Source organism: Tenrec ecaudatus, chromosome 5, assembly GCF_050624435.1.
Source record: "Tenrec ecaudatus isolate mTenEca1 chromosome 5, mTenEca1.hap1, whole genome shotgun sequence".
Classification (NCBI taxonomy): domain Eukaryota; kingdom Metazoa; phylum Chordata; class Mammalia; order Afrosoricida; family Tenrecidae; genus Tenrec; species Tenrec ecaudatus.
The window spans coordinates 105994063-106126110 of NC_134534.1; the positions used below are offsets into that span (position 1 = coordinate 105994063).

The 132048-nt window shown below is 40.6% G+C and overlaps 1 protein-coding gene and 1 pseudogene across 8 annotated transcripts; both read right to left on the reverse strand.

Moving 5' to 3' along the window:
* Positions 1–12871: 12871 nt before the first annotated feature.
* On the reverse strand, positions 12872–116275 carry CDC14B (cell division cycle 14B). 8 transcript variants are annotated; one of them, XM_075549810.1, is made up of 14 exons: positions 115732–116275; positions 90943–91033; positions 90024–90099; positions 86016–86108; positions 60093–60169; positions 46321–46387; positions 44124–44186; positions 38493–38580; positions 37987–38217; positions 35881–36019; positions 35578–35737; positions 34284–34381; positions 27736–27880; positions 12872–14332 (listed from the first exon to the last, which is right to left on the reverse strand). In XM_075549810.1, exons 1-13 carry the CDS (start codon positions 115892–115894, stop codon positions 27766–27768), a joined length of 1461 nt encoding a protein of 486 aa, XP_075405925.1. In that variant the 5' UTR covers positions 115895–116275; the 3' UTR covers positions 12872–14332; positions 27736–27765. The 8 variants fall into 8 exon arrangements, with proteins under 8 accessions (XP_075405925.1, XP_075405923.1, XP_075405929.1 ...); XM_075549808.1 differs by lacking the exon at positions 27736–27880 and adding an exon at positions 21896–22012 and having other exon boundaries at positions 115732–116273; XM_075549814.1 differs by lacking the exons at positions 27736–27880; positions 115732–116275 and adding exons at positions 21896–22012; positions 115017–115458.
* On the reverse strand, positions 17317–18486 carry LOC142448887 (COP9 signalosome complex subunit 8 pseudogene; annotated as a pseudogene).
* Positions 116276–132048: the final 15773 nt, after the last annotated feature.

Here is a 132048-nt window from a genome sequence, read left to right on the forward strand (position 1 = left end):
GAGTGAGATAAGGGTCTTGCTTCATTTTTCTGCATGTTGATATCCATTTTTTCCAGCACCACATGTTAAAGAGGGCATCTGCTTCCCATTTGATCTTTTTGGGGCCCTTGTCAAAGATCAGCTGTGTGTATGCTGATGCTTTTATTTCTGGGTTTTCAGTTCTTTTCCATTGGTCTGAGTATCTGTCATTGTACCAATACCATGCAGTTTTGAGAACTGTGGCTGCATAGTATGTGCCAAAGTCAGGTAAAGCAAGCCCTCCCACGGTGTCCTTCTTCTTGAGGAGTTCTCTGCTAATTCTGGGCTTCTTCCCTCTCCATATGAAGTTGGTAATCAGTTTTTCCATTTCTTTGAAGAAAGATGATGGTAATTGTATCGGGATAGCATTAAACTTATATAGTGCCTTTGGCAGAACTGACATCTTAACTATATTAAGTCTCCCAATCCAAGAGCATGGAATATTCTTCCATTTGTTGAGGTCGCTCTTGGTTTCTTGTAATAGTGTTCTATAGTTTTCCCTATATAGATCTTTTGTTTTTTCAGTCAAGTGTATCCCTAGATATTTCAGTTTGTGTTTGGCTATTTTGAAGGGTACCACCTTTTTGATCTCTTCTTCTGTGGTCTTATCTGATGTGTATAACAGTCCGATGGACTTCTGTTTGTTGATCTTGTATCCTGCCACTGTGCCAAACTCTTCTATTGCTTCCAGTACTCCCCTTGTGGAACTTTTGGGATTTTCCATATATAAAATCATATCATCTGCAAATAACGATAGTTTCACCTCTTCCTTCCCCAGACGAATACCTTTGATGTCACTTCTTTGCCTTATGCTGTTAGCTAAAACCTCCAGCACGATATTAAATAGGAGTGGAGACAAGGGGCATCCTTGTCCCCTTTTTCAGTGGGATTGTGTTAGTCTTTTCTCCATTGACTACCATGTTGGCTGTTTGTTTTTCATATATAGCTTGTATTGTCTTGAGGAACTTTCCTTCCATTCCTATTTTCGCTAGTGTCTTAAACAGGAATTGGTGTTGGATGTTGTCGAATGCTTTTTCTGCGTCTATTGATATTATCATGTGGTTCTTATACTTTTTCATGTCAATGTGACGAATAATACTAATGGTCTTTCGTCTGTTGAACCATCCCTGCATCCCTGGTATGAATCCCACTTGGTCATGGTGAATTATTTGTTTTATATACTTTTATATTCTGTTGGCTAGTATTTTGTTAAGGATTTTTGCATCAATGTTCATTAGGGATATCGGTCTGTAGTTCTCGATTCTTGTGGGATCCTTGCCCAGTTTGGGTATCAGAGTTATACTAGCTTCATAGAAGGAGTTTGGGAGTTTGCCATCTTTTTCTATGTTCTGGAAAAGTTTGTGTAGGATTGGTATTAGTTCTTCCCTGAATGCTTGGTAGAATTCTCCAGTGTATCCATCTGGTCCAGGGGATTTTTTTGTTGGTAATCCCTTGATAACCTTTTCTATTTCTTCTATTGCGATGGGTCTGTTGAGATTCTTGATGTCTGCCGAGGATAATCTAGGGAGGGATTGTTTTTCCAGGAATTTGTCCATGTCTTCCAAATTGTTGAATTCATTGGAGTACAATCCTTCATAGTATTGTGTAACTATCCTTTTGATTTCATTAGGGTCTGTTGTAATGACCCCTCTTTCATCCCTTATTCTTGCTATTGAGATTTGTTCCCTCCTTTCTTTGGTTAGGTTTGCCAATGGTCTATCGATCCTGTTTATCTTTTCAAAGAACCAACTTTTAGCGATACTAGTTTTTTCCATAGTTTTTTTATTTTCCCTCTCCTGAATCTCAGCCCTGATTTTTATAATTTCTTTTCTTTTGCTATTAGTAGGGTTGTCCTGCTGACTCAGCTCTAGTTTTTGTAAATTTTGTGTCAGCGTATCCGTCATGAGTCTCTCTTCCTTTCTCAGGTGTGCTTGTATTGCTATGAACCTTCCTCTGATGACTGCCTTTGCTGTGTCCCATAAGTTTTGGTACGTCGTGTGCTCATTTTCGTTGGTTTCAAGAAATTTCCTGATTTCGTCTCGGATCTGCACCAGTATGCACTCCTTTTGCAGTAGAGAGTTATTCATCCTCCAATTATTTGCTCTTATTTTCTTTGTCTTCCTTTTGTTGATTTCCAGTCTTATGGCACAGTGGTCAGAGAGAGAGGTCTGTATTATTTCAATGTGCTTAAATTTATGTAGATTTGCCTTATGCCCCAGCATGTGGTCTATCTTCGAATATGTGCCATGAGGACTTGAAAAGAATGTGAAATTTTTTGTATTTGGATGAAAAGCTCTGTAAATATCTATTAGGTCAAATTGTCTAATTGTGGAGTTTAGCTCTCTAGTCTCCTTGTTGAGTTTCTTTCCCTGTGATCTATCTTTCTCAGTGAGTGGTGTGTTGAAGTCACCCACTATAATTGTCGAGTCTGTGATTTCTTTCTTAATCTTTTGGAGTGTTTGGTTCACGTATTGAGCTGGTCTCTCATTCGGGGAATATATGTTTACAATGCTTAGTGGTTCATTGTCTATCATTCCCTTGAGCATTATATAGTGTCCCTCCTTATCTCTTTTTATGGTTTGCACTTTGAGGTCAATTTTATCCGAGATAAGGATTGCAACCCCTGCTTTTTTTGTATTGCTGTTTGCTTGGTAGGTCCTTCTCCAGCCTTTGATTCTCAGCCTATTTTTGTCTGTAGCCTTGAGGTGTGTCTCCTGTAGGCAGCAAATTGATGGGTTGTGTTTTCTAAGCCATTCTGCTAGTCTCAGTCTTTTAATGCCTGAGTTCAGGCCATTGATATTCAGGGTTATTATCTCCATGTGCGGACTCTGTGATGCCATTTTATACTTTTTGTGTTGGGAGTTTTCCTACTTTCCTTTCTCATTAGTGTGTGTTTTGTGTGTGTATCATTCTTGACTTCTTTCCATCCTTAAGCCATTGCTATCTTGGGGTCTGTTTTCTCTTTGTTGTGCTCTGGGTGAGGTTGTTCTATGTGCTGGTGTCTTATTTGTGCTTGGTGAGTGTTGTTCTTCTGCCCATACTGAGTCAGCGAGGATCTTTTGTAAGGCTGGGTTTGTTGTAACGTATTTTTTGAGTTTTTCCTTGTCTGGGAAGACTTACTTCTCCATCGATCTTGATCGATAATTTGGCTGGGTAGAGTATTCTTGGATTTGTGTTGTTTTCTTTCAATTTTTGGAATATGTTACTCCACTCTCTCCTTTTTTTCATAGTTTCTGCTGATAGGTCTGAGCATATCCTTATGTGGGAACCTTTATATGTGATTGCTTGCTTTTCCCTAGCTGCTCTCATGATTTTCTCCTTTTCCTCAAAGTTTGAAAGTTTAACTATTATGTGCCTTGGTGATTTCTTCTTGGGGTCCCGTCGTGCTGGTGTTCTTTCAGCCTCCTGGATGGTTGCTTGGTTTTCATTCATTAGGCTGGGGAAGTTTTACTCCAAGAATTCTCTCGCTGTTGTTGCAGATGACTTCTTTGTTGTGTCTTCCTCCGGTAGGCCAATAATTCTAATGTTGTTCCGCTTCATAGCATCAGACATAGCTCTTAGGTTTTCTTCGGCTTCTCTGATGCTCTTATCAGATTTTTGTTCACGTTTATTAAAATCTGCTTGACTGTCCTCCACGCCACTGATGCGGTTCTCTGATTCCTCCAATCGATTCTCAAGGAACATGATTCTGCTATTGTTTTTCGTTACCTGCTCCTCAAGTTCCTGTATTTTCCTTTGGTATATGTCTTTTATCTCCTCTATCATTTCATCCTTTTTCTGTAGTGTTTCCCTCATATTCTGCATCGCTCCAAGCACCATTCTGAGAGCTTCTTTGTATGGCATCTCAATGTCTGCTTCTTCTATGTATGTTGTTATGTTCAGGACATCTTCTTCCTTTGCCTTTTGTTTCTCCTGTTTTTTCGTTGAGGTCGTTGGGGGTGATGGCTGTTTGCGTTGAGTTGTTTTTGAGGGACCAGGTGCCATTTTCTATTCTCTCTCTGGAAGACTTATAGGAATTCTTCTTTGATCTGCCTACCGCTGATTTTGCTATGGGATTAGCCTACCACTTTATCTTCCTGTGGCTTCCCTATTAGGGGATTGCCCCAGATGGCAGATCGACTGCCTGCACCAGTGTTGCAGAGGCTGGGCTGAAGTTCCCGCTATTGGTTTGAATATTGATAAGTGTTGGCTGAGCTGCCTTATGTCCCCAGGTACACAGGCAGGAACTCCCTGGTGAGAAGTCTGAGGAGTATCCCCTGGAGAGCAAGCAGGCCTTACCCTAGCCTTGGGCTATCTATGCAGGGTGGAGCTCACCTAGCTGGGTGTGACCCAGGCGCAAATGCCCTAGGGCAATGGGAGTGTCCCGTAAGTCCGCAATGGAGTGTGAGAGAGCAGGGCAGGAACAAGGGGGGGTGAGAAAAATCAAAAAGTGAGACTAGACTGTGCAGGGGTACAGGGAAGCGAGGGAAGCAAAAGAAACTATGTAGCTGAGTCCCACTCCCTGCCTGTGGATCTACAAGGGCTTACTCCCTGCCCCAAGCCCCAGCGGTAGTTCGCAGCTGAGCCCCAAGAAGGGTCGCAAGAAAACTGCTGAGCCGCCCCCAGAGAAATGGGAGGACAGAGAGCAGAGATGTTAACAGATACCGCCGTGTAGATGAAGCTTGATCCCTGCCTATGGAGCTGTGGGGGTTTGGGTTTATTCCCTGCTCAGACCACGCGGCGCGGCTGCGGCTGTGCCTTGAAAAAGCCCCTGCGCAACCCTCCAAGGCTGTGTGGGAATATAAAGCAGAGACGCAAACAGAAGCAACAATGTAGATGAACCCCGATCCCTGCCGGTGGAGCCGCAAGAGTCCAGCTCCTGCCCTGAGGCAGATAGGGAAAAACTGTGGCTGTGCTGAGACCAAGCCCTGCTACAGGCTCCAAATGGTCCCGGCTTGGGCAGATCCGGCAACTGGACTAGGGTTGAGCCCCAGCCGGCTTCCACTGAGGTAAGCCAAAAGCCCCCAGCCCCTCAAAACCCCGTGGATCTGTGCCTACTTATCTTTATGATGCACCTCCTGCGATCCAGTGGCGTTGAATTTCACTCTGAGCAACTCTCCTGGGCTGGATTCTGCGGAGTCCCTCTGGTGTGTGTCACTCCGTCGCCATCTTCCCGGAAGTCTCCCAGGCTCTAAATCTTTACAGAAACGTTCATGTGTTTAAACCACTGATCTTATAGCAGCCCAACTTGCAGCCTACTACATCACCAGAGCGCCTTTTCCGTTACCCACAACGGAAAACCACAAAGGCCTCATACCCATCCCATCTTCACCATGGGCACACTAGGCCTTGTACCAAGAAGCGCTAAATGGCCTTTTCAAGTATTTTCTCACAAGTGTGGCCCACTTTCAGAGGGCTTATTTAGATAACTTTTGGAGCATAGTAATTTTTTAAAGTGAGAATGCTGTCACGTGAGTATGGTGTGGCACAGTTTGCCTGTAAGCCCCAGAGTTCTCAAATCTTCTCCAGAGCAGCCCCCACTGGGCTCCGTGTTATGTAGTCACTGCCCGCCCACAGCCCACGACTTGACTACGGGAGCCCTGGAGCAGTGAACAATCACACAGTTTGGGTGGCCCTGGACTCCACGTGACCTGCATTAGAAAAGCAAGCGAATGTTTAAAGTACCTGAGCTGAGCCCTGAGTTATTGAGGTGATAGGACTAGTGAGGGTGAGCAAATTCAAGAAGGTGAAGAGAAAGGAAGCAGGAGAGAGAGGAGGCCAGACTGTGCTAAGGGGAATGGTCACTTCTTCCCGGCCTCGGTCCTAAAGGGCATGTCCATGACAGAAAGCACAATTCTGGTGGCTCTTGGAATGATGTGGTGAACAGGCCTGCTTATGTCATCCCAGGGGCCTCTCCAGACCTCCAGAAGGCCTACATGCGCTTTCATAGGGAGAAAAGGGGTCTCCAGCTTCCATCAGGTACTTAAGGGAAAGCTAAAAGAGAACCCATGAAAGCTAAAAAACCATCCCATTGCACTGAGGGTTTCTAGCCTAGGCCTTCCCCGCCACCCCCAGGTCATCTGCAGGAAGACGCCAGCCCTAGGGTGAGATGTCAAGCCCCCAGAAGGATGAAGCGAAAACACACTCTCCCGAGAGGCAGGGTTAAGGAAACAGGCTTCAGCGGCATCATGAGAAGCTGCAAGGCGAGCACAGCACTGTCGGGGTTTCCTCTGGAGGCCTTAGTCCCCATGTATCCCAAGCCAGGATAAAAGCTCACCTAGAAAGGTTACAGGTTTCTGATCTGGAAAGGGAGGAACCAAGAGTTGGATTTACCAGGCCCGCTCTTTGGGAGTTGCTTTGTACGTAGAGTTCAACACATTGATGGTACAGCAAATTTAGGGTTGGCCCGAGAACTGTCTTGAACAAGAGCAGCCCACATAAGGTGCCAGCCATCCTGTCTTGCCAAGTTTGAACAGGTTCCTGAAATTCTTAAGGAAATGTCAGTCATACAGCCATCCATGCTCAGTAAAACCCCAGAGATGCAGACGATAATCTCAGCCAGCCTCCTGATGGCCACTACACTCAGGTAAAGTCTAGGTTCCCGCAGCCAGGCTATCTGACTAAACACTCAAGGGCTGCCCCCAGGAGCCCCGTTCCTAGGGTGGACCCAAATTCTGTCTGGTCTATGAGGCCTTTCCCCCAGCCCCTCCTCCTTTCCCCCAGCTCCTCTTCCGCCTTTCCCCCAGCCCCTCCTCCTTTCCCCCAGCCCCTCCTCCTTTCCCCCAGCCCCTCCTCCTTTCCCCCAGCCCCTCCTCCTCCTTTCCCCCAGCCCCTCCTCCTGCCAACGGGGCTCAGGCCCGGGCAGAACAAGTTCACTTCAGCAGAGTAGACTTATTGCCGTTTTCATGGTGTGCCCAGTAAAAGCTGTATTTGAAGTAGCAGTACCACCCCATGAGCTTTTTGAAAATGTGTGAACATGACTGACATTTAGTATGTGTGCGGGGGGGGGGGGGGCCAGAAATGCCAGGCACACTGTGCTCCTCTCCTCTCAGAATCCGACACAGTGAAATTCTGTCCCAGCTGAAAAGTCATCTTGTTTTACATGGAGAAATACACTTATGTAGAGAATTATCTAGTCTCTCCAAGTACAACCAAACACAAACCCTATCACTGCCTCCACTCTTGCTTTGCCAACGCAAGTGCTCTCCCCGTTGATGACTATGGCATTTGGCAATTGTAAAACCCAAGGGACCAAGGCCAGTGGCCTGGTGGATCCAACAATGCTGGCTCTGACCCTACCAGGCAAGGAACTCCTGACCTGGGGACTTCGGAGAGGACAACACCCGCCATTCAGAAGCATGTCAGTCTTGCAGACATGCTGGCAAAGAGAAGGTACCACGAGAGAGCAAGCAGCGTGGCAGTAACTTCCTTACCCCAGAGCTATAGTGCCCACCTAGAATTAGGCATGGTCCACGGGAGGAACCTGCAGGATTTCCCCTATTAAAGTGAGAGAAACGGGAGCTCTTAATATAGGGGTATACTTCGTCAATTATGTAAAACAACAAAAATGTCAAAAATCTGAATAGGCAGCTGAAAAAGATGACCGTATCCAGCTGGGGCATGATTATGCTGTGGCTGTGACCACTGTCTTGCTCTTAATTAACCAATTAGCCAGTATCAGGACAGCTGATCTTGGGGGTCAGGGAGCGAGGGCTTGTGTGTGGTCAGTCTTTTTGGAGAGCATTAAGGCAATATATTTTTTTCAAAAAACTTAAATACAACTTTGAGTTCTTCACACCAGCCATTATTCTAAGCACGTAACTAATATGAACCCATTTGACACCGTTATCCCATTGTGAAGAAGAAACATGCAGGGAGGCGCAGTAACCTGATCAAAATAACACGGGCAGAAAGAGTGTGTGTGCCCGGGCTCTCTGGTTCCAGAGATCAAGCTTAGAACAATTGTACCACGCGGCTGCTTCATAAAATACACTTAATTTTATGAAAATTTACATGTTTTGACCTCAAAATTACTTTTCCAATAATTTTCCCTAAGGCTATAACCACAACATCCTAGACAAATGGACATATGAGAATAGCTACATCGTGTAATCTTGGTGACAACCTACCTACATGGTCAGCAACGGGGATAGAATGATTCATCAAAAGGTACTTTGAAGAAGTTCCATGTTTGAAACATTGCTTCCCCAATGCTCCCTTCTATACACTCAGCTGCACTTGGATTCGCGGAGGGAGGGAAAGCAGCACTGTCAATGTTACATCCACATTGGAACTGGCCCGTGCTAACATACTTTGAGCATTTGATCCTAAGAATGCCACACCATATTTTACAGACAAAGTGAGGCTTATGAAGGGCCTGAGGTCACAAACTAAGGGGAAGAGCTAGGGTAAAAATTCACATGACTACATTTTGTTCTTTTCATGTTCTTCAGTCAATTCTTGAGGACTGATAAAAACAAAGTCCCTTTGGGTTTTCATCTTTAATGAATTGACTTTGGAAAGAACATACGTTTTCACGACACCAAAATGACAGTTTCGGAGTCACAGAATCATATTCCTTCTGTAATTAACACTAACGCTAACATCTCTAGCTGTTCATCTTTGTCACCTGGCAAACAAAATCAAGAAAGCAACCATCAAACCAGAGACCCACAGCTCCAGCCAAGGCTAACCCCCGTCTGGTGTACGACAACAGCCGCTGCCTAAGCAAAGGGTTTCCAGCGTCATCTATGAAGGGCTGCCTCTCTCCCTGCTGCAGCACCCACACCAATAACGAAGACTGAGAAGACAGGTCCAATAAGACAGCTGGACAATGAATAAGCTCCAAGAATGAGATGCCTTTGAATTTTGTCGAAGAATATGGATTCTACAGTGGATCGCCAGAAGAGTGAACAAATCTGTCTTGCTCCCTTAGAAGCCTGAACGGCGAGACTTCATCCCGTTTCTTTGGGACACGGGTAACCAAAGTATCCAAGTGTTAGGTTGGAACTGATGGTACAAATTCAGTCAACAGAACCGAGTGCAAGTATCTCTAGCGGGGTGGGGTTCTAGGGGCACCCGCCTTACACAAACCTCACACTTTTGAGATAGGCCTTGGGTTACATCTCCCAAAGCCTTTCACACCACGATGCTAACTAAGCCTACACCCCCCCAAACCACCACGTACTTCATCAGGTTGCATGGGTCCCAGGCACCCAAATGAGCTCCTGTCGATTTGGGAGGACAGGGCACTCAGCACCAGCCCCAGAGCCAAACAGGGTCAGGTGGGCAATGTGCTTCTTGACAGATGGCAAAGCCTGGAAATCCTGCTCTGTAGGCGTTAAGTTTGGATAGGGTTGAGAAGACCAGTCACTCGGGGGTATTATTCCACAGAAGAGTGATTTTCATTCTGAAAGCTCTAAATGGAAGCCAGACTTCTCAGGAAACAAACAGAACGCCCCTTAATAGAACAAGGTACTATGTCCTAGATACCACCTCTCTGAGACAGCGTGGTTATTAGGTATTTCAGTCTGTCCAATAACAGATCCCCAACAGCGAAGGGCAGTGCTAAGGGCGGTGTCCAGATTCGAAAGCAGGAACAGAGCGCACCAGGACCGTTCCTGACTCCTTCAACACAATCACCTCCATCCTTTCGTCATAAAGCAAAAGGTCCAGAGTCTATGACCTACAAGACTCCAAGGGACTGCTCTAGTGTTTTGGTCTTTGTGGTGCTATTGTTCGGTTCCTGCAGTAATTCCAACACATGGTGACCCAAGTGAGCAACATAAACCACTGCCTGGTCCTGTGCCATCCTCATCACAATTGAGCCCACTGTTGTAACCACTTTACCAATTCCTCCCACTGAGGAGTTTCCTTTTTCACTGACCCTTTACCGAGCACGGTGTCTTTTTCTAGTAACTAGCCTTTCCTGATAACATGTCCACAGTCTGAGATGAAGTCTCACCATCCATGCTTCAAGAAGCATCTTGGTTATCCTGCTTCTAAGACAAATTTGTTCCCAACAAATGTTGCCAAAACCATCATCCAAAGGCCTCAATAACTCTTCAGTTTTCACATGCAAATGAGGCTGTTGCAAATACCATGGCTTGGGTCAGGCTCACCTTCATCTTCAACATTACACCTCTGCTGTTTGATACTTTAATAAGGTCTTATGCAGATTTGTCCGAATGCAATACATCTTTTGATTTCCTGACTGCCGTTTGCATGGGTATAGTGAATACAAGTAAAATGAAATCTGACTGCTTCAATCTTTTCTCCATTTATGATACTGCTATTGGTTCAGTTAAGAGGTTTTTTTTTTAAGTTGAAGGGTAATCCACATTAAAAGCTGAAGCCTTTGACCAATACATGGTTCAAATCCTCTGCTTTCAGGAGTAACACAGATGATCTGTGTCTTTCTCCAATCTTGCTACCAAATTCTTCTTCATCTACTCTAGCATCTCAATTATTTACTGAGCATACAGATAATAAATATGGGGGGGGAATAAAACTCTGATGCACTCCTTTTCTGATTGTAAGCCTTGCGGTGTCCTTTGAGGCCGGCAGAAAGGCAACCCTCTCTTTGCATCGTTTAAGTTGGCAGGGATGTGTACGTGGGTGGCAAGACTTCACAGGAGGAACCTCCTCACCATCCTGCCATTTACCATGGAGAAAGGCTCCCCTGAGTATGTATTCACATTAACCGCAGGCTGCTAAGTAAATACAATAAACCACAAAGTTGTTTGGCTAATACTTTTAATTGCATGATTATACTTATACAATTTCTACTATTCAATAATTTGTTCTAAAACAAATTAGAATACATAATATTTTCAAATGCAACAATACATTTCAAACTACACAGATATGCAAAGTACAGGCCATTATGAAGTTTTATCTTAAAAAATATCTTCAGGAAAATAAACATTCATTTGACCAGTTCTCTGTTTAAAAAAAATATGATTAGAAATATACATTTTAATAAAAAAATCAAAACAATGATTGATCAAGTACTGATTAATCAGCTACATTTTAAAACTTTTAATCTGTACATGAGTACAGGTTAGATAAAAGTCTGTAAATTATTCATATAAAATTGCAGTACAATAAGCAGGTAGACATGACTGCTGACAGTTGATTCTATCGGGCAACTGAATTAAAGAGGTAATGTCCTATACAGTATAGGTGAGTTGTCTAGTCTTTTCAACATATCCCGAGAATACTCAGATTTAGGAGATGTGGACAATGACTGCCCTAGTGCTATCACAGGGCAGTTTCCATCAGAACTAACGACTAAGGAAATGAAATAGGCTTTTCAAGTTGTTTTTGATGAGCTACTCTTAGAACAAATCTCAAATGGGTGCACTGCTCTTTTGCTACCGCCAGTGGATGAAGTAAGGAAAGGCTCCAGGAGTTCTTGGGACCCACGACCCCAAAGCATCTGAGGCCTGATCTTGCTCCAAGTGCATAAACTTCCCACGTGTCTGGGAAGTCTGCCCAGGAATGGGGTAGAAATCACTCCTGTGAAGGGAGAAGGGCAGACAAAAGGAAGCGGGCCCAGGGCCACTTGAATGTTTTGACATCGCTTCGGGGCCATTCTGGTCACACATTTCACTTGTGGCTAATGTGACAGCTGGGATGGCTTCTCTGGCGAGGGCTGTGATGCTAGCTGGTATTGGTGATTTCATAGCCCTGTACACCCTGCAGGCCGGAGTCCCCACTCCTGGGGCTCAAGGGACCAAGTTTAAGAATGGAAAGTTTCTGACTAGAAAAGCAGCAGTATTTGACAAGTACAGCTACTTGTTTTCAGAACAAGCCTTCCTCACCAAAGGATCCGAGGGTCCTCATTTTCCCTCCATTACAAACCGCGGCAGTCTGCACTCCCCAGGGCGTGCAGGCATGCGGATACCTCTCCTGTGTACTGTTCCTGACTCCGGATATTTGAGGCCCCAGAACATTTCCAAGAGCACCTAAATCTACGAAATGTCTACCTTTAATTCCACCGGAAGCAGTATTTCAGGCTCTTCAAGGAAGCCCCGTTTCTATACACTCAGCTTACATTGTACTCTCGACAAGGACTCAAGTTCGACTCTTAAAAGAATGTGGATTGTGATGAGAGTTGTATGAGCCCCTAATAAAATGTTAAAAATAAAAAAAGAATGTGGGTTTACTGGGGCTCCCATTGAAAAGAGAAGGGAAGAGTCCAACTGGATGCAGGGCAGGAAGAACTTTCCATCCGTCAGGCCCAAAGACTTTCGGATGCTAGATATGTTCCCAATGGTCACCCCAAATCATTGGTGCAAAGAAATAGTTCGCAACGAACTTACTTATTTCCTATGACTAATTTTAGTGAGTTTTTTTTAAAGATAAAGGTTTTTCAAAAGAGCACAAGGATAGCAATTATAGCTGGAAATTTCAACAGCCAACTTGATAAAGGGAAGCTCCTGAATAAAAAATACTGTGGTGAACACTAAAGCCCCAAATTTGCACTCCTGACGAAGACACCACATGGTTTTACTCATTCTGAGGAAGGTAGTCATTCATCATGAGCCAAGGCCGGCAGCACATTTCATTGTTCTAAATTAATACCCAACCAAACCAAGAAAAACTCAAATGGAACTTTGATTTTCACAACCTAGGATTATTTACGGAGGAGATGGCCTTTTAAAGTATGGGGGTGAGGGGGGGCGTTGCCCTGAGAATGTAATGCTTTGTGCATGGGGGCACTGTCTGAAGAGGAAGGCAATCTTCCAACACAAGGCAGCAAAGGAATGTTCCTCCTCCCACTCGGATGTGATTAAGGAGCAATAGTCCTATAACCAAGTGGGTCTTTGTGCCTTTTTATTTCCAGGGAGAGAAAACCACTCCTCTGTGATCCAGTCCCCAGTGTGTGAAACCGGTCAGATCCCACACGCATCGCGCCTGATGAAGAAAGAGCTCTGCTTTGGTCTCCCTCACTGCCAGTCCGTGTCACCACTTAGTCTAGTCTGCGAGTACACGCCAAAGGAAGCGACTGCCTGGCCTGCTTATTTCAACGACTCGCAGCAGTTCTGTTTAGAGGCTTACACCAGAAAGGAGTTTGTCAGCCTCTTCCTTTACAAACTTCCTTTCTAAACTTGCATAGACCAAAACTGGCTAATGTGGACCAAGTCATTCACTTTTTTAATGGAAATAACTAAGGTGGCTGAAAGAATTTTTTCTTTTGGGCCCCAATTTTTGATGGTTACAAATTAATCTTTTTGTGGCTGCTTTGAATCAGAGACTCAGCTGTGTTTTCGTTAGGGTTGAGGGGCGAAGGCACTCTGCTGAGTCATTAGCTGTATTCCCAAACCTAAGGCAAGTGGAATGCAGATGTGGAGGACTGGCAGAGAAGTCACAGGGTATGGGAGGGCCAAGCACATGAAGACCATCTACAGTGCTAGAGAGGAAGGCCTACTAACACAACGAAGCATGAGAAACGTCGCCATCATTTAGGGTCTTAACTTCCTAGTAGAAAGAGCACAAGGACGTGCGTGTGGTCCTGCCTGGACGAAAACGCGGCTTCATTTTGTATGGCCTTCTGCCGTCGCCGCCTGAGACAGAAAGGAATAAGCTGATGCAGCAGCCGGGCAATTCTGAAGCCAATTCCTCCTCCTGAGTCTTCTACAGCTACCACTAACATTCTCCGTCACCAAACGACTGCTTTGTTTCTCAACCTAAACCAGTATTAAAAAGTGGTTTCCACAAATTCTTAATAAAGCACTCTTTGGTGGAAGACAAGCAGCTTGGGTACTTAACAGAATTAACATCACAATAGTATCACAAATTTAAACATCAAATGACAGAGGTACCATTTGAATAACTGTCTAAACCTTGATATTGAGTCACAGGATGAACAGAAAATAAATATATAAAAAACCTCCATCAGAGATTCAATTCTTCTGAAGGGCAGCAGCTAAAATGACTGCCATCGCAAGAGACACACGTGCGCCACAAAGACTAGGCAGCTCTCTTCATAGCAGAGGGCTTTGACAATTACACCTGAGACTAAATGCACAACAGCTTTTTTGTTGTTAAACTTGAGACATGTCTACAAAAGGAGAATTGGGTCCTTCTTCAAATGATTGTCTTGTACCCAATCTCCTTTAGCTATTTAAACTCAGGGAACATTTTTCTTCACTGAATAAACTTCTTCGGTGGAAAGCAGCGAAGGCTTTTTACAATTCTGTTGTGTCTTGTTTTCAAATAGATTGTGCTAAATCCAGCTGTAGTTCTTCTGTTCCTGCAGTCTTCCTTCAGTTCTGGGCACAGGTGTTTTAGTTAACGCAAGCCTGTTCTAGTCCTTGAAATGGAGGGACTGTAAGGGGGAGAAAAACAAGGATGTTTTAGCATGAAGGTTTATGTAGTTATCAAAGACAAGGAAGGCAACCTGACAGTAATATTACATGCTAAACAGCAATCATAGCACTTTGTGTAACTTCTCAAATGCAAACGACAGCACAATTGTTAACCATAAAAGTAATACAAAAAAAGAGGGGACGGTAGAGTTAAAAAGGGTTCAGTTCTGTAAAATAAATTTTAAATAAATAACACTTCAAGGAGAAAAAAGTGGGGCGGGAGGACAAACGCAGCAGCAGAGCAGGGAAAGCGCCACAGCACCAGTGAAGGCGTGTGCTTCCTTCTTCCTCACTGAGGAGCCAGGCCGTGGGAAGATGGGGAAGAATGAGAAGATGAAGAAGTGTTACTTGATTATTCTGCAAGACAGAACCTGGTCACGGGAAAAGTTCTCATCCTTCGAAGCACTTTCCACACCAACTACTGGGGAGCCCCCTGCCAACTCCTAAGCCAAGGATGCAGGCAAGGCACATCAAGCAAAGATACCCAAAGGTCCCTTTTCTGTTCAGAAATAGGTAATCTGGATTTTCACTCTTTTTTCCTGTCCCCAAATTCCTACCCTATCTTTAAACTCAGAGAAAAATGAAAGCCTGTGAGCAGCCACAAAAGCAGTTTCTACCCGCAGGTGCCCGTCACGTAGACGATAATGGCGCTCTTCGAGCCGGTTCATTGAGCGTCAGAGGCACCAACACTGGGTACTGGGGGAGCAAAAGAAGGGACTACCTGGGATCCCCAAGATGAACGCTTCGAAGGATTACAGATAACCAATATTTAAAATAGGACATTCAACCAAAGAACACTCTGGGCTCCTACTGGGACACCCATGTGGAGACAACAGTAACAAACTACCAAAGTCCAGAGGCAAGGAAGCAGACAACCAAACTGAGGAGACCAGAAGCAGTGGCCGGCACGATGGCAGTGTAAATCACAAATGAGAAGCCAGAGAAGCCCTCGACACATGAGCCAGATAGGGGCTCATGAGGAGACTCAGGGATGAGTGACAATAGGGAAAGAGCGGAGCATTTATCTCCCCTCCCACAGAAACACCAGGCATAAAACACCCCAAAGCAATGCAGCGAGTGATGCTTCTACTGTAACTTGAAATTGAAAGTTATTTGTATATACTCGTTTACTCAGAAAACTACTAGTTATAATTTTTTTAAAAAAGAATACCCCTGTCGGCCAATGGAGATCCCCTCATAGAGGCGTTTAGGAGAGGAGATGGGTTAATTAGGGTGCGAGGTAGTACCGATGAAGAACACAGCTTTCCCCCAGATCCTGGATGATTCCTCCCCCCAACTACCATGATCCGAATTCTACCTTGCAGGGCTGGATAGGGCAGAGGTTGTACACTGGTACATATGAGGGCTGGAGGCACAGGGAATCCAGGGTGGATGATACCTTCAGGACCAAGGGTGTGAGGGACGATGCTGGGAGAGTGGAGGGTGAGTGGGTTGGAAAGGGGGAACTGATTACAGGGATCCACATGTGACCTCTTCCCTGGGAGAGGGACAGCAGAGAAGGGGGGAAGGGAGACTCTGGATAGGGCAAGATATGACAAAATAACGATGTATAAATTACCAAGGGCACATGAGGGAGGGGGGAGAAGGGAGGGAGGGGGAAAAAAGAGGACCTGATGCAAGGGGCTTAAGTGGAGAGCAAATGCCTTGAGAATGATTGGGGCAGGGAATGTATGGATGTGCTTTATACAATTGATGTATGTATATGTATGGATGGTGATAAGAGTTGTATGAGTCCCTAATAAAATGTAAAAAAAGAAAAGAGGAGAAAAAAATGATTAGGGCAAAGACTGTACAGATGTGCTTTATACAATTGATGTATGTATATGTATGAACTGTGATAAGAATTGTATGAGCCCCTAATAAATTGTTAAAATTATTTTAAAAAAATACCCCAAAGGAAATGCCTGACTATAAGCAGGTATACTAAGTAAAATTTTAAAAACCACTCCTGAAAAAAACACCAATCCTGTTAAGTCAATAGCGCACCTAGCAATCCCACTGCAACCTAAGACCTGCTGCGCCCACAAGGCTCCGAAGGGAGTGGTCTTGATGAGGCAGACTGTCCTGTATTTCTGTGTGGAACAGCTGCTGGGTTCACCTGCCAACTACTCAGGAAGCACCCCCGTACTTAACCCCGGTGCCACCAGGGCTCCTGGAGGACCGACAGAAGAGCTACCTGTGTTAAGACGGTAAAGACATGAAATAAACTAAGCACTATTGAATGAGATGACGGCAGATTACCAATTACCTCGATGAAATGTTAAAGACTGTTCTGAGAGACCCCTTCTGAAAGTTAATGTGAATACACTAACCACAACAATTCTGTTTAGTCAATTATTCACTGGATTTATTGGTCCCTAAGAAAGAAGCATTCAGATGTATTTATAGCTCCAACAGAAAATGGGAAGATGTAAAACAACACATTAATTCGCCTCGCCTGATGTGAGAAACAGAATGTGCAGGGCGCCTCGGAGATGGCAATTCAAGGCTTTCACCACTTTAACACTTAGAATATTTTGCCCTGAATGAAGTTGTCCACCGTGAGTTAATTCCCTCATCATCCTGCAACCAAAAGGTCCGATCCTAAGTAGGATAGAAGTATCAGGTTCCCATGTGACTATCTCTTTTTCTCCTTAAGAAGCAGGTAGCAGACGAAGACGACTGTGCTCACTTGCCCTTATTTTGTAAACTGTAAGGTGATTGCTTGCGAGGGTGTAGACACAAGCCTGAGCCCAGAAAGGGGCAAAGGAACTCCCACATGGAGGGAATCAGTCTTTTTCTTTTTTTTTTTTTGGTGCCCACACGTTTATTGAATGATGCACGGGGTGGGCGTGAACCTACAGGTACAAAGGACACGTCCCCACAGAAGGGCCAGACTCGTAGTGAGACTCTGCGAGGTGGGGGGTGGGCGGCAATTGCAGGCAGCTTGTCCTTGCGAGGTCTTCCTGGCACTGTGCCCCCTCGCTGCTCTCTGCCTGCAGGGAGGTGTCACCAGGGAGCGCTGCTCAGGGCCCATCTGCATCTGTTCCGCAGCCGTCTCACAAGGGGTCCAGGGTGCAGCCTCTTCCTCAGTGGCCCGTGTCCCACGCGGGGATCTCAGGTGGAAGGGAAAGCACGTTCTCCAAAGGTGGTGAGTCTCCCCGGTCCTGGGCGTGTCACCCCCCCGAAGGTGCCCGTGCTGCCCAGTGAGCACTGAGGCCCTCACACGAGGGGAAGGGTCCCAAGGAGGACTGGCTGGTTGGGTCAGGTCAGGCGGAGGGCACAGGGGAACGTCCTTCTTTCTAAGCTGGAGGTGTCAACTGCCTGCTCAGTGAGGGGCTGGGCCCTGCCCCCAGGGCACCTGCTGAGCGAGCACACAGATGGACAGACAGACACCCTGGCAGCTCTCAGCCTGTCAGCAGACAGGGCCAGGCTCAGTTTTCCAGGAAGGCCACGTAGTCCGTCAGCTGGGCTAACTGCTGCTCGTTGGGGACCGGTGGGACAGGGGTTGGCGCTGTCGGGGGGGCTAAACCTGCTGGAGGGGGCGTCCAGGACTCCTGCAACAGGCTTCTTGGGCATGACCATCCTGGTGGTGGAGTCGGCCTGCCAGCCCTGCTCCAGCACACCTTTCACGGCCTCTTCCACTGGGAGCCCAACGCAGGCAGCAAAATCATCGGCGACGATGGAGGTGTAGGCCTGGGAGACCAGGGCAAAGGCGCGTCTCTGGGTAGCGTCTCTCAGTGCATCCATGATGGGCTGCACAGCCTCTGACCACTGGTAGGCGCTGATGGTGGTGTAGATCCCCGGGAAGTCATGCTGCCAGATTCTCTGGTCGACCAACCAGATGCCCCCCAGCTCCGCGTTGGCAGATTTGATAGCAGGCGGAATTCTTTTCCAAAGATATCTTGCATTATTCATGTCGTTGTGCAGCAGGTAGAGGGCCAGGAGCTGCCCGTACACCGGGGCGGTGGCGATACCTCCAGGAGCCTTGAGCTCCTGGTTCTCGCACTGGTCCAGCAACGTTTTGAAACTGAAGGCGCTTTCAGCCATCACCGCCACTGGCATCTTCCCCGCCCGTCTTGCCGCCGCACCTTCCTCTTTTTCATTTTTAATTAAGTCATTTTATCGGGGGCTCCTACAATAATCTATGCATCTGCCCATTGTGTCAGGCACATTTGTATATATGTTGCCATCATCATTTTCATAACATTTTCTACTTCAGCCCTTGGTATCAGATCCCGTTTTATCCCCTCCCTCCCTCCCTCATGAACCTTTGATAATTCATAAATTACTATTATTTTCATACCTTACGCCTACCGTTATATCACTTCACCCACTTTCCTGTTGTTCATGCCCCTGGGGGGGGGGGCAGGGCTGTTACGCTGATCATTGTGATCAGCTCCCCCTTTCTCCCCCACCTTTCCCCTACCCTCATGGTATGGCTACACTTATTACTGGTCCTGAGGGGTTTATCTGTCCTGAATTCTCTGTGTTGTGAGTTCTTATCTGTACCAATGCACATGCTCTGGTCTAGCCAATTTGTAAGGTAGAATTGGGGTCATGAGTATAGAGTGGGGGGAACATTAAAGAACTAAAGGAAAGTTATATATGTCATCAGAGTTATACTGCACCCTGGCTGGTACATCATTCCTTGTGACCCTTTTGTGAGGGGATGTCCAATTGTCTACAGATGGGTTTGGGGTCTCCACTCCGTCCTCCCCCTCATTCGTATCTATATGATTGTTCTGGATCTTTTGATGCCTGATACTTGATCCTATCAATACCCCATGATCATGCGGGCTGGTTTGCTTCTTCCATGTGGGTTTTGTTGCTTCTCAGCTAGATGGCTGCTTGCTTATATTCAAGTCTTTAAGACCCCAGACACTATATCTTTTGATAGCTGGGCACCATCAGCTTTCTTCACCACATTTGCTTATTCACCCATTTTGTCTTCAGTGATCATGTCAGGAAGGTGAGCATCACAGAATGCCAGGTTGTTAGAACAAAGTGTTCTTGCATTGAGGGAGTACTTAAGTAGAGGCCCAATGTCCATCTGCGACCTTAATACTTAACATATAAGTATTATGTAAATAGAGCTATTTCCGTCATTATATATAAATGTATTTACTTATGTATGTGCGTGTATTTATACCTCTATAAATGTCTTTGCCTCCTAGTTCTTTCCTCTACTTCCCTTTACATTCCTCTTGTCCCACTATCATGTTCAACCTTCATTTGGCTTTCATTAATTCCTCTTGGCTACAATGCACTTGACTAAGGGCGTATGGGGTCAGTTCTATAGATCATAACACTGAATTCTTGCCTCTCGGTATCCCTAGAAGCTCACTTTGGAATTTAAAAGAAATCTTTTCGATTTCCAGCACTAACTACCCCAAGTTCCTGGAAACCGTTTTGGGTCACTTCAATATTCCTGTCCAAGAACCTCTGGTAGCTGCTTCCTGCAAACAGGGACCGCTTCCAAGAAGCTCAAGCTTAGGTCACTACAGTGACAAGAAAAGGCACCAGGATCTAGATAGAAAAATTGATGCTTGTCCAACCCTCAAATGAATGTGATAGGGGTTGGTCATCTTAATCCGGTTCCTGGATTTTAGTCCTGTGCAACGTAAGCAGCACAATTCAAAAAGCAGAAAGCAAAAGTACGTGACGAGGACACATTAGATGGTAGTGGAAGCCTGGCCAATCACACCTGGACAGAATAGGTCCATTCTGCGCATATTTAAGTTAGCTATCATCAACAGTCATTCTGTGTTCATTTTAATAGCTTAATTCACATAAAAGAATAGACATTGAATCATACCCACTCTTTGGAAAAACCCTTTCTGCCCTATGGCCTGGGGATATGTATTATAAATGTTATGGCTTATTTTTCTTTTTCATATTTCTATGTATAGACTGTGTACATTTTATGTGGATCTCTTCTCTTACTACTTCATGAGTATTTATCCAGGTCATGAAGTTTTCTTTTAAAAACACGATTCCTAATTCATTTGGTAAATGTAATCATTTTCACCGAGTGTCTGTTCCTTACCAGTATAAATGACACTCTGACGCTGTGTCTAAATCTTTGACCTCTTGTCAGTATCTCTCTAGTATTTTTTCAAGTGGAGTCACAGTAAAAAGAATATGACTATTTGTCACATCCCTAATGAAAAATTTTAAATCGTAAAATGATGAGTTAGTGTCCAATTCTTAAATACTTGTGGTATTGAGGCACAGTCACATTCTCCAGTGAACATAAATACATAGTAAGATTCTGCGGAAGAAACAAAGGGAAAGAAGGAAAGCAAGAGAACGCAAACAACTAAGTCCTCAAGACGACAGATGACTCAGCACCCCAGTTTGATGCTGATGACGCTCTCAGAGTTCAGATCGGGCGGTCTGATCACAGGACCGCACCTGAAATGAACCCAGCATACGACAATGGACGGATTGTGGGGCCAAAGCCTCCAAGAAATGCGGGTAAAAGAAGGGAATTTTTATAAAGAACAACATTTAGGAGTTCTGCTTCTAGTTACCTCCAGACCTCTTCTAGTCACTATTATAAGAGATATCTGTCATGACACAGGACTCTGCATGCTGCCAGAAGCAGGCACAAATTATAAAACATAGAAAGGCTACTCACCTTTCACTCTGAATATAAAATATTGTGCATTATCTACTTTTACCTCAAAAGCGATTTGTATTTGGAATATTTTAGAAATGCAATTTTTGCCTTCGGTTCATGATAAAAGTCTAAAGGCAACAGTGACAGTAACTGACAGTGTCATCATATACACCCTGTCCGTTTCTTGTCCAAACTACTGGAAGTAAAGAAAGCACACTAGGCTGAACGAGCTGACTGTGTGTGTGGACTGCGGTCAACAGGATCAACAGATAATAGGGAAATAAAACCAAAACTAAACACACTGCCACCAAATCATTTCCGACTCATAGCAACCTTACATAGGACAGAGTAGAATTGCCCTGGTGGGTTTCCAAAAGTTTTTTCTGAGAGTACAAAGCTTTGGCTTCCTCCTGTGGAACAGCTGGTGGTTTTGAACCGCTTATCTTGCGGTTAGTGGCCCAATGAGTAACCACCATGCCACAGGGCTCCTCTTTGGTAAGGAACAATCCCCCAATTCACTGGGGTGATCATATTTCCTTTGCCATACTTCTTTCCAACAAATTCCCCCAACAACTTTGCTGCATCTGAGACAAAGATAGCAAGATTCCCTCCAAATTCTGAATGGAGACCTTTGCAAAACCTAATTTAAGAATGTAAGTATCTTCTCAACTTTTCCATGTTTCCACAGTTTTGAGAATTATCTCTGAAAAAAAATTACACACCACATTCCAATGTCTTTTCAGATGATAGGCAAGCAAGTAAAACACACGAGTAAATTTTCTATCAGAGGAATGCCACTTCCTCCCATCTTCGTTTCTATCTCCAGATGGAGGTGTGAGAGATTACATGGGAAAGCCAATGCTCGGAACTTTTCAGAAGAGTAGAATTCTTTTCTCACCTTTTAAAACTGCTTTTTCTTGAAGCAGATCTGGTGGTTCTGTTAGAAATGCCTGAACTGCCAGAAATGTTAGGTTCAGATGTTTTACAGCTCTGAACACTGGACTGAAGAATTACTCTGGAAATAGTTGGAAAAACATAAGATTATTTCACTGAAACAACTGAAAATACTTGATAGAGGAAGGCATTTTTGCACTTTTAGTGCAAAATTCTTTTAATTGAGAATGTACATAATTTTCCTTAAATACATTCTGTTCCTCCTGCCCACAAAAATTTGAAAACATTTTTACATCTAGGACTTTTAAAAGGAAGCAAGCATCTCATTTCCTTATAAAGGTTACCCAAAGGCAACCACAGTATACTATACTTTGCTTTTGGAAAGCATATGACCTGACATTTTAAGGTATTTTCATACTAAATCAATCAGTATAACAAATTATTGTGCTCAAAGTAAAAGCTTATTCTAGAATTAATTAAAAAATCCAAAATTATAAAAAATAGAATATACAGTTAGTACTATTGATACAAGATAATGTTCACTCTTCAGAGTTGAAGGTATGGATAACAAACACTAAATCAATAACTAACAAAAACATTTCAAAATACGGTCAAATAAAATGTGATCCTTTCTTGAATATTACATCAATTACTCACTAAATCTCCAAGGTACATTAAAATTAAACTATTTAAATTCTTTAAAAGTTGCCCTAATTATGCTAAAAACATCGTAAGAAACTGCTGTCTCCAGGAACCCAGAAAGCAAACTCATGGCTCAAGGCGCCCTCTGACAAAGTGCTCATAGGATCGGTAATGAGCTGGGCTGCTTCTCCCTCATTAACCACCCCCCCACCCCGCCCTCCTCCCCACCGAGGAGATACAAGAGAAAACACCAAGTGACTGTAAATGCAATTCTTCTCTGCTGGAGATCATCACTGAAGGGCTGAAATGAACACATTATGCTACATTTTTATTTATCTGGAGAAAAACATTGACTTAAAAAATGTCTTCTCAGATCTAATCACAATGCTGGGATAGTCAATAATAACTTACAAGAAGAGTAAAAAGACGCCATTACAATTAACTAGCAGGCCTATGTCCCATGTACAGTACATATAACCTAAGCCATGTTCTTTTTTTTTTTTTTTTAATTTTAACAATTTATTGGGGCTCATACAATTCTTTTCACAGTTCATATATATACATACATCAATTGTATAAAGCACATCTGTACAGTCTTTGCCCTAATCATTTTTTTCTCTTTTCTTCTTTTACATTTTATTAGGGAAGGCCATGTTCTTAAAATGCAATACAGGTGAGTGAATTCCTATAATCTTAGTATTACCAATCCTTAGCATTTTCAGTTTTTGGTAAAATGTTAACATCTCATCATGAAAAAAAGAGCGAGAGCGAGATGGGTTTTACAGCACTAGCAGCTGAAGTCTGAAGCAAGTCTGTCTACACATTTTTTAGGAGAGGAGGTTTCCCTCTATCTGCCCCAAAACCCCAGGGGAATCCATTCCGATCCTGGTGACCCCATGTTGGTCACAGTTCTTAACAGCCCACTTAAAAATCTTGACAGCCTTCCTCCCCTGGCAACTGAGTCAACTCAAATGGTCAACTTTTTAGTTAGCAGAAGAGTGTTACCCAGTGGGCTACCCAAGAGCTCTGTATCTATGTAGGGCTTTGTTTTATAAGTGGGGGTGGGGGAGAGCTTTTCCTGATATAAACTCTTGTTTAAAAATAATCATCAGGAGGGGGAAAAACATCCCCAATCCCAGCCGAGTCTAACAGAGCTCAGCAGAAAAATTACGTAATTTTAAATCAATCAACTCTTTCTGAAGCCCCAGCCAGGCTGCTGCTACAGCTGGCAAAAACCTGCTCACTTGCCCCACAAGGCTTATAGTTTTACTCTCCATTGTTGTAAGTCAGAGAAGTTGAAGCTACAGTTGGCTCTTTCTGAAATATTACACTAGTTTTAAACAAATCTGCGATCATATGGGATAAAGACAGACAATATCGTTATCACTAGGTGCCACTGAACTGACTGACTGACTGACTAGGATTATCCTCTAGGGCTTCCTAGACTGTGAACTTGACAGAGCCTACCATCAGTTCTTTATCCAGGGGAGGAAGGGAGTGGATCTAAATGGTCACCCTTTCAGTCAGTCCTTAACCTCTAGCCACTATGTCACTGCAATGTAAAATCATTAGTGTGTGAGTGTGTGTGTGTGTGTGTGTGTGCGTGTGCGTTGGAGAACGGGGGAGGCTAAAACATTACCTATTTAGAAAATTTGAGTCCTCATTTCTCAAGGTGGCCATTATGAAAATGTTTAAATACTATTCCAAGTAACACAAAATTACTGCTAACTGGTGTTTAGCCCATAGGACACTTAAAAAAAAAGTTTGGGGGGGGGGGAGGTCAGATGCTCACAGGCATCTTCCCTGAAGGTAGTCCCTGCCAGACTGCTGTCTCCTAGCACCACAGGTTCCTGTAGGTGGAGTTCACACCCCACTGATAATGGTCTCTATCAGTTGAGTCAGGGAACAGGCCAAACCGGTTCTGTGACATCTAAGAGTAGGCTGCCATCTGTATCTAGGATCTGCCCATCTTGTCACATGTATACCCCCAATCCCTCCTCTTCCGAATCATGTCCCTAGACCACCTCCTCTCATTACTGTATTACCTATAGCACAGCCCCTTCCTGTGACGTATGTCCTCACCTGTAATTAGGGGGCTTGCATGGCCTCAAAGAAGATAAAAAGCCTGGGCTAGCATTAAACTCTCTCACCCTCATGTGGACCATCAAGTGGGGCTGAGGTGAGCATGCTACCATGAATCGTGTCTGACTCCATTTATTTCAATACTTCTTCTCTATCTCTCATGCTCTCTGTAACTTTACTATGATCTTTACTTATTATCACTGTACAATTGTGCCTACCGGACCCGTAATGATGTGTTAGGGGCTGGCTTCCCCTGACAAAGTCAAGGTGAAATATTATTGTAATAATATTGAGAACAATTAACACAACTTTGAAATAAAAAACAATAGAAATTTACAGTGATTATTCATACCTGTTATGATTCATGTATTCATTTATTTATATTTAAAAGGGCTATTAAGTCTCCTGCTGCTACATTAAAAAGGGGGGACGACTACACTTAAGCTATCCTGTGATCTCCTTCAAACAGCACATGGTAAGCTGTTATTAACGTAATACATGGTCCATATCTCATGAAGTATTCACTGCACCACAAGGGGATCTTGGATATCAATCCAAGTTCCAGTTCTAAAGCAACCCAATCACAAGGGTTCTTCTTAATATTCGGCCTGTGTCATTATATAGTTTCTCCTTTCTAACCTTCCCTGACAAATTCCACAGTCCTACTTACTTTTGCTTCTAATGAAGTCCACTTCTTCTCTACAGTATCTTCCAGGCCCTACATCTTATGCAGTGAGATCTGAAACCTGAAGCAAACAGCAAAGCAAAAAACTAAACAGCCAAGTCGCTTGCCTATAGAGACACAAAATGCTTTGAGCACTCATGTCCAATTTCTAGGAAGAAATTACAGTGCAATACTGCACTACTTATACTAGATGCCCACCCATTAATACAGAAAAAGACTTTCAACATGATGGGTCCAGAGCCCTACAACTTCCATTGGCCACTTTCTCACGACCTCCGTGGCTCTAAGAGAACAATCTGAGGTACATAAAATCCAGCTGTCCAGGCACATCACGGAATGTGTGCTTGCCAAAGCCTCCTGGGTAGACAGCACCATGTTATCTGCCAATTGATATGAGTAGCAATGGTGAATGAGAGCAGTCATCTTGCAAAAGAGAATAATGAAGGATAGGGTGGAAAAAACAAGGAACTAAACTTGCTGACCCCAATGATACTGTAGAAAGTCCTCCCCCTTCCCAAATTACTTAGGCAAGTTATGCTCCATATTCTGCTTTGTGTTTGAAATGCAACACCAAAAAAGTTACATCTTATATAAAAACAAAAGCAAAAAACAATTGTAGCAGCCCTATATATGGTTTCTGAAATAGTGAGTCATTATGGGCACAGAAATCTCCATCACTCTCCTGTGAAGAGGCTGATGGGTCTGGATGGATGGCCTTGGGGTTAGTGCAAACCCACAGTGCCAACAGGGTTCCTACATCTTACATAGTACAGTAAAAGAAAAAGAATCTGATAGAGACAAGTTTTAAACTTATCCCAGGAGTTGTGGTAAAATAATGTATCCACAAAATACCTCAGTATCATTAGAATCAGTACCACTCAGATATAAACTTTGCCTCTTGGGAAAAAAACCAATAGTGCTCTTGAGTACATGTGACTCCCAGGCTCCAGAGTGGAACTGCTCCAAGGGCTTCTACGGAAACAGACTTTACTCTTCCCCATGGGGCAATGTGGACTTGAACTGCAGGCCTTTTGGTTAGCAGCAAAGTCATTAATCCTTGTACCACCAGCGCTCCTTCTCACCTCTTGGAAGAGTTGGAAGAAAATTAAGTCCATAAAATGCATGACCCTCTTAAGTTAAAATAAGTAAAAATATGAGCTTACTTAAGAAAAGCAAAAGAAAAACCAACTAAAATAGATCATCTATATCAGAAATATAGCATATCTACATATGTATTAGTAATCTTATATAATTAAAAAGGTATTCAAGAAAATGGTGTAAATTAGACCATGGTATATGTTTTTCTTGAATTGCAAGAAGAAAGCCTGCTTCATTTAAAAAATAGCTTTCAGTCATTTAAAAACATTCAATAAAAGGACAACGCTTGATACAAGGGGATTTGATTTGGAGGAGACTGCTGAAGAAAGTATTGTGTTCTTTGATAACTTCCAAGACCACATTGGGCAAATGAAGAAGTTCTTGAAATATGAGCTAGAGAGTAAGGTTCAGAGAATTTAAAAAAACAATTCAGACTGGAGTAAGAAGGGAGTCCCGAAAACCCAGTCTGCTCAGGACACACCTTTCCTGGGCTCGTCGTATTTAGTAGGATGTTCTGTAGTTGTTCAGTTATGCACATTCTTGTGCAGAAAAGAAGTCTCTTTATGGCTACCATACTAATTTCAAGAATGAAGCTCTCTAGAGAAATTATGCTTATATTCACATAGTAAAAACATTGATCAGTTATCTTGGGGAAAGGAGAAGAGAGAGAGGAAGTAAGGAATATAGTGACTGTCCTAGGGAAATAAGCAAGGGAGGGCAAGTCTTCTCTATTTCATTTACGACCAGTGTTTGAAATTATGCTAATTTACCTCCTAGAAGGGAAGAAATGGAATGAGGTCGAGGAGAAAACCTTAGTCACTGAAGAACAGATTTATTAGGAAACTAATTGCCTGCTGAGAGCGAGCTGTGCATGATGGCCAATCCAGAGGTGAAACAGGAATGAAAGGCCTATGAGTCCTCTGGAAACAAAAATCAAAGCATTGCAAAAAAGCAGAAAGCCAATGGGAAATCGTTTTGGCTGGACTGCGGAGGCACACTTGACATGTAGAAACTAAAGGGAAGTTGTACAGCCAATTGAGTGAGAGAAAACTACCCACACAAACCCAAATTAACTAAATATTCTAAATGGTAGGATCTAGTGTCTTCATTTACAAACTACTATTTGAAGGTATTTGAGAGAGTAAATGCAACTTAAAAACCATAGTGTTCTATGGAAAATCCTTCCCTCCCCACCATCATTCTATTCACGGAAAAGAATCATTGAAAAAGACACACCAACAAAGCTAGGTGAGCTACTAAGAAGGAAAACATGCATTATGAGAAACATGCTGGACACAAGAAGTGAGCAGTAGTACTACATGGAATGGGACACTTACACAGCAGCTATTTGTCAAAGGTCCTGAGGGCTACTGTGCTCTGAAACCATCGAGACAGAATAGCAGGATGGGAAGAATGTAGTCACAAGCAATCCACCAGATGACAACACTACACAGTGCAGAGGTCAGCACAGCTAGGGGACATCTGGAAAAGGGATGAGGGGAAAGAACAGATGTTCATATTGGGAGGCCAAAATAACAACAAAGTAATAACTAAATTTTAAAAAATCAAGCCACATGTGAATTTTAGACACCTGAAAGACTCAGACCAGCAATTAAGATTAAGGAGGGTGTTCAGGGGGTCCATGGGGATGAAGATGTAGTTTTATCATTTTGTGTTGAGGAAAGAAACAACCAAACAAAACCGTGGTCTTCAATTTGAATTTGTCTAAATTTTAGAAACTACGAGTCTGACTCAAATTCTAGCTGAATGCCCCATGTTAATTTAAATTTATGATATTGAAATAAAAATTGTTATATAATCCAAATTCTTCAAAAAGTACATGATACAACACACACAGAGAACTATTAACCGAACCAGAGAAAGACACACAAAGCAAAACAAATAGAAAAAAACAAGCAACCTACCCCTCCTGGATTGACAGTTTAACGCCATCATAGGAGACACAATTATAAATGAACCTACTGGTTGACATTTAGCTTATTTCTTAATCAACTCCTCTTTTATTTCCAGTTTAAGGAAGGAAGCATCTTCATATTTGGAAGGCTAGTAACTCCTCGGTACTACACTTCCACACGGTCACTGTACATCCAGATCCACGACAAAAACGCAGAAGGCTCTGCTGAAGACTTATGTTGTGGAGAGTGTTGGCATGATCACATGGGAAAGAACTAATCTGTCCTTGTCACCATTGTGAGGTATGAGACAAGTAGAAAGGGATTGCACTAAAAGGTGTACTTGAAATCCAAATCTACCCCACACCACCCTCCAAATTACACCTGTGCCACCTACCTTATTTCATTCTCCTACCCCAACCCAATCTAATCTGCAGTAACATTATAATATAATATAAATGGAATGAATGATGGAGGGAACTAGGAACACTGTAGAACTTTTTATCCCTCCTGATCTTCATTTGTGGTAACTCATTGAACAGTTATGTTGAAGGCAGAATGGTCTGAATGCCCAGATGTCTCCATTATAGGTCTTTATTTATTCTTCTAGTTCAAGCTCATGCACAAGAATGACTTTCCAATGTTGAAAGACACACTATTAAAGGGTATTTAATAGACTTTCAGAGCTGATAGATATTTTCACTTCAGTCCCAATTAAGATGTAGCTCCACTCTATGTGTACCATTTAAAATTTAACTCTAACAAACATAACAGAAATGACTATTATGCAGAAAGGCAAGCAGTAGTGCTGAATTAATAAATTACCACATCAATTCTGGCACTGACAAGACCTTTGCCATTCATCCCAAAGATCAGATCACTCTGCCAGTGCTGTCTTCACGACAGTCAGGACCACACCAACTTTCTGAGCCAACTCTCATATAATCTCTCTACTACTGAGCAACCAGCTACTGCAATGATAGTTCTATACAATTATTTTCTCTATTACTAAGTAATTTTTCTTCTTTCAAGTATTTTCATATGATTAACTACCATCAGAGAAATAAAAATAACTTGTCACCTCCTCTCTGGGAGATGGACGGCAGAGAAGGCGGGGAAGGGAGACTCCGGATAGGGCAAGATATGACAAAATAACAATGTATGAATTACCAAGGGCACATGAGGAGGGGGGAGCGGGGAGGGAGGGGGAAAAAAAAGAGGACCTGATACAAAGGGCTTAAGTGGAGAGCAAGTGCTTTGAGAATGATTGGGGCAGGGAATGTCCAGATGTGCTTTATACGATTGATGTATGTATATGTATGGATTGTGATAAGAGTTGTATGAGCCCCTAATAAAATGTAAAAAAAAAAAAAAGAAAAGAGGAGAAAAAAAAGAAAATGATCAGGGCAAAGAATGTAAAGATGTGCTTTATACAATTGATGTATGTATATGTATGGATTGTGATAAGAGTTGTATGAGCTCCTAATAAAATGTTTTTAAAAACAACAAAAAAAAAACACTTGAGTAAGTAGACCTTCTGAACCATAAGTCCTAGGTCATATGAGAAACATAATATACATTTATAGGGTCATATTTTATGGTAATTGATAAACATTCACTCACTACATGTACGCACACATATATGCTGTGATAAGTTATTGGAACCAGGACAGTTTTCTAAGCTCTACATTGAGGTCTTAAATTTGAATTCTTCAGGGTCTAAGAAGTGAAACATTTCCTCTATGCAGAATTACCAAGTCTATTAAACAGACACATCTGATAAACTCCTGTGTATCTTAGAATGTTTCACTCTTGACCAAGTGGCAATACAGTACATCAGCCAAACATAAAGGCAAACCAAACTTTCAAAATATTTTACTGCTTATGAAGAGACTTACTATAAGACATTAAGGTATCACAAGAAGCGAATTTGTCCCAGTTCTGTTGAAAATATTTAGTCTTCGAGAAAAGTTGGTGAAGGGAGATGTCAGATAGTGTAAGGTATGACAAAATAATAATAATTTATAAATTATAAAGGGTACGTGAGGGTGGGAGGTGTGGCGGGGGATGAGGAGCTGATACCAGGGGCTCAAGTGGGAAGCAAGTGTTTTCGGAATGATGATGGCAGTGGCATACAAATGTACATGACACAATGGATGGATGTGTGGATTGTGATAAGATTTGTGAAAGCCCACCAATAAAATGATTTTAAAAAGCGAGAGAAAATAAATAAATAAATAAATAGATGGCTTGTCTACAGCGATAGATGAATCCAAGCTGGAAAGCAGGAATTGAATTTAGATTTCTCAACCCAGGCAGCTACTGAACACTCAGCTCTCTCAAAGGGCTCTTGCCCGAAAATAACAACAAAAATTTGGTAAGGAAAGTAAAGCTCCAACTGACCTCACTTCTAAGGCCAAAAAAATTTCAAATAAATCAGAGCAAATAAAAAATGATTACAGTAGCAAAGAAGAGAATGAGCAAAATGCTATAAAGGGGGAGTAATTATTTTTCTTTAATTAATCTAAACCCCCCAGAGCCTTTGCATGTAATGTGAAGAGCTTAGAAACTTGGGTATTTTCCTTTCCCTTTAAAGTTTGGACTGTGTTATCTGGAGCCTGACCAATGTGCACAGATATGTGCAGCCCTGGGGTGAGGGGGGGGGGACAGGAAGGGAGAGTTTTAGGGCTATTATATTTAGGATTCCAATGATAATTTACAACAAAAATTAAATTGTTCCTTACAGTAAAATAAAAATAATTTATACTAAAATTCTTTTTAAAATTTTTACATCTTCTTTGACCTTAATTTATATCAAGAAAGCAGCGCAGAGCTAAGTGCTCTTTGTTCCTTTTCTAAAGGGGATGTAACTAGAAATTTGAACAAATCATAGCAGAGACCAAGGTAGACCTGAGAAGCAACAGGACCCAAGCTAAGAGCAGTAATTAAAGAGATTTGGCTTTCAATCCACCGTTACTAATCCCACTCAATTTTCAGCTCCTCATGTGGCTACATAGGTAACATCCAAGTATCAACTTCTACTTCCAACAATTAAATTCTTAATTTCATTGTTGTTTCTTTCTTAGATTAACATAAACCTATTAGCCATCTATGAGCAACTTCTTAACTTCTCTGGAAAAGAGCACCAAATTATTTGGCCTCCTTAGAAAAGCATATTCTCAAGGGAAGGAGGCACAGAGAGTGACTAGGGGAAACTTCCCATAGCCGATTTAGCAGTAAGTTACTTCTAACTAAGCAGAATTCCTACCTCCACTCAAAATTTGACTTTGGAAGGGAGAACTAACTATTTTGTAAGACACTGGTGATGCCGACTCTTAAAACTGAAACAAAAAACATACATACAACTGAAAACAACCCACAAAAGCAAACATCAGTTTTTCAGGGTTTTACAATTCAAAGTCCAGCAACATTAGCAGCACTGGTAGCTTACTGAAAACACACATTGTAAAGATGCATCCCAGGGCCGATGAATCATAATCTGCACTTTTACTTTCTTTTTTTTTTTGGCTTTGAGGTTTTTTAAATTTTTTTTTTGTGAATTCATTTTTCTATTTTCAGTATCTAATAATATGCCAATTTTAACATGATGCCTGTGTCAGAGTAGGAATATTTGATTAAATGAATGAACTCTAGTTTAATATGGTAATTACCAAAAAAAATCTAGATTCACTTTCCACATAGAAGTTATGTATCTATTACTTAAAATTAGTGCATGTGAACAATTTAACTCCGCACTTGCTTAGATGTCTCAGAAAAAAAAAACCTTTCCTCCCTGAGGCCATTTCTGTAAAGACCTTTTGGTGGTTTTCAAAGCTTAAATAACATTTCTATATTTTACCAGACTTTAGACAAATAACTATGCGCGCAACAGGTGCAGACGTTAAGTTGCAACATTGTTGATAGGTGCCATTGAGCTGGTTCCAACTCATAGGAAATGCCCTGTCCTAGGTCATCCTATTGTTCTATTTGAGTCCATTGGTGCAGCTAACATGCCATCAATCTCCAGTCTCCTTGCAAGACTGCCTTTTCTTTCTTTCTTTGGTTCTTTACCGGGGTGTCTCCTGATAACATGTCCAAAGTACATTTGAGTCTTGCTATCTTTGCTTCTAAGGAGCATTCTGGTTGTACTTTGAAGATTATTTGCTTGTTTTTCTGGCAGACCATGGTATTTCAATATTCATAAGCACTCCTTTAAATGTATCAGTTCTTTTGTGGTTTTATTTATTCATTGTCCAACTGCCATATTTCTTGTCAAGGTGAAGTCCTTGTGAATCTTAGCCTCAACCACTTCCTCTCTTCGGTTGCCTAAGTGCAAACCAAGTCAGTCTCCCGCATTTTTTGTTGTTTTTCACCGCGCTGGTTTTCGCCAATTCGTGCAACAGCGCCTTCTCCCCACCTCTTCCGGTGGGAGGTCGGCTTGCCGAGTCAGTGCGACATACCTAGTCTCAGAGGCCCTGCCAAGGGCTGGGACTCTCCATCTGGAGCGGTGACTTGACACGTCAGGACATCTCTTCCACCAGGTGAGCAGGGTACAAGGTTGGCGTCGGGAGCCGAAGGTCCGGCAGCGAAAACTGAGGGCCTCGGATCAAGTTCAGCAGTGGATGGGGGGGGGGGGGGGGGCGAGGACGGCCCCGAAGGGCGGAGCGGGACAGGTTCTGCACTTCTACTTTCAAGGTAAGTCAAATGCATGCTGAAGTTCAAGATCCACTGCTCTGAAAGGCTACTTATTCTCTCTATTGATTTCTAAAATTGTTTCAGAATGGTTATTTGATGTACTATCATGTTTCTGATCAGAAAGAACTATAATAATTAAGATCTTTTATAAAGACTCTAAAACAAAGTGAAATCTAGTGTTAAAAAATATTACACAAAATATTCTCCAAGCATTCTCATTAACTGAAACACCAGCAAGCTACACATCTCATACACACAGAGTATAGGTATCGAGGCCTTCCATTTGCTTGGTACTTTCTATTGGAAAATGTACATTCTCTTCTTTGGGTCACAGGGCCCTTGAATGAGTCTCAGGGAAACCAGCTTGCATATTATGCCTTCTGTGTAATTCTACTTTATAACTTTAGGCCATCAACACATTCTGGGAAAAACATCCTTAATGAAAAAGGTTGATCTTCTCCGCCACAAGCATTTAGTATATCACTAGTTCCTCACTATATTAAAATATGCTTACTAAATAAAACTATTTTACATCTTCATTAACCAACTACCCCCCCCCACACACACACACAAAAAAGACTTGAAAATGGGAGGCTGATGCCATAGTAAGACCTCTCCGTCTCGGAGGGAGCACAGAGCCCACCTTTGCTCCTCCTGTCTGTGAACACTCTAACAATTCATGAGACTGACCCCAAGCAAATGCACACGTACACACAATGAAGAGCAAGTGCATGTACATACACTCAATGAATAAAACCTCCTATTCGCATGGCTAGTCTTCCCCTGTAATTTAGAAATATTCCCCTACTAAAAATAGACAGTACAAATATAGAGTACTTAGTCTAGTTCATTGTGCTACCAAAATAATAACAACCCAGGAAGCCATTAAGTCACAACTAACTAAATTCTATCATATCAAAACAAATTATCTGAATTATGTTGTGGTTTTAATTAATTTAAATTTTGATAACTGTGGACACACCTGTTATTCTGGAGTTCCCAACTGCTGTAATTCTCTTCAATGTGAGATAGATTACTCATGGAGAAAGAGTATCCCTGATGCGGTGCTCCTACCTCTAAGGGCTTATGAGGTTGCATTAGAGGATACAGATAAACAAAGAATGGCCAAAAACTTCTTAGGCAAGCACCACTGGATTTTAAATAACACTGATAATTGTTTTCAAATGACATAAGGGGTACATTATTATGGAGAAAAACGAACAGAGAAAGATGCCCATAATGAACAACGTCAACCAAACACAGGAAACTAGACTCACGTGAGGGGAACGGAATTTGCTTTTAAGTGTCTTCTGCTTTTCAAGGCTCGAAGTCTATCACCTTGTGTCACTCCATTGATGTCGTCGTCATCACTATACTGGATAAGTAAAAAAAATACTGAGCTAATGATTAAGTACACCTATTGATGCAGTAAAGCATCACAACCACTTTATCCAAGTGCAGATGAACATGGAAGGGGGCTTCAACAAATATGAGGGAAAATGGAATGAAAAGATAATAACACTTTCCCATGAATTTTATGAAGGCTACATATACACTTCACGTTTCTGTTGAACCAATTTATTTTTTCTTTTACATTATCCCAAGGATCTAAAAGTTACCTTTCATAGCCACAGAACCTCCTGGTACTCTCTCATTATTAAACATACTGACATTAAGGAGGCATAAGGGCGTTTCAATATGGAAAACATTTTAAATTTTCCCAATCTATTTGACCCACACTTAACAGAAGCCTGATAGTCCCCAAGCCCTGGTTCTCTACTTGAGAGCTACGGTCCCCTATGTGAGCTGTCATAAAGCGGAGCAGGGTTTGGGACTGGGTCTAACTAGGTCCACCTAAAAGAGCTTATGTCACCTGTCCCTTCTAAAGATAGCTTTGTTTTATAGATATACAGCCCTGTTTAAATGATTTGGGGGTCAAATATTTCTAGAGGGCTCAAACTAAAAAATATATATATAAACCAACTCACTACCAATGAGTTAATTCTGAGTCCCAGCAACCCTAAAGGACAGCGTAGAATTGCCCCTGTGAGCTTTCATCAAGACAGTAATTCTTTTTTATCATTTTATTGGGGGTTTATATAACTCATCACAATGCATACATACATCAATTGTATAAAGCACACCTGTACATTCACTACCCTCAATCATTCTCAAAACATTTGCTCTCCACCTAAGCCCCTGGCATCAGCTCATTTTACCCCCTCCCTCCCACGATCCTCGCTTCCCTCGTGAACCCTTGATAATGTATAAATTATTATTTTGTCATATCTTATGCCAAGACAGTAATGCTTTACTGGAGTAAAAAGCCTCTTCTTTCTCTTAAGGAGTGGCTGGTGAATTCGAACTGCTGATCTTCAGGCTAGCAGCCCAATGCATAACTCAGTAAACTACAAAGCCTCCTGACAGAGTACTATAAATATCTTTTTTAAATTGACAATAATCCCTCAAAATGTGGTTTATTGATTTTACCCATAGTTTTTTCCATGACCTAAAGGGTTCTCAATAGCATTGAAAGAAAGTACCAGAGAAAGATGTGAATAGTTTGATTACCGGTTCTGGCTCTTTCTTATCTTGATTCTTGACCCCAGTTATTGAAATATCATCGACACCCAAGAGGAGTTTTGTGACAGCTGCCCTGTGTTTTCCATTCTCTCGACTTCTTAACTTCTTATGAAAATAGTCGCCTTCCAGCCAAAGGCTCGCTTCTTTCCTAGAACATTTAAGTAATATCAAAATACGCTCTTCAGGAACAAATGCACAACTTGCAATTAGAGATAAATTCAACTTTCCCTACTATTCAGTGGCCAGACCTGTTTGTTCCCTGAGCAATTCCAAAAACTGTTTTCTACTTACATCACCAAAAACTGTTGCTGTGGTCCAATTACTGAGCCAGGTCGGCAGATTCTAATCCAAGCAATCGCCTCGGCTGCTGACATCCTGTAATGCTTCATGATGTAGCAGGCAATCAAAGTGCCGGTTCGTCCAAGACCCGCTAAGACAAGCAACAAACCAATGAAACCTTACTTCATATGCTCATACTGTAGAATTTTGTTAGACAGGGAGGATTTTTTAAAGGTTCCACATGACTTTGCTTCCCTCAACACTGGTCCCCAAGCTTGTTTCAACAAAAGTTACTGCCACTGAGCCCTTGGTATCAGAGCTCCTCTTTTCCCCTCCCATCCTCATGAACCCTTGATAAGTTATTATTTTCATATTTTACACCGTCCGCTGTCTCCCTTCACCCACGTTTCTGCTGTCTGTCCCCCTCGGGGATTGGGGTGGGGGCTTATACAGTGATCCGAACCACTTACTTCTAAGACTCTAATCCTTCATTGCCTCATCCTAGGAGGCTCTCCTCTGTGCTCTGCTGTCTGAAATTACACTCCTGCAACGCTTATCTAAAAAGCCACAGACCTAGACAAACCTATTCTGATTGTTCAAGTACAAATTATCACTCTCGAATTTCAGATTCCAGGGTACTTCTGTCACATCTTTATTGCAAGCTTTATCATCCAAATATAAGTTCCTTGAGGAAAGAGACCAGAGATTATTATCATCACAAGCCACAAACCACTAGCTACAGTACAAAGCTCAGAGCTCAAAACAGGAACTCGGTCTCTGAACAAACAGGATGATAACACTTTTCTAAAAAATTATGTAATTCTGAAACCACAGAAAGTGCACAATGATAGAAGCCAAGTGGACATTTTAGAATCCAGTTTTAATTCAGGAGATTTGGGAATGAGACTGTGACATGAAAAACAGCATATTGATCAAGGGTCCGCTGTAAATGAAGAAGTTCATTGCTTAGTCTAATAGGCAATCTGTGATGAATTTGTCTTTGAGAAGCTCTGTGGCTCTGTGGATTAGACAATGGGATGATAACTACAAGGTTAGCCGTTTGAAACCACCAGACTAATAGGGAGAAAGATTAAACTTTCAATACCCTTGAAGATTTTAGTCTCAGAAACCTGAAGGGAACGTTCCACTACTCTGTCCTATGTCGCAATGAGTTACTTCAATAGCAGTGAGGTTTGTTTGTTTGTTTGTGTCTGCTCCTCTAAAGATTCAGTCTCAGAAAGCCTAAATAGAATTACTCTGGGTCAGAACCGACTGTCATAATCATGGCAGTGAATTTGGTTTTGGTATTTGGACTTTTCTTAACAAGACGAGGACAGCATAAATTCTAGTACTTCATACTTGTACTCATTTACATTCATTCGCTCATCAAGTTTTTAACCATGAGGCACAGGAACCTGAGATACTGCAAACTCCACAAACTCCTAGACGCTATTCAGCTTACTGATGCACCCTCCCTCCCTCCACTGTCAGCAAGTCAACTCCCACAGGATGCAGGGCAGTGTAAAACTACCCAACAGGTTTTCCAAGACCACAATCTTTGCTACGTCTTTCTCATGTAGAGGGGCCAGTGGGTTCAAACCACTAACCTTTGCATTTCCTCAGGAGCTTTTAACCACGGCATCAGTACAGTTCCTCTGATACACCCTCAAAAAAGTCACTGCCATCTCAAGTTGATTCGGATGCACAGTGACCCGACAGGGCAGGGTAGACCTGTCCATGTGTGTTCCCAAGACTGTACCTCTTTATGAGTACAGAATGCCTATCTTTCTCTCACAAAGCAGCTGGTGATTTCCAATTGCTGATGTGGTTAACAACCCAATGTATAACCCACTACTCTACAGGGCTCCTCTCTGATGCACCCTAGAACCTACTGTACCACAAGGACCGAAAATATCCTTGATGAATAAATTATGCATTTCCATGTAATAAGGCTTTGTAGGGTTATCTACATTGAATATTATTCAAATTGTTTCTTTTTCTAAGAAATTATGGTTTCAAAAGCTTTATGAGTTCTGAGATATCATTTTAATGAATATAATCTTTCGACCCATATACGCAGGCATGTATGCCATTCTTGAACCAGTTCCAAACACATACCTTTACAATGCACAGCGATGGCCCCCTCAGCACTTTCACAGATATCCATAAACTTCTTCACAATAGCATCAGTAGGAGTGCTGCCATCGGCAAAGAAAAGATCATGGTGATCGAAGCCAGCATCCTTAAAGCGCTTGGCATCATACATCCTTTTATTCAGGCGCACAATGGTAGTGACATTGTGATTCTTAAAATATGTGATATAAGCTTCAGGAGAATGTTGGTGGTAACCTACATAAAGAAATGCACCAAATCTTTTAAAATGAAGAAAGAAAACAACAGACACAAGTTTCAGCTGTCACTGGGGTAGAAATGGCATCTGAACTAGAGGTTGAATGATCAATTTGATTTTCTACAAAAAAGCATGATTTAAAAAGTTGCAAGCAAAAGGATATGTTCAAAAGGAGGGGTTAAAGCTTGGTTTCTTTGTTTTCTTCCAAATGTAAGCAGGGGACGGATGGACATATCTAACAGCAGAAACATACTGGTACCAGCATCATACATACCACTTTCCAGTCTGTTTCTTGTATGAGGTCCACAGAAGGCAACAAATCGGTCTGGTATTATCCAATTTAAATCTCCATTTTCTGCTTTCTGCACAGGGAAGGCCAGCACAGTTCACATTTAGACCTCATCCCTCTCCCTAGCTTCACACCTGGCTCCCCAACCGGAAGTTCCAGAAGGACTTCAATCCATTTGTTTCAGGATAAATGGTCATGAGCCCTCAGAGTAAAAATTAGTCTATGTATATTACTAGGAAAGAGTTAACTTCTCTTGGTCCTACTCACTTCCTTATAATAATGTTACTTTGCTAAGGTAGTCAGTCTTTGGAAAATAAAGCTTTGAAAAACTAAGTACTTTGGTTAGTTCATCTGAATAAATTAGCATGACAGTTGCTGCCAATTAATAAGAAAGCAAAATGTTCTATTATGAGAGATCTGTAAACTTATCTTCGTGTAGGATTAACTTGTTTCCAATATGACTAATCTTGATTCTTTGAACAAAGTTCAAAACACTCCTCTTTAGATTCCAGCCTTCTCAATATTTACTTTGCTTCTTATTTTTAGCGAGAGACATCTTTCCAGTACTTTACTACCTATTTACTAAGTAACTGATCAAAAAATTCCTCCACTAAAACGTTCAACATTGCAGGTACACAAAGAACACAGTAGGTCTCTATTAAAAAGCATGAATCTACACTGAAACTTAAAGCATGTTACTTCCTGCCATTAAGCCTTTGGATTGAAAAACCATTTAAATTTCAAATTTAACAACTTAAATGCATCCCATAATGCAGTGGATCCACAAAGACTCTTCAGCGAAAGTAGGAGAAGCTTGACAGTGGAAAAGGAGAGAACTGTTAGTATAAACAATGTAACGTTGCAATTAGGGGGATGGAAGGGAGGTTATGTGAAAATGATTACGAAATTAACCACTACAGCAAAGGGTGGTGAGGAAAGCAGATCGCAGTCAGATACTAATCAGAACAGTGCCAAGGTTCTTAAAGGCTTGTATTCAAACAAGCAGCCCTCTAAACAAGGAGTCAACTAAGTTCACATGGAAGACGCACACCAGCTTGCATGACCCAATGATGACAATAACAAAATTCAAATATGATGAAGGGAAAAGTATCAGAGCTAAAATTATGGACACCCAATTAATAGAAGGCTGTGGCAGACAGTGGGAGCCCAACATCCATCCATCTGCAGAGTCACTAGTTAGGCCAGTGGTCCTCAACCTGTGGGCTGCCACCCCTTTGGGGATTGAATGACCTTTTCACAGGAGTCAACCAATTCATAACAGTAGCAAAATGAAAACAATGAAGTAGCAACGAAAATAATTTTATGATTGGGTGGTCACCACAACATGAGGAACTGTATTAAAGGGTCGTGGCATTAGGAAGGTTGAGAACCACTGAGTTAGACTAAGTCACAGGCATATCCCCACACGCCACAGGCAAGGGTCTCTAACAGCTTTACTCTCAGACAGGGATCATTGTAATATTGATTATGTTGGATTGAACTTGATACATGGTCAGCTGACCTCCCTATTGACCCAGCCTGAATTTGTTTTAGGTGAAAGTATCCTTTGTGTGTTCCATGACAAAAATTTCTCCCCTGGCTTTTTAAATATTGAAGGCAGTCTTTTCTTTCTTACTCAGTATTTGTAGTTGTATATGTATATTTATATTATTATTCTTTTATCCTTATCACTTTATTTCGATTTTTTAATTGTTTCTCTTGGGGTTCCCATTTTGTGAAGCATGGAGGAGTGGATGCAAAGAGATAATAACTAATGCAAAGATTTACAGGGGTGGGTGGTGGGAGATTGGGAGGGTGAGGGATGTGGGGAGTAAACAATGAAGGGGAAGGGGAGGGGGCACTAGAACTGACTGTAATTGCACAACTCACTTTAAAGGTGAGAAAATGTTCTAAAATTGCTTGTGGTGGTGATCATACAATTCTTGATACAAATGAACTATTGAATTGTATGATATGGGGATCAGGCATCAATAAAATGTTAAAAAGAAAGATTTAAATCTAAGGATTAGGGGGAGACTGACTATGGAATGAATAATATTCAAAGTAAAGAGGATAAGAAAAAGAAAAACATTAACCAAGAATTGCTCAAACAGGGGCCAGGAAGGGATCCAAAATCTATTCTCTTGATGTAAATATCACCAAAGAGAAATTTGTGACACAGTGTTAAATGCAAATAAGGTTCAAGAAGGAATGAGGACAGTGTTGCCAAATGTTCTGATTTTAAAATGAAACCAGAAATGTGGTGGGTTTTGTTTTGTTTTTTAATGAAAGCCTGTGATTAGGATATTGGCAACCACTAGATTTCATGAAAATATACACATAACATTGTAAAATGCGTCTTGAATTCAGAGAAGTAAAACATGAAAAAAGGGGTGGGGTAGTAAACATAAAATCAATAAAATTCGAGCGTAAATTTTAAAAATTGCTAAAAACGTTGATTAAACAAAATCTAAAAATGTAAACTTATTGTTTCTGGATATATTCTCCAGCTAGGTTTAAAGACTTGTGAAGGTGCTCTTTCCATTTCTTTAACCCGTCCCTGATAATTTTCTATATGTATTTATAAAGACAGATATATAACACAAGAAATGAACTGTTAAATTACAAACAGATAGATATATAATACAAGAAATGAACAGTTAAATTATATAGTAGTACAAATGACTCAGTGCAACTCACTCCCATGAGAGAGTTGTGAGACACTGGCAGTCCTTTAAGTCTTGAGGGCCACCAGGTAGTCCTCTATAGACAGATTTTGTCTATCCCAGCACAGGCAGCAAAACAGCAAGGCAGGTCACCAACCGTCAGGCCCCAACTCCACAGATGTACATTCCAATTCTCTGGGGAGGCAGGTCTTAAAGGGGCCTCAAATTACAGCGACACAGTCCATGGGTTAAGTGTTCCACAGGTAGTGTAGTTTGTAAATTGAGGCACAGAACAAGCATGGCAGCCACACCCTGGTCCATTGATCAAAGAGCAAGAGACAAGAAAGGCAAGGCTTGCCAAGCCATTTATTTTTCCACCCTTCAATTAATCCCACATGTGTTTATTGGCCAGATTGGCACAATAAACTATCTCATGTCCCAACACATTTTCCCTCTGACAGTCCTTTCTTACCTCTATGAATTATCAGGCCATTGTAATTAGGGGGAAAGTCCTTGGGGCAACTTTCCTGACCTTTCCTCATCAATGCAGTGTTCAATTTTCTGAAAACTTCACAATAAGTCCCCATGATTGTCCTGTATCTTTCAGGAAAACTGTTCACAGCCCTCAGAGGTGACTCCTCTACTTTGAATTTAACTGGCCCTGTAGATCCCCATGGAAGCCACTTGATTGTACTGAATCTCTCCCCCCCCCCCCACCCCACCACGGCTCCCTAAGGAGTCTAAGACATGTAGATTATGGAGAGAACTTGTTTGCATATTTTGTTTAAATAAAGGATGAACTGCCTTGATTTTAACTGGCCTACCAGACCCACCGGGTTGAATCCAAGGTTCAGTCCCAATTACCATTCATTCCATTAAATCCTCTTCAATAGCTTTCATCTTGTCTTAAAAACTGTTAAGATTAGCATTTCGGGCTAGAAGATCTTCGTGTAGCTCTTTTGTCACCCCTTGAGCCTAAAGCTTGATGAGGCCAAGATCTTCACTTACAACCGTAACTCCCAAACCACGTGAGAGCTGGACTTCAATACCTATCCCATCAATGGTCAGTCTAGGCTCTTCCTTCACCAGTCACAATTTCATTTGTCAAGGTTGATGGTCTTCTCTCTCTAGGCCCATCTTTGCCAGCTTCCTAGCCTTCCTTAAAATACATGATCCATCTGAAAACTTGTTTTATGGGGGTAGCATTCCCAAAATCTTGTGGAAAAGCTTCAGTAATTTGAGTTTTGTTAAATGTTAATATTAATTTTGACCTCAAAATAAGCTCTTCCCTACAAAAAAAATCCTTTAAAGACACTCTAAAGAGTACATTATCAAAAGAACTTGTCTGTGGCCATTCACTGATTAAAAGATGTGTTTAAACATACTTTGTTGGAATAAACCATGTATATGATCTGAAATCACAGCAGCAAGACTTTTTGACACATTCTCCCACACCACTTCAAAACTTCTAAATACATGGAACAGGTTTAAAAAAAACTAGTCTGTGGATTACTATTTTAAGATTTCTGGCATGACTCAGTGTGGTTCCACTGAAGATAAAGATTTGTGTGTGTTTGCATGTGCATGTACACAACCTGTGCCTATCATCCATCTTTACAGAGGAATTAAAATTATTTAGTAAGAGGAACTAAAGAATGTCTTATTACTCCTTAGTACACTAAAGACATCATTATGCTACACTGAAACACCAGCAGCTTACATTTTTAGTACATTTGTTTACCTAAAAAGTACAATTTAGTATTTAATGTTTAATTTAATGAAGATAAGCACACACTCACAAGTGTTAATAGTAGCTTAAGGTGTCAGCAAAATATATATTGTATGTTAGACTCACTGCGGGTTACAGACAAGTGAAGACAGGGCATATGTGGTTCTAATGACCCATGCAACAACTTCCCAGTATAATAGCAATTGCTTTAAACTATTAATCTGGTTCAAAAATAAAATAGTTCACTGAAAAAACAGTGAAGATATTTATTCAAAAATAAAATAGTTCACTGAAAAAACAGCAGTTAAAGATAGCAATCACTTTAGAACTTGACTTTAAAAGAGTAGTTATTTGAAGATTCAAGATTGTACTTTATGAAATACTATCCCTGGATCATTTCTCCACCATGAGAGAGAACATCTTGCTCAAGATGGATTGATTATTTCTTAAAGGTAACATAGTGAAAGTTAAGTACTCTTGGCTAAAAAAGACCTTTATCATAGTTTCTCACTCATTTTGGGGGGTGGCATTTGTGGGTACAGTAGAATTTTGGGAAAAAATAAAGTTTTAATTGTAGAATACACTTAACAGTTTTGTCTCCCTGAAATCTCATCGGCCTCCTTTAGTCAGCGTGGCTTGGGAGAGAGATCCCGAGCCCCAGTCCTGAGATGGCTAGAAAAGCAGGTCTAGCTGGAGCAGTCGACGAGTGAGTCTGGGACAGGCGTGTGACTTTAGCCAGGCCAGTGAGAAGCATTCTTAGGTCAACTGCTGGAGCTGCGCACTCGCTTTCAGAAAGTTTGTCATATTATTAGATAAAAGCTGCTGTTGGCCACTTTTGTCACTATTTCTGCTACGTAAATGAATATGGACATGCTTGAAGTCAAACTGGTTTCCTCAATTATAATTTATGAATACTATTTACTAAGCTTTTACTGGTGTTAAATTACAAACATTATTTCATCTAACCATTGTATGAAAGTCATCAACACTAAAAAATATTTCAAATAAATGTTACAAAAAATACACAGGAGCACATTCATTCATTCTGGCAAGATATAAAAAACTACAGAAATCACTAAGAAACGGGACTGGAAAATTGATTAAAAAATATAATTAGTTCTGCAATTAAAATAAAATCACCCACCTAATTTACAATACAAAATTAAAAAATAAATAAAACAAGTAATTAAGAGTTAAAAAACAGTATCCATGAAAACTTACTTCATAATATTCATATTCATCAAGGTTAAATGAGTTGAAATTAAGGAAGCCATACTGCATTGCCTAAAATCCAAAAGGAAGCTTTTAGCAAAGATGCAAATAAGGAAATAATTTAAGATCCATATTTCTAATACTAACATCAGGAGACAAGCCAGAAAAGTACTACTGCATTTAGATTACTTTTCATTGAAAAAAAGTGAGTGAGCTGGAAACTAAATTACTTTAATGAGATTAGATTTTCTATGTTTATTCCATCACTCACTCTATCCACACCTCACTAAATAATCATACCTTTAGTGCACTCCTACTAACTAATTAGATCAATACCATTCACGTGTTTGTTTCAGAAATTTAAGCTTAAAACACAAGATATAGCGTAACACTCTCTAAATAAAGAATAAAGAGGAAAGAAAGCATATGCAAGTTTATCCCCAACAGTCTCATGCTTTATAAATATCATTAAAATTATTTTGAAGCCATGCCTTGAGCCCTGGTGACACGGTCAGGTTAAAAATATTCGTGGCTGCTAACCGCAAGGTCAGTAGTTATAACCCACTTGGCAGCTTCATGAAAATTGAACGTTTGGTGCAATACCTGACTCAAGCCAGCCAAGAAACAACAATTAGCATTAAACACTGATAGCAACTGGTAGGAGTGGACCACTTCCAAGGCCCCTACTTTATTTATTTATTTGTTTGTTTATTTTTAAGGTGGTAGGATGGAGAGAAATCCTAAAGTGAGTGTACATGCTCTGGGATTAATTTGGCCAGAACTGCAATTGTAACTGGAAGTTGCCATTTAAACCAAATGTCCCTCCTGTCTCTACATTTTCACTTCTGTTCAGATCTGTCTAAGCTAAGACTTAATTGAGGCAAGTCAGAATTTGTGACAATAACCTTACATTACTGGACTCAAATAAAAAAGAAAAACTACATTCCCAGACAGGAAAATGGTATAGTAGTCTCTGAACTCATATACTAACTAGTCATCTCACTTTAAGACAACATTTCTCATATACTAACTAGTTCTTGCACTTTAAGACAAAATAATCAAGTTTCAATATTAAAACATGCGTCCTTTTTGCCTCTAAAAAGTAAAAAAGTCACAGAAAAATGTTGTCAAAAGTTTATTTGATCCATTGGCTACCATTTTAATTTCTTGTGTTACACAGTATTCAAGAACAATAGCTGAGAACGAGTGTTAGGGCCAAAGTCATGGGCATTATAAACTACAGGAGATTTGTTCATTTAGAAGATGATGTGAAAGAGGTACCCTGTAGTTAAGACAATAACCCTGGTTGTAACTAACACAAAACCACACCAAACGTGACCCTGCAGGACATTGTATAGACAGTGTAGAACTTCCCTACCTGGTTTAAAAGCTGTAGATTGTTACAGAAGCACATAACCCTATCATCCTCTTGTAAGTGACCGGTGGGTTCAAATGACCGACCTTTTAGTTAATACCTGGATGCTTTATCCACTGTGCTACTAGGGCTTCTTGCAAGGAATTATTTTTAAATAGCTTTGAAAAAGCATTAACCAACAGCATAGTTAAATATAAAACCTCTATCGACCTAACAGGCTTTTCAAATTCTTCCATCTAACTAGAAATTGTCTGACAGCTGGAAGGTACAAAACATGGGCTTGAAAGTTAGTTTTGTTATTAAAAATGTCTGTTGTCTTTGAGAATGATTGGGGCGGGGAATGTATGGATGTGCTTTATACAATTGATGTATGTATATGTATGGACTGTGATAAGAGTTGTATGAGCCCCTAATAAAACGTTTAAAACAAAACAAAAAAAAGTCTGTTGTAAATATTATCTGTGGAAATCAGACCCTTACGTACATAAATCAAAGAAAATAAAAGGCAGCAATCTTTCCTCTTTTTTCCCCTTTAAAGTCATGATTCACTTAAAACCAACATTGGATTCAGAGCCTAATTACATTTAATTGCCTCTTATTCCCATCTACTTTTTGGGCTCCTTCCCCCTGCTCCCCAACCCATGCTTAGAAGCACTCAGAAACTTGGACTAAATTGTTTTCTGATTTGGTACAGCTGGGAAACATATGGTAGCTCTGGCAATCACACACTTCTTGGAAGAGATCTTAATAAACATCGTAGAGGAAAGATCTAACCTTCTTTGGCTGCACTTTTGTTCTCCAACTCAGCAATGAGCGCACCAAGTCACCTACCTTCTTTACTGCACGGAAACAGTCGAGAAGCGTAATGTAGAGACTGCAACTTCCATAGGCAGCATCTCTGAAATTAAAAAGTATTGAAATTCATTGCTCAGTTAGCTTTTTAGGCAAATTGAATAGAATTTAAAATTAAGCACATAGCCAAAATCATTTCAACACAAACAATAAGAACTCTGCTTTTACGCAAAGTACATGTCACATAAATGTCACTGCACTTTCCCCCATACTGTAGCATGTAGCTTTATGGATCTGAATCAATGACTACTTTCTAAGTTTCAAATGATCTCTCAGGATAATTTTTGGCTTTGAAAGCTACTTCAAAAGTTACTTCGTAGATTCAATGAAATAATAGTATTTACCTCTCCCCACAAAAGTGTAAGGTACCATATTTGGATTTCTTTTTCTTGACGCTGGAAAATATCCTACCAAACTGTTATCAGGAGGCATTACTTTTTGATTCTGTTAGTGTGCATGTATTGTGCACATTCATTAATGAAGGAAAATAATTGGGGAACAAAGTTACATTAGAAATATTACCTGCAAGCTAGAAAACATTTTGCTTCTTTCATTGCATTAGCATTTTTTAACGTTAACTAGATGACTTATTTCTGCTTTAAAGGGACAAAAACCCATTGCCAACAGGTCAATTTCAACGCATCGTGATCCTACTGGGATAACCATAAGGTTTTCCACTCTCATAGTGAGTCTTGCACACTCCCAGGGGCCACTTATACCCTATCCTATGGGTTGCTAGGACTCGGAATGAAATCAATGGCTATGAGTTTGGTTTGGGTTTTGCCTATAGGGTGGAGCACAATTGCTCCCTGGGGTTTTTGAGACTAAATCCTACGGGAGCAGACAGCCTCATTGCTCTCCTAGAGCAGGGGCTTCTATAAGGAGCAATATAGTGCCTGTAAAACCAGAGAAACTAAGAAATAAGCTACTTTTAACAGACCCATTCTACTCTACATTTAAAGAAGACTTCATTAAGTTATCAAAGCTCTTAGGTAAAATTTTAGTTTATAGATTATCCCATTCCAACACTACATCCAAACATATCAGTACTGTTACTACAAATCTGATAATAGCAGTTAAGATTTTGAGGGGTCCCCCACCTCTATACACACAAAAAGGCACTCAAATCACTCCCATCTCATGGATTTCTCTCTCTCTTAGCAAACTGGAGGTCAATTTTAATTAATCAAAAATACAAATATAATTAATTATGATCAAACCAGGCATGCCAAGGAGCCATTTAGTACTCATCTGGTCCTCAGCCAGAAGATGGTTACTACTACAGCCACTGCTGACAGCCTATTTTGAGTGGGTGTTTATACTGTAATAATACTTGCTTAACCAAACCTTAAAGGGAAAATATTCAAAGACTGTTAACTATAACAACATTTAACTAAAGGTGTCTTTTTTTTTAGCTAAAAGAACTCTAAATGTTACTTTCTGGATTGGATGGAATTGCTGAAATATGGGGTGCAAGTGTTTACTTTGGTATGCCCTTTGAAATAGAAATATTCCCAGGAATTAAAACTTCAATGGGCTAAAAATATCTCCATGCTTCCAGTAGCCTTTGGATTCCTAGTGCCCAGCATATAAGGAAAGTCCAATAAATGGCTATTTATTATAAGTATAGTTCATGGGGGAAAGGAGACTAAATGAAAGAATAAGGCTTAAGTCAGCCAGAAGGGCTGCAGAGCAGGGACGGGAACAGCCAGCACCTGGGCCACATAAGGCCTGTGAAATCATCCACAGCAGCTAACATCAGACGTTACACCAGAGAAGCAGTTCCAGCCCTCACATAAGAGTGAGTTGAACTAAATGTTTGACCATATGGCCTGTAAATGATGCTATAAATATCAAAACAGCTCTTGGCAGAAAAAAGGTTCCCCATCCCCAGACATTTTTGTTTTGTAAGGTTCTGATTTTAAATGTTTGTCTTTTAAGAGCTAGAAAAGGTTTCCATTCAAGCTACAAAACAACAATTAACCAATAACTTATTGGCAACATTTAGGAAGGAGAAATAAAAATGATCTTCAGCAATGATACTCAGTATGTGTCCCTAGAACAGTAACATCACCCAACCTGTCAAAAAAATGTCCCTATCCTCAATCTACTGAAACCAGACTCTGCAGGTGGGAACAAGTCCTGTGCTTTATACAAGTCCTCCAGGCAACCGTGACTAGAGCTTAACTTTGAGAACCAGTTACCTATAAAATCAAGATAAACACTTGTTTAGAAGAAATAAATTTTAAAACATAAAAATATTGATAGAGAAGGTAGTGCAGGAAAAATGTAGTTTAGGCTAAATCAAAATTATAAAATAAAAATGGATAAACTCTCAAATTAAACCCCAATGTTTTCATGTCTCCTCAATTAACTATACTATTATCTTATCAACCTACTATTTTTTGTCCTATCAAATTTAAGACATGTTCATTCAGTCTTTGAGATAACTTGATGTTTATTCAGTACATATATTTTTAAAACTCTACCACAGATTAAACAATCATATAGTCAATATTCAAAAAGCTTTGATCTAAAGCTTTTAAACTAAAGTTTTGCTTAATGTATCGTGCTATCTGTAAAGACAATAACGTTTCTTTATTCACTCACGTTAACTTCATTCATACCTCCGACTTTAAATACACATGTATTTTCCTGCTCCCTCCCCAAACTACCAGACCTCTTCGAATTGTTATAATATGGGCCACAAACGAGGATAAAAATCTACATGGGGAGAAAAAGCTGTATCACTAATATCAGTGAGCAAACTTAGAGAAACAGAATGGTGTCAACAGGAGGTAATGCTTAGAAACTATAAAAAAAAAAGTATCAATTCATTAAAAAAAAAAAAAGTTTGAGCTACTGTTCCATGCCAAAAACCAGATACAACTCAAGGGCATTTTGGTTTCACCAGCTTCCACAAATGCACACTGTGTGATTCCATCTATGTAAAGTTCAAAGACAAGCAAAACAGTGGTGATAGAAGTCATAATTTTGGTTACTCAGGAAATAGATAGCTACTAATTAGAAAGGAGTAGGAGAAAATCTTCTAAGGTGATGGTAATGTTCTTATGTTGAACCTGTTACATATAACATAAACACTAAATGTTCATATCTTATCACCTGTAAATTATACTTGAATTAAAAAAAATCATGATCAGCAAGTGTTAGCTCAAGGGCACTTAACTAAGATTAGTTCTTCATTGTATGGTGTTACACACCAATTAAAACAAAATTCAACAAATGCTACCTAAGGGCCAGACCCTATAATCATTTTATATACACAAGGTCACTTAATCCATATAGTCCCATTACGAAACACACACACACACACAAACTAATTACCCTACAACAGAATAGAACTGCCTTTGTGGGTTCCCCCTCATTATGGGGAGCAAAAGACTTCATCTTTCTCCTATGAAGCCCATGATGAGTTAAAACGGTTGACCTGTGGTTTGCTGCCCAACGTAGACCCATTATTCCACGATGGCTCCAGGCAATCCACTAGGTGGATACTATTCTGATTTCTATTTGTTGTTTTTCTTGTGAGATGCCATCGAGCATCGCCATAGTGACCTGATGCACAAGTGGCTGAGATTTAAAATCTTTCAATCCATTATAAGCCAATACTTTGTAATATACAATAAATGCATACATTATAATGAAATGTGATTATACTATTACTGTCGTGGAGTGAAATCTCCTAGTATGGTTCTCTGCACCTCCCATCAAATGAAAGGATGGGACTATGCAAAGAAGGCATGTGTAACAGTCTTTAACAGAGGGTCGGTTTAGTTGCCACTCTCCTGGCTAGAAGGATGAACTAAGTATCTTGAGGAAAGAGAAATCTCAGGACCATCAGAATGCCGTAGAGTACATTTGAGATTACTGTCTGAAGAGATCACAGGCAACAGGCAGACCAAGAGACAAGTCAAAGGAGCTTGGCTGAGACGAGAGGCCACGGCAAAGACATGAGACAATAGGGGAGCAGTACATTCTGCTGCTGCACATACAAGGTTGAGGGAAAGCAGTGGGCTAGCTTCCTGGACCACAGGGGCAAAGCCAAGGGACCAAGTGAGTGAAAGGCTGAGGATTGGAGAAACACTTGGCTACTGGCTAGGGAGAGGTGCTGCAATGGACCAATGCCTAGATCCTTAATGTTTTGGGACCTGGGCTTGTGGTGTCCTAATGACTTCCCTAATAAGCCTTCCCTCAGCCCCAACCCACACATACTTTGATCATGTGTATTGTCTGTGACTTTTACATGGCCACTGTAATTAATAAAGAACCCAGCAGAGAAGTAAAGTTTTGTGGGAGAAACAATTGGTGTCAGAATAGGGTGAAGGATGGAGGGTGGAGGCATGTCTAACCTCTGCCTCATAGCAATAGGGAAGCCAGAGAAAGTCATATGATTCTCTGTGCTATTTTCTCAATTATACCCCTATAATATCTTGTTTTGTAAAGATTATTTACTAAAAAGGGGGGAGAAAAAACAAAATACAAGTCCACATTATTTTATTAATTCAATAAATATAAAATTACTCTATAAAATTTCTATAAAATTTTTTATATCCATTGCTGTAAGTTGATTCTGACTCAGTGGTCCTATATTACAGAGGAGAATTTTCCATCAGGTTTCCAAGGCTGAAATCTTGATGACGCTGACTGTCACATCTTTCTGGCTAGTAGCTGTTAGTGGATTCCAACTGCAGACCTTTCAATAAGCAGCAATGCATTTAAATACGGTGTCACTGGGAGTTCCTTTTAAATTACTATAAAAGACTAAAATCTTAGCTATATTTCTGTGATGTAATCCACTGATTTTTGTGATGAATCACAGGCTGGAAACAAAAAATGCATACTTTTATAAACACTTTTTTTGATAAGTCACATATATGGCATCTATAACTTAAGATATTCAAATTTTATAATCTTGAACTGTCTTTAGGCTAAGTCCTCTTCTTTTAGAGAGTTTGTGCTCATGAGCCAGCACAACAGATTTCTTTTCTCAGAGCCAAAGTTTAACAATTTTAAACACCCTGCTATACACACAGGATCACTGTGAATCTGAGCAAGTTCAAGAGGAACCAACAACAATGAACACAGCTATACAAGTAAGCAACGTTCTGGGCCCTATAGCCTCTTTCCTTCCCCTTTACTCTTCATAAGTTATTTTGTTTGTTACATTTCAGAGCATAATTTAATAATTTCTACTGTTCAGGGACACCGATATTATATTCTTCCAGCTGTAAAACCATGCTCATCACCCTTTTCCAAGTTGCTTCTCCCCCATTAACGTAAACTCACATAACTACTTTTTCACTGCTGTTTTCAATTTATGGTTGTATGTGTTGCATGAGTCTGAAGAGAAATTTATAGATTGGTATTGGAGACATAGGCTAATATCAGACTATGGACTTGATCTGGACTGGGCTGGGATGTTTTTCAATTGTGTGTAAAGCTTTTTCTTATATACATGAGGCTCTATGAATTTGTTTCTCTAGTCAACCCAGACTAACACATGGACCAATAGGTAATATCATGATAATTGGAGAAAAGATTGAAGTTGTCACTATTTTGTTTTGCTTGGATCAACAATCAAAGCTCATGGAAGCAGCAGTCAATTGTTGCATTATGTAAATCCGCTGCAGTACTGAAAAGCACTGTTACTTTTAGGACTAAGGTGTGCCGAACACAAGCCATGGTCTTTTCAATTGCTTCATGTGCATGTGAAAGTTGAACACTGAATAAAGAGACTGAAGAATTGATGCATTTGAATTGTGGTGCTTGAAAAGAATACCGTATATACTCGAATATAGGCCGACCCAAGTATAAGCCGAGGTACCTAATTATTACCTGGGAAACAAGAAAAACTGATTGACTACGGTGGAAAATGCAGAAGCTATTGGTGAGTTTCAATAATAAAAACAAATTAAAATTACTAAAAATTGAGACATCAGTGGAGTAATGTATTCAAATATTTATTTTAAATAAAAAACATAAATAAAAGGACAAGTCATTTAACATTAGTAAACCAGCACAGTAAGTGGAAAATAGGTTCAACAAAAACAATAAGGTATCAACAATGATACCTTAAGAGTACTATTCCTTGAGCTCAATCAGCAACCAAGCTAAAATGGAGTTAAAATCCTTCAAAACTGGATTCCTGTCATCATCCGTATCCCAATGCAGAGCTTCAGCTGGTGTGAGGTCATCATAGACACTGTCCTCACTGAGATCGCCGTCATCACCATCACTGCTGTCATTTTCATACAAAGCGCAGTCTTCACTGCCATCCATAGCATTACTAATACTACATTTCTGGAAGGCACGTCGCACCATGTCTTCTGGAATGCCTTCCCATGAATCTTGAACCCACTTTGCTATTAACTCTGTCAGGCTTCATGAGATTTCCTCCTTTTGTTAGTCGGGCTTGACCAGATGACATCCATTCATGCCACATCCTTCGCACATGGTCTTTAAAAGGCTTATTCAAAGATATAGCCAGAGACTGCAGTACAGATGTAAGTCCACCTGGAATAACAGCTAAAGTAACTTTACTAGATTTTGCCAATTTTTTAATGTCATCCGATAAGGTGGGCTCTGAACATATCCCAAACAAGTAATGATGGCTTTTTCTTTAAGGCTGCTCCTGGCCATCAGTTCCAAATTTCTTCCGGCCATTTTCTTTTGTTCCGTCTTCATCCATCCAGCCTTTAACATGTGCACAGACAGTAATTCTTGGTGGGAAACTGATCTTTTTAGGCAAGGTCTTTCTTTTAAAAATGACAGGATACAGCTTAGTTCCATTAGCCAAACATGATAGAACTGTAAAATGTTTGTTTTTTCATTTCCTGTGGTTTTGAGAAAAATGATTTTTTTTCCCCTAAACTTGCCACAGTTCTGTTGCTTGGAAGATCAAAACTCATGGCAGTTTCATCCATATTCCCAATATCTGCCAGGTCATAATTATAAATCCTTCTTTACTTTATAATAAATGACCGGAATGACATACGGTAATTTTTTCTTCAAGGTCTTGTGGCAATTTCTGAGAAATCTTTGTTTTTTGTCTCAAACCTAGTAGGCCAAACCTATTCATGAAGCGGGTACACCATCCTGCTGACGCAGCAAATTTTTCAATGCCTAGTGCTTTATATTTGTCATCCTTAGCCATTTGTAAAACATGTATGTGGATTCCCATGTGTGTTATGCAGTAACCATTTTGACAACACTCCATAACCCATTTATGCAATTCACTCTCTAGAGCCCCATAAAAAGACGTTAAAGCATGACAAGCTTTTTTAGATTTTGGAATCTGTTCCAAATCAGCCTTCATTTTCCGCCACTCCCTCACTTGCTTTTCATCAACACAGAATTCCCTGCTTGCAATACTGTTATTGCTCTCTTCTGCTGTTGACACAAACTTCATTTTGAAACCAGCCTCATATGACTGGCGTTGTTGTTTTGGTTCAAGAGTATCCATTTCTAACAGGATAAAAAAACAAGACCTTGTAAAAGAACTTTCATGGTAATACTGCCCCCACCCCCCGCGACGTGTTAGCCGGGACGATGGGGAATGGGGTGGGGGATGCAGGATGTGAATTAACACAGAGACTAGAGGGGAGAGTGGGAATGCAACCACAGACACATCCTTACCAGTTCAGCTGCGGTGTAAGTGAATCACTATGGGAGCTTCTGCGAATTGGAGCCGTCCATGTCATAGGACAGCTCTGATTGGTTACATGTGAGTAAACAAACATTCAAAGCCCTGCAGTGTCAGTCGGGCTTTGAATGAACAGCCTAGAAACAGCAATCACCCGTGAGATAACAGGCGCTTGTCCTGTAACCTGGGGGGTGGGGGTGGGGTGGCAGCGAGATGTTACCTCGCTGGGGTACCACTGACCCATGTATAAGCCGAACCCCAGTTTTTCAGCACATTTTTTGTGCTGAAAACTCGGCTTATTCACGAGTATACACGGTATTCAAAATTCCGTGGACTGCAAAAAGGACAACCTGATCTGTCTTGGAAGAAGTATGCTTAGAATGCTCCTTAGGAGTAAGGATGGCAAGACTTTGTCTTATACTCTTTGGACATGTTGTCAAGAGAGATCGGTCCCTAGAGAAGGACATCGCGCCTGGTAGAGTGGAGGGGAAGTGACAAAGAGGAAGGCCTTCAATGAGTTGGGCTGCCACAGTAGCTACAACAGTATGTTCAGGCATAGGAGCAATTGAAAGAATAGTGCAGGACTGAGCAACTTTTCATTCTGTTGTGCACAAGGCTGGAACCAACTTAGGGCACATAACAACAACAACTAGTATCAAAGTGGTTATACATTGGGCTCATAACCACACGGTCAGCAGTTTGAAACCACCAGCAGCCCTGAGACGAAGATGAGGCTTTATACTCCAGTAAAGAGTTATACTCTCAGAAACCTACAAGGTCAGTTCTACCCTGTCCAATAGAGTTGCTATGGTAACAAGTCATTGGCAGTGAGTTTGGTTTGGATTGGGTCTTCAATTTGACCCCGTCTATATCTTAAAAGAGCATGATGTTCTTTCCTAATCTATTGTTTCATTTTAAGAAAATTTGCAGGATACATTTAGTTTAGGGTTCAGGGACCATCTCAGGGAAATGGTGTCTAGACTTCATAGAGTCATCAAGGCTTTAGAAAGTCTGGATTCCATGAGAATCTAATGTTCAGTTGTGTACTTTCCCTTTTGATCAGTATTCTGCCATAGAATCTGTGATCAAGAAGTTCAGGAAGGTAACTTCCAAAGGACATGGCAAGTTTTATGTCTTGAATTACATGTGGTAACTATATATAAAGTAAAAATTTACTAAGCTGTACACTAAAGATTGGTATTTTTATCCTATATAAATTATACTTCATTTTAAAAATATCGTGATCAGCAAATGTTAGCTAAAGGACTCTTAGCTAAGTTAGTGCCTTTATTGTACGTAAATTATTCAAGAATTAGAAAACAAAACAACACTCAACAAATGTTACCTAAGGTCCAGACACTGTGTTTTAGATACAGAATGTAATTTAACACCTCTAGTCTCACTAAATAGGTACTATTTCTCACTCCCATTTACAGATTATAAAACCAAGTTCAAAGAGGTTTCTAGCCAAATCGATATGAAGTACAGTGGATGTAGTGGAGACCCAAAGACCACCAGCAAGACAAGTGGACAGTCCCTCTCAGAAGGGCCACACAAAATAGATGATAAATCCAGGATACATTATGGCACTGATGAACCACATAACTATCCTCTAGTCCTTTTAAGATTTCTTTCCCATACTATTAAGGTCTTTACGGGTTATATCTCATGAATCATGTTAGATTTTCATTTTTCTTTTGTACATTTAAGACCCCTTAGTACATGGTAGTCAAAAGAGATGACCCCTCAGAGACAGTGACAGGAGTAATGGTTCCCTAGGGTATGGGAAGTCAGGGGTGGGGGAAGGGGAATTGATAGCATTGATGATCAATATCCCCACCAGATGGGACTGAATAACTTAACTGTATGTGAATGGATATATTGGAATAAGATATGTCAATAAATATTATTTTAAAAAAGAGATTTAAAGATTTATTAAGAGCCGGACTTTACTAAAATTGATTGTGGTGATGATTGCAAAATTCTTCATAATATGAACTACTGAATTATATATGTGAAGTAAATGCCAATAAAACTTAACAAAAAAAGAACCATAGTTATGCTATTATTATTGACCGAACTGATAATAAAACTCCCATCTGTCATGGACACACTAACCAAGCTTATCATATATGCCTCCCATTCCTAATTCTCCTTCCTCTGTTGCTTCAGGCAAAAATCAATTGGCACACCTTAAATGGTCATCAGCAAACTTTAAAGACTTCAAGTACTATGTAAGGAATTAGGAAATGGAACAGAAACACTAAACATGTTACTTGGCAATTACCTGGGATGTTCCATGAAACCATGGCACTGAACCTTCAAAACGAGGAATCCAATTCCATGAGGTATTCACCTGTACATAAGCTGCCTTAACAGTTACTCTCTTTGGAAATGTGGGGTGGGGGGTGTTGTTATAGATATAGCTATCACACGACTTTTTATAAGTGGATAACTCATTGATGACAATTACAAGAATCCACTGTATGATCCTACCCTTAATCAATGCAACTTTTCCACCACCTGAAACTGAAACTCAATATTCTATAAATAATGACAACTCCTTGCCCCCTCCATCCCACCCATGGCAATCACTAAGAAAATTTGGTCTCAATACATGAAGGCTCCTTGTCTTTAATTTAAGCGAGGCCATACAGTATTTGTCCTTTTGTAGACAAGGGTAAATAAAAAACTATTGCTACTAGGGTTCCAGTCAAACTCCGTTTAACGTGTCTGTGCAGCCAAAACAGATGACTGCAGACAAGTTCTCTCAGTAATACATCTGTCTAAAAATGCCTTAAAAAATGAAATCCAATTAAAGCAGTGGCTTCAAAAGGGATCTGCTAGGTCCATTAAATTCAAAGTGGCTACTACTTGGGAGACTGTCAACAGAGTAATATTGATTAATTCATTTTGAAGTATCAAGGACAATCTTGGCGTCTGTATTAGTCTGGGTACTTTAAAGAAACAATTCCACAGAAATTCATGTATAAGAGAGAGTCTTATATAAAGGTTAAGTACACATCAAGAAACCATCCCAACCCAGTGCTGTCCAAGCCCATAAGTCCAACATTAACCCATTAATCCATATGTCCAAAACCAGTCCACAAACTCCTCCTCCATCTCACAAAACAGACACAACAATGCCGACGGAAGCATCTCAGCGCTGGCAGGGGTCTCCACATGGGTGATCCAGCACCCAGGGCTGCATCAAGGTAGGTCCATGTAGCTTCTCCTTGAGGATGTCTTGTAGGAAGTAAGCCTTGCAAGCTAAAGCAGGGAACTGCTAAGGCAGCTACACCCTGGTGCAACCATCACAAATCAAGAGACCCGAGAACTCGAAAGGTGAGGCTCACCGAGCCATTTATCCCTCTGCCCTTCAATTAATCCCACGTGTGTTTATTGGCCAGTTTGGCACAATAAACTAACTCAGCGTCCTATTCAGAAGCTTTAAAAAAATGGGAAACTTCTTTTTTTCCCCATCACAGTGCACCTGTTCACTCTTCAAGGGTAGCAAGCATTGTTCCAGGAGAATTTGGGGGGGAAACATTACCCTAGCTATCTTATACCCCTGATCCTGTTCCTTCAAACTGCTTTTTGGCCCGTAACTCAGAGAATATTGGTGGAAGAGGGGTTGGAACACAATTTGAGACCCTTAAATATATCAAAACTACCCTTTGAATGCAGTATAAATTGAAGAGCACAGAAATCTTCAGTGAAGGGTTAGCAAGAAAGCAAGCTTCATCTTCCGAAGAGTATGAGCCTGATGGAGGACATGTTGATAAATAATAGCTTCACATTCTGGTAGTTTTTCCCCCCAAATAAAGGTTTCTATGATTTTGTAGCAACACTTTTAATGTACTCTGATACATTTAAGGGTGAAATTTGCTAATCATACGGTAGTTCTAGTTTTAGATTTTTAGGGAGCAGCCATACCGCTTTCCCAGTCAGGTACCATTTTCATTCCTACCAGCCATTGCTCAAGGGCTTACATTTCCCCATATCCTAGATAACAGCTGCTTTTTCTGTGTTGCTTTTTATCTGAGCCAGTTTAGCTACTAGAACCCAATGCACTCAAATTGGCTCTGAATCTCGGCAGCCCTCTCTAGGAGTTACGGAACGCTACTCTGCACAAACGTCTGCATGGGCTTTGAGCACCAGCCTTGTGATTCGCAGCCCAATGCCAACCCCACAGGACCACCAGAGCGTAGGTCATTTAGGGGGATTCCTTGGTTTTGATTTGCACCTTTCTGGCAGTTATTAACATTGAGCACATCTTTTCATATATTTTGTGGTCATTTAAAGATCCCCTTTGGTGAAATGTCTATTCAATACTATTCACCAATTTTATGAGTGTTTCAGCAGCACGAGAACCAGAGTATGAGACAGAGTAGTGGATGCCCAGCCCACAGAGCAAGTAAAGCTGAGCACTTTGTGGAGTTGGGTACCGTAGGTGGTTAAGTGCAGTCCTAAAACACTTTGTAATTTTGCAGGGCAGAGGCCAGACCAAGAGGCCAAGGGCCAGAGAGAAACTGCCTATGGGCACGGTGGAGACAGTACTGACTGAACAACTGTATTTCTGAGCATTTCTCATCTGAGCAACTGTAACCTGTCAACTTCCCTAAGAAAAACACAATCACTGATATTGTGTGTGAGTTCTGCTGTCACTGCAGTGAAATATCAAACCCAGCTGAAGAATAGAGCGTGCTTTGGGAGACATAGCAATAAAGTGAGTGCTGAGGGGGGAAACTGAGGAGCTGATGCCAGGGGCTTCGGTGGAGAGCAAATGTTTTGAAAATGATGAGGCAATGCATGTACAAATGTGCTTTACACAATTGAGATATGTGTGGATAGTGATAAGAGTAGTGTGAGCCCCTAATAAAATTATTTAAAAAAAGAAGAAGGTTGAGAACCAGTGCCCTGGGTGAAAACTGAACTGATATCTATATCATAGCAATGAAAATATTTTCCAGCAGGACCAGTGGTAAGAGTGGTGATACCGGGAGGGTGGTGGGAGGGTGCGGTGGAAAGGGGGAACCGATTACAAGGATCTACATATAACCTCCTCCCTGGGGGACGGACAACAGAAAAGTGAGTGAAGGCAGACGTTGGACAGTATAAGATATGACAAAATAATAATTTATAAATTATCAAGGGTTCATGAGGGAAGGGTGCAGGGAGGGAGGGGAAAAATGAAGAGCTGATGCCAAGGGTTTAAGTGGAGAAAAAATGTTTTGAAAATGATGAGGGCAATGAATGTACAAATGTGCCTGACACAATTGATGTATGTATGGATTGTGTAAGAGTTGCATGAGCCCGCAATAAAATGATTTTTTTTAAAAAGAGAGTGCTGTGGAAGACAGAGAGAAGACAAACTCCACATATTTATTTTGATAAATGTGCAGAGAAAAAAATTAATGCTTAATTTTATTTAAAGAAAAAGATTTTCAAAATGCCTTCATTGTAAGCATGTATTAAGTGTCATTTAAGGAAGTCATCGTTTCTGTAAAGACGCTACTTACCTGTATCCTCTATGGCATAGCAATTTACTGTGTTTGTCTACTAGCACTGGTCACACCGTCACCACTAGCTTTGCTGCTGGTCCCCTAGCTTTAGTCCCAGAAATAACTTATCAATGGGAATGCTTTCATTTTCAAGTAAAACCAAACACCTCAATGGTAGCTTTGAATATAAGAAATCCAGGATCCTTGGCTGATTACTTAGTCTAATTTCTATTACTGGCTGTGATAGAAACCAGGGGCAATTTTGCTCCTTAAGGGATAAGATCTGTGGCAATGTTTGGAATCCTATTTAGTTCTGAAAATTGGCTTTGTGTATGTGTGTGTGTGTGTGTGTATGAATGAGTGATGTCCAGCGGACAGAGGTCAGGGTGCTATTAAACACCCTACACATAGAAATAGATGTCCCACAACAGAATATTTATAATGTTACTATTGAGAAATTAGTTGCATCCACCATAAAATAACTTATCATAACTTCTTCTTTTTGTTTTCTTCAGAAACAACTACCAATATGTTTCTGAGAAGGGTCTCATTAAATTAACCTACCACATCATTCTTATATTTACCTGAATGGAATATAAGATGTATCTCCAAACATTAATATCCTATTAGCTTCTTCTGGAGTTCTTCCCAAATATATAATCTACATATGAAAAGAGGAGAAAAAGATGATTTATTTCTAAATAAATATCTAGTACAATGCTGTGACATAAAGTTTATACAATTTAACTATTTAACCTTGCTTATTCAGAAAGTATACTTACTCCCTTACCATTATCAAAAACAACACATATGGTAATTCATTAAAATATTAACATAAAAATGTAGCATTTTCCAATAAAATATTTATGACAAGTTCTTATGAGAAAAAAAGTTTAAAAAAATTATGCAGCCAATATCCCTAGTCAAAATTAATAAAAGGTAAAAATAGTACAGTGTTTACAGCATGTATCACGCTATCCCCTTACTGGAGCAGACTGCGACAAAGGACATTTCTGGGGTCACATGTTGGGGAAATAGCGTGGTCTGAACCCCCCAAAATGGAGTGAATCAAGAAGGGAGCACACCTGGATAAACAATCTGGAGGAGAAAACAACTGGGCTGACTGTTCAGAGGGAGAAGGCAGAGGGAGAGTAGGTCGGGGGGCGGGGAAAGAAGAGGAAGTGGTGTTAACAAACTCGGGAACAAGGGAACAGCAAGTGGTTGAAAACCAGTGGCTAGGAGGGTGTAGGAGGCCTGGTAGGGCTTGAGCAAGGGTAATGTAACCAAGAGGAAATGCTGAAACCCAAATGAAGGCTGAGCATGATAGTGAGAAAGAGGAAAGTAAAAGGAAATAGAGGAAAGAGGAGGCAAAGGGCATTTATAGAGGTCTAAATACAGGTATGTACATATGTAAATATATTTAGTTATGATGATGAGGAAACAAATCTATGAGCTTATATTTATAGGTTTAGTACTAAGGTAGAAGATGGACATTGGGCCTCCACTCAAGTATTCTCTCAATGCAAGAACACCTTGTTGTATTAAACTGGCATTCCATGATGCTCACCTTCCCAATATGATCGCTGAAGACAAATGGGTGCATAAACAAATGTGGTGAAGAAAGCTGAGTGTGCCCAGCTATTAAAAGATATAGTGTCTGGGACCTTAAAGGCTTGAAGATAAACAAGCAGCCATCTATCTGAGAAGCAACCAAGCCCACATGAAAGAAGCACACCAGTCTGTGTGATCATGAGGTGTCGATGGAATTAAGTATCAAGCATCAAGGAACAAATATCACATTATTGTGACTGAGGGGGCGTGCAGAATGGGGACCCAAAGGCCATTTTGGGGCAAGTGGACATCCCCTTACAGAAGGGTCTCGGGGGAAGAGATGAGCCAGTCAGGATGCAATGTAGCAGTGATGAAACATTAACTTTCCTCTAGTTCTTAAATGCTTCCTCCCCGAACTATCATGATCCCTTACATGAACTATCATTCTACCTTACAAATGCACCTGGAATGGAGAATGTACACTGGTACAGATGGGAACTGGAAGCACAGGGAATACAGGACAGATGAACCCCTCAGGTGCAGTGGTGAGCGTGGTGATACCAGGAGGGTGGAGGGAAGATGGGGTAGAAAGGGGGAACTGATTACAAGGATCTACATACAAACTCCTCCCTGGGGGATAGACAACAGAAAAGTGGGGTAAGGGAGATGTCGGGCAATGTAAGATATGACAAAATAATAATGACTTGTAAATTATCAAGGGTTCATGAGGGAAGGGGAACGGGTAAGGAGGGGAAAATGTGGAGCTGATGCCAGGGGTTCTAGTGGAAAGCAGATGTTTTGAGAATGATGATGGCAACAAATGTGCAAATATCCTTGACACAACAGATGTTGTGGATAAGCATTGCACAAGCCCCAATAAAATTACTTTAAAAATAGTACAGTGTTTCTACTTTTTATAAAACAAATCAAGATTTCTGACCAACGCTCAGATACAAACATCACACTGTGCACTGCAATTCAGTTTTAAAAAGCTCTTACAAAAATTTAAGTTCTAGTGGTTTTTAATTTATAAAGCTATTTTTTGATCACATACATTAACGACATACTTGAGCAAAATGTTTAAGTCCTATGCACTCTTGACAAGCATACATTAGGAATGAATGCTATTGCAATTTTTAGAGTTTTAAAAATTAACTCTGCAACTAACTGGGATGAGGCCCGGATTAAGTACCATCTCTGGCAGTGCAGTGAGCTATGCACTGGACTGACAACCACAAGATCAATGGTTCAAACCCACTAGCCGTTCCATGGGTGAAAGATGAGGCTGTCTGCTCCCACTCCAACTCATAGCAACTCCATAGGACAAAGCAGAACTGCCCCTATGTACTTCCAGGACTGTAAATCTTTAAAGGATCAAACCCCACTCCCTCTTTTTCTGGAAGTGCAGCTGGTGGTTTTGAACAACTCACTGTGCTACCAGAGCTTTATGAGCCAGAATCAGCTCAAGGCAGTGAGTTTGGTTTCATTTGGGGCAACTTGATAACAGTCTGTTTGGATTATTAAAAATTTAGTCCAAGAAATTCTATAGAGAGTTGCTGCAAGTCGTAATTAGCTCAGTGGCAGTAAGTAATAACGGTGGTGGTGGCCTACTAGGATCCACTACGAAGGAGAAACAGAAGAAATGTAAAGTCATACTCATGTCCAAGTTCAAGAGGAAAATAACACCCAATTCAACCACATAAAGATGAACTGGGTTTAGAAAGCCTACTGTTTACTACAATATACTCAAAAATAATTCTTTAGAACCATCACAATTTAAAGTCTTTGTTAGAAAATACAAAATGAATGAAAGATGGCTTAACATTAAGTGACACTTTTATCTTTAACTATTTTTAAAGACAAATTCAGGTTAAAGACAGTGACAGCAAACCAGAAAAATAGTATTCATTCATTACCTAGTTCTCTACACATATACAGTGAGGCGCATGAGAGATGGGGAGAAGTAAGGACGAGATGGCCACTAAAAGCATCAAAATGCTCTGAAGGAAATAAAAAATACACCAGCTGCACTTACATAAACTACAACTGATACATACTGAGTTAACTTTGACTTCAAAGAATCTCTTAAATAAATGAGTTACGGAGAGTGTGGTAGTTACAAAATCTATTGTCAATTTGAGACTGAAGAGTAAAGAAGTGGAGTTTAGCCTGTCAATCCGGTGCCAGCTTGATGACCTTCATTAGGAGGCCCTAAGGAAATAAATAGCTCACTGGAGGTGGACGCATGGTCATTTCCTGCGAGACATTACTGATGAAGCACCTGATGGAACTATGTTGATGCAGCCAGAGCCCTGGGAGCAGAAGTCACGTGGAGATCCCTGCCAGTGCTTAAATGCTTTGACCGCCACTGGATCCATAAGACTTTCTACCTACTGGGCTGTGATCTTCCTACATTCAGCATTATTGCATGGCTGCAGGAGTCTAAAGAGGAATTTATGGACTAGTATTGGACATATGGACTTGATCTGGATTGGGATGTTTTCTTAATGTACAATTACTCTTTATGTACAGCCTTTTCCTATATACACATGACTGTCTATGAATTTGTTTCTGCAGTCTCCTCAGACTAACACAGGGAAGGAAAAAGGAAAAGCAAAGGAAGGAAGAAAGAAGCCAGACTGCACTGCCGTTTCTCCTTGGCACTCTCATTTTCAACATCTCTGAAGCTGAAATGCAATAGCAGTGGCTATCGAAATGGTTGAAATGTGAAAGAGAGATGATACTAACATGATTTCTGAGTTATAGCAGTCATGCATACAATGTTTCTCACATTAGAAAAACACATGGAAGTGGAAACTTGGCCAGGTTTGTGGAGAAAGGAGTAAAGCATAGGAACTAGTCTTTCATAAACCTTATATAAGTTTTCCATAGGATTGTTACTTTCACAAAGTAAATGCATGTCTGGTATGAATGTATTGACAATAGTAAACATAATCCCTACCTCTGTGGGGCATCAAATAATTTTTCCATTAAATCTCAAAGGATCTAACATTAATATAAATCTTTCCTCTTGGGTTGGACTGGCTGAGAATGGTCAAACCAGCAGCAAAGGCTTAGAGATCTGTGGTGAAATGACTTCTTTATGTGGTCCTTGCTTTGGTTCTTTGGAAAACACCTTAAATCCTAAGGAGTTGCCTTTGTCCTAGTTTCCTAACCGAAAAAGTTACTTTTATCCAGGTTGGCTGGCATTTCCTGGGTAAGCTGTAAACAACTTGGTTTGATACTTTTTTCTGGTCCTCGGCTGCTGTCTTTCCTGTGATTGGTATATATTTTGCAGGGCTGGATCAGTAGATCATGCAAATGATGTATTTGTAACCTACTAGTGATATGTTAGTTACAAGATGGGCTGTTAACCGCAAGGTGAGCAGTTCCAACCACCAGCTGTCAAGGAAGGCTTTCTATTCTGGTAAACAGTAGTCTCGTAAATTCACAGGGGGCATTTCTCTCCTGTCATATAGAATGGCCATGTATCGACATCTACTCAATAGCGTTAAGTGTGGGGTTTCTATGCCAATGAAGTGTCTATGGCCTACGCAGAGAGGTCAGTTCAGTTCATATCAGTTCCGTTCATAAAGTTCAAGGCTCAGCCTGGAAACTGGGAAGGATTCTGTGTGTATAAGGATCCAACTTCATAGACGTTTTGATACCAAAGAAACAGAAAGTGAAGCTGCAGAGAGAAGCATAAGGAAGACAGATGAGCGAAGCAGCAGAATGAGAGGAGAAATGGTGCGTATAAGAGAGCTGTTGACACCAGTCCATGGCTCAAACACTGCAGAGAAAGGAGATCTCCCTGCAACCAACGGCAGTTAGGAGTCTGCCCCGAGAGAGGCTTACACGCGCCACGGAGGGGAGCAGAGGAGTGGCCCACGTCGGCATTCTGAGCACAGATGAGGGATGTGAACGGCCTTTCTTTCAGAGAGCACTGTAAAGTCAATTGTGGCAGATGTAGTTAGGTTAAAATGTAGTATCGTATCGTTTGCTCTTTTTGACCCATTTTAAAGTTGTCGGCTTTTAATATTTTCTTTCATTTTTATTGAGGTTTTGCCTATGTTTTGTCTAGTCATTGTTTTTTTTCTGCTCCCCCACCCCCGTCTAGTCATTGTTATTGGGTTTTTTGTTTGTTTGCTTTGTAACTGCGTTTTGTATGGATTCTCTGTATATGAAATATATAGGTAAATCTGAAGAAACAGTACTGGATTAATAATTACAGGGGAAGGTGGGGGGAAATGGGGAGCTAACAACAATGAATGTGATAACAATGATTGTGGTGATGACTGTAGCACTCGTAACATAATTGATGGATTGAATGATATGATATGTAAAGAATATGCCAATAAAGCTATTTAAAAATAACTATGACTGTGGAACTCAGAAGATACTATTGGACTATGACAAAAATTAGAGCTGCTAAGACCAGAAATTTAGGTATCACAACGGAGAATGGCTTTGAAGTTCAGCATAATAAAATCAATCTGAACTGGCAAAGAACTTTGACGAAAGAACAGCCTGAGGTACCATGTCTAGAAGAACACTGTAAGAAGTATATGATATAAATAATTTCCATAGTAAGGGGAAAATGGATTAAAAAGTCAATCTTATGAAATACTAAATATAGTTTCTATTGTTTCACATGCTACCTTTGATTTAAAGTTCTAGCCAACCAATCTAGAATAAATAAAACTATTAATTGAGTAGTTCTTAAAATTCACACAATTTAAAAATATAAATCTTATAGTATTGGTAAAGATGGATAAGTACTATTAATTTACATACAATTTGGACATTTTATGTCTGAACTATATAATACTAATGAGTCACAATCAACTCAATGGCAGGGAGTTTGATTGGTTTGGTACACTATTGCCACCTAAGATGATTATAACAACAACAAATGCAATAAAAGGTATTACGATTACATTCTATTACCGCTATATTGCCACCACTATTATTTCTACTATTGCTTTAAATAAGCTCTCTATATTGCCATATTTACTATCCTGCAATTCATTTTATGACTAATTTTCTCAGGAGTAGTAAACACAATACTTCCAAAGTAGATGCTCTCTAGACAATTTCAATTCATAACAACCTCATGAACAATGCAATGAAACACTGCCCGGTCCTGAGCTATTCTCAAAATTGTTCTATTTCAGTCCACTGTTGTATTCATTCTGCCAATCCACTCCAATGAGGATCATCTCCCTTTTTGCTGACCTACTTTACCAAGTATAATGTCCCTTTCCATGGACCAGTCTCTCGTGATTGTCCAAAGTACATGAGCACTCTAGTTGCACTTCTTCCAAGACAGACTGGCTTGATTTACTGGCAGTACATGATGGAAGCAACCATCAAGAGATCAAATAACAAATTGCATTAGGTAAATTTTCTGCACAAGATCTCTTAACCGTTGAAAAGCATGGAGGTTACTTTGAGGACTAAAGTGTGTGTGAATCAAAACCCTGGTATTTCAACTGCCTCATATGCATGTGAAAGTTAGACACTGACTAAGGAAGGCTGACGAGGAGAGTCAGTGTATTTGAATTGGGGTGCTTGTGAAGAACACTGAATACTGTGCACTGCCAAAAGAGCGATCCGATTGGCTTGCTTCTTAAGAAGTACAGCCAGAATGTTCCTCAGAGGCAAGGATGGTGAGACTTCATCTCGAGTACTTCGGACACGTTGTCAGGGGGCACTAGTCCCTGGAGAAGATGTCATAGTTGGTGGAGGGGCAGTGAAAACGAGGAAGGCCCTCAACAGGATGGATTGGCACAGGGCTGCAACATTGGGCTCCAACATAAAAACAATTGTGAAGATGATTCAGGACCTAACAGATTTGTTTTGCTTTTTCTATTGTCCATCGGGTTTCTATGAGTCAGAATCGATTTAATGGCACCGAACAATAACAAGAGTACGAGCATTTCCCAAGGATGGGATCCAAAGCTAGTGATCTAAGGATAGGAAGGTTCATGCTCACTGTCGTTGAGTTAGTTCCAACTCATATGATCCTGTCAGACAAAGTAGAACTGCTATTTTTTTGGTTTCTAAGACTTTAATCTTTTTTTTTAGACTTTATTCTTTATAGGAATAGACAGAAGGTAGACCGCCTCATCTTTCTGCTGCAGAGCCGCTGGTGGGTTCGAATTGCTGATCTTTATGAGTTAGCACCTCAATTCATAGTCCACTAAGCTACCAGGACTCCTTAAGTGGCAGGAAGGCACAACAGACAAAAGCATGAGTTTTATTCTCAGATGAGCAGGGGTGGGGGCAGTACACTTCACGTGCTGGTCTTAATTTCTAACCACATTAAATGTATAAATTAGAAGGAATCACAGTGTTTCTTGCCAAATTTGGTGCACTGTTTATTGTACCCCAAATAAGTTATATTCCAAAGCTCACTTGAGGTAATAAACTTTAGATGTTGACTAGTAAGTGAAATTACTAACAAAATGCTAGCTCTATTACTTAACCAACGGTCACTTCAAACAATAAAGACTTTGTAAAAAAATTTTTAATCGTTTGTTAAATCTTATATAACAGAAAACAAAATTTCGAGTACGAGACTTATATAAGACCATAATCTGACTTGAACTAACCACAAGAATAGTGTTTCAATACACAACTAGCTAAAGACCATCTTGATTTCACTCATTATTTAATATTTGTGAAATGTATGTGTCTATACATTAGTTAAGATTCTACATTTACACATCAACCTATCAAATGATGATTATATTCCTATTTATTTGAAAAATAACCAAAACTAGTAAACAAAATAATTTAAAAAGATGTTTAAACCAGTTTTGTTTGTTTCTACTTTCTGCATTCCACTCTAATCTCCATTCTGCTTCATTTCTCTTCTACACTAACTGGATAATGTCTCTCTTTCATGTTAGAACTTCCTGGTAGAACCCCTTGGCAGGGAGTGGGGTGGAGGGAGATGGAGGGGGGTTGGGAGGGACAAAACAAAATCTCCAAAAATCAATTAAAAATTAAACAAAACACCTGAGATCAGAGTAGGTTTAAGAATAAGACTTATAGTGAATGAAAGGGGAAGTGCAGAGTGGAGACCCAAAGCCCATTTGTCAGCCACTGGAGATCCCCTCACAGAGGGGGCTAGAGGAGGAGATGAGTCAGTCAGGGTGCGATGTAGTACCGATAAAGAAGACAGCTTTCCCCCAGATCCTGGATGCTTCCTCCCCTACAAGTACCATGATCCGAATTCTACCTTGCAAGTCTGGATAGAGCAGAGGTTGTGCACTGGTGCATATAGGAGTTGGAGGCACAGGGAATCCAGGGTGGACGATACCTTCAGGACCAGGGGTGTGAGGGGCGATGCTGGGAGAGTAGAGGGTGAGTGGGTTTAGAAAGGGGGAACCGATTACAGGGATCCACATGTGACCTCCTCCTGGGGGACTAACAACAGAGAAGGGGGTGAAGGGAGACGCCGGATAAGGCAAGATATGACAAAGTAATAATCTATAAATTATCCAGGGCTCATGAGGGAGGGGGAAGCGGGGAGGGAGGGGGAAAAAAGAGGACCTGATGAAAAGGGCTTAAGAGGAGAGCAAATGCTTTGAAAATGATTAGGGAAAAGAATGTACGGATGTGCTTTATACAATTGATGTATGTATATGTATGGATTGTGATAAGAGTTGTATGAGCCCCTAATAAAATGTTTTTTAAAAAAAAGAATAAGACTTAATTTGTTTGTACATTAAACCAAAGACTTCTTTCAGAATTCATCTAAGTTTCTATATAAAACTCTCAAATTATATGCACTTTTCTTTAAGCAACAGATTAAATATAAATCCTTCTACTTCTTTAATTGAATTGGAATGATAATTATTTTCATCTAACTTTCTAAACAAAACTAGCCTCTCATACTTTTAAGTAACTGTGGGTTAGTAGAGGTCAGCTAGTTATTTAATATGGCTCTGCCAGCCAATATTCTCAGTAACTTCCATCAAATAACCTTTTCCTGATGATCTGGGCAATAGAATGCAGAGGGGGATTACTGATAGGATTCAGTTGTTTGTGCTTAATAGAATTCATTGTGACTGCCATCCTGTCAATTGAGCCATCTGAGAAGTAGGTGGGGAAAGAGCGAGAGCAAGAGCGAGAGCGAGATGAGGGGTTGGGGTTGGGGGTAGGGAATCCCAACAAAAGCCAAGTATAAAGCATGTCCTATGGATCCTTGAGATCCAAGCACAGTGACCCTCCTTGATAAAGAAGACAGTTGTGATAAGTGGCGTGGCAGAAACGTAGCAACAACAGAAGAACCAGAAGCCAGTGCATGAGACACAGTGGTGGAATTCCCAGCCCACAATGCAAGTAAAGATGAGTGCTTTGGGACAGGCCAGCGTGTGGAGTAAGGTGCCTCTGGGAACTAAATTGGGACACTGGGTTGGCTAACACAAGGAACTGCAATTGAGTGCCTTTGGTCTGAGGCTTACAGCAAAGTGGCATGCCCTTTGGTTAGTAAAGAAGGCCTGAAAAAAACATGTAGCATGTCCTGACTGAACAACCATATCCTGAGCATTTCACACATATATTTCATACATGCATTCCTATAGAATGAGATTATTGATAATGCACACAAGTAAATTTTTACTGAAGCTCATCAAACAGTGGTTACAGCAGCATGGTTTCAGGGCGGATTCAGAAGATGTGGAACAAAGGTCATCACTGCTGATGTCAGGTGGATCTGGGCTCAAAGCAGAGAATACTAGAAAGATGTTGATTGTACTTCCTTAAATATGCAAAAGCATTTATAACTTGGTGGGCCACAAGAAACTGTGGATAACCTGGAGAAGATCAGTAAATCCAGAACACTTCATTGTGCTCACTGTGCGCATTCTGAACTTGTATATGGATCAGGAGGCAGTTGCGCCAACAGAACAAGGGAATACTGCATGGTTTAAAATCAGAAAAGGTTTGTGTCAGGGTTGTATCCACTCAAAGGGCTTGTTCATTCGATATGCTGAGCAAATCATCAGAGAAGCTGGATTACATGAAGAAGAGTGCAGCATCAGGATTGGAGGAAGGCTTGTTAACTTGCAGTATGCAGAGGACAAAACCTTGCTTGCTGAAAGTTAAGGGGATTTGAAGCACTTGCTGATGAAGATCAAGGATTGTAGCCTTCAGTATGGATTACAACTCAATGTAAGGAGGAAAAAATCCTCACAACTGGACAACTAGGTCATGATAAATGGAGAAAAGATTGGCACCTAGCAAGGAACATTACAAAACTGTAATTTAAAAATGCAAATTTTAAAGCCAACTGGAGAATGCCTATACATCAATTGATATTTAGGCACAATGAGATGCTATGTTGTTGGTGCCAGTCGACCCTGTGCCATCCTCACAATTTGTTCAGCACTATTGCAGTGTGTCTTCTCAAGTCTTCCTCCTTTTTGTTGCCCCTCTACTTTACCAAGCATGATGTCCTTTGCAGAGACTGGTCCCTCCTAACAACCTCCAAATTATTTGAGATGAAGTCTCCCCATCCTTACCTCTAAGAACATTCTGACTGTACTTCTTTCAAGACAATGAGATAGTTCCTTTGGTAGTTCATGGTACTTGCAATATTCTTCACCAACACCGTAATTCAAATCCATCAATTCATCTTTGATTTTCTTTATGCAATGTCCCACTTTCAAATGCACAGGAGGCTACTGAAAATACCACAGCGGGGGTTAGGCACACCTTAGTCCTCAGAGTAAGAGCCCAGGTTTTCAACACTTTAAAGGTATCTTATACAACACATTTACCCAATACAATGCTTTTGGGGTTTTTTAGGAGCACTTGACTGCTTCTTCCATGAGAACTGATTATGAATCCAAGTAACATGAAATTGTTGACAACTTTGGCCTTTGCATATTTCATTATGATACTTTACTTTGTCAAAAAAATATTTTACTTTGTCTTCTCGAGCTGCCCTTTCAAATGTTCTATCCAGCCCTCTGATTTATTCCTTTCTTCCACTTGTCTTAGTTACTATAAAATTAAAAACAAGTTTCAGACTCTCTTCTTTGATCTTTTCTTTCCTATATTTTTAATGAGCGTTTTCGCTTTCGTCATTAATGATGTTACTGATGGCCTCTCACAGCCCATCAAGTCTTCTGTCCTGAGAGTTCAATGCATCAAATCTGCTCTTGAGGCATTCTCCAAATTCAGCTGTTCTCATGAGCTTGCTTGAATTTTCATCAGCTTTAACCCAAACTTATATCTGAGCAACTAATCAGCAACTAATATCTGTTCTAATCAGCCCTGGCTGGGTTTTAGCTGTTGATATTAAGCTTTTCCATCATCCTTCCAATACATGTAGTCAATTTAATGTCTTTTATTCTGGAGAAATCCATGTGTTGTTGAAAAAGGTATTTGCAAAGAAGTCTTACAAAATTCTATCATGTGATCTTCAGCTTAGGTTTTATCACCAATGCCATATTTTTCAATTATGGTTCCTTTCTCTTAGTTTCCAACTTTTGCATTCCAATTGCCGATATAATAATTATCTATGTATCCTAATTGCATGCTTGATAAATTTCAGACTGAAGAGGTTGGTACATGAATTTGAATCATATTTGTACTGATTGGATTTCTTTGTATGGGGATAAATATATCACAGAGAGCATTGCACTTCAAGACAGATTTTGAAATGTCCTTTTTGGATTGATATAATACCATTCTCTTGAATCTGTCATTCCGGGCATAGTAAACCATATTACGGTCTTGATTAAACATGGCCAACACCAATCCATTTCAGCTCATTACACCTAGGATGTCCATCTTTATGTATGTATCCCACTTCATTTTTATGACTTCCAATTTTCCTGGATTCCTACTTCATACATTCCAAGGTCCAATTATGAATAGATTTTTAAAGCTGCTGCTTCTCATTTTGAGCCATGCTCCATCAGCAAATGAAAGTCCTGAAGACTTTACTCCATCCATGTGTCTATAATCCACTCTGCTTTGAGAAGGCAGCTCTTCCTGAGTCATATTTTGAGTGCTTTTGAACCTGAAGGGCTCAGCTTCGGGCACTCTGGCACTCCGGTGCTTTTCATGAGGTTCACGGTATCTGACAATGTCCCACTGTTGTCCGAAAGGTTTCAGCAGCTAACTCCTTTGAACGGGATTGTCTATCCCCTCTTCACAGTCTTCTCTTAGTCTGGAATCTCTGCTGAAACTGTTCACTTTGGGTGACACTGCTTGTGTTTGTAATACGAGTGACAGCAACACAGAAAAACATAAGCCACAATAGTATGATGAACTAACAAATAAATGGGAGCTCAAAGAGATAGGTTGAAGAAAATGTATGGATTCAGAGTAAGTCTATTTACCCAACTCTCAAAAGGAATATTTGCTAGTAATGCATTAATTTTACACATATTCATCCTTCCTAATTCAAAAGGCCTTCCCAAATAAAATTATTCTAAATGTGTTACTCATGAGTCCTACAAATGGCTCCTTATTAACAAAAATCTCAAATTAGTAAATGCTAAATCAATGCTATTTTATGATGTGTCACTGTGCTCCTGGTCATATGGAAGTGAGGTACTACTATAAAATTATTTTGGTATATTTTCACATGAAGTTACGTATATAAAATTGTTGTTGATGTTGTGAACTACCATTGAGTTATAGTGATCCCCTGCACAAGAGATTAGACCATTGTGCGTCACACAATGAGTTGGTTAAAATTCATTATCCAATTTTCTGGCAGTAAATCACCAGGTCTGTCTTCTTAATCTTAGCTTGGAAGCTCCACTGAAACCTGTTCATCATCACAGATACGCATGCAAGCCTCCACGGACAGATCTATGGGTTCACTGAACCCCGGTCTCTTGCATCAAAGGCAACAATTTGACCAATGACCCATCGCTGCCCTCTTTTAAAGAATGGCTACTCTAATGCCACATTAATGGATGAAAATAAAGACACTAAACGATGAACAAGGAAGACATGAAGCAGGCAGATTTCAGAAGGCCCATGGAGTCTATTCCTCTGGCATTCCCTCCCGAGTCTGTCTCTCCCATCTGTTTAACACACGATCACTTCTGAATTCCATCCTAAAGACTTGGCGTGGCTTCTGTTTTGTTCTCTCGTGATGGTTGGGTAAGTCGGCTGCCATTTCATGAGGGCACTGGAGCAGCTCAACAGGGCGAGGGACTTGGTTTCTCCCAACAACCAGCACTCTTCACTCAGCATGCCAACGAGCCACCTCAGAAGGGGACCCTCCAGTCCTACCAACCCTGTCGATTACGGTAGGCCCGGGAAGATCCAGAACCAGAACTACCCAGTTTAAACCCCTAACTCCACAGAAACTAAGTGAAGTAATGGTCACTGTGGCTTTCAGTCACTATCAAAACCAAACCAAACCCACTGCCGGGGAGGCGATTCCGAGGCAGCAGCAGCTAACTATCAGGGTACCACACTAAAGACGCAGCAAGGAAACAGTCGTTTACGTTTGTTAAAAGTGGATGAATAATGGAATAAATCTTTTTTTAATGGATGAATAAAACAATTTCACAGGTGCAGGTATAAATGTAAGAAAGGATCACTCTGAAAGATTAAATAACAATTTCACAAGAAGAATACTTTGGTACAAAATGCCTGAGAAGTCAGTACAACAAAAATAGCTGTTGCGTCTATTCCAACTCACAAGGACTCTATAGGACAGAGTAGAATTACCCCACACCATTGCCCAGGCTGTTATCTGTACAGACAGACTCATCTACCTCCAACAAAGCAGCAGGTGGTTTTGAACTCCCCACCTTTGGGTTAGCAGGCAAGCACTTATACCACTGTGACACCAGTCCATTAGAAAACCACAGTAGTACAATCAGCATGACAGAAATAGAAGAATAAACATCCATCTCACAATAAACGGGGGGAAGCACAGATAGTTGGAGGGAGGGCAGGCCACACTTAGGGAAGTACATGAGAGCCCAGCATAAAGAAGTGGATGGTATGGGGGCGGGGGGGAGGAACAGGGTACGAACCCACCCGGAGGAGAGTATCGGTTGTGTCCCCACAGAACTGGTACATGCATACGGACCCCACCACGACACACCAAACAAGGAGGGCAATGCAAAGTACAGAGGACTATACAAAGAGGCTGGACGACACGCTGGCCCAAACCAGAATTAGGCCGACCCCCACATTTCAAGGCAATACCACAGAAAACGAACACAGATCGTCTGGAGTGGGAAAGGAACTGACCCACCACACCACATCCAGAAGGAAGCTGAAACAAAGGAAGGAGAAAGGACGTAGTGGAGTACACCTGGGTCCACCAAGTCCAAGGACGATAGACCAGCTCGAAGGGCCCATCGTACAGAGGACCATACAGCTGGCCACACTGCTAGATGCGACATCCTGCACCAACACATGGCCCTACACGGGACAGCACCTGAGACACAGTGGGGGATGTGCGACTGAGCTGACCCCGCCACACTGAGGCAAACACTGGGGCATGCAGTGGAGCAGTAGAGGAAGCAGAGCAAAGGGATCCCAAGGGAGTATAAAGGATGGACTTTCGGGCCATGATGTGGCACCTCACAAGTTACATCTAGAAAATACTCCTAAAGGCCAACGAACTGACCTTGAACTACTAGCAATTTTTCTTTTAATTTTAGCTTTTTGTTTTTTCTTTTTTTTTTCTTTTACCTTGTAAATTTTGTGTGTTAGTGGTTTTTCTGATTATCAGCATGTCGGTGTTGCTGCTGTTGAAGCTATCCATGTTCATATGTGCCACTTAGGCACTGTCAAAGTCATATCCATTTGTATGCACATATTACTATGTCAGCAGGTCCACCTAGACAAGATAGGCTGGACAAATAATGAGAGAAGAAAACAACAGGACCAACGGAGGGACATGAGAGCGTGAGAGGTAGGGGAAGGGAGGAGGTGTCACCCAACACAGGGACATGGGAACAGCAAGTGGTTCAAAACCAGAGGAGGGAGGGGAGGGAAGGACTGGTAGGGAGTGCTAAGGGCAAGGTAACTGAGAGGAATTACTGAAACTAGAATGAAGGCTGAACATGGTGGTGGGACGGGAGGAAGGCGAAAGGAGAGGAAAGGAGTAGGAGGCAAAGTGCATACAGAGAATCCTAAATACAGACATGTACATATGTAAATATAATATTTACATTGAACTATTTACAGGCTTGCTTTTTTTTGTTTTGCCTTTTTGTTGTTGCTCCTGTTGTTATAGCTATTGTTTTATTTTTTATTGTTGCTTTGTTGTGCTCAGTCTTGTATTTGTGCATATTATTGTAGCTGCATGTCTATCTGGATGCGGGATAAACAAGCCAGAAGAGACAACAGGAAGACAGTTCCAGGAGGAATATGTGAGAGTGGAAGGCGGGGGAAAGGAAGTGGGTGTTAATAAACCCAGGGACAAGTGAACAAGTGACCGAAAATCGATGGCAAGGAGATCTGGTAGGGCTTGATCAAAAGCAATGTAACCGAAAGGAATTACTGAAACCCAAATGAAGGCTTAACATGATAGTGGGAAAAGAGGAAAGTAAAAGGAAATAGAGGAAAGAACTAGGAGGCAAAGGGCATTTATAGAGGTCTAAATACAGGCATGTATATATGTAAACATACTTATATAGGATGATGGGGAAATAGATCTATGTATATATATTTATAGGTATATATATATTTATAGGTTTAGTATTCATGAAGCACATGGACATTGGGCCTCTACTTAAGTATTCCCTCAATGCAAGAACACTTTGTTCTAATAATCCGGCACTCTGAGATGCTCACCTTCCCGACACGATCGCTAAAGACAAAGTGGGTGCATAAGCAAATATGAAGAAACCTGACAAAAGATATAGTGTCTGGGGTCTTAAAGGCTTGAAGATAAATAAGCAACCATCGAGCTGAGAAACAACAAAGCCCACATGGAAGAAGCACACCAGCCTGTGTCGATGGGATCAGGTATCAGGCATCAAATACCCAGAGCAAAAATAATGTGAATGAGGGGGGGAGTGCAGAGTAGAGGCCCAAAGCCAATTGGACTTCCCTTTACAGAAGGGTCATACGTAGAAGATGGGCCAGTCAGGGTGCAGTATATCTCCGATGAAACCTACAGCTTTCCTCTGGTTCTTTAATGCTTTCTACGTCCTACTATCATGACCTTAATTCTACCTTACAAATCTGGCTAGACCACAGCATGTACATGAGTACAGATGAGAGCTGGAAACACAGGGACTATAGGACAGATAAACTCCTCGGGACCAGTATTGAGTAGCCATACCAGGAGGGGAAGGGGAAAGTGGGAGAGAAAAGGGGGAACCGATCACAATGACCTACCTATAACCCACAATGACCTACGTATAACTCCCTCCCAGGGGGTTGGACAACAGACAAGGGGGTAAAGGGAGACATTGGACAGTGCAAGACATGAAAAAAATAATAATTTATAAATTATCAAGGGTTCGTGAGGGAAGGAGGAAGAGGGACGGAGGAGGAAAATGTGGAGAAAGAAAATGCTTTGAAAATGATGATGGCAACATATATACAAATGTGCTCAAGACAACTGATGCATGTATGGATTTTGGTAAGAGTTGTACAAGCCCCCAATAAAAATGATATAAAAAAAAGAAATGTCAGAATGTTTCCAGAATATTCTGATGACTATTTTCACCTGTTAACCAGATGGCACAGTCTTTCCTATGCCAAGTGCTTTTTAAAAGAGAGTCATTCTTACATGATCTCATGCCTCACTGCTATTTACAGTTGCCTGGTGGCTGTTTGTCCTCCCTACCTTTCACAGACACCTTGGGAGGTATATTCACCCAGGGACTAGAGTGTAGAAAAACTTTGATTATTTATTAATTAAAAAAAAACCCAAAACTTTGATCATCCCACTTGGCTGCAGCCCATCTAGGGTGCTTGCTGTTTGCTGTTTCCTCATGTATTGCTGCCAACTTCATTCCCCTTTGCTCCTCTTATCTTAACTTCTCTCCTGGTCTCATCAACAAATAGCCACTTTAAACCCGTAGACGACTTTGGGTCCAAAATAGTTAAAGCACTTTATAAAACAACACAGGTTGAAAATATTATCATCGAATAGCAAATTACCATGTTTATTTCCCACATATAGTAACTCACACTCATATATATTGCATATAGTGCACATTGGAAACAATGCTTCGGGGCTTGCACTGTTATAAAACTAACCTAGTTACCATTGATTTAATTGCAATCCAGGAACCAGCACAGTGACTACATGCTCCAGTGCTCAGCTGCTAAGAAAAAAGGCTCAGCAGTGTGAGCCTACCAGTCCCAGCAGAAAGATGTGGTAGTTTGCTTCCAGAGATGTATAGCTTTGGGAACTCTATGGAGCAATTCTACTCTGTTCTAATATGGTTGGTATGAGTAGGAAACTCACAGATCAGTGAATGTATTCCTAGAACTCAACCACTATTATAATTTCCAATATAAATTTTAAAAGATGAACTATTACACCGAGGCAAAGCACCGGGGGGGGGGGGGGGGGGGTGCAGCGGAACAACAAGGGAATGGAGCGGCAAGGTCCCCAGGGAATGCTGAAAGTGGACTTCGGGGCCAGGCCGTGGTGCCCCAACAGACTGGACTGGAAAACACTCCTAAGGGCCAGCAAAGGATCCTTGAACTAACTACAAGCTTTTCTTTCTTGATGTGTTTTGTTTTGTTCTTTGTCAGTGGTTTATTGCAGTTGTTTTGTTGTCTGGTTGTATACTAATGCTTTGTTTTCTTCTGTCTTGTTTTTGTGCATGTTATTATCTCCACAGGTCTGTCTAAATAAGACAGGCTGGATGAACTATCTGGAGGAAATACAATGGGACCAACAGTTCCGGGAGGACTTGGGATAGGGGGTGGTGGGGGGGGGTAAGGAAGTGGTGTTAACAAACCCAGGGACAAGGGAAAAACATGGGACCCAAATTGGTGGTGAAGGGTGTGTGTGTGTGTGGCAGGCCTAGTAGGGAATGATCAAGGGTAAGGTTACGTAAAGAAGAGGTATAGCTGTAACCCAGGTGAGGACAGAGCATGATAGTGGGTCAGGAGGAAAGTCAAGGGAAATAGAAGAAAGAGCTAGGAGGCAAAGGGCATTTAGAGGACTAGACAAAGACATGTACATGCAAATATATATATGAGGATGGGGAAATAGATCTATGTGTCTATATTTATAGGTTTAGTATTAAGGTGGCGGAAGGACCTTGGGTCTCTACTCAAGCACTCCCTCAATGCACGAATACTTTCTGCTATTAAATTGGCATTCTATGATGCTCACCCTCCCGACACAACTGCTGAAGCCAAAGAGGGTGAACAAGTAAATGTGATGAAGAAAGCTGATGGTGTCCGGCTATCAAAAGAGATAGTGTCTGGAGTCTTAAAGGCTTGAAGATAAACAAGCGGCCATCTAGCTCAGAAGCAACAAAGTCCACATGGAAGAACACACCAGCCTGTGTGATCACGTGGTCCCGAAGGGATCAGTTATCAGGCATCAAAGAACAAAAAATCATATCATTGGCTGCATACCTCCATGATAGGATCGCCAAGGACAAACGGGTGCATAAGCAAATGTAGCGAAGAAAGCTGATGGTGTCCGGCTATCAAAAGAGATAGTGTCTGGGGTCTTAAAGGCTTGAAGGTGAACAAGCGGCCATCTAGCTCAGAAGCAACAAAGCCCACATGGAAGAAGCACACCAGCCTGTGTGATCACGAGGTGCCAAAGGGATCAGGTATAAGGCATCATCCAAAAAACAAAAACAAACAAACAAACAAAAAATATATATACATATATACCATAATGAATGAAGAGGGAAGTGCAGAGTGGAGACGCAAAGCCCATTTGTCAGCCACTGGAGATCCCCTCACAGAGGGTTCTAGGGGAGGAGATGAGTCAGTCAGGGTGCGATGTAGTACCGATAAAGAAGACAGCTTTCCCCCAGATCCTGGATGCTTCCTCCCCACCCCAACTACTACCATGATCCGAATTCTACCTTGCAGGACTGGATAGAGCAGAGGTTGTACACTGGTGCATATGGGAGCTGGAGGCACAGGGAATCCAGGGTGGATGATTCCTTCAGGACCAGGCGTGTGAGGGGCGATGCTGGGAGAGTGGAGGGTGAGTGGGTTGGAAAGGGGGAACCGATTACAAGGATCTACAAGTGACCTCCTCCCTGGGGGACTGACAACAGAGAAGGGGGTGAAGGGAGACGCCGGATAGGGCAAGATATGACAAAATAATAATCTTTAAATTATCAATGGCTCATGAGGGAGGGGGGAGGGGGGAGCAGGGAGGGATTGGAAAAAAAAGGAGACCTGATGCAAAGGGCTTAAGTGGAGAGCAAATGCTTTAAGAATGATTAGGGAAAGGAATGTACAGATATGCTTTATACAATTGATGTATGTATATGTATGGATTGTGATGCGTTGTAGGAGCCCCTAATAAAATGTTAAAAAAAAACAATTACCAATTAGACTTCCCAATTAGAAACCAATTTAACAAATCCCTAACCAGTAATGTTGTCCTAGAGTTTCTACCTAATTTACAACAATTTTTTTCAAAAATCCAAACCTAAAAAAAAAAGAAAGAAAAATGATGATAATCCAGAGTAACGAGTCATTTTGAATGGAGAACTATACAAGAAGCATTACCAAAGCAATCTAGTAAAACAGAATTTCTGGGGCTAATAAGTGGCCACCAAAATTGATAACAATTAGAATGGTAATGTTGTTATTTTCTTATTCAAAAAGCTGATATAAAGTCCAAGAAAGCATGTAAACAGAAGCAGAAAGAGCAAAGCAAAACTGACATTTAGCGAATGCTTAATTTGTGCCAAATAACTTAAATGAAATTAAGAGCCAGCTCAGTCTGAACCCAAACTTCAAATTCCCATTACATTTTTTGGCATTACAAAATTATTAGTTACATATAATAATGAGCTAATATATTACATTACCTCTACTACAAAATACTTACCACTCATCTGTCAGTTTGTTGTACTGTGGTGGCTTATGTATTACTGTGAAGCTGGAAGCCATGCCACTGGTATTTCAAATACCAGCAGGGTCACCCCAAAATGAGCAGGCTTCAGCAGAATCGCCAGATAAGAATTGACACCAAAGACAGAAGAGGCAATCCAGTTCAAAGGATTAGGCACTGAAAACCTTCTGGATAGCAGTGGAACATTGTCAGACACTGGCAACCTCATGAGCAGCAGTGGAACGCCGTCAGAGAGTGGCAGAAGATGAGCTCCTTTGGTTGGAATGTACGTAAAATACGGCTGAGGAAGAGCTGCCTTCGCAAAGTAGAGTCAACCACAAAGACACACTGGCACAGAGCCATTAGGATTCAAAATGAAAAGAAACCACTGAAAACATCAATTAATAGTTGAAACTTGGGATGTACAAAGTATGAATCCAGAAAAATTAGAAGTCATCAAAACTTAAATGGAACATGATTGATATCCTAGGCATTCATAAGTTGAAGTGGCCATTTGAATCAGACAATCACATGGTTTACTATGCTGGGAATGACAAATTACAGAGAAATGATGTTGCGTTCATCTCAAAAAAGAGTTCAAGATCTATCTTGAAGTACAATGTTGTCTTTGATAGGATGATAGCTATCTACATACAAGGAAATTCAGTCAGCACAATATTCAAAGCAAGAGAGACTGAAGAATTTTACCAACATCTTCAGTTGGCAAAATAGATCACACAGGCAATCAAAATAGCATTGACAGTTATTGGCAATTGGAACACAAAACTTGGAAACAAAGAGGAAGGAATAGTAGTTGGAAAATACAGCCTTGGTGATAGAAATGAAGGTGAAGATTGCAAGATAAGATTTGGCAAGAATTCCTCAGTAATATCTGTTTTCAACAACACAAAAGACAACTATACACATGGGTTTCTTCAGACAGAATAAAAGAAATCAAATTGACTACCTTTGCATAAAAGACCATGGCGAAGCTCAACATCAACTAAAACAAAGCCAGGGCCTGACTCTGGAACTGGCCATCAATTGCTCATATGTAGGTTCAAGTTGAAATTGAAGAAAATTAAAGCAAGTCTACCAGAACCAAAGCATAACCTGGAGCATATCCTAGTAAAAAGATTTCCTCAGTTACGCATTGGGCTGAAATATGCAAGGTCAGCAGTTCGAAACAAGCAGCTGCTTTGTGTAAGAAAGCTGAGGCTTTCTCCTCTCATAGTGGTACAATCACTGTGTGTCACTAAGTGTCAGAATCAACTCAGTGGCAATGAGTGAGTAGAAATATTAATTTGAGCAGTTTGTTTAAAATGGTTGGATGGAGAACTGTACCTATAAATAGTACTAAAATAACACCACTTTAAAATATTAAGTTAAAAATAATAAATGGTAAGATTAAAATTTTTTAAATGTTATTAAATTAAAAGCTTTAAATTTTATGGAGAAAACTATGCATTAGAGAGATCGAATAGTTAGCACCTAATCCAATGACCATTCTTAGAATCATTCATGTTAATTCAGTTACTACGTTTTCTGATATGATGTAACATCTACTATGAATATTTTCTTAAAATTTTGAAATGTGCTTCCATAAATGTCAAATCCAGTAAAACCCATGAGCAGTTTTACTCTGTAACACCTGTGGTAACCATGAATCAGGAAACATTAAAGATATAATGTATATAAGTCCTGCTTCTGTAATTATAAAATGGTATTTTATTTTTAAAAGGAAATATTTAAATTTCCCAAAATTTAGATAGTTTTATACATGACATCATTTTTAACAAAAGGATAGAAACAAAGGTTCAAGCTTCTCTTTTTCAAAATGCTCTAATCATGAATGTTTCGGAAAGAACTTACTTGTACACTTAAAATCTCATTTGAAATGACAAGATAAATACTCCAAAATTTTCTTGGTGTCATATGCAAATAAACCGACCACTGATTTGTCAGAGAACAGGTGAGTAAACTTACTTAATAAAATTATTCAGATTTTGTAATAAAATAAAAAAACTAGTATGTACTTTATATAGTGTTTATTCATACTTAACTATTACACACTTTAAAATTCATCATATAGCTACTTGATTTTTTAGCTTGACCTAGTAAACTTTTAGCTTCACTGATCTGGGCTGCTGTGTAAGGAGATTCTCCTTTATCTGGGTGGCTTTTCAAGAGTATAATTCATGATGAGCAGCTACTGCTTCTTTCTTTATTGACCACTGGGCTTTTTTTTTTCTTTATTGATAGTCTGGCTTATACCCAGTATTAAGCTGCCTCCAATTTTATCATCTCGGAGTTAAATTCTATCTCTAGAAGAGGAAGATTTTGGCAGACTTGAAAAAATTTGTTTTGTTTGAGGCTCCAGATGTTTTTATTTTTTAAGTGTTTTATTAGGGGTTCATACAACTCTTATCACCATCCATACATACATCAATTGTGTAAAGCACATCTATACATTCATTGCCCTCATCATTTTCAAAGCATTTGCTCTCCACTTAAGCCCTTTGCATCAGGTCCTCTTTTTTTCCCCCTCCCTCATGAGCCCTTGATAATTTATAAATTATTATTTTGTCATATCTTGTCCTGTCCAATGTCTCCCTTCACCCCCTTTTCTGTTGTCCATCCCCCAGGGAGGAGGTCACATGTAGATCCTTGTAATGGGTTCCCTCTTCCCAACCCACTCTCCGTCTTCCCTGGAGGCTCCGCATGTTTTGTGGCTGGCCAAAGCTAATGACCTGCAAGCTCTGCAGCACAGCAGTGCGACTGCTACCCCTGTACTTGCCCCTGCCGACTCCACAGGCTTCAGCCACCCGGGTGTCTCACACTTCTATCGGGAAAGTGTGTACGTGTGTGTATATACATATGAATAACTCAATTATCTTATGTTCTTATTGCGGTACACACAAAACAATTTAGTCTCACTGTAATTCATAACCAAAGATGCTATCATTTCAGATGATTAAACTGGTAAAACTACTTACCATGCCACATAACATGCAATACTTTGAAATACAGATTAGAAAGCTGAAGTCACTTTCTATACCAAATATGATATATAGCCAGCTAACAAAGGATTAAATGAGGCATGTCAACTCCTATTTTAAATATCTGTAAATTCTCACTTGTTTTTAAGATGAAAAAGTGGAAGTTCTAAATTTACTCATACCCGCTCTTCTTTCCATGTTATGCCCTTACATGTATACAAAGATCGACAGAGAAATTTTTTCAAAGGTCTTAAAAAGGCAGATAAATATTTGGAATATTAGTCCATTTGGAAACCTTCTTTCCTCAAGATTCTTCCTCTGTATTTTTGTTTTAACAGTTCCATACCACCATCTGAGTCAGTCACTAACAAGCCTATTTATTAAGGAATAAAAAGTTCCTTAACTCAAAAGATTATCAGGGACACAGATAATGGATAGAGAATTCTCAGCCATCTCTATAATCTAAGGGGATTTCATTAATGTCCTTCAGATCAGAGCAACTTCCCTTTCTTACAGGAAGCAACCTTTGTACATATTTTGAGGTTGTCATATTGTATCTTGATACTCTTTTTCTACTATTAATAAAGTCCCTTTGCCTTAAAAGTTTTTCTCCTGTTTCCTCGTCCAGTATCATTACACCTCCAAACCCAAACGTTAGCGGGTGAGTCATGGCTCAAAGACTTGTTACCACCAAGAACTGTAATTTTCCTGCCAAATTGATTTTTAACTGATCAGAGGAATGAGCTCAGGTTCAAATTACCTAACCAATCAAATCGGTACCAACCTAACAGTATAAAACCCTGGAAGTGGAGAGGAAATTCTAAACATACATACATACACACAAACACACGTAATAGATTTAATTACAGGAAAATAAATTTCCATAGACCAAAGTACAACCACAAATAAAGTTAAAAAGTCAATCCCAAACTGAGAACAAATACGCAAACAAAATTTCAGTAGATCTGTCAAGGAGTTATATTCCTTCTACTAGTTAAATTTTTTTTCTTAAAGATTCATTTATAAAATTATCAAGTGTTTTGTTTTTTTGCAGGCATTGATTTATCACCATGTTTATTACTACTTTCTACGGTGTTGTTCAAGATTCTGGGACCTCGAGGTTCTACCTTCTTGATAGAGCCCATCACCCCACACACAATGAATTAGCCCAAAGCAGCCGAGACAGACGGACTGCTTTGAGAGTTATGCTCAGGAGCACTTTCCTTAGCTGGACTGGTTCCAGCCACCCAGCTTCTCCCTTGCATGGTGTACTGGGCAAGAGAAAGAAGGGTTCCAACAATCTGCCAGGCCAAAAGCTCCTTCTCTAGTGGTCACGAGGGTCCCCTTTATACCTCTAAGGACCCAGGAACTCTAGCTGTATTCTTTTTTTGGTAAAGCTGTCATTACTTACTCAAATCTACGGATTCCTTTCTCCAGCGACTGCTGACATAATAGGACTAGATGCCCAGTTACACAGGGCATATCCCACATTCTCTTATTCTTTCCTGAGATCCTGCACAGGTCCTTTGAGCAGTTTTTGATTAGTTTGTATGTGTTGGTTTTTGTTGTTGTTGTTATTATTGTAGTGAAACATCAGAAGAGATGAAGACACAAGCAATAAAATCTGGATAAGCATATATCATTATAAATCGTAATCTAAAATGTTTCATACTTTAAGGAATGATCATTATACAACTTTAAGTTATCACAGAAACTTTTCTTAATTACTTTTTTTTAATTACTTTTTTGAACACAAACAAGAAACTAAATTAAATCAAAAAGACTTTAATCATTGTTGTTAATGATAAACCTTGGTAGGGCAAAATGATACAAATTCGAGGTGCAATTTCATTAACTTTTGGTGTAATCTATACATTCCAGATGATTAGTCTATAAAAACCAAACCAAACTTACTGCCATTGAGTCAATTCCAATTCCTAGCGACCCTATAGGATAGCAAAGCGCTGTCCCTGTGGGCTTCTGAGATTGTATACCTTTATAGTGGGGAGTCTCATCTTTCTCTCATGGAGCAGCTAGCTAGCTGGTGGTTTCAAACCACTGACTTTGTGGCTAGCATCCAAACACATCGCCCACTATGCCTTCAGGGCTCCTTTTCAAACCATAAGCCAGAGGATGTGATAGAATTAAGTGGCAAGTTGGGGGGAAATGTCCATCTTAAAAGCTCTGAAAATGACCCTTTTTACCTAAGAGATATGTATATATGATGGGAGATACATCTACCAACTATTCTCCACTGAATAAAGCAACTAGCTTTCTTTTTCTTTTTTCTTTTTTTTTGAGTAGCAAGCTTTCTTACCACCAAAAAGACTGGAAAAACTGATTGAGTAGGCACTAGACAAAATCTTACTCCTTAAAAAGCAAAGCTTTTTCATTATATTTGTCAATAAATTAAAGTCATAATCCTTATGTAAATACTGGCTATACTGAAGCATACTTTGAATGATCCCGATAAGAGCATTTAATGGCATAACCATACATAGCAGGTAATCCACATTCCTCCAGCATTGCCAAAACACATCCTGCTAGATGTTTAGAGGAAAAGAACAGAGATGCCCTTAACCACATTTTTAGGAAAAACTGCCTGAGTTTGAGTTTCAACGTACTCTTACACCATGTGGCACATTATGCTATTTTCTATTCCTTTATTTTTTTTAAATCTATATTGTTTTGATCCCACGAAAATGCTTTTACAGCTCACTAAATGGACCATGTATCAATAAAACACTGCTGTGGGAAGGCATTACTATCTAACCTGAAGTTATAACAGAACTTTTTTCAAAATAGTTGGTCAATTTAATTTTCAAAAAGCTAAACATATTCTACGGGAAGGAAATCAAGACATTCTGGCAGAAAATTTAATTCCAAAACCCCAGCTGCAAATGTAAAGTGCCACTGTTGTGTACCTGTTTGAAAAACAAAGTACTTACCATATAACATCCCACAAGGAACGCAGCATTTGCTTGTTTTCGCTGATCAGAGCCAGTAAAATGAATAATTTTCTTCCTAATCATTGTAATGGACTGAATAAAAGTGAGTAACAGTTAGTATTTTCCTTCTAATTTCCAGTTTATAAAAGTTTTATTTTATTTGAAAAATAAATTTGAATTATCACAATGTATAAGTATTCATATTAGCAAGAACATAGAAACAATAACTTTGCTCCCCCAAACTGCAACGTAAACTATTGTGACAAGGAGAGAAAAAAATAGCTCCGCTAAATAAATGCTTTATGTTCCTACAATTTTGGAAATTTCAGTAAAGGCTAACACATGTATCTTCTCAGAGAAGATAATATCCTTATTAAAGAGTAAAGATCATATGAACACAAGCATGTTAAAAGCATAGACTGCTTCTGAAAGAATACACAAGAGGAAAAAAACGTTGGGAGCTAACTTCCTCCTTCCTTTCACTACTGTTCAATTAAAAAAAAATCCATTCCCAACACCTTACAATTAAAATCAGATTATTTACAGCCACTGAGATCACTATAAACACAGAAAATGTAAGCATGAGAGAAGATTGTGGGAAAATTGAAACCTGCTGGCCTCTCTCACTGCCATCCAGTCTATTCTGACTCCTAGCAATCCTCCAGGGCAGAATACAACTGTGGGTTTTCAAGGCTATAAACCTTTCCGAAAGTAGTCTTATCTTTCTCTCAAGAGCAGCTGGTAGTTAGGGAATGCTAACCTTGTGGTTAGCAGCCCAATGCTGTGGGGAAAAAGTTGGAAGTTCTTCATAAAGGTAAACAGAATTAACATATAACTCACCAATTATGGGTAAATAACAAAGAATTGGGGTTATTCATAAGAGATTTTTAAGTACAAATAAGTAAGAGTATTTACCCGTAAGAGTACCTATAATGGATACCAAATTTCCTTTTGGAATGATGAAAATGTTTGGAAACTAGAGATGATGGCTGTACAACTGAAGGGTGTACCTTATAGGGTTAATTCTATGTGACGTGAATTTTATTGTAAATGAGTGGATAAACAAGCACAGGCAAACACAATCCACAGTTAGATGCCAGGAGAGTAAGTAACCCTGAAGTATTGGTTCAGAGACAGGAATTGAAAATGGCCTTTAGTGGGACCCTTCTGGGTGATTAACTAATATTCTAGATGATAATTACCCATGTATAAGGGGAATTTTTGAAGTGAGTGGAAAATTCCATTACTTTATAGTCAGCATGTAGACATAACAGAGATGTACATATATTTACAAGTAGATTATATAATTTAAAGGTTAAAAATAAAAAGGATATGTACAAATTTTTTAAGCATCTAGAAGTTAATAATAAAGGAATACACGATTTGTTAGCACTTATCCCCACGCCCACCCCCAGCAGTACTTCTTTAACTTCGGTGGAAATGGATCCCGGGAAAGGTAAAGACCTGGACAGACTCAGCATGTGTTCTTTGACATCTGTGAGTCCGGTAACAGTGTTTCACTGATAAATGTCTACACATTTCCCATTAGTTGTTTACATGAAGTAAGAGATCCAAGCTAATTTACAAACAGCCATGAAGCAGCACAAGCATAGGCCACTCTGTGTTCAAACTCTAGGGAAGTCTTTTTTCCTTGTTAACTGAATAACCCCGAAAGTCTTCACTGCTATGGAATTAATCTCAACTCCTAGCAACCCACATACACTGCTAGTGGAATTTCAAAATGGTACAACCACTACGAAACACGGTATGACACTTCTGCAGAAAGCTAAAAATAGAAACACCCTATCACCTAACCATCCCACTCTTAGATACCTATCCTAGAGCAATAAGAAGAGTACCACGGAATATGCACATCAATGCCCAGTGCTGTATTACTCACAACTGCAAAAAGCTGTAAACAATATACATGTCCATCGACACATACATGGACAAATGTGGTACATGTATGCAATAGAGAATACAATGACAAAGAAGAGGGATGAGTCCATGGAACACAACTTGGATGAATCTGGAGGGCATTATGCTGAGCGACATAAGTTGATTATAAAAGAACAAATCTTATATAAAGCCACTTTTATAGAAAGTAAAGAATAGGCTTATACAAAGAAAGCAACCTTGTTTGAAGGTTACTAAGGAAAGAGAACATGTGTTACATATCTGTTCATACATATCATAGAGCAGGCAGAAAAGATGAGGCTTTCTACTCCCATAAAGGGTGACAGTCTCAGAAAGTAACAGGAGTAATTCTATCTTGTCCCATAGGGTTGCTCTGAGTTGGCATCAAATCGATGGCAGTGATCTCAATAACAGAGCACCTAGGGGACAGTTATGGAAACTCCTCACACTGATCCAAACACCTCGCCCCACTAACTCACTGTGTTCAAAAGCTAAGCACCATAGTCTCAGGGACATGTAAGTTAACCGACCTTACACAATTCATAAACAACGGTCTACATTCTAACTTGGTGAGTAGCATTCAGGGTCTTACATTAAGTCACCTAAGATATAACTATTGATCTCTTCACTCAGAGGGGAAAAGGTAACTGAAGGGAACCAAAGACTCAAGGAAGCAATTAGACTCATGGCCCACAGAAAGCAGAGCAGTTCTCTAGCTAGAGACCAGAAAAACTAAATGGTGCCTACCTACCAATCACTCTAGGAGGGACATGATAGAAGATCCTGGTTAAAGTGGGAGGAAAATGTAGAATAAAACTCAAAATCAAGACTAAAGACTAGACTTATAGGATTGATAAAGACAGGAAGAACTCCCAACTACTGACCTAAGCTCTCCTTTCAAACTACAAGTGAAGCCACACCCAGAGGTCAAGTTTCAGAGACAATAATGCATTGACCTATAAACTGTAACACATGTGAAGAATGTGTTCTTAGATTAATCAAGCATATAAAATTCCAGGACAGCTTGTGCTCCAGAGCAAAGTGGAGAAGGGGAACCAGAGGGCCAACAGGAAGCGGAGGGTGCAGGTGGGAAGGTGCTGACACAGTGCCGGGGCAGCAACCTACATCACAACATCATTTATGTATCAATTTTTGAATGGGAAAATAATGTACGGTATAAGCTCTTACCTAAAACACAATAAACGTCCCTCTAGAAAAAGATAAACTTCAAAAAAAATCACCTGAACAAAATAGGGTGAGGAAAGGGGGTTATGAGAAACAGCTAACATGAACTATGGCAACAGGATAATAGTTTCGAGGAAATTATTTTTATTTCCTGTCCTGTGTGATGGTGTAAATGTGTACTTTGTGATAAATCAATGTGAATGAAACACTTGGGAAGTATGTGATATTTCACAATTTTTAAAAGTGTATTTTAAAAACACATATAAAATTCTTTGAATAAAGTTTTTTAAAAGCACCTACTCCCAAATTAATTTTTGTAGTGACTAAATTGGAACTTCTTAGAATAACTACTTCATATTGGGCATGGCCAATAATTTAATTTTCTTTTTTTTCCCCACAAATGAATGCGGTCTAAGTTATAACACAGAAATGTACTTCTGCAACTCAGTGACAGCACCTTACAGATAGTGGGGTTGCCTTTGTTTTTCTTGCTCATTAGTGATACGGGCAAAGGGTCATGGTAAAAAGTCATGAACGTTTCAAGATCACAGTGGAGGTGCTAGGCAGCACTCGATCGAGGGGAAAGGGAGGCAGAACAATGATCAAATCAAAGGATGAGTTCCTATAGCTGGGTGTCCGTTTCATTAGGCGAGATAGTAAGAGAGCTACTGGATTACCCAATTTCCACATTGGATATTTTGATTATTTTCAATATCACCAACCTAAATGGCCACACTTAACTTGTGTAATCAAAACTCTGAGAGACAAATAAATTTATACACTATGACTTTATAAAACAAAACAAAAACCAAAACCACATATATCCTAAATACAACTGCACTGAAAACTAATGACCACACCAAGATGGATTACTTAAGGCAAATCTTAAGTTAAAAAAAAATTTACCTTTAATTTCTTATTTATCTTGCAACAATATCTGTAAACCATTGCCAGATTGAGTGGTCCAAAATCTGCGTAGAAGCTTTAAAAATGAAAAACAAAAATGCATATGTATATTCTATGTGCTTTAAATATAAGTGCTTTTGTGAGATTACAGGTCAGATTAAGATAAGTACATACCAAATTAATATATCATAAAGCATAAAGTTACTGCCTGATTCATGAAAAAAAGCTATTCTGGCAAACCTCTATAAAATGTAATTAGTTAAATTCTTGATTTATATAAAATGAAAATACCTTCAAAATAAAAAAGCTGGGGTTTTTTAAACATATTTTTCCATTGTAAAAGAAGACAAAAAACATGGTCTTACTTTAGTAAGGTAGTCTGGAGTTCTTTTGCAGTGCAAACTATTAGAATGTCAAACACACGTGCTGCAATTTAAGGAGGCTTCCATTTCAATATTTTCCCTCTTAGGGATATATTTTATTACCAGGAGTTTAAAAAAATAGTATCCTACAAATTTCAACTAACAAATTTGTAATTTTCCAAGTCTATCCTATTTATAAAACATTACCTCCAGTTTTCAAAATACAGAGTACTCAACAGAAACATGGGTTAAAGGAGACAGCAGACAGTGTAAAGATACGAAAACAATAATAATTTATATTTTTTCAAGGAGTCATGAGGGTAGGAAAGTGGAGGAGGGAGGGAAAAAAGAGCTGATACCAAGGGTTCAAGTGGAAAGAAAATGTTTTGGAAATGATGAGGGCAATATATACAAATGTGCTTGATATAATTGATGTATGGATTGTTATAAGAGCTGTATGAGCCCCCAGTAAAGTGATTTATTAAATTTTTTTTAAAAGAAAAGTCCAGGAAAAAATATAAAGTCCTCAATCTTTAGAAAAGCAAGTTAATACTCACTTCTCATATTCAAGTTCGTTATCTATGCAGAAATAATGTAGGTTTGACGCACTCTTTGGTCTACTGTAGAGAATGGCAAAACAAAGGCGATCTGAAATGGAAAAATTGTAATGTTCCTTCCTTCACTTTATTAAATAAAAGCATTTCATATATCATGATGCAACTCTTTTCAGAGTAACTCAAATTTTTATTTGTGGGTGGGGTAGCGATGGATAATTTAAAAATATTCCAGTGGTTCATCATAGCTATGAAAAAATTATTTAAAGAAGTAATTGCCTTTAACTATAAATTTCAATGACTTTTCAAGTAACCAGTATGGTTTGTTTTGTGGAGGAACCTCTCATCATAAATTTTAGTTTCCCTGGAGTAGGAAATTTTTGCAAATGAGAGCATGTATTATAATACGGCTAATCATCAACCTTAAATTAAGCTTGTGTTTTTTGCTATAATGTGTATTCAACTCATCCTGAAGCCAAATAAAAGAAAAATTATATTCTTAAAATTGCTAATTGCCCCAAAATCAACATTTACAGAACCTCAACAACAAACCATGTTTAAACTGTTCCTAGGGATCACCACTTTCTCTGTGATTCATAATCACTATTCTTGTTTCTATAATCGGCGTCAAGGAGACGTGTCTAAGCGATGAGGTGATCGTGCGCTCATGACTGTGGTCTGGAGACAAGTAACCAGGAGGGTAGTGGGTAGTAATGCTCGGAACCTCCACCCTTCTGCCCTAAAAAGAGTTGCCAAAAATTTTATCAACAAAATGATGCCATCCGCAATAGTTAGCCATCATACTAGTAGAGCTAGAATACCTTACCCTTAGCTTGCCTCATAAAAATATAATCGCACACACATAATGTGGAGTAAAAAGAGAATGAACACCAGCGGGCATCCTTTCTCTGCAATGTGATTTTTAAAAATTGTTTAGTCTGTCATTCAAGTCACGAGGTATTCATTTCCTAGCAAATTCAACGAGAGTTTCTGCAACCACCAACACGCCAATGGAAGGCGGGGCTTTGGGTCCCCCGCTATGCGGCCCTCTGACCCCCGTGCCCATGGGCGCGTTCCCACTGCCCACCCGTCAGTGGACGCAGGAGCCCGCGGCCGGGGTCGGGCGTCCCAGGACCCCCGCCCCGGCGGTGGAAACCCTCCATGCCTGCGCCCGGGCTTCCCCAGCCCGGCGCCCTTTAAACCCAGGGTGCGGGGGGAGGGGAGCGGGGAGGGGGCGCCCCGGCCTCACCTCGGATCACTTCCACCACCAGCGGGGTCCCCGGGCCCTCCCGGCTCATGGCTCGGCCGCGTCGGGAAGGAAGGGCCAGCTGCTGGGAGAGGAGAGGCGAGGCCGCGGCCACACCCCGAAAGTTCACGAGACCAAGTTTAAAGGGCTGCGCCCCGTTCGCGAAGGCACCCCTCGGGGCCGACCCTGACCACAGCCCGCCCGCCACTGACGCCGCCGGTCACGGACCGACCAGGGGCCAGCACCGGAAGTCCCAAACGTCTCCAAAGAGCCCCAGAAGGGAGCCGGCGCCAAACGAGCCAGGGGTGGGCAACACGCCCCCGAGGCACTTCGCGCCTCGGCCTGCCCTTCAGGGATGCGGCGCCCCCGGCACCCTCGCCCCTAAACTCTACGCAGTGTCGGACGCCCAGCCAGCGCGTCCGAGCGGCCGACAGGGGTGTTGGACCAGAGAGCATCTTGGAAACCGCGTGAGGGCCGGATGCGAACTCAGAGTGCTGGAGGGCGAGCCCGGGGGAGCCCGCCGGCGGCCTGGGACACCGCGCCCCGCCCCGCCCACGGCCGAGTGCGGCCCTCCGGTGGCAGCCACCAGGGGGCGCTGCAGCCGTGGCGACGTCCGCCCAGCCGACGCCCCGCGCAGGCCGGCGCGGCCAAGCGTCGGGACCTGGCGTCGTGCATCTTCAGGCACCAAGAGCCACCTCTCGGCGTGGCCACCAGGTGAAGATCGGCTGGGGGCAGACTTTGAACCTGATACCTTCCAAATTGTTCACAATTTAAAGGTACGCCTAAACTTCCTTTAAAGAATGGACTTCCTCTTCTTAAAAGTATTTATAAAAATTCTGGTACAGTATGACTTAAAATGTTTTAATCTATAAGAATTGTACGAGTTCCCAATAAAATGATTTAAAAATGTTTATAATTTACATCGAAAAACACCATGACTCTTAATTTTGCTCCATACAGTAGTGTGCTAGGATTGTGGTTTTCATTCATTCCCTCCTTTATTTTTTTAAGTTTCCTACAGAAAGGTGTCACTTCGAAAAATCCATTAAAAGTTTTCAATGACGCTCCATTCAAACCCCAAAGCCATAACTTTTCCCAAACACTCTCTTTATAATCTGGGAAAACACAGAGCAAGCCTACTACTGTCCAGTCAACTCCAGTTCACAGAGACTCTAGGGCACAGCAGAGCTGCGCATTCCCGCGGTTTCTGAGACTGTAAACTGTAAACGCTTACGGGAGGCTAAGCCTCATAGTCCTCCCCATAGGCTAGGATAGGGGCTTTATGGCTCACCTTCCCCACCGCAATCTAAAATGGTCAGAGGCTACTGAAACTGCAGGTGAGTATGCAGGAACCCTTAGTCTCTGCATTGCACCTTTTGTGAAAATTTAAAAAAAAAAAACTAAAACCTGGGAGAAAATACTTGTAACTTATTTAACACCGCTCTAACCAAATGAGCATGGCTAACCAACCACTCATGCTATCTAACCCTGATACTGATGAGTGTGCTGGGGGCATGGAGGGAGAACTCCTTTAGGTTTTTTCCCCTTAATGTAAGCAATTCAATAGAAAACTAAAGTACAAAAAAGGCAAGTCATTGAAAAATATAGGTGACCAAAAAACGTGTAAGCTGTTTAGCCTAATTAGTAGTTAGAAAAATGAAAAATAAGAGGATTTCACTTCACATGATCAAAATTTTAGCATATTGATCAATTATAAAAACACTGAAGAAATTGCTAATTTTATACAAAGACGATGGGATAGAGGCCCTCAGGTAGTCTGTCAGTAAGTATTATGTACAAACCCTTTTACCCAGCCCAAATTCCTTCTTGATATTTAAATACAGACCCTAAATCACCGCCAGGGACTCTAAGAAACATTTGAAATGCTGTTAATTATACTGTTGTCTGCAGTAAAACCAACAGAAATCACAATAGTCATCAATAAAATAATTACAACCTTAATAATTATATAATCACTGATAGTCATGTGATACATGGATGAAGGTATTTCTACTGTAGATGAATGTAAAATAAATACAACAGATATGTGAAAAAATGATAAAACAAAACATTTCTACAGGTAAATTTGTATGTATGAAAATAAATTTTAAAACAACTGTAAGAATATGCCCAACAAGCTATTAATAATACTGGTTACCTATTCGGATCTCAAAAAAAAAATCACTGCCATGGAATTAATTATGACTCATAGCAACCTTACAAGGACAAAACAGTACTGCCCTCTTGAGTTTCTGAGAATTTAAATCTTTTCAGAAATTTACAGCCTCACATTTCTCCAAAGGAGCAACTGATGCGTTTGAACCTTTGATTGTGGGTAACAGCCCAATGCATAGCCCAGCACACCACCAGAGTGAGCTCCTAATCTTTTGGGATACAGGGTCAGAAAGGAAACTTTTACTTTACTGGTGTTACCTGGGTATTTCATTATAATTGAAAATAAAAGAAAATGACACCAGGAGGTCCTCTAGCTGGTGAGCGGGCATGTCTTACATGCATCCCCCGTCCTCCTCCCAACCTCAGCGTGCCACTTGCCAGTTACGTGTAGTGGAACAAAACAGCTTCTTTGATCTCGGGCCCGTTTAGTCAGAACAGGACTGATATTCCCCTTGCAGACTAGATGACAGTTAATTTACTTCAAATGACATACACAAGTACATATAAAATGTAAACAATTTTCATCCGGGGCAGTTGCTTTAATCGGAGGCTCACACTCTAGAGGCGGATTGCTGTTATTAAAGCAAGAAAATGGCATTCCAGAGGCTATAATGTAGTTTCTCTGTCATCTACTTTCTTGGAGAATATATCATTAAAGTTCTAAATGCTCTAAATAAGTGGAAGGGGGTGGGGGTATTGGCAAATTTAGTAATTGTTAGTATAATGGTTATTAGAAATGGGCTCTGATTGGGGATGTTAGTGATGTATTAGACAGCCCATATTTTAAAGACAGTCTACAGTTCACAGATACTCCCCCCACCCTTGCATGAATGGCTCATAATATTGTATGTGGCATATCGAGAGAGTATTTGAGACTGAATTCTAGATACCTGCCCTGACCTCCCCTCCACAGAAAGGCTAAGTGATATCAACTAAAAAGGTAAGAGAGTTCTGTACCCCAACTGCTGTCATGTATGCGAGAAGTGAGCCTTTCATAAAAGGAGTCATCAATGTGAATCTTAAAGGACAGGAGTACCAACTGTTTCATACCTACTTGCTATGTTTACTTAATAAATGACAGGGTTTTTTTGGGGGGGGGTTCCCTTTAATCTAGCTTTCATTTAATTTGATAGCAAGATTGAAGGGAAATAGCTAATCTCGACCTACATATCAGAAAGTACTAAAAACAGTACATGACCACATTGGCTCATACTGATCCATATCTATCAGAATGTTCTTTTAAGGAAGTCCCCAAGTGTCATAAACTACTACTGCCCCAAAGGCACCTGAGAAGGGCAGGGCCAGTGATCTGCTCCTGAAAGGTCAATGACTTGAAAACTCTAGGGAGAAATAAGAAGAGTCTGTCCTTCCTGAAATTTTTTGGCCCACGGTCACAGAAGTCAGAATCCTGATCCACATGGAGGAGAAATCCTACGGAATTAGGTGAAAACATCACTTGTCAGCAAGCAGATATTCTACTATGATCATAAACTGAGAACCGAATTTTTCTACGTATTAAATATTTCAAAGGGAATAAAAAATAATTTGTCTTACTTTAGATTTCTTGACAGGGATGGAAACAATAACTTACTTATGAATTCTTATACATAATTTACTTTCTATGATATTAATAATACAATAATATTTAGGACAAAGCACAACTCTAGGCAAGCAGACATATCTGTAAGTAATTTTCCCCTATCAGGGAGATAAGAGAATGTCACCTATCAGGGAGATTAAAGCCTTATTATAATTTAGCTGTGGTTGGGGGGGAGACACAGGAGAGCAGTAAGAGCACCCAGAAGGAATCATTGTGTCCTAGTGTACTACTCATCTAGTGGCTAACTACAAGGTCAGCAGTTTCACCAGCTACTGCAAGGGAGGCAGACAGGCCCTCTGCTCTCATAAAGATTTAGAGCCTCAGGAAGCCTGGATGGGGTGCCTTTAAGTTGGGATCAATTCGATGACAAGTGGGTATGAAGTAAAATAAAGGAGGTAACAGCAAAAGTTCTGAGGGGTAATGTAGAAAAGATATAGGATAGCCTGTAAGCACATGATGCGAGCCCTGAGGCTGTGTGAGGTTAAACGCTGGCCTGCTAACTGATAGGTCAACAGTTTCAACCCACTAGCCACTCTGAAGGAGAAAATGGAGGCTTTATATTACCAAAATGACTTAAAAGCTCACAAATTCAAAGGGCAGTTGTACTCAGCATTGTTAGTCAAAATAAACTTGACAGTGAGTTCCTGAACACATGAAAAAGGCATTAAACATTATGGAACTGTACATGAAGACCACAATGAATATGCACTTAGCACATTAAATAGCGAGCTGTTGTTAGCTGCCATAGAGTCTAGTCTGACTCTCAGTGACTGACCCATGAGTGTCCAGAGCAGAACGACTCTAAAGGGTTTTGAGGCAGTTTCCAGGCCCACCTTCTAAAAGGGTAGAGATAGCTGAGTGGGTTTGAACTGTCAGCCTTTCAGCTAATGGTCCAGTGCTGAACCTTTTGTATTTGTACCACCCAGAGGGCCACAGAAATGGCTACAATTCAAATCACACCACCAATTGTTGAAGATGATGAAGAGCAATCAGAACTCTAATAGACTATTCATAGATATGTGAAATGTTACTACACCTGGAAACGTTTGGCAGTTTCTTACAAAGGGATATGCCTCCCTAATCTACTCCTAAGTATATGCCAAAGGGAAATTCAACCATTTCTTGCACAAGAATATTTATAGTAGGTTTATTTCCAGTTGCCCAAAATAGAAACCACCCAGTATTAATAGCAAAGTTAAAACAATAAATTAAAAACAAACAACACGACCCCTTCTGTGCGGGGATGTCCACTCCGCACTCCCCACATGCACAATAATATGGTATTTTTGTTCTTTGATGCCTGATACCTGATCCTTTCAACAACTCGTGATCACACAGACTGGTGTGCTTCTTCCATGTGGGCTTTGTTGCTTCTGACCTAGATGACCGCTTGTTTACCTTAAAGCCTTTAAGACCCCAGACGCTATATCTTTTGGTAGCTGGGCACTATCAGCTTTCTTCACCACATTTGCTTATGCAACCACTTTGTTTTCAGCGATCATGTTGGGAAGGTGAGCATTATGGAATGCCAGTTTAATAGAACAAAATATTCTTGCATTGAGGGAGTATTTAAGTGGAGGCCCAATGTCCATCTGCTACCTTAATACTAAACCTATAGCTATATGCACATAGATCGATTTCCCCATCTTCATATATACATATATTTACATATGTACATGCCTTTATTTAGACCTCTAAAATTGTCCTTTGTCTCCTAGTTCTTTCCTGTATTTCCTTTTACTTTCCTCTTGTCCCACTATCATGCTAAGCCTTCATTTGGGTTTCAGTAATTTTTCTCGATTACATTTCCCTTGACCAAGCCCTACCAGACCTCTTACACCCTCCTCCCCACTGATTTTGGATCACTTGTTGTTCCCTTGTCCCTGGGTTTGTTAACACCACTTCCTTTTTCCCATCTCACCCTGTCCCATGTCCCCACCTCCCCTGCTGGTCATTGTTTTCTCCTCCAGATTATTTATTCAGCCTAGCTCATCTACATAGTCCTTCAAAGATAATAATATGCACAAAAACAAGACAGAGTGAAAGCAACAAAAGAAAACAAACAACAAAATGACAAAGAAAAAGAAAAGCCTGTAAATAGTTCAAGGTCTGTTTGGTGATCTTCAGGACTATTTTCCTGTCAAGTCTGATGGGGTGCCATGCCCTGGCCCAAAGTTTATATTTGGTGCTCCCTGGGGACTTCCTTCCTCTGCTCCCCATGTTGTTGTTACATATCCTTAGTGTTTTGCCTCAGTGTAGTGGGGTCAGATGGGGTGTAATTCCCACACTGTGTCTCCAGTATTGTTCCCTGTAGGGCTATGGGTCAGTGAGAGATGTCATATCTCATAGTGGGGCCAGCCATATGGTCTTCTCTGTGGATTGGCTACTCTGAGCGGGAATATTGTCCTCAAGGGTTGGTGGGCCAGGATGTCCTCCACTCTCTCTTCCTCCCCCTTCATTTGCTCTCGTGTGCTCTGATCAGACATGCCCCTCTCCCTGAGCTGTAGTTGTCCATGTAGTTGGGATTGGGTACTGGTCCCTCACAGCTCTCTACTGGGAAAACCCCTTTCAATAGATTAGCTGGTCATTAGAGATCTTATCATGGAAGTGATTACATCATATTGTCACAAAATGTGGATGTCTACTGCCAAACCACTGAGACTCACAGCTCAGCCAAAATGAAACACACCCTTAACAGTCACAATAGCCTGCATTTTCCCTAGTCTGCATCTACATATCATTTTTAACAAGCCTATAGCACACAGATTTTTGATGCTTCAGCATTTACAGTGGTAGATGTATATATTAAGCAGACCTCATAGTAGTTAACTCTTTTTCTCTGGTCTTGTTAGAGACCACACACATACATTCCCTTTAGTAAAAGATAAATGGACAGTTCTTGGAAATGGAATTTGAATCAAATCTTTAAAGAGAGCCATTCCTGGCAATGACTCAACTCAATTCACTTTTTTTTACATCCACTTAAGTCAGTACTTGTAGCTGGCCAAGCTTCTTATAGACACCAATCACACAAATAAAGCCCTTCATTGTAAAAAAAAAAAAAAAAAAGCATAGAACTTCTAACAGTTATTCACTGCATGCTGATCTTTCCTTGATTCCTTTAACATTCCTTTAAGAGGTCTAATTAAGCTTCCATTGTAAACATCCAGTTTAATACCAGCTGCGCCTGGATTAATAACAAATTCCATTCCAAAGTCAGCCTGTACAAAAGGCAGAACAGAGACATTTGAGCTAACTTGGCTAATGCCAGTCACAAATTTGTCTTAGCATTTCCTATATAGTATACTTTTCAATGCACTAAATAACTATTTCCATATACTGAAATATTGTTCACATAATAGAACAATAATCATCATCATATTTTGGTGCTCCTCACAAAGTAGCTCCCATTTGTCAGTATGAGCCCTTGTATGTTCCTTAGACGAAGGATGTGGGTGGTTGTAGCTATCTGCCTACTGCCATGAAAAGCTGGACAAGATCTTGATTGCTGGTGCTGGCAGAGCAATGCAGCATGACCCATGGTTGGTAAACCTGTAGATGAGCTACAGTGACTTCCAGGTAATGCTGAGCAAGGTCAACGGGTGCTACCTGGATAACAGACCTTCAGACAGGTGAGCTGCATGACCAGACCTGACATGAGAGAGTGAGGTGTGACCAACTAGGAGCTGCCTCCTCTAAATTCTTGTCATTATTCATTCTCTGTAAGACCTGGCACTCAGTGAATGCCATTCACCTTTCCTTTCTTCTGCCTTATCAATTTAACAAGGGATTGAAGCCTGGAGGGAGTGAAGGCTAACTCACAGGTAAAAATTACCGATTTAGAAATCTACCTTGTTCTTAAGTAAAACTCTGGTACTAATTCATTTAGTTATTAAGGAATTGTAATTGGATACTTTACAGAGTTGGTACTTCACTACATGTTGCACATAAATTCTTCTGGGGGGAGGGGCAGCTGTCTACATAGTTGGGATTGGGGCCAGCCCCGGATTTTTGTTTTTTTACACTGAGTTGTAATCCATATTTAAGGCTGCAATCCTTGATCTTCATCAGCAAATATTTAAGTCCTCACCTCAGCAAGGAAGATTGTGTATTATCTTTCTCCAATTCTGATGCAAAATCTTCCAAATATATTCCAGCTTCTTGGATTATTTGCTCAGCATACTGAATAAGTGTGGTGAGAAGAAAACCCCTGGCTCATTTTTCTATAGATTTTAAGCCATGCAGTATTCCCTCGTTCATGCCTTTGGTCCATGTACATGTTCCTCCACATGAGCACAATGAAATGTTCTAGATCCCACTTTTCTCAAGGCTATCCATAATTCTCTATGATCCACATAGTCAGGTGTCTTTGCAGAGTCAAACATTTTCTGTCATTCTGTTTTGAGCCAAAATCCACCTTACGGTCAGCAATGATATCCCTTATTCTACCATCCTCTTCTAAATCTGACTAGAAGGTAGCCCCGTCAATGTACTACAATCATTGTTGCATGATTTTTAGCAAAATTTTACTTGCATGTGATACCAATGAAATTGTTCTATGACTTCCACATTCATTTGGGTCACTTTTCTTCGTAATGGGTACAAATATGAATCTCTTCCAATCAATTGGTATGCTAGTCTGGGTGGATTAGAGAAACAAATCCAAGGAGACTTATATGTATATAAAAATGAACTTTATATACAAGAGCAACTGAATATTGAGAAATCACCCCAGCCCAGTCCAGATCAAGTCCATAAGTTCGAATATTAGCCCCTATGTCCAGTACAAATCTATAAATTCCTCTTCAGATTCACAAAACACATGCAATGATGCTAATGAAGGAAGATCACAGGCCGGGTAGAAAGTCTTGTGGATCCAGTGGGGGTAGAAGCATCTCAGCACTGGTTGGGGTCTCCACATGGCTTTTCTAGCTCCAGGGCTCTGACTACATCAGCGTGTCTCCATGTGGCTTGTCAACAGGAATGTCTCACGGGGAGTGTCTGAGTGTCCTGCCTCCAGTGAGCTATTTATCTCCTAAGCAGCTCCAAATGAGATCGTCAAGTGTTGAAGGCCATTAAGACTCAGCCTTGAAATGGCTGAGAAGTCTCATGACCTATGTGTCAGTGTTTGCTGATTTATTCTGAGACTTTACGTTTTGAACAGACTGTCAAGGCCAAGAAAGTATGCGAGGTCTGGGAAAAACAGGTTGTTTAATTTTCTCAAGAATGTTTGGCTTGGCAGAAGATACAAGTTGCTATGTGTATCAAATGTGCTTGCTTAACAATGAGATAATTAACCCCGGGTTGTTTCTGCATGGATATAAGGAAAGTGTAGAATAAACTCGGGTGTTTCAGTCCATCAGACTGCTGCCCTCCCAATACTTTCTGTCTCTCTCTTTTTTTTTTTCCTTAATCCTCAATTCCCCTTTCAGGACTGTTCCATTCCTTGGCTGGCTCCGACAGTCAAGCTGCAACCTGATTGACAGGTGAAGCTCCATCTGAAGTCTCAAGTCTCAACTCTATAAACTCAAGTCTCAAATCTAAACTCCACTAAGTCTCAAGAGGCTGCCTGCTCCTGTAAACATTGGCAGTCTTGAAGACCCCAGGGACAGTTCTGGTCTGCCCCAGAGAACTACTTGAGTCCTTCCTCAGCACCCGTAGGTGAATGGGAAATCAGATGCTTCCGTGTAAGCCACAAGCGCCAAATCTAGACCCTGAAATATTTAGCAATTTCTATCTTTGGTATCTTTTATTTGAGAAGTCAAACTAGGCCTAAAAGATGTTTTATATTTCAAATATAATTTTCATTTCATATTAAAAATCATTAACTTCACACAGGAATTAGCAAGTGATATTTTCATCATAAAATTCTAATACTGATTGGGGCAGGGAATGTATGGATGTGCTTTATACAATTGATGTATGTATATGTATGGATTGTGGTAAGAGTTGTCTGAATCCCTAATAAAATGTAAAAGAAGAAAAGAGAAAAAAATGATTAGGGCAAAGACTGTACAGATGTGCTTTATACAATTGATGTATGTATATGTATGAACTGTGAAAAGAATTGTATCAACCCCAATAAATTGTTAAAATAAAAAAAAAAGAAATAAAAAAATTTTTTTTTTAAATTCTAATACTGATAATATAATGACTGCTTCCTTCATTACCCATCTTCATTGAGATAATGACGTCAGACTCTTGGCGATATGGGACATCATATTATAAATCTTTTCATTCTTCCTGAAAGTACACTTCTCCCAGTCCTTGCTCACAGTAGTTGCTCAATAAATATATGTTGAATGAGCAATCGATTCCATATATAAATATAAATGAACAAAATAAAGAAAATTATTCCATTGAAATAGTACTAAAATAAAGGTCTTGGAAAAATTCAGAAATTGTAATAATAATATAGCATTTTGGATGTGGTATAAAAAGTCCAATGTCGATGTATGTATATGTATGGATGGTGATAAGAGTTGTATGAGTCCCAGGACCTGATGCAAGGGGCTTAAGTGGAGAGCAAATGCCTTGAGAGTGATTGGGGCAGGGAATGTATGGATGTGCTTTATACAATTGATGTATGTATATGTATGGATGGTGATAAGAGTTGTAGGAGTATCTAATAAAATGTAAAAAAAGAAAAGAGGAGAAAAAAATGATTAGGGCAAAGACTGTACAGCTGTGCTTTATACAATTGATGTATGTATACGTATGAACTGTGATAAGAATTGTATGAGCCCCAATAAATTGTTAAAATTTAAAAAAATTAAAATTAAAAAAAAGAGTTGTATGAGTCCCTCATAAAATGTAAAAAAAAGAAAAGAGGAGAAAAAAATGATTAGGGCAAAGACTGTACAGATGTGCTTTATACAATTGATGTATGTATATGTATGAACTGTGATAAGAATTGTATGAGCCCCTAATAAATTGTTAAAATTAAAAAAAAAAAGAAAAGAAAAGGCAGAGAAGGGAGACGTCAGACAGGACAAGATATGACAAAATAATAATTTGTAAATTATCAAGGGCTCATGAGGGAGGGGGGGTGGGGAGGGAGGGGAAAAAAAGAGGACCTGATGCAAAGGGCTTAAGTGGAGACCAAGTGCTTGGAAAATGACGAGGGCAATGAATGTAGATGTGCTTTACACACTTGATGTATGTACGGATTGTGATGAGAGTTGTATGAGCCCCAATAAAATGTTTAAAAAAAAAAGTCCAATGTCATAAACTAGACAGCAATGCCAAAAACTTGACTTTACTTTCAAACTGGAACTTGAAGAAACAATAGCTATCATCAACATCAAGAGCAAAGTATTTCTTTCAGTAGAATTGCCTTATGCCTCAGGAGATGAATTATAATTTTCTCTATCATAAAATGATAAGGATGTCTCTAAAGTGAACTATAGACATATATACAACATAAATATATGAATGGATTTGGGGAATCGCACTTAATTCTAGCCCCAGTCTAAGAACAGTTCGCTCTTATGACCTGGCCCTGCTCGATGCTCATCCTCATGAAGAGAGCACTGAAGAGACTAGAGCTATTCGAGCAGCCCAGGTGGCACAGCAGTTACTCATCGGGCTGCAAACCACAAGGTCAGCAGTTTGAGAGCACCAGTCTCTTCCCAAGAGAAAGATGGGGCTTTCAACTCCCATAAAGAGTTAATCTCAGGAACCCACAGGCCAATTCTATCCTTTCCTATAGGGTCACTATGAGTCAGCATAGACTCAGTGGCAGTGTGAATTTTGAGTATGGGTGCTATAGCAAAATGTGGTAAAGAAACCAGATAGTACCCAGCTATCAGAAAAATACCATCTGGAGTCTTACAGGTGTATCTTAAAACAAGTAGCCATCTAAGTGAGGCAGCAACTAAGTTGACATGGAAGAAGCAGACCAGCCTGTATGATCCAGGACTGCAAATGATAAAATCCAAATCCAAAGGAGGGAATGGTATTAGAACTTATATTCTGAGCACCCGGTTTGCAGAAGGCTATGGATATCAGCAGAAGTCTAATATCCATTTGCAGGGTCCCTATATGGATGAAGCCTCTCATAAATCCCTTCCAACCACAGTCAAGGGATATAAGTTTTCTTGCTATCAGATAGAGAACACAGTTGATTATGGGAGATGTAGGTAGGTTAAAATGTCGTACATAGCATTGGATCTCCTTTTGACCCATTTTAAAGTTCTTTCAGTTTTTAATATTTTCTTTCTTTTTGACTGAAATTGTGTTTTGTCTAGTCATTGTTATTTTTGTTTGCCTCCTGTTTGTGTTTTGTATGACTTTCTGTACATGAAATCTAAGATAGGGAAATCTATAGAAAGTAACTGGATTGATAATTGTGTAGGGGCATGGCAAGGATAGGTTGGATGGGGGGTGGAAAGCTAACCATAATAAGTGAGAAGAAAATGTTATGAAATTTTGGAAATTATTGCACAAATATTCTTAATATGATGATGATAAAATTATAATGATATGTGAAGCATATGCCAATAAATCTATTTTTAAAGTGCTTTTCTTTTGTGGAAGGTACACTGCTAACTAAATTTTAATTATATGAAAGTAGACTCCTGAGAAATGGAAGTCAATATGTGACATTATGAAATTAGTATAAATTTACACAGCCTAGTATCCTCACTTTCAGACTCAAAGACCATGAGACCAAATCTGTGAATTAAATGGGAAGTAAGCCACTCTAGCACAAATAAATGCCACATAGTGGTGGCTCCAATAAACAAAAATTAATTTTCTCACAGTTTAGGAGTCTAGACATATGAATTCACAGCACACAAAGAAAGGCTTTTTTTCTCTCTGGTGACTATAGAAGATCTTTGCCTCATTTCAACATCTATGGACATGACATCCCTGATAGGTAGCTATGTGCCTTGGCATCAATCTTCCACGGAATTTAGGACATTCAAAGCCCAGGAATCCGAGGTCCAAAAGACACCTTCAACTCCCAGCTCTTCTTTCTTGATGGTAGTAAGTTCCTCTCCCTCTTCTCCTCTCTCATCATTTATAAGATAAAAGGTGATGCAGGTTGCATCTCAGGGAAACTCCCCTAACATAAGATCATGGTGGTGACCTGGTTAAGGGTCCTGTATCCCAGTCTAATCACCTTTTACATGAGATGCTGGCTGATCACATCAGATCACATCATTACATACTACCAAACTGAGAGAATCAAGGCCCAGACACCTTGATATACTTTGGGGGGCACAATTCAATCCCTGACAATCACTCTAAGAGAATTGATCCTGGAGAAACTGAGGGGAAAAATTCCATTATTTTTAAAATTCACTTTCCCATGAATGTTCTGAAGCCCTTTCATAAATGATACTAAGAATTAAAGGAGCTCTATAAAAGTTAGAAAATTTTTAAACATTTTGAAATATATAGGGTATTCATGTTTATTTATTTGATAACTGTTCTTATTTAAAGAAATTAAAAATCAAAGTGAATTTGAATCCTTTCTAATAAAAAGTTTATCTGTTCCCCAAATTCAAGTTCACATTTCCTAAGAATTTCCTCTTAATGCAATAAATAGGTTGTAAATATAAGAATATAAGCTTATCCAATAAGCAATCACTAGAAAGAACCAAATAAACTAAAAAAAAAAAATCAAGTGTAGCTATGACGTAAGTTATAACTCATTGTGTCCTTTCAGTAAGAGCCTAAAAAAGATTCAATCAAAAAATAAAATGCTCAATATTACTAAACACATCTACCGCCCCAAAATTGGCATTCATAATTTAACCAATAAAATATCAACTAAACTTTTAGCATTATCTATACATAGAAACAACTTTTTAAAGACAAATTTCAACTAAATTGTAAACATACCTAAGATACTCTACAATTTTAGAAAAATGAATTCATTATCTTAGACCAAGTTTAAGACAAGCAAACAGGAAAGAAGGAACCAAGAATCACAACTAAGAAATTAACTCATGAGAAGAACTACAAGCAGAGTCAGTGATCTGAATACCTTTGCTGGAGCGGTATCCATGAAAAGCTATAGAAAAAAGAGAGAGAGAGAGAAGGGCGTAACTTTTCATATAACTCGAGAAGACAGGTGAAATGCATATAGTTAAAATATCTCTGAGTTTAGGAGGGCTAAAATCAAATAAACTTTGGGAAAAAGTAATCCCTACATGTCACCAAGTCTTAAAAACAAAAAATTAAATGACTAAAATCTGATGTTAAAAAACAAAGAATTATGGAACAAATGATATTTGAAAACTAGTTATCTCCCACCGAGCCACTTTCTGTCTCAAATAAAATCCCTTCACCTCTGTCTACCACAGCCCTCTGCACCTACTTACCTTGTATATGTGCCTGTGCTAAGTGAGGAGCCAGCTTTGAAGTATTCAGAGAAGCTGGTCTGAATCCATGTTTGTCTTTCACTCCAATGAATGTGAACTAATATGAAGAACCATAAACGACTGACTTTAATCATAGTATTCTATAACTAAGATAATAAAGGAAAACTTTACTGGCTATAGAATAAAACACCTTGGAAAATATGATTTCTTGTTTCTATCCAATTTCCACTCCTTCCAAATAATGTATGTCTCTGTGCTGTACATTAAGCATAAAAAGGTCCTTTGAAGATCAACTTAATTTACAAAAGAGAACCAAACTGCCATTTGCCAATATTATGAGTGGGCAACCCAAAAAACACCAGAAAAAAGCTCTGCTTAGCAGTGTTTTCATAGTACACAAGTGCATGAATTTTTTTTGTGAAAGCAGTTTCATCCTAGCCTCATTTTTTGTGATGGCTGATTTAAGGAAACAGCATCAGCGCCTCATTTTTTTTTAAATAAGGACCTGATACCAAGGTCTCAAGTAGAAAAAAACTGTTTTGAAAATGATGATGGATACAATTGATGTATGTATGGATTGTGATAAGAGTTGTATGAGTCCCTAATAAAATGTTAAAAAAAGAAAAAAAAATGATGATGGCAACAAATATACAGATGTGCTTGATACAATGAATGTGCTTGATACAATGGTAAGAGTTGTATGAGCCCTCAATAAAATGACTTATTAAAAAGAGAGAAAGAGAGAGAGAGAGAGAGAGAGAGAGAGAGAGAGAGAGAGAGAGAGAGAGAGAGAGTGCTTGGCTGTGAAATTTTGTATCCTGCTCAGGAAAAATACCTCAGAAACTGTTGTGATGTTGAACCCAACTTACAAGGGCAGCTCTAGGGGAAAAACTCAAGTGTACAAGTGGTTTTCTCGTTTCAAAAAGGATGAAATGTTGATTGATGGCAAACCTCATTCTGGACGTCTGTCAACGTCCCAAACAGACAAAAATGTGGACTCGCAATTCATTTGGCATTTGTTCCACCAGGTCAGATTGTTCATCAAGCTTTCTATTTAGAGGTTCTGAAAAGATAGAGTAACAGTGTGTGACAAAAAAAGGCCTGATTTGTGACAGACAGGGACGGATTTTGCCAGCACAGCAGCAATGCATCTGCTCATGCAGCCATCTCAGTGCGCCAGTTTTTGACAAAAAAACTGTATGCCTCTTTTGCCCCATGCACCTTATTCACCAAACCTCACTCTGTGCAACTTTTTGTTTCCACAAATGAAGAGAGCCATGAAAGGACAGTGATTTGACAATGTAAAAGAGGTAAAAAAATACAAAAGGGAGCCATCCAAACAGATGAGTTAGAAAAATGTTTCCAAGAATGGAATTGCAGATTTGACAAATGTATTGACTGTAATGGAAAGTACTTTGAAGGTGAGAAGGGTGTTTTGTAAAAATAAATAAATATATATTTTTGAGAAAAAATTTTGGGGTTTTTGGGGGGGTACCTCCTCGTATGCAACAGAGTATCAGTTTTTTTCCACTAATTGTTCGTGAAATACAATTGAAAAACAATTATACTACAGCACAGTCATGTTTTAAACTAACCACTCTAAAAATAGAATATACATCTTATTTCCCATAATGTTGTACCTTTGCATCTCTAAAAAGACCCAAACTGCAATAACCTGAAATTTACTATCACGACACATGAAATGCTTCCTTCAGAAAGTATACTAAAAATCCCTAATGGTAGCCTCAAAAATGAAGCAATGGCTTTGTCTGCCTCTTCTTCTCATAAGGAATCTTTGAAAAGAAGCCCTAACATTTTCCCCAACCAAAAAGGTTATCAATACAGCACCAAGCCTCCTGCACAGCTCACAAATCCTGAGCCAGCCTCATCTGGAGCATTTCTGCCCTGAAGCTCTATCATTCTCAGAAGCAGGAGAGGACCCCACTGCATGTTCACTACTGATTCACTAAACCTTTTATGCAAATACAGGTATAGAGGAAATTTTGCTTCCTAGCTTGAAATTCTTCCAATCAGAATAGCTATCTCTGGCTGCCCTTTTTATCTCTGCTTTTTATCTCCACTACCCTCAAATACATAATACTAGAGGATATTTTTAGGAGGTCCTGATTGTCAACCAGGTCAGGAATCTCACATGTGTACCCTTGTTTCATCCTCATTAACTCTGTGATTTTTCATTTTTAAAGTAATGAGTGATAAGAGACACTAGAAAGGTAATAATAATCTCACTCTGCTTAATACCACTGAGGGGTAGGGACTAGCTTTCTCTGGTGTCCTCATATGTAGCCGCAGGATTAGTTAGACTCATAGAATTATTGCCTCTTCACAATCTCCTATGATCAAAGTTTTTCTTCCCTAAATTTTTCAACTAGCATGTTTCTCTTATATACAAGTTGTCCTTCACACCTTCTAACAGCAGTTCTCAACCTATGGGTCGCAACCCCTTTGGGGTCAAATGACCCTTTCACAGAAGTCGCCAGATTCCTAACAGTAGCAAAATGATAGTGATGAAGTAGCAATGAAAATCATTTTATGGTTGGGCGGGGGGGTCAGCACCACATGAGGAGCTGTATGAAAGGGTTGTGACATTAGGAAGGTGGAGAAGCACTGCTCTAGAGTTTTATTTGCTCAGTTAACACAGAAAACATACTCCGGGAGAACAAACACAGTCTCCAAAAGTGTTCTGTTTTAAAGCACGCACATAAAATAAAATAGCAGAGTAGGTGTTAATTACACATTTTTAAATGAATAGAATAGCTGGACAATTTTGGCCAGAATGATGGCCAATTTGGAAAAATACAAGCTCCAGAGGACCTGAACTAGATGTCTTTGGTTGGCTCATTTTCCCCAAATCACTAATTATTTATCTCTCTATTCCAATTTTAAGGATTCCTGGTAATGCTAACTAGCTGCAAGGTCAGCCATTCAAACCCATCAGCCACTCCTTGAGAGATAGTTGATAGTATAATATTGACTCTAGTAAAGATTTCCAGGCTGGGAAACCTTACAGAGCATTTCTACTGTGTTGTATAAAGGGTCACTAAGTGTCAGAATTAAGTGGATGACAGTTGGTTTTAGTTTAATCCAATGTTATAGATAATCTTGCTGAGCAAGATATTGTTTGCTAACTGAGGTAGTACAGGATTAAATAAATGCTTCATAAATAATTTACATGTAACTCCATAAAGCAGTTTCACCTGTCAAAAAGGGTACAAGTCAGGAGACTAGAGGTTTTGCGAAAAAACAGAAAAACAAAAACCTGCATGAATTTGACTAAATCACTCTCTGGCTTTCAGCTTCTTCAAGAAGAGGTTATGGTTGTTTTGATCTAGATGAGTTCTTGAAAATCTTTTTCAAAACAAAACACTGATATCATCAACTTAGAGCTGCCTAGAAACGATCTCGGCAATTCCTAAGAAAAGGAAAACGTGTATGTGCCCCTGCCCTCCTCGCACCCTACGCGTCACAATGGTGGCTCGCTGCCTCCTCTTCCCTAGCCCCAGCAAGGAATTGGGGGACTCATTTTCATTCAAAGGCACAGAAGGTACTTGCACTGGCTGACAATTCCCTAGCATGACTACCATTTCCACCACCTACTTAAGAGGGAATACCGCCCCACCCCACCCCCAAAATGGAATTTTTTTTCAAAGCTATGTATTTACATTTTGTTTAAACAAAACGACCTTATCACCTTCAAAGTACTCTCCATTATACTTAATACATTTGTCAAATCTGCAATTCCATTCTTGGAAACATTTTTCAAACTCATTTGTGTGGATGACTGACAGCACCTCCCTCATTTTTTTTCCTTAACCTCTTTTTCGTTGTCAAATATTGGTCCCCTCATGTCCCTCTTTATTGAGAAGCTGCACCGAGTGAGGTCAGGTGAGGAGGTGCATGGGGCAAGAGACGGGTGCACTGAGGTGGATGCGTGAATAGATGGTGGCAAACCCAGTCCCCGTCTGCTACCTATCAGGCCTTTTTTTGTCGCACAAGATTACGCTATCTTTTCAGAACCTCTAAAGAGAAAGCTTGATGAACAATCTGACCTGGTGGGACAAACTCCAAATGCATTGCGAGTCCACATTTTTGTCTGTTTGGGACTTTGACAGACATACAGAATGAGGTTTGGTATCAATTGACATTTCACAGAGAAAACCACTTGTACATAGACTTGAGTTTTTCCCCTAGCGCTGTCCTTGTAAGCTGGGTCAACATTGCTACAGGTTCTACAGCATTTTTCCCAAAGAAGGCAACAAAATTTCACCGCCCTATGCTGTTCTCTTAAATTGGCCATCACAAAAAAAACGAGGTAAAAGTGAAACTACTTTCACAAAGAAATTCACTGTGACCACAGAGGACCTTCCTAGGCGACATCACTGAGTACACTAACTCAGCGCAAAGCTCCACCCGGCAGAGAGTTTTTCCTTTTGGGGGGGATGGGTATCCCCTCATATTCTACATTCTCTTCATTTCTATGCCCAGCCATTCTTTTTGCTTATTGAAACAAGAACATTAAAACCGAGGATTAGGAAAGGAAGGGAACGGACACTGGGAACTTTGAAAGGAAGCAGAACAAGGGATGGTACACTGAGGGAACTGAAGAGGATGAGTTGGCAAAAATGCTTATAAATTGTTGAATATAAAGCCCATGATATGCTCTTAAACCTTCTCCTAAATTAAAAAAAAAGAGCTAATTTTGTCTGTGTGTGGTGCTGGAATGCCTAAGGCATTAAAAGTTAAGCAGATAACTGAACCTGACCCCACCAAACATAAAAAAGTTGAGGAACTAAACAAATATGTGAATTATGAAAATAAATTAACATTAGCGATAAATTTAAGAGCAAGTATAGGAATAAGTCAAAGGCAAGGAAAAATATTACATTTTGATGAACTTCAATTACTGAAAGGAAAAATCTGTAGCATAAAACTCGAAAAATAAATTTACTTCCTCCTTGATTCAGTGCCTTATACAACATATTTTATCCCTCAAAAATATGCTTACATCACGACAAACGATGGACATGCATGATTCTTTTATCCATTATTAGCATTCAATAAATAGTTCTTGAATTGATGATTTAATTATCCTTGCATAATGAGTCCTGATATGAATTTTAAAGATCCTATGTCTGTCTTTGATGAATGCCCAAAACAGGACCATTAATCAGTGCTTAAAAATGGCAATCTTTACTTCACCTATAGTAGCTCCAACAACATTATTTACTGGGATAGGCATAAAGAATATCATGGCAGAAACTGAAAAACATTTTTAAAAAAAGACAGACAATTTTAAGGGAAACCACCAACTGTCTTTTAGCTAGGTACTATCAATTTAAAGAGTCCTGTTTCACAGCTTTAAAAGCTCTAAACTGCTAACTAGAAGGTCAGCAGTTCAAACCTACCACTAGCTGGCTCCACTGAAAAAGACGTGGCAGTCTACAACATGAGCCACCATTGGATGTTTTGGGGTTTTTTAAATTACCAATTTACTAGTTAGAAACAAAAAAATTAAAAGTACAAAGTAAATAAATTATGAAACACAGAGATTGTTTGGTAATGTTAGAATCTTAACCTTTTCCCCTGGTGTTAAAAAAGAGGGCAAAATATGGTGCGCTGTGGCAATTGCTCATCCCTTTCTCCATTCATTCAGAAAAACTATTTAAGAGCTGAGAATATAGAAATAATTTTTTTTTTAAGATTCAGCTCTCTAGTCAGGGAAGTTAATGGGGAAAAAAAATCAAATATGTGACTCTGTCCAACTGTTTTTCTTAGTATTTCTCTTGAGAGTTATCTCGCTCCAAATAGATTAAAACCTCCCCACCAAACCCCAACTTCTTTGACTCCCACCAGCTCATTCAGATCTGGTCTTTTCTTGGATATTGTTAGTATTAAGGTATGTAGTTTACACTGTCCCTGACATGCTATAGTAATATATGCAAGTCAAAAAATCCAGTCAATGCACATGGCAGGTACTAGCTGGATGAGAGGTTGAGGGGCCGGAACTAAGAATAACATCTCAATCCGACTGCTCCTTTCTCAGACCTTGCTTCTGGATGATAGCCCTGGGTGGGTTCTGACAGACACATTTCTGTTCTTAACCTAGTGCTTTGTCACCCATTTGTGGCACCCAGGAACTCCACTGCACACTAAAGTAAACTTCAAGTGCAGAAGTATAGGTGGCTAGACATTAAACAATACTGACCACATAACAACATAAGAATGGACTCTGCCAAGGGCATATGAGGGAGGGGGAAAAGGGGAGGGAGGAGGAAAAAAAAAAGAGGACCTAATGCAAGGGGCTTAAGTGGAGAGCAAATGCCTTGAGAATGATTGGGGCAGGGAATGTATGGATGTGCTTTATACAATTGATGTATGTGTATGTACGGATGGTGATAAGAATTGTATGAGTCCCTAATAAAATGTAAAAAAACAAAAAAAAAAAAAGAAAATAATGGTTATGATTTGCAACAAAAAAAAAGAATGGACTCTGAACTAATGTACACACCAAGCATACAATAGTAAACATATTAAATGCACTTAAATAAAAAATATCCTGGGATCCATTAGAATTCATTTTACAAAAAGGGTACAATAATAAAGGTCAAGCTATTCAAGGGGAGCAAACATAACCGCACGAATCCACTATTTCACAAGGGCTTCTTAGTCTCCACAATGCAATAACAAGTATTGACGATATGGACAAATCAACACCCTTATGCATGGTTGGTGGTATAACCACTCTGAAAGAGTGGCGCAGTTCCTCCGAAAGATAACAATTCCATTTCTGGGTATACACAGTATATTCAAGAGAATGGAAAATATGTCAACATAAAAACTTGTACACAAATGTTTACAGCAGCATCATGAATAATAGCTAAAAAGTAGAAACAATTCAAATATCAATTTGATGAACTGATAAAGTGTGGCATATAACAAAAAAAGTATCTGCAAAATACTTCTTTGACACAGAATGGAAACCTTAAGGTTTTGGGGGTTTTCCTTCAGATGTTGTTAATGTCTAAAATGATTTTTTTTTTCTAAAATGATTTTTAAAGAGAAAAGCGGTGGTAACGGTACAGAGTTTTTCCCCATTTTTTTCAGTGTAACTTCGCTGCATAGGTGTGTGATTTTATTTGTATGGTAAATGACTTCCTCATTTGCTTGCCATATCCTAAAATGTTCCAAATTATAACATGGATAGGAAAGCCCCCACATTATCATTAAATAAATCACAAGTCAGCCTACAATAGAACACCACAAAGCCTTTACACAGAACACTATTCCTTCCAGTGTTGCACAATGCTTAGAATCTTTTCCATGCATAGAAAATTAAATACCCACAGTGGGGAGTCTACAAGGAAAAGGTAACTATATATGTCTTCTCTTATAACGTTTAACTTTAAAAAAATCAAACAGAAAAACATGTCCATGCACTGTTTCTTAAAATAAAAAAAAATAACTGGGGGGAAAAAAGTTGGTAAAGAAGGGTGCAAATTGCCATTTACTAAGGATCAGGGTTCAAACTTTCTCTCCAGAAAGCAAAAAAAAAATCAAGCCCAGTAATCCAAACTCTGGACCCCAAGTTATTTTGTTTCAGAGAGCAAACTGAAACAGAATTGCTGTCACTTTGGTAGGTAGCCAAGGAAACCCCTGAGGAAACTTGCAGAAAACTCTTACTTCGCTGTAGCCATCTTAGTGAGTGCAGTGAGACCCAGTGATGTGGGCTTGTAATCTGAGCAACAGTAATCTGAGTTTACATAATTTGACTCTTTTATCTTTATGCCTGGTGATTATTTTTCTAAAGTAAATTCATTGGTCACTGCTTTATGAAGGCCAGCCACGTTGGACTTTATCTCCACCAAGTAGAAATATTTACTGTCAAAAACTTACTGTACTTTTTGATTGGGAACAACTTAAACACTCATCAGTGGTAAATGTTCAAAAGACAGACTACTAAGCATCCATTAAAATCCAACAGGGGCAGGAGAGGCAGCTTTGTATGTTACTTACCCTTACAGAACAATTGTTCTGCAGTTCTGCTAGGGAACAGCTTGAAAACAAACAATATGCAATTTTTGTTATATATCACTGAGTATTCAGATGGTACAGAACACACACAAAGAACACAAAGTCTACTTCCAGAATTCAGAAGAAACTGTGACCCTTGGGGAAACAATACTACTATGTACCCTCCTCACTTAGTATTCAGTACCCAGTATTTGCATTACTTACCCTAAAATGAATTTATATGCTATTAAAAATGGTGTAAACAATATACCCTCAAACCTTGTTGGGAGCTCTCTCAGCATCAGCAGGCTGGCTTGACCTCCTCCAGGGCCACGCTGACCCTGGCCCACACCCCTATCCTGACTGAGTCAGGGGCAGGGACTACAAACCATTTTTCCCTCCACCTCTTCCTCCGCCTCACAAGGGAACACTTTTCACTATCCTCAGCTTTGCTAAAAATGGCCTGTAGTTTCCACACTGTCTGCCATCCAGGAATATAATTGCTATTAAATTCTTAGTTTGTCTAAATATTTTCTACTGTTCTGACTACTTCCGTTTACTCGATTTATCTAAAGGGAGGGCGAGAAACGGTTGGTGGAAATCCCACATTTACACTTGCCAGCACGGAAAGCAGCCTAAAAATTCCCTTAAACCCATAAACAGCTCTACTGCTTACAACGCGTTTACAACTTACATCATCCCACTTAATGCCGTCACGCGTTTCACTATCAATCCTAGCGAACCTGACTGCTGCCAAATCGGACGTATTCCGTGTCAGGAACTGTAAAAGCAGCGACCAAAGGGATGTTTCCCTGCCAGCTCTGGCTGGTTGTCCAAAGTGACCCTTCTAAGAACTCAGAATGCTGACTGCTCCGACAGCCACGGCGGCTGTGACATGCTTTCCCAAAGCCCGAGGCAGAGTTCCCCCTCGGGGTGGGGGCGCGCTGAGGCGGCCCCCGTGAAACCAGCCCCCAGAAAGAGGCGATTCGCCTCCGTTTGGCTCAGGGCTGCTCCTCCGCGTGGGCCCTCACTTTGATTGCTATTAGCGCGGCGGCGAAGTCTGGCAGACGCCAGGCAAACAGGACCGGGCAGCCAGCGTGCACGAGGACCTTAAAGGAGCCGGGACAGCGGCGGAGGCGCGGAGCTGACGCCGGCCTTTTGGAGAGGTGCCCCAGGGTCCGCCCACGTGGGCGGAGGGCGACGGGGACCCGGCAGGTCGAGGGCGGCTCGCCGCCGCCGCCGCTCCGGGAAGCGCGGACGTCGGGGGGCGTAGCCCTGGGGGCGGGGGCGTGGCCCGGGGCGTGGGGGCGTGGCCGGCGGCGCCGCGGAGCCTCGGACAGCCCGCGGCGGGCTAGCCTAGCCCCCTCCGCACGCTGCGGCGTGGCCCCGCCACGCGCTTGCCGGCTCACCAGAGACGTCCAGGTACAAGTCGTCGCGGCGGTCCCGGCAGCGCCGCTCCAGCGACGCCGAGCTGCGGCTCTTCTTCGCGCCGGCGGAGGCCAGCGAACCGCGCCGCAAGCCGGGGGGCGCGGCGGCCCAGTTTGGCCGCCGCCGCTCGCTCTTCCGCTTCATGGAGGCGGCCGCGGCCCGTCAGGGGGCCGCCACCATGGCCTCGCAGCCCCCGGGCGGCGGCGCGGAGCCGAGCGTCGCTCGGGGATGGCGAGCGCCCGCCGAGACGGCCGCGCAGGAGTCCGAGGGAGGGCCCGGCCCGCGGCACCCAGCCTGCTCCCTCCGGCGGCCGCCGAGGGGCCCCGCGCCTCAGCCCACGCAGGAGCGCCTCCTGCGGCCGCCGGCGGCCCCCAGCCCGCCCCCGGGGCCCCGCACCCCACTCGCTGGATAACGGCGTGCGCTCAAGGAGGCGGCGGCCGCTGCCGCGGAGTCTCCGGAGCCCAGCAGGCCGCGGCTCCGGGGGACCCTAGGAGGGCTGTTCCGTGGAGTTTCATTCACAAAAAAAGGACCCACAACCCTCCTTGGGGCCCGCAAGTCAAGTCCTTTCATTGGGCCTTGGTGCTTGACGTCACAGAGACAGGGATTTTCTACAGGCAGGTATCCAGTGACGCCATAAAGAAAAGTCTAAGCTGTTCCACCAATCAGAGAGAAAATATGCCCGATGCTCAGCCAGACCCCCAAATTTTCTGCTTCCTCTGTGACCGGGCAGTGCCGAGACCCCAGTGCCCAACTTTTTTTTAGTGAGTTGCCAAACAGTTACACAGTTTCACCCCACTGTTTATTTGCGCCAGCACCTTGACAGTTACATTTTAAAAATAAACTTTGGTTCTCTCCAACTGGAAGGAACTCCTGCCATGACTGCTGGCATGGAAAAGTATTGGCTGATTAAATTGGCCGTAGCTTTGTAGATTGAAGGTAGAGTTGATTTAAACCTCAGTGAACTACTTAAATCAGTTGTCTTCTACTTAGAGACCAGCATTCAAAAGGACCCGGGGAAACCCATCTGCCACCATGGTTTACACTAAAGTTTCTCATGAACGCAGGCACCTGTTGCTGTGTTTTGTCTTAACTGTCGTGTTAACAGGTCTGATGATCAAGTCTAGAAGAAAATGACAAAATTAATCCTTGCGCTTCTATCTTTTCAAAAGAATAGGTCATAGGCCCTACTACAGCCTTGTTTCTCTGGAACGTCACCTAAACTGCGCCATTGGAAGGCCTTTAACCAAATTTGTATAGCAGCATCTAGAGAGAGTGAGAAGAGCAGAGGGCAATCTTTAGATTTCAAAGTCTAAAATTCTACATCTGCAAGTTTTTCCTGATTTTCACGAGCATTTAAATATTTTTTTATCCTGAAGATCAGACCTCTGAAGAAAAGGATGAATTGCACTGAATCCTCCCGGAAACCTGTCAGAAATGTACATTTTGATACTGTGCAGCTGCCTAAGTTTTTGACCTCTCTGTTGTTCTGGACTTTGATTTCCCACATTGAATAAGGAGGAATGGCCTTTGGGGAAAGAAGGCCCAGAGTAGCAATCTCAGTCAAACCAGAGCTGGACACCCGCAGCTGTGTTAGGAAAACTTAAATGTTGTAATTGTGATCCCTAAGGAAATCAGTGAAGGCCTTAAATTTTCTAAATGATCCACATTTTTCTTTGCAAAAGACCCCACACCCCACTTCAAACCAGCGTATGACCAAGAGGCTTTGCAAACCAGTCATGGAAACACTCTTGACTAGCCAGGTTTGGGTGGGGGGACTAAGGGGCAGGGATTACCTTAGGGGTCACAGTACAAAGGTCTGTCTGCTTCTCAAACTAACAGAAATTTGATTAGAGTAGATCTTGTTTTGAATAGGTGTTATAGTTGGATGTCCCTGAGAAATGGGAGCCTAGGATCTTGGGAGTTATCAGCCTGACTCCCTAAAATGGCTCAATTACAATCACCCATGACATTCTTTTTTTGAGAGTGACTTACTAAATGTCAGCAGAAGACTAAAGTGTCAAGCAGTTTGCTTATACCGATTCCACTCTCTCACCTTCAGATACAGCATTGGGGCTAGAAAGTCTACCAAAGACCTTTCCTGGAGCTATTGTAACTTGATAGGCTTTTAATTGGGGTTCTTCACATTAAAGGAAAAAGAATTTTATAAAGACTGGCAGGGTTCTAAAAAAAAATAATTCCAATCTTTCCTAGGTTATCTTTCCCTACAAGGAAAACAATTATGGAAGGTTTGCCAATAAGTATTTCAGATAGGCCATGATCAGAATTTTGAAATTTTTTGCTAATATTAGTTGATTGGTGTAGTATATGATGTTGAAATTCCAATTAAAAAAATAAGTTCCAGAATCAGTGAATTACTTGTTTTTTAAACCTTTTTATTGTGTCATTTAGATCAAAGTTTACAAAGTAAATTTGGTTTCCACTCAATTCATACACATTTTGACTCATGGTATTGTTCCCTGTCCCCCTACTATAACAGACTCTTCCCACATCCTCCTTGAGGTAATCACTTCCATTCTGATAGCCAGTGGTAGATTGTTCGAGGATTGTTCCTGCCTGGTCTTGGCAAAAGGGACTCCATTTTGAATCCGGTGCCTTCAGCTTGGCTCTCAGAATTCACCTCTCATAGACCTCCCTTTCACTGACCTCCCTCTCTCACCGATCTCCCCCTCCCCTGCTCAACCTTCAAATTCCTGGAGCCGGCTCCTCCTGGAGCCAGAATGTTTTCTGAAGATATGCACACTCCACTCTAGCGTTCCTTGGCATATAGATAAGGTCAAAGACCTTCTCCCTTCTGAAGCACCTGTGTGCACAGATCCTACCCCGCTTGAACCCTTCCCAGCTGTGCCTGCCAGCAGGGGCGTAAAAACCGCAGCCTAAATTTCCCAAAATGCGGTTTCAAAGGCTCAATTCCCTGAGTTGCTGAATCCGCCAGCAAGCCTCCCAATAAAGCCTGCTTCTAAATTTTGCCGATTGGATCTTTGGTTCTGTTTCGTGCCCCAAAATTCCTTACATTCCCCTCATGCTAATGGTTATCTTATTGACCCATTATTGTTTGGCTGAAAGTTGAGCCACAAAGGTAGCTTGTAGGATGACTAAAGGCACAGCCTCAGGGGCTCACCAGTTTACAATTGAGTCCTTAAAGACCCCAAACCCATGATACTTATGTGTGTATGTAGATAGACCAAAGAAGAGTTGATGTGTTTGAATTACGGTGCTGACAAAGAGTGTAGAAGTATAGCCAGAATCCTCCTCAAAAGTGAGGATAGTGAGACTTTGGACATGCTATCAGAGAGATTAGTCCCTGGAGAGGAACATCATGTGTGCTAAAGTAGAAGGGAAATGAAAATTAGGAAGACATGATGAGATGGGCTGCAGCACTGGGCTCAAGCATGACATTTGTGAACATGGTGCAGGATCAAGCAGTGTTTTGTTCTGTGGTACATAGATAGGGTCTGTATGAGTCAGAAATGACTGACAGCAGATAATAACAGAAAAAGACTCACACAGTTGTAGAATTGGCTAAGTCCGGTCCATTTCAGACCATCGCCAGATAGTAACCTGGAGGCTATTCCTGGAGGCTGCAAAAACTGACAAATCAGGAAATAGGAAGACCACAGACTAGTAGATGCAAAGTTAAACGAATTCAAGGTCAGCAGTCCACCATGACAATGTGGCAGGAGGTCAACAAACCAGATGCAGGATCCTATAGCTTTCCTACAGAGTGCATAAAAAGGAGCAGACCGCCCCCCCTCCCCAAGGAGTTTGTCGTTCACAGCTGGTGGCTGTCCACAGAATTTATTGTACGTCAGATATCCCCCTCTAGGTGTTGATTATATCGTGTTATATCTGCCAAACTATTGAGAACCCTGGTCCAGCCAAGTTGAAGCAAAACATAACCACCACACTCTCAGACCAGTAAACGTCTTTTTTTTTTTTATCATGATTTTGTTTTGTTCCACATTTTTCTCACACCCCATCTGAAAAATCTGAGTAAAAGATGCAGTGTGCCATGTCTAACCTCCTTTGGTTTCCCTATTGTTTACAAGACAGAGGTTAGACATGGCTTCACCCTCTTGTGTCCAATTTGAGTATCTTTTATTCAATTTTGTTCCTCCCGTGGTACTCCGCTTCTATGCTATGTTTGATAATTCATTGCATCAACCACATAGAACTCACAGACAAAACTCACAATGATAAGAGTTTACTAGGGAACTTAATAGGTTGCTGAGATTCAGGATCAGTAAACAGTAAGAATTCAGGATTTTGGTCCACATCAGTGCTTCTCAACCAGCAGCCAAGTCTCTCTCTCATCCTCAGACTCTCAGCTATGTGGTTCCTTGACTTCTGCCTCTGTGGTTGAGGAAGCCCGGCATAGCTCTGCTTCCCTCTCCCATATCCTTGCTCCGTTTTCTGTCTCATGGTCTCCTTACCTCTGGTATAGGCCTGGTTCCTTTGCTATGACCCAGGGTCTCCATGGCACAGTCTTTGATGCCTCTGGTTTCACCCTCTGCCATTCAGACAGATCTCAAAAGTATTCCACGGGTAACCCTCCTTCCTTTTATGGCCCCAGAAATTCACTTTGTATTTCTGAGATGGCTCTTACTTAAAAAAAAAAAAATCAGCTTGATCGAGGTGTGATTCTTGTCCTTCAGCAGATCATTCCCACAAGGAAATGAAGGGTGGTGACATTGTTCTCACCCTCTAGTTAGATGCCTTCAAGTCAGTTACAACTCACAGTGACCCCATGGACCACAGAATGAAACATTCCAATCTTGCACCATCCCTACAATTACTGTATATTTGAGCCCATTGTTTCAGCCACTGTATCAACCCATCTCCTTGAAGATCTTCCTCTTGCTTGTTGCCCTTCCACTTTACCAAGCATGTAGTCCTTTTTCAGAGTTGGACCAACGTATATGAGATAAAGTCTCACAATCCTTGCTTTTAAGTATAGCACTCTGTCTATACTTCTAAAACTTAATTCTGCCCACTAGCATGGCAGAGAACGCCCTCCAGAATGGGACTATAGCCACAGGCATGGGTGTCAGGTAATGTAATCACAACTACAATACAGAGAGGGTTACAGTGCAAAGAAAATTTTAATATTGCTACCTATGAGAACAATTTTATTAAGTAGAGAAGAGATCCATGTTTTAAAATTCAGAAATACAATATATAGTACATATTCTATATCCTATCAGTGTGCCAAATCACCTAGTTACTTTTTAAAACATTTTTTCTATTTTTAATGTATTCAGATGTAGGTTATTCATATACCAATTAATAGTTGCTATAAAATTGACGTCATGTTGTTCAGAACAGAATTGTGCTTCATAGTATTTTCAATGACCTTTCAAAAATAGATCACTGGTTTTCTTTTTTTCAATCATTTTATTGGGAGCTCCTACAACTCTTATCACAATCCATACATCCATCTATTGTGTGAAGCATGTTTGTAAATTTGTTGCCATCATCATTCTTAAAACATTTGCTTTCTGCTTGAGCCCTTGGTATCATCTCCTAATTTTTCCTTTCCCTCCCTGCTCCCCCCTCCCTCATGAACCCTTGATAAATTATAAATTATTATTAGTCATATCTTACACTGTCCAATGCCTCCCTTCACCCATTTTTCTAATGTTCATCCTCCAGGGAGGAGGTTATATATAGCTCCTTGTAATCATTTCCCCCTTTCCACCTCACCCTCCCTCCACCTGCCCAATGTCACCACTCTCACAGCTGGCCCTGAAGGGATCCTCTATCCTGGATTTCCTGTGTTTCCAGTTCCCTACTGTACCAGTTTATATCCTCTGGTATAGTCAGATTTGTAAGGTAGAATTGGGATCATGATAGTTGGGGTGAAGAGGAAGCATTTAGAAACTAGAGGAAAGTTGTATGTTTCATCATTGCTAAACTGCACCGACTGGCTCATCTCCTCTCCGTGACTCTTCTTTTTTTTTTCATCTTGATCTTTGATTTCATTTGATGAGCTTTTTTGGGACAAGGTTATTACAATGGCATCTTTCTTTTTTTTTTTTTTCGTTTTTTTCATATTTTTTTTTATTTTAACAATTTATTGGGGCTGATACAATTCTTTTCACAGTTCATACATATACATACATCAATTGTATAAAGCACATCTGTACAGTCTTTGCCCTAATCATTTTTTTCTCTTTTCTTCTTTTACATTTTATTAGGGACTCATACAACTCTTACCACAAACCATACATATACATACATCAATTTCCGTGACTCTTCTTTAAGGGGATGTCCAGTTGCCTACAGATAGGTGTTGGGTCCCCAATCTGCACTCCCCCTCATTCACAATGATTTGATATTTCATTCTGATGATGCCTGATACCTGATCCCTTCGACACCTCGTGATCACACAGGCTGGTGTACTTCTTCCATGTGGGCTTTGTTACTTCTGAGCTAATGAGTGCCTGTTTACCTTCAAGCCTTTAAGACTCCAGACACTATATCTTTTGATAGCCAGGCACCATTAGCTTTCTTCACCACATTTGCTTATGTACCTGCTTTGTCTTCAAATATCGTGTTGGGAAGGTGAGCATATGGAATGCCAGTTTAATAGAACAAAGTGTTCTTGCATTGAGGGAGTACTTGAGTGGAGGCCCAATGTCCATCTGCTACCTTAATACTAAACCTATAAATGTATGCACATAGATCTGTTTCTACATCCTCATATATAAATATATTTATATATGAACGTGCCTTTGTTTAGACCTCTATAAATGCCCTTTGCTTCCTAGTTCTGTCCTCTATTTCCTTTTACTTTCCTCTTGTCCCACTATCATGGTCAGTCTTCATTTGGATTTCAGTAATTACTCTTGGTTACATTACCCGTGATCACACCCTACCAGGCCTCCTACACCCTCCTCACCACCAATTTGGATCACTTGTTCCCTTGTCCCTGGGTTTATTAATACCACTTCCTTTCCCCCCACCTCCCCCTCTCCCATGGCCCCCAAGAACTGTTGGTCCAATTGATTTCTCCTCCAGATTGTTCATCCACCTTACCTTATTTAGACAGACCTGCAGAAATAAACACATGCACAAAAACAAGACAGAGCAAAGCAACAAAAGAAAACAAAACAACAACAACAAAAGCCAATGACAAAAAAACAAACCCAACAACAACAAGAAAGAAAAGCCTGTAGTTAGTTCAAGGACTGTTTTTTGGCCTTTAGGAGTGTTTTCTGGTCGAGTCTGATGATGTGCCAAGCCCTGGTCCCAAAGTCTATTTTTGGTATTCCCTGGGGACTTTGTTGCTCTGTTCCCCTTGCTGTTCTGATGCATGCCCGTAGTGTTTTGCCTCGGTGTGGTGTGGTGGGATCAGATCATGCGCAATTCCCACACTGTGTCTCCAATCACTGGTTTTCTTATGAGATATCTTTATTGTTGTTATTACCTACTTTTTTTAGTACATTCTGACTCATAATGATCCTATTATATACAACAGGAAAAAAAACCTCCTAATCCTATGCTATCCTCATAACTGTTGTTATGTTTGAGTCCACTGATGAATCCATAATTGGTTTGCATACTTATGTAAGATAGCCATGCGAAGCAAGCCTGAGGACAAAACAGTGGGACCAGCAGTCCTGGGGGACTTGGGGGTTGAGAGTGGTGGGGGAAGGCTGCAGTGAGCAGGCACTGCCATAGACAGAGGAACAACTAGGGAATTAGAGTCAACATGAAGAAAGAAAGATCCTGGGAGTGTTGGAGCAACAGCAAACTAGCTAGGAGGGGAAGTTCTAAGAGGCAGAGAAAGGGGGAAAGTGATGGTGGGGCAGGAGGAAGGTAAAAGGAAACCGAAGAAGGACCTAGGAAGCAAAGCAATGGATAGAGGTTTGTACAAATGTAAATGCATTAATCCACAAAAATAGAGGTATTGGCCTATGTATATATATTTATATGGCAATACACTAAGAAAGTGGGCAGACTTCATGCCTCTGCACATAATATCCCTCAATATAAGAACACTTTGTTCTAACAAATCAGCATTCTGAGGTGTTCACTCTCCCGACATAATTGCTGAAGACAAAATGGGTGCCTAAGCAAATGTGAAAGAGGGGAATGGTGCCTGACTATAAAAAGATATAGCATCTAGGGCAGCCGTTCTCAACCTGTGGGTTGTAATCCCTTTGAAGGTCGAACAACCCTTTCACAGAGGTCACCCAATTCATAGCAGTAGCAAAATTACAGTTATGAAATAGCAACAAAAATAATGTTATGGTTGGGGTCACCACAGTATGAGGAACTGTATTAAAGAGTTGTGGCATTAGGAGGAAACTTGAGAACCACTGGTCTAGGGTCTTAAAGGTTTGAAGTTAAACAAGCGACTATTCAGCAGAGAAGCAACAAGCCCACATGGAAGAAGTACACCACTGGTGTGATCATTGGGAGTCATCATGATCAGATAATAGACATCAGAAGACACATAAACAAACAAACAAAACATTGCTGAGAATGAGGGGGGAGCAGAGACCCAAAGCCCATCTGTAGACAATGGAATATTGGCCCCACAGAGGGGCCACAGGGAAGGGATGAGTCAACCAGGGTACAGTAAAGCATCTATGAAACATAATATTCCTCTGGTTCCTTGAGGCTTCCTCACCTCCCCACTATCATGACCCCAGTATTGTTTCTCAATTCAGACTAGACCGGAGCATGTACACAGGTGTAGAAAAGAGATGGGAGCAGAAGGGTAGGGATAAGAGGGGTAGAGGAAGGGAGAAAGGGGGAAATGATCACACCTATCGACACATAACCATACACCCCTCTCCAGGGGGAAGAACAACAGAAAACATGGGGGACGGGAGACAGCAGTCGGTGTAAGATATGAAAATAATATTTTATAACCTATCAAGGGGGTATGGGGGGGGGATGAGGAGCTGACACCAAAGGCTCAGTAGAAAGTAAATGTCTAGAAATGAATGAAGGCAACATATGTAGAAGTATGCCTGATTCAATCAATGTATGGATTGTAACAAGAGTTGTAAGAGTCCCTAATAAAATGATCTCCTAATAAAAAATTTTAAAAATAAAAAACTTTTCATAAACATGATGTCCTTCTCCAGGGATAACTTGTCTCCTGATAACATGTCCAAAACATATGAGACACATTCCACCTATCCTTGACTCTGAGGAGCATTTATAGCTGTTCCTCTTCCAAGATTTGTTTGTTCTTTTGGCACTCCATGATACTTTCAATATGATTCACCAGTACCATTGTGGGTGGAGGTCAGATGCTTGCAGGCATCTTCCCTGAGGGCAATCAGTTGCCAGACTGCATGGGGGCCATCCCTGCTGTTAAGAACAATGGATAGGCCTGCAGTCATCAATTTGGTTCCTGTAGGTGGAGTTTACACCCTACTGATAATGGTTCCTATGGAGATCCAGAGAACAGGTCCAAGTTAAGCTGCCATCTTAAATCTAGGACCCGCCCATCTTGTCACATGTATACCCCCAATCCCTCCTCTTCCTATTGCGTGTATGCCCCTAGACCACCCCCTTCCATTGCTGTATAACATAGTGCAACCCCTTCCTGTGACGTAGGTCTTTACCTGTAATCAGTGGGTTTGCATGCCCCCAAAAGGTATATAGGCCTGGGTTAGCAATAGAGATTCACTTGATCTCTCCTCGGCTCCTTTCCCTCCCCTGTTTCCCTTTTCCTTTGTCCTCCTTCCCTTCCCACTCTCTTCACATGGACCATCAAGCAGGGCTGAGGTGAGCATGCTACTATGAAATGTGTCTGACTCCATTATTGCAATATCTCTTATCTCTCATGCTCTCGGTGATTTTAGTATAATATTTATATACCTCAACTGTACAATTGTGCTTACTAAACCCATAATTAGTGGCGGGAGCTGGCCCTCCAACTCAAACCACATACCATAACTTAAATACATTGATTCTTCTTCAGTCTTGCTTATTCAGTGTCCAGTTACTCACATGCATATGAGATGATTAAAATGGCTAGGGTCAGGTGCACCTTAGTTGTCAAAGTAACATCCTTGCTTTCAACACAAAAGAAGTCTTGTGCAGCAGAGTTACCCAATACAACACATCATTTGATCTCTTGACTGCTACAAGACAAAATCCTTGACAGCATTAATCTTTATTTATCATGATGTTACCTACTGGTCCAGTTGTGAGGACTTTGGTTTTCTTTACATTGAGTTATAATCCGTAATGAAAGCTGTAATCCTTGATCTTCCTCAGCAAATATTTTAAGCCCTCACTTTCAATAAACAAGTTCTTAATAAGCCTTCTTCCAATCCTGAGGCTACATTTTCCTTCATATAATCTAGTTTCTCAAATTATTTGCTCAACATACAGATTGAAAAAGTTTGGTGAGAGGATACAACCCTGATACACAGCTTTCCACATTTTAAACTATGCAGTATTCCCTTGTTCTGTTTGCACAACTGCCTCTTGCTCCATGTACAGTTTCCTCATGAGCACAATGAGCTATCCTGGAATTCTCATTCTTGTCAAGGTTATCCATAGTTTCTTATGATTCACACAGTTGAATGCCTTTGGATAGTTGATACAGCACAAGTAAACATCTTTCTTGTATTCCCCAACCTTTCAGTTGGTAGCCTAGTGTTTAATCATTTGCACCACCCAGGTACTCTATTTATACATATATTTTTGTTGTGTGCCCTCTAGCTGAGTACAACTCCCAAGGGCCCGCTATGAGAAAAGAGACCTGCTCCATACAGTTTCTCAGACTGTAATCCTTATGAAAGCAGATCACTAGACTTTTGTCCCAAAGGATTACAGTCACTCAGGGGTGGATTAGATCCATCAACTTTTCAGTTAGCAGGTGAACGTTTAACCATTGCTCCTCTAGAGCTCACTTATTGCTCCTCAAGTATATATGTTATATTACAATAAATATTACTATATGCCCTGTATGAAGTTAGTTTACTTTTCTGTGTATAAACATTCCTGGGGATGAGGACCAGGTAGTATAGCAGGGACCAGACCAAATACAGGGATACATATGGTAGCCAACTAAAAAGGAAAAAAAATTAAAAAGAAATGGGTAGCGGGGGCACAGGGCACTAAACCACCCAAGGGGAGGGTATTGTTTATATCTCCATAGGGAAAGAGGGACCAGGCTTCAACCGGTGCTCCAAGATGTGAATGCAACATGCCGCCATGGAGTACGGAACCAGTGGAGGGGTCTGAGGGGCCAGCCCCAATCCCAACTACATGGACACCTGCCCCTCCCCACATAAGAATTTATTTCAGAGGACAGCACTGAATCTGCAGCTCTGGAAGAGGGACATGTCTGATCAGAGCACACAGGAGCAATGAAGGGGGAGGAAGAGAGAGTGGAGCACATCCTGGCCCACCAACCCTTGAGGACGATATTCCCACTCAGAGCAGCCAAACCACAGAGAAGACCATATGGCTGGTCCCACTATGAGACACAACATCCCTCACTGACCCATAATCCTAAAAGGGACAACATTGGAGACACAGTGTGGGAATTCCTCACGATCTGATCCCACCACACTGAGGCAAAACACTAAGGGCGTAGAACAGAACAGTAAGGGAAACAGAGCAACGAAGTCCCCAGGGATTACCAAAAATAGACTTTTGGACCAGGGCTTGGTGCCCCAACAGACTTGACTGGAAAACACTCCTAAAGGCCAGCAAACAGTCCTTGAACTAACTATAAGCTTTTCTTTCTTGTTGAGTTTTGTTTTGTTGCTTGGTTTTGCTCTGTCTTGTTTTTGTGCATGTTATTATCTTCATGGGTCTGTCTAAATAAAATAGGCTGGATGAACAATCTGGAGGAGAAAACAATGGGATTGACAGTTCTGGGGGGACATGGGAGAGGGAAAGGAAGTAGTGTTAACAAACCCAGGGACAAGGGAACAACAAGTGATCCAAATCGGTGGTGAGGAGGGTATTCGAGGCCAGGTAGGGGGTAATCAAGGGTAATGTAACCGAGAGGAATTACTGAATCCCAAATGAAGGCTGAGCATGGGACAAGAGGAAAGTAAAAGGAAATAGAGAAAAGAGCTAGGAGGTACAGGGTATTTATAGAGGTCTAAATACAGGCAGGTACATATGTAAAAATATTTATAGATGGGGATTTGGAAATAGATCTATGTGCATATATGCATAGAGTTAGTATAAAGGTAGCAGATGGGCATTGGGCCTCCACTCAAGTACTCCCTCAATGCAAGAATGATTTGTTCTATTAAACTGGCATTCCATGATGCTCACCTTCACGACACAATTGCTGAAGCAAAAGCAGGTGCATAAGCAAAAGTGGCTAAGAAAGCTGATGGTGCCTGGCTATCAAAAGATATGGCATCTGGGGTCTTAAAGGTCTGAAGGTAAACAAGCGGCCATCTAGCTCCGAAACAACAAAGTCCACATGGAAGAAGCACACCAGGTTGTGTGAAAGGGGTTAGGTATCAGGAATCATCAGAACAAAAAATCATATCATTGTGAATGAGGGAGAGTGCAGAGTGGAAACCCAAAGCCCATTTGTAGGCCACTAGACACCTCCTTACAGAAGGGTCATGGAGATGAGATGAGCCAGTCAGGGTGTGATGTAGCAGTGATGAAACATACAACTTTCCTCTAGTTCCTAAATGCTTTCCCCCACCCCCATCAACTATCATAATCTCAAGTCTACCTTACAAATCTGGCTAGACCAGAGGGTGTACACTGGCACAGATAGGAAATGGAAACACAGGGAATCCAGGGCGGATGATCCCTTCAGGACCAGTGGTGAAAGTGATAATACTAGGAGGGTGGAGAGAGGGTGGGTTGGAAAGGGGACCAATCACAAGGATCTCCAGGTGACCTCACTGGGGCATGGACAACAGAAAAATGGGTGAAGGGAGATGTCAGACAGTGTAAGATATGACAAAATAATAATTTATAAATTATCAAGGGTTCGTGAGGGAGGGGGAAATGGTGAGGGAGGGGAAAAAATGAGCTGATGCCAGGACCTTATGTGGAGAGCAAATGTTTTGAGAATGATGAGGGCAATGAATGTACAAATGTGCTTTACACAATTGTATGTATAGATTGTGATAAGAGTTGTATGACCCCCTAATAAAATGATTAAAAATTATCTAAGAAGATTTATAAACCGAATGACTTTTATAATTTTTAATAGATAGTTATGAGTAGACCCTAGCCTGTAGATCCTAAGGTAATTAGTATACAGTTGGAATGTTTAGCTTCTTAACTTTGAAGAAGTGATTATTTTCTTACCTTGAAAGGTGGTGTAAAGATGCTTAAGTTGTTGATCTGTGGTCCTGGTTCTCCCTGAAAGAATTTTGTTTATCTGTGGTCCCAGGTCACCATACAAGAATATCTCTTATGCTACTTGTACATTCTACTTTTCTAATTAAACATTACTTGTGGATTGTTTTCTTCGGATGCCTTTTCAGGAGTGTTTGGTTTAGTTCCATTTATCACTTGTGTGGAAACAAGAGGTAAGTAAATTTATAAAAGCCTCTCATACTTGACAATACAGATAGGAGGAATAAAAAATCAAACTCTTAACTTCCGATCTAGCAAGTTGGATAGGAAAGCCCCATTGAGGTATGTAGAAAGATGGCTGCATGTTGTGTTTATGAGACATATATGCATCTTGCTTGGAAATATGAAACTACTCTATTTATAGAAAGCTAGTAAATACATTTATGTATGACATTTTAAGTTCTTATGAGTCATATGATTGGAAATGTCAGTGAGTACAGGCTGCTCTTAAACTGAAGCCAAATAAAAGGATGCTATATTGATTTCTAAAGAAACCTTTAGAATATTCTTAGAATTTACGTTTTTTAAAAATATCATTACAAGAAGATTGGTTTAAATATTTCAAATAATTTTCAAGAAACAAAGTTTACTTCTATAAGAGCTTTGATAAAATAATTCATCATGATGAATAAAGCTAATGGCCGTATGCATGGTCTTTGTGAGCTGCTTTTAAGAATTCATGTGCAAACCTTCTCTTGACTATCAATCTACCTTAATCCCTTCGAAGGCATTTTCAAACTGCTCTGGGGGTCACTGCACCACAAAAAAGGCTATCCCATCACTCACTTCCCTGTTTTATTAGTTACCCTGGTATTCTTGCCCTTATAGTTATATTTCTAATGATTACATGCAAAAATTCTGTTTTACCCATCTTTTAAATCTCCTTACCACATGGCCCTCAAAAACATGTATTTCCTTTGACTCTGGGATCATGTTACTGCAAAGGAACACTGCGCACAGATCCCAAACAAGAATGGGTCCCTGCAGTATTCCAGGTGGATCCTAGACTTCTCTTGCCTCGTTAACATCAGCGGTTAGGATTTACAACACACAGAGTAAGTACATCAGGTTACTAAGTGGAGGGTAATTATATAATACTGATAATAATGGCCTATTCAATTGATACATAGTTTTGGAGAACATAATTCAATCCCCAAAATTATATATTTATAATTATATCTAAGTTGTTATACTATACATGCCTTTGTCAGAAATATTCTACATTTGAAAATGCAAATAACATGGGAAGCACCATGAACCCACCACCCCACTTAATAAATGAAATGCTGCCAACTCAGCTAAAACCCCTATTGTGGACTGATTTGTGCCCCTCCCCCCAATTATGTGTAAATTGGACTGGGCCATGTTTTCAGTGCTTGCTAGTTTCTAATGATGTAATCAGTTCACAATGTGATCTGATGCGATCAGTCAATCAGTGTAAGGAAATTAGAATAGGATACCCTTATTCAGGTCATAGCCATAATTCTATATGAGGGAGTTTCCCTGGATTTTTATCTGTGTTACTTTTGATCTTAAGATAAATTAGAGAGAAGCTAGCCAAGTTGGAAACTGACTACCACCAAAGAAGAAAAGCCAGGAGTGAAGAAATACATCCTTTGGATCCAGGCGCCCTGCACTGTGAATCTTATAGAACTAGGACAAAATTTGTGCTAAGACTTCTGGAAATCTTCAAGTAACACAAGGCTCACAGATATTGAAAAAAAAAAAAAAAAGACAAAGACTATCCTCTAAAACTGACAAGAGAAAACTTTCCCCTGCAGTTTTCCCTGAATTCAGACTCAGCCCTCTAAACAGTGAGAGAATAAATTTATTTGTTAAAGTCACACACCTGTATTTCTGTTATAGTAGCACTAGATAACTAAGGCAGTGCCCTGTGAGTTCCAGCTTCATCCCCAAATCACCTCCAGCTTTATCCCCAACGTTTATAGATGCCATTGAGTCAGTTCTGAACAAAGTGACAACAAAATCACTGCCCGATCCTCACATATTCCTATATTTGAGCGCATTGTTTCAGACACTATGTCACTCCATCTCCTTGAGGGTCTTTGAGTTTTTGGTGGGTTTTTTTTCTTCCAGTATCTCCTTTACCAAGCATGTTGTCCTTTCCCGGAGACTGTTCCCTCATGATGATATGCTCAAAATACACAAAATAAATTTTTGCAATCCTCACTTATAAAGGGCATCCTGTCTGAATTTCTTATAAGACACATTTGTTCCTTCTGGCACTTCCTGGAATAGTCAGCCAAGTTGTTGTTTTAAGTGCCATGAGGTTGGTCCAACTCATAGCAACCCTTCGTACAACAGAGGACAACACTGCATGGGCCTGCACCGTTCTCACAGTTGTTCCTAAGCCTGAGCCCGCCATGTCAATCCAACTCATTGAAGGCCTTTTTCTCTTTTGCTGCCTTTCCACTTCACCAAGCATGATGTCCATCTCTAGGGACTGGTCTTTCCTGACAACATGTCCAAAGTATGGGAGGCCAGGTCTCTATGTCCTTCCATGACAAATTTGTCATGGCATTTCATGGTACTTTCATGGTACTTTCATGGTACTTAGCATTTCATGGTACTTTCAATATTCTTCTCCAGCACCACAGTTCAAATACATCAATTATCCTTCAGTCTTCTTATTCCAATGTCCAACTTTCACATGCATATGACACCATGGAAAATACCATACTATGTGTGGCCCAGGCACACTTTAGTCCTCAAAGTAACATCCTTGCTTTTCAATACCCTAAAGAGGTCTTGTGTAGCAGATTTACCTAATGCACCAAGTCTTTTGAGCTCGTGACTACTGCTTCCATGAGCACCGAGAGTTGATTCAAGCAAGATGAAAACCTTGACAACTTCAAGTTTCTCCATTTATCATGATGCTACTGGTCCAGTTGTGAGGATTTTCGTTTTCTTTACATTAAATCATAATCCATACT

Coding starts and splice junctions, on each gene's coding strand:
- CDC14B (XM_075549808.1), bottom strand. CDS start 115,894: ATGAAGCGGAAGAGCGAGCGGCGGCGGCCAAACTGGGCCGCCGCGCCC. Junction 90,100..90,942: donor AACGAACTTGAATATGAGAA/GTGAGTATTAAC, acceptor TCATTTTTAAAG/CTTCTACGCAGATTTTGGAC. Junction 44,187..46,320: donor GTTTCCGTGCAGTAAAGAAG/GTAGGTGACTTG, acceptor TTTGGATTTTAG/GCAATGCAGTATGGCTTCCT.